A 144,179-nucleotide genomic window follows, 5' to 3' on the forward strand; every position below is an offset into this window, starting at 1 on the left:
AGGACGCGGCGGGAAGAGGACCGCGCATGTGGCCCAGGGCGCCTCCCGCGGCACCACGCTGGCTCCTGGCACAGGGCTCCGGGACACAGACAGCAGGGGCGGGGGGGGGGGGAGGGGGGAGAGGAGCTGGCCCTCTGGCCTTTTTGTCCCTAATGACAGGTTCCCCTTCATCCTGTAAGTCCGTGACCTCCACCTGCCTCTCAAGTCCCCTTAGGCCAGTGGTGAGCAAACTCATCAGTCAACAGAGCCAAATACCAACAGGACAACGATTGACATTCCTTTTGAGAGCCAAATTTTTTAAACTTAAACTTCTTCTAACGCCACTTCTTAAAAACAGACGTGCCCAGGCCGTGGTGTTTTGTGGAAGAGCCACCCTCAAGGGGCCAGAGAGCCGCCTGTGGCTCGCGAGCCGCGGTGTGCCGACCACGGTCTTAGGACGTCACTCCCCGCGCCAAGGTCCAGGGAGAAGGGAGGTGTGGAGGGGGTTTTTTAAGAGCTGTTTCCTCCTCTGTGGGTGAGAATGCTGTCGGTAGCAGAGAGAAGAAATGAATGATCTTACCTAACAAGACGTTCGGCTCTCCTCCTGGTGGCCAGCGGGCTGCGGCGGTCCGGGCATCACATCCGAACCAAGCCAGGCTCTCATTGGCCAGGGTTGTTCCTCAGGCCTGGCGCCTAAACCAATCACGAGCAAGGGGAATGAGACCCCAGCCACTGGCCTCGGCCTCCCCCTGAATCCTGTGGGCACGGCGAACGTGTATTTTATTTTATTTCTTTAAATATATTTTTACTGATTTCAGAGAGGAGGGGAGGGGAAGAGAGAGAGAGAAACATCAATGGTGAGAGAGGAGCATGGATCGGCTGCCTCCTGCACGCCCCCTACTGGGGACAGAGCCCACACCCCGGGCCTGTGCCCTTGACTGGAATCGAACCTGGGACCCTTAAGTCCGCCGGCCGACGCTCTATCCACGGAGCCGCACCAGCCAGGGCCAGAGCGGACATTTAGACACAATCAGCCAGGAGAAAGGAGAAATGAAGATGAGATGCGAAGCCAGGTGCCCACGGCTATGGGGTTTCCCTGTTCCACTTCCTTCTTAGTCACTCAGAGCGGAGAGAGGGGTTTGGATCCGACAGCACCGTCCTCCTCACAGAGGAATTGGGCTGCAGAGACAAGAGCAGGCCCTGCGGGGCTGATGCTAATGGGCTCCAATTCCATTTCAAATTGTGGAAAAGTCACCTTCAAGCTCACGTTTCCCCACCCCCCACCCCCACCCCCACCCCCAGGGGCTCCACGGCCCTGCGAACAGCCTGTCAGTCACCCAGAGGGAAAGGAGATCAGGGCCGTTCTGGGCCGTTTGTCCTGAGCCGGGGCAGGGCTCGGCTTATTTGTTGGAGACAATATTGCGGCTTGCCAAGCCTGTGAATGCTCCCGGCGCTCTGAAAGCCCCAATAAATGCAGCTCTGAACAGTAAAACTCTGCGGAACCGAGTTCCTCTGTTATTCTGTAGCTTTAACAAAACTAACAGACACAAAGCACGGTGCCTCTGGCTGCAGCCTCGGGCGGTTTTCCTGTGGGCGCCGCAGTAAGAAGCTGTTTCCCAAAACGTGCGAAAAACGGTGGCAACGGCCCACTTTGCAAGAGCATTATGTGTGTGCGTGCGCATGTATGTGTGAGAGAGAGAGAGAGAGAAAGGAGAGAAAGGGGAGAGAGAGAGAGAGAGAGAGAGAGAGAGAGAGAGAGAGAGAGAGAATATGCACATTATCTGCCCTGGCCAGGCGGGTCAGTTGGCTGGAGCACCATCCGTGCACCAAAAGGTTTAAGGTTCAACTCCAGATCAGGACATATACCCAGGTTGTGAGTTCAGTCCCCGGGCCATGACGCCTGGGGGAGGCAACTGGTCAATGTTTCTCTCGCCCTCCTCTCTCTCTCTCTCAAATCAATAAAGAGCCCTGGCTGGTGTGGCTCAGTGGATAGAGCGTCGGCCAGCGGACTGAAGGGTCCCAGGTTCAATTACGGTCAAGGGCACATGCTGGGGTTGTGGGCTCCATCCCCAGTGGGGGTCGTGCAGGTGACGGCCGAGCCATGATTCTCTCTCATCACTGATGTTTCTATCTCCTTCTCCCTTCCTCTCTGAGATCAATAAAAACATTTGTAAACAAATAAAAAGAAACCAATTTTAAAAATCAATAAAGACATGTCCTGAGGTGAGAAAAAACACACACAACATATTGAGCAAGGACACGCTGACCCCTCCTCCTGTGGACAGTGTGGGGGACGCTGACCCCTCCTCCTGTGGACAGTGTGGGGGACACGGACCCTCCTCCTGTGGACAGTGTGGGGGACACGGACCCCCCCTCCTGTGGACAGTGTGGGGGACACGGACCCCTCCTCCTGTGGACAGTGTGGGGGACACGGACCCCTCCTCCTGTGGACAGTGTGGGGGACACGGACCCTCCTCCTGTGGACAGTGTGGGGGGCGCGGACCCCCCCTCCTGTGGACAGTGTGGGGGACACGGACCCCTCCTCCTGTGGACAGTGTGGGGGACGCGGACCCTCCTCCTGTGGACAGTGTGGGGGACACGGACCCCTCCTCCTGTGGACAGTGTGGGACACGGACCCCTCCTCCTGTGGACAGTGTGGGGGACACGGACCCTCCTCCTGTGGACAGTGTGGGGGACGCTGACCCTCCTCCTGTGGACAGTGTCGGGGACACGGACCCTCCTCCTGTGGACAGTGTGGGGGACGCGGACCCTCCTCCTGTGGACAGTGTGGGGGACATGGACCCTCCTCCTCCTGTGGACAGTGTGAGGGACGCTGACCCTCCTCCTGTGGACAGTGTGGGTGACACGGACCCTCCTCCTGTGGACAGTGTGGGGGACGCTGACCCTCCTCCTGTGGACAGTGTGGGGGACACGGACCCTCCTCCTGTGGACAGTGTGGGGGACGCTGACCCTCCTCCTGTGGACAGTGTGGGGGACGCTGACCCTCCTCCTGTGGACAGTGTGGGGGACGCTGACCCCTCCTCCTGTGGACAGTGTGGGACACGGACCCCTCCTCCTGTGGACAGTGTGGGGGACACGGACCCCCCCTCCTGTGGACAGTGTGGGGGACACGGACCCTCCTCCTGTGGACAGTGTGGGGGACACGGACCCTCCTCCTGTGGACAGTGTGGGGGACGCTGACCCTCCTCCTGTGGACAGTGTGGGGGACGCTGACCCTCCTCCTGTGGACAGTGTGGGGGACACGGACCCTCCTCCTGTGGACAGTGTGGGGGACGCTGACCCTCCTCCTGTGGACAGTGTGGGGGACGCTGACCCTCCTCCTGTGGACAGTGTGGGGGACGCTGACCCTCCTCCTGTGGACAGTGTGGGGGACGCTGACCCCTCCTCCTGTGGACAGTGTGGGACACGGACCCCTCCTCCTGTGGACAGTGTGGGGGACACGGAACCCCCCTCCTGTGGACAGTGTGGGGGACACGGACCCTCCTCCTGTGGACAGTGTGGGGGACACGGACCCTCCTCCTGTGGACAGTGTGGGGGACGCTGACCCTCCTCCTGTGGACAGTGTGGGGGACGCTGACCCTCCTCCTGTGGACAGTGTGGGGGACGCTGACCCTCCTCCTGTGGACAGTGTGGGGGACACGGACCCTCCTCCTGTGGACAGTGTGGGGGACGCTGACCCTCCTCCTGTGGACAGTGTGGGGGACGCTGACCCTCCTCCTGTGGACAGTGTGGGGGACGCTGACCCTCCTCCTGTGGACAGTGTGGGGGACGCTGACCCTCCTCCTGTGGACAGTGTGGGGGACGCTGACCCCTCCTCCTGTGGACAGTGTGGGACACGGACCCCTCCTCCTGTGGACAGTGTGGGGGACACGGACCCCCCTCCTGTGGACAGTGTGGGGGACACGGACCCTCCTCCTGTGGACAGTGTGGGGGACACGGACCCTCCTCCTGTGGACAGTGTGGGGGACGCTGACCCTCCTCCTGTGGACAGTGTGGGGGACGCTGACCCCTCCTCCTGTGGACAGTGTGGGACACGGACCCCTCCTCCTGTGGACAGTGTGGGGGACACGGACCCCCCCTCCTGTGGACAGTGTGGGGGACACGGACCCTCCTCCTGTGGACAGTGTGGGGGACACGGACCCTCCTCCTGTGGACAGTGTGGGGGACGCTGACCCTCCTCCTGTGGACAGTGTGGGGGACGCTGACCCTCCTCCTGTGGACAGTGTGGGGGACACGGACCCTCCTCCTGTGGACAGTGTGGGGGACACGGACCCTCCTCCTGTGGACAGTGTGGGGGACATGGACCCTCCTCCTCCTGTGGACAGTGTGAGGGACGCTGACCCTCCTCCTGTGGACAGTGTGGGTGACGCCGACCCTCCTCCTGTGGACAGTGTGGGTGACACGGACCCTCCTCCTGTGGACAGTGTGGGTGACACGGACCCTCCTCCTGTGGACAGTGTGGGGGACGCTGACCCTCCTCCTGTGGACAGTGTGGGGGACACGGACCCTCCTCCTGTGGACAGTGTGGGGGACATGGACCCTCCTCCTGTGGACAGTGTGGGGGACATGGACCCTCCTCCTGTGGACAGTGTGGGGGACACGGACCCTCCTCCTGTGGACAGTGTGGGGGACACGGACCCTCCTCCTGTGGACAGTGTGGGGGACGCTGACCCTCCTCCTGTGGACAGTGTGGGGGACGCTGACCCTCCTCCTGTGGACAGTGTGGGGGACGCTGACCCCTCCTCCTGTGGACAGTGTGGGACACGGACCCCTCCTCCTGTGGACAGTGTGGGGGACACGGAACCCCCCTCCTGTGGACAGTGTGGGGGACACGGACCCTCCTCCTGTGGACAGTGTGGGGGACACGGACCCTCCTCCTGTGGACAGTGTGGGGGACGCTGACCCTCCTCCTGTGGACAGTGTGGGGGACGCTGACCCTCCTCCTGTGGACAGTGTGGGGGACACGGACCCTCCTCCTGTGGACAGTGTGGGGGACACGGACCCTCCTCCTGTGGACAGTGTGGGTGACGCTGACCCTCCTCCTGTGGACAGTGTGGGGGACACGGACCCCCCCTCCTGTGGACAGTGTGGGGGACACGGACCCTCCTCCTGTGGACAGTGTGGGGGACACGGACCCTCCTCCTGTGGACAGTGTGGGGGACGCTGACCCTCCTCCTGTGGACAGTGTGGGGGACGCTGACCCCTCCTCCTGTGGACAGTGTGGGACACGGACCCCTCCTCCTGTGGACAGTGTGGGGGACACGGACCCTCCTCCTGTGGACAGTGTTGGGGACGCGGACCCTCCTCCTGTGGACAGTGTGGGTGACACGGACCCTCCTCCTGTGGACAGTGTGGGGGACGCTGACCCTCCTCCTGTGGACAGTGTGGGGGACACGGACCCTCCTCCTGTGGACAGTGTGGGACACGGACCCCTCCTCCTGTGGACAGTGTGGGGGACACGGACCCTCCTCCTGTGTACAGTGTGGGGGACACGGACCCCCCCTCCTGTGGACAGTGTGGGGGACACGGACCCTCCTCCTGTGGACAGTGTGGGGGACGCTGACCCTCCTCCTGTGGACAGTGTGGGGGACGCTGACCCTCCTCCTGTGGACAGTGTGGGGGACGCTGACCCTCCTCCTGTGGACAGTGTGGGGGACGCTGACCCTCCTCCTGTGGACAGTGTTGGCTTTAACTTCCTGACACACACCCTTCCCTGATTGCCCTCCCGTTCGGGGTGATGTCCACAGGGCCCGTCGCTCACCGCCCCCTGCGCCCATCCCACCCTCACACCTCGTGGGCCAGGTGTCTCCTCTCTCCCTGCTCCCTGGCGTAGATGTCCCCTCGGTCTAGAACACCCTCCCGCCCCCCTCCCTCCTCGGCCTGGATGCCGCGCCCGCAGGTTGGAGGCAGGGCTTCGGCCGAAAGCCCACAAGAAGCCTGCGGCCCTGCCTCCCCCTCCAAGGCGTCAGGTCAGGGTCACTCGGCTGCTGCGCTCTTCCCACCTGTAAGCAAAGGCCTGGCGGCCGGCTCAGCCATCAGGGACGCGGCGATGGCTGGGGCTGAGCGGAGCGTGCCGCTCCTGCTGCCGGCTCTGCAGCAATCACCAGGCCATCACCCGCGGAGAACGCCCTCCTTCCATCAGCGGCTCTGTCTAAGGGGGAGCACGGGAAAGCTTTCAAAGCCTCCAGAGCGAACACGTGAGTTTTCTCTTAAAGACAGTGCCCAGATGAACGCTCTGCTCTGAGCGCGGTCCCCAGACGAGGGTGTTTTGCCGTTAATTCCACAGCCACCGCGCTCCGGCCCGTCTCCCACGCCCCCCCACCCCCCACGTGCGGTCAGGGAGGACCCGGGAGATGAGACCTGCTTTTACTCATTTATTTTTTAAAATATATTTTTATTGATTTCAGAGAGGAAGGGAGAGGGAGAGAGAAACATCAACGATGAGAGAGAATCGTGGATCGGCTGCCTCCTGCACGCCCCCCACTGGGGATGGAGCCCACAACCCGGGCCTGTGCCCCAACCGGGAATCAAACAGTGACCTCCTGGGTCCTAGGTTGACCCTCACCCCCTGAGCCACGCCGGCCGGGCTGTTGTCTCCTTTAAAAGCAATAGAGCGTGAGTGACCCTCTGAGACCACAGTGCCCCCATCCCCTCCTTCAGAGGGAGGGTTGGGCCCAGGAGGCAGGGGGAGGGCTGGGGCAGGGGGAGGGTTGGGGAAGGGGGAGGGTTGAGGCAGGGGGAGGGTTGGGGCAGGGGGAGGGTTGGGGCAGAGGGAGGGTTGGGCCCAGGAGGCAGGGGGAGGGTTGGGGCAGGGGGAGGGTTGGGGAAGGGGGAGGGTTGAGGCAGGGGGAGGGTTGGGGCAGGGGGAGGGTTGAGGCAGGGGGAGGGTTGGGGCAGGGGGAGGGTTGAGGCAGGGGGAGGGTTGGGGCAGAGGGAGGGTTGGGCCCGGGAGGCAGGGGGAGGGTTGGGGCAGGGGGAGGGTTAGGGCCCAGGAGGCAGGGGGAGGGTTGGGGCAGGGGGAGGGTTAGGGCCCAGGAGGCAGGGGGAGGGTTGGGGCAGGGGGAGGGTTAGGGCCCAGGAGGCAGGGGGAGGGTTGGGGCAGGGGGAGGGCTGGGGCAGGGGGAGGGTTGGGGCAGGGGGAGGGTTGGGCCCAGGAGGCAGGGGGAGGGTTGGGGCAGGGGGAGGGCTGGGGCCTGTGTGCAGTGGGCACGGGCTCCATGCTGGGATGATACCCGTCTCAGGGATGATGGTGGTGACGGTTGCACAACACTGTGAACGTCCTCGTGCCGGTGACTGCACACCGACAGATGGTTAGATTCGTAAACACCATGTTATGTGTATTTTACGATGATTTGTGAAAAACCTGTTGGGCCAAGAATGGGCGCTGGGTCCTGGCCTCAGAAATGAGGAGAGACGTGGGGCGGGGGGCCGTCTGCTGGGATGGGACGGTCAGGCCGGGGGCTCTCGCACGGCCTGGGCACGGACACCCGGCCTGTGGCGGGCGGAGGCCTAGAGGCAGTGCCCTGCGCACAGCTGTGGGCCAGACGCGGTGTCCAGGTGCCCCCCCCCCGCGGCGCTTACAGCTCCCCCTGCCCGTCATCTTTATCCTCCGCAGACCAGGCCAACCAGCAGCCGGCCGCTCCTCCGCCACCGGCCGGCGACAAATGCTCGCGATCGAGGACGAGAGCCGGATCCATTTGTCACGCTGACGTGACGAGTCCGGCAGGTCTTGTTGAGCGCGGGGCTCCCGTCCCGCCGGACGGGACAGGCCATTTACCAGCCGGCACCGAGGTCTTTCACAGTCACTCCGTTTCCACCAGCGAGCACAGCGTGGGGGATTGGAGCAATAGAATGTTAACACTTCATCACTTGGCTTCCTCACTGACAAGACAGCTACATGCCGTGCAGTTTGTCATGTCATTAGGCAATAAACACTGAAAGCGGCAAACAGACCGCTGGGAGCCAGGAGAGCTCACTCGGCCCAGCAGCAGGGGCCTGAGCTGGTGCAAAGGGGCCACTGTGACCTTGCCCCTCCCCTCTCCCGCGGAACACGGTGAAACCCCGGGCTCGGGCTGCAGCAGGCGCTCTGTCATCAGGAGGTGCCTGCCGTCTGAGAACCCGGTCAAGTCAAATTCTGCTCCGCCCCCCGACGCTGACCTTTGCACCCTCCCGGCAGGCTCCTGCCCCAGGGCCTTTGCACTGGCTGTTCCCGCTCCCGACTGCTCTTTCCCTCCGCCGCACATCGCTCCCTCATGTCATCCAGACCCGTCCTGCCGTGTCACTTCATCAGACTTCGCCCAGGCACCTGACCTAACTACGCCGGCGCCCGCCCTCGCTCTCCATCCCTTCGCCCTGCACACTCCTTGGCACCGCTTCTCACCACCCGGCCTTTTGTGGGTATGATGTGCTCAGGTCGATGCCTGTTGGCTGTTTGTCTTATTCGGCTGCCCCCGCTCCACGTGAGCTCCTTGAGAGCAAGTCCCTTGGTATCCACTGCCTCGCGCCGTGCCTGGCGTGGAGACAGTACTGGAGAGGACGTGTTAAATGAATAGCTCGTGGCCTAACCGGTGTGGCTCAGTGGATAGAGCGTCGGCCTGCAGACTGAAAGGTCCCAGGTTCGATTCCAGTCAAGGGCATGTACCTGGGTTGTGGGCACATCCCCAGTGGGAGGTGGGCAGGAGGCAGCTGATCGATGTTTCTCTCTCCTCGATGTTTCTAGCTCTCAATCCCTCTCCCTTCCTCTCTGTAAAAAATCAATAAAAAATATATTTTTTAAAATGAATAGCTCGTGTCCTTCCCGTCATCACCCCGCATTGCCATGAACGATGCCAGCCTGCTGTCCGAATAAAGTCAGAGAGGTTAGGCAACATCACCAGAGCAACTGTCAGACGCCTGAAGGATGCCCATCACCACGCTAACGTGGCTCCGGGCAGCAAACACGGGACCGGATGTGCGGAGGGCCTGCCAGCCCCGCAGACAAGCACCCACCCACGTGCCCGCCGCCTCCCGCCTTGCAGCTCCCGGCCTGTGAGCACCACGCTGTTCCCCAGCAGCCGCTCAGCCGCGGGCAGAGCCTGGAATGAACGCGTCTCTCCTTTCCCCCAGCCGCATGGTGGTTCTCATGACAGCCCGGGCCGGCCCGCTATTGACTCACTCACCGCGGCCGGGCCGAGAAGTGCGAGTTCGTGCGTCTGCCTTGAGGTGGTGACAACGATGGCCGTGAGCTCTGGGCCGTACGGTTAGAGCAGGGGGCTAAGGAGCTCGGGGGGCCACCGCTCCCACATGATGCCATTGTGCTGCATCTGAGCTGCACGCCCGGGACCCTGGCACCCCGGGACCCCGGCCTGCCGGGTAGGTTCCCGGGACAGGAAGCAGGTGTGTGCGGGGGCAGCGAGGGCGGGCGCTGGGAGTCCTCGGGCCGGGCCCGGCCCAGCCCCCTGGCCGGTGACGCCAGAGAAGCAGCTAGCATCTGGCTGGGGCTCAGGACCCCTCCTTCCGGCGCCGTTTGTTTTAATCCTCACCCTAGGATATGTTCCCACTGATTTTTAGGGAGAATAGAAGAGAGGGGAAGACAGAGAGAAACATCGATGTGAGAGAAACACATCAATGGGTTGCCTCCTGCACGCGCCCTGACCAGGGCTCAGGCCAGGGAGGAGCCTAAAACCGAGGCACGTGCCCTTGACCAGATCGAACCCGGGACCCTTTGTACTACAGGCCGACGCTCTGTCCACTGGGCCACACCGGCCAGGGCCTTGGTGAGCCTTCATCTGACCTTCAGCTTCGCAAACAGCAGGTGCGCAGGAAGGGGCTGTGACGTGAAGGAGTGTGTGGCCGAAGGAACGCACGGAGGCGAGGCACGCGGTCCCCTGTGGATTCGCACGTGACAGCATCGCTGACCGGCATGTCCGCGGGGCACCGCCCGGGCAGGACGGCCCCGAGGCCGAGGCTCCCCCCCAGCCCTCGGGGCCCCGGAGACACGGAGTCCGCAGAGGCTCCGAGCACGCCGAGGCGAGTGTGCAGCAGGGAGAGGGAGCAGAGAACATTCTGGGGGCACGGGCCAGCGAGAGGCCACGCAGGTCACGGGCACCGTCCCGCTCCCAGGGCCGGGCACCCAAGGCGAGCCCAGCGCTTTCCCCTCCGGCCGAGCCTGCGCCCAGCCCTATGGAGGGGGGCGCCCTGGGCGTGGGGTGGGGACAGGGGAGCTCCATGGGCCACCGGGTTGGGTGGGAGCCGGCCCGCTCTGCTCCGTGTCTGTGAGAAATGCCGTTCACTGGCCCCAGGAGAGCCAGGGCCTGCCCACTCCCCCCGGGTGAGCAGGACACCCTGCCCATGGGCGGGCTGGGAAGGCCTAGGAGGTGGAGGCGGGTGCAGGTAGGTATCAGGAATGCCGGAGACCAGCCCCTGCCAGGGGTGAGGATGCAGGCCTGAGCAGGGAGGGGTGCCACTGAGCAGGCGGCCTCAGCCGGAATCACTGGGGGGCTGGGGCTGGGGCTGGGGCTGGGGCTGGGCCTGAGTGGAGGCAGCTGGCCGGCCGGGCTCCCGAGGCTCAGCAACCAATGCCCCGGGCGGCTCCTGGGAGGACACGCAGATGCCAGCCCCAGCAGGCAGCTTCCTGGCAGCGGTTGGGGGGCTGAGCGCCTCTGTCCAGATGAGGGGGAGGAAGACGCCCGGTGAGGGGCCGGCCGAGTCCCGCGGGATGGGCTGGTCTGGGAAGAGGGACCAGGCGCGGGCACACCTTGGGCAGGACAAGCGGCCCCGTGCGGCTGCGGCAACGGGAGGCCCGGGAGACGCAGGGAGGAGGCGACACGTGTGCAAGGTCAGGGGCGGGCAGCCCTGGGCGCTGGGCGGAGGGGCCGCCTGCTCGTGCCACGTGCTGGGGTGGGGGGCCGGCTCGCTGGGTGCTGGGGCGGGGGTGGTGCTGAGTGAATGGAGGGGAATGGAGAGACGGGCCCCGGAGGAGGAAGCTGCGCCCCCAAACCTGGTGCAGGCTCTGAAGAGGGTCCCCAGCAGCCCTCTGGCTCCTCGCAGGGAAGGCGCGTGGGAACCAGCCCGGGGCAGCTCTGGAGGAGGCGGTCTCCGGGGACCTCGGATGCACCTCCGTGTCTCACAGCCACCGCCGAGCCCGGGGGGCGGGGGAGGGGGGACGGGGGAGAGGGGGGTGGCCCCCGCTGTGAGCAGCCGGGGAGTCCAGCCAGCAGGTGCACAGCCTTCGGTCCCCGGCCTGGCCTGCTCGCGGCGGCGGCAGTGAGCTCACAGCTGGCCGCAGGCCCCGCGGGTCTTAAGGAAACACTGGTGCTGTGGAGTGCCGGTCTCAGCTTTGCCAGTCCTGCTGTCATTGCAGCAAATGCCCGGGCGCCTCGGAGGCTGAGGCGTCAGCCCAGAAGGGAGCCTGGGGCAGGGCCAGGTGGTACCGACCCCCACCAGCAGCCAGCCCACAGCGCGGCTCTGCGGCTGCCTCCTGTCCTCGCTCCGCCATCGAAATTCTCCTTCCAGTTTACCCCGGCCGTGTGACTCAGTGGTTGAGCATCGACCTATGAACCAGGAGGTCAAGGTTCAATTCCCCGTCAGAGCACAGGCCCCGGTTGCAGGCTCGAACCCCAGTAGGGGGCGTGTAGGAGGCAGCCGATCCATGATTCTCTCTCATCATTGATGTTTCTATCTCTCTCTCCCTCTCCCTGTCCCTCCCTCTCTGAAATCAATAAAAATATATTTTAAAAAATAAATAAATTCTCTTTCCCAGCTTAAAGGAAGACGTGGACGTGAGCCCGACACTGAGCTATCGGGGAATCAGCCACCACGCCAGCCCCGCCCCCACCTGGAGGCCCGCGAGGCCTGGTCCCTCCTCGTCGCCGCAGCTGCAGTTATAACTCTGGGTTGCAAGGTCCCCGAGATACCATTTAGTCTAACCCCGTGGTCGGCAAACTGCGGCTCGCGAGCCACCTGCGGCTCTTTGGCCCCTTGAGTGTGGCTCTTCCACAAAATACCACGGCCTGGGCGAGTCTATGTTGAAGAAGTGGTGTTAGAAGAAGTTTAAGTTTAAAAAATGTGGCTCTCAAAAGAAATGTCAATCGTTGTCCTGTTGGTATTGGGCTCTGTGGACTAATGAGTTTGCCGACCACTGGTCTAACCCTTCACATTCTACAGGTGCAGGAGCTAACCCGGAAGGAGCAGGCGCTTTGCACAGAGCAGGCAATAAAAATAAACTGTCTTTAAAGGCTGATGAGGGCACAGAATAGCAATTAAGTTCCACGGGTGACAGAACTGGCTGGAGGCAGCTGTCCCCTTCCCGCCAGGCTCCACCATGTCGGAGCTGCTGGTGGCTGTGGATCCGTGGACGGTCTGGCACGTGGGCTGGGAAAGGAAGGAGTTGAGTAGCTTGTAGTCCCTCCCCGCTCCTGGCCTGGGATGTCATCTGAACCCTATTTATTTGGGGTGGGGCTCATTTTCCCCGTGAGCCCAGTCCTCCCTTCCTGGATGGAAGCTCAGCTCCAATCATCCATCCTGCTGTTACCAGACTTCCCGTGAGAGTCCACCTGGGAGGCCACCGACCACGGCCACGGCCACCGCCAGCTGGGCCAGCTCGACGTGGCAGGGCTCAGCCCCGGCTGCTGTTGAACACGGAAAGCAGCCCCTCCCAGACCGCTGGGGCCTGGGGGCTCCGTGCCGCAGACCCTGCGGCCTCCCTCTCCCAGGCCCTGCTGCCTCCCTCTCCCAGGCCCTGCTGGCCTCCCTCTCCCAGACCCTGCTGCCTCACTCTCCCAGGCCCTGCTGGCCTCCCTCTCCCAGGCCCTGCTGCCTCCCTCTCCCAGGCCCTGCTGGCCTCCCTCTCCCAGACCCTGCTGGCCTCCCTCTCCCAGGCCCTGCCGGCCTCCCTCTCCCAGGCCCTGCCGGCCTCCCTCTCCCAGACCCTGCTGGCCTCCCTCTCCCAGGCCCTGCTGCCTCCCTCTCCCAGGCCCTGCTGGCCTCCCTCTCCCAGGCCCTGCTGCCCCCTGTCATGCCGCTCACTTTCTGCTCGGGAAGGAAAGGGCCTCCCATCTCCCAGGCGCCTGGCTCCTCGCGGCGCCCTGGGCTGGAGAGGCAGACCAGATGGAGCGAGCGAAGCTACAGGCTGCCCCCTGCTGGCCCACACGTGTTGCTGCGATCACTCCCAACGCAACTCCTTTCCTAAGACGCACCCAGCTGCAGAGCCAAGGTCATCAAGCTGAGGCCCTGCCCGCTGTCCAGCGCCCCGCCCAGGGACCCAGAGTCCTCAGAACATAAACACTGAGTGATGCGTTCGGGGGCCGGAGTCAAACCGTTTATGTGGTGCTTTTCCTCGGCACGGAACAACTTAAGAGACCAGGACTCGCGGGGGGTCCGGTCCTGGCACCACATTTCCTGCCCGTGTGACTGGTGAGGGTCCTGGTTTCCTGAGCCCCCAGGTTCTGCACCCAAACCCAGATATGACCCCTCGCCCCCCGCCAGGCTGTTGGAGAGCACCCCGCCCAGGTGGGCCCGCTCTCAAACCTGAAGTGCAGAGCAACTCCTACTTGTAAGTGTGGAGTCTGTCAGGGAGGTTACATGAGGCCGCGGAGGCGAGGCTGGGGTTGGCAACCTGGGATCGCCCTGGCCGGTGTTGCTCAGTGGATAGAGCGTCGGCCTGCGGACTGAAGGGTTCCAGGTTCGATTCCTGTCAAGGGCATGTACCTTGGTTGCGGGCACATCCCCGGTGGGGGGTGTGCAGGAGGCAGCTGATCGATGTTTCTCTCTCATCGATGTTTCTAACTCTCTATCCCTCTCCCTTCCTCTCTGTAAAAATCAATAAAATATATTTTTTTAAAAATACAAAAAAACCTGGGATCTAACAGCTGGAAGTTACCGAGGAGGCTCCTGGGGCGCGGCGGGGAGGAGGTACGTGCAGGCAGCCGAGTCCCAGCCGGGCAGTGACAGCGACAGGATCACAGGGCCCGGACCCGAGGCCTGCTGGGTTCCACGGCCCTTCACTGGCTGCCTCCGACCTGGCTTTAGTTTTCTCCTCCATTATATGGAGCTGACACGATTCGCCTGAGGAGACGGGGTGACAGTGAATTGGGGTAAAACACTTCATAAGCGAATCCCAGCCTCAGAGAGCGCCGCCGCCGATGTATCCTAGCGAAGTCATTTTCCTGAACTGCAAACACGGCCCTCTCTCTCCGGCTTCAAGCTCTTCAATAAGTCTGCTTTTTTTTTAGACTTATAGCAGGATTTTGATCCTGCCTCCCTTGCTTGCCCCGCACTGAACACTCCCTTATCCATGGCTTTGTGCATGCTGTTCCTGCCTGAATGCCCTTCCCGCCTTGTCGGCCTGATGGACTCCTGCTCATCCTTCAAGACCCCGCTCCAGGGATCTCCTCACCTGGGGCCTCTCCCCTTCCCGATGGGCGTGACCAGCGTGTCTACCCACTTCCTGGGCGAAGCATGCCGTGCTGCAGTGACCCGTCTCCCCAGGCTGTGGGCTCCCTACGAGAAAGGACAATGACGTCATTCCTGCCCCCACGCCCAGCACCCAGGGAAATGACGTTCAGTTGTGCCGGACGAATGAGCGAAGGGGAGAAGGAATCTGGCCAAAAGAAGAGTATTCAGCCCTAGCTGGTGTGGCTCCATGGATAAGAGCGTCAGCCTGTGGACTGAAGGGTCCTGGGTTCGATTCCAGTCAAGGGCACATGCCCAGGTTGTGAGCTCGATCCCCAGCAGGGGGCGTGCAGGAGGCAGCCGATCAATGATTCTCTCTCATCATTGATGTTTCTACCTCTCTATCCCTCTCCCTGCCTCTCTGAAATCAATAAAATTATTTAAAAAAAAAAAAGAAGAAGAAGAAGAGTGGTCAGAGGACCGCCTGGAAGATGGGCAGGCAGCGAGTCGACCAAGGCGCTGGCCACACTGAGGGGACCTTGCGAGGTTTAGGGAAGGTTTCACGTCGGCGCTGCTGGCCTTGACGGGCTTCGGTCTATTCCGGGAGAGAACGTTCTGTGCCCGGGACCTGAAATCCTACACCGCGCTCCTGGTCCGGGCTTCCAGCCCACGGGGTCTCTCTGTGCCGTGGCCTCCTAGCAGCCTGACCAGGGACACCCACATGGCCCAGCAGTGTGGCCCCCTGGGCCGGACTCTCCGGGTGAGAGCCTGGGTCTCGTTCCATAGCTGGTCCTGTCACTTCTCGACACAGAGAAGCAGAGCATGAACCGCACATATCTTTGCTCTCTTTTTTCTACGCTCTAAGGTTCCCAGGAGACTTGCCACCAGGGGACCGGCGGGCAGCGGCACCTCGTCCCAGCCTAACCCCCGAACCTGTCCCCACCCTGTAACTGCTTCCAGAACACGTCTGCCTGTGACTTCCTCTCTAAGAGGCCGAGGCAGCGCTCCAGCAGCCGCTCGGACCCCGCTCGGATCCTCGTCCAGGGTCCTTTCACTTTGCATGTTCAATTAACTTCCTCTGGTGCCAGCGTTTTTGGCTCTGAATTCTTTCTTTGCTGAAGTCAAGAACCAAAGCCGGCATTGCCGGTAACACGGGTAGGTTGCCGAGAACCAATCCCAGCGTGTAATAATTACAAGAGTTTTACCAAAAGGTTGGTGAAGCTTGGGGAGCTCAACAGGGTTGAGTCAGATGTAGTTTACCTGTTGGAATGGCTAAATGGCACTTCCCCCAAACCTGAATAGGACTGTTAGCTGCCAGACAGCTCAGGGCATTTCATTGCCTCCTGTTGGCCAAACACCTGACCAGCTGTAGGCTGTTCCCCAAACTGACAATCTCTGTAAACCCTTTGATACCTTACCCTTTGAAGGGTATATTCCCACCTTGCCTTGGGACAAATTGTGTTTAATAAAAGCTCGGGGTCCTTGGTCAAGGAGGAGCCTTCTAGCTCCTTCATCTGGAAGCTCCTCTAACCCCCAGTGCCTCTCAAAACTATCTTTCGTCCACGGACTCCTTTTTAATCATCTACGCACAGCCCTTTCTCCCGAACGCCGAACCCTCTGTGAGGCTGGGGAAAGCACCCCGCAGTAGGTGATTCAGCATACTGCCTAACGCTCCATGGTGTAATTAATACTCACTGAAGAGGAAGACTGTACGGTCTGTAATCGAATGCTCATCAATACACTCTCCTTGACAGAGATCTTTCTGGCCCCTCATCCTTCCAGAACATTCCATCGTCTCCTAGGACCCTGTCCAGGTGGCTCATCTAGGACCCGTTTTGAAATTACCATAGCGATGGAGCTCTCCAGCGTGCACATCTGTGACCCAATGAAGAGTGGTGTCGCCCGGCCGGCTTAGCTCAGCGGTTGAACGTCAACCTATGAACCTGGAGGTCACGGTTCAATTCCGGGTCAGGGCACATTTTTTTAAAAAAGAGAAGAGTGGCGTTGACTCTGACCTTCCCAGGGGCTGTGCTGAAAGCTGGCAGCCTGCTCTCGAGGCCACTCAAGTTTTATAAGACGATGCCACCGGCTGTCGGTGCAGCCAACGGTGAGGAAGACACGCCTGCACGCGGGCACCTGGCTGCCTTTGCCAATTAGGGGCATTTTATTGTATTTATTATTTTTTAAAAATATATTTTCATTGATTTCAGAGAGGAAGGGAGAGAGAAACACCAATGATGAGAGAGAATCATTGATCGGCTGCCTCCTACACACCCCCAACTGGGGATCGAGCCTGCAGCCCGGGTATGTGCCCTTGACTGGAATCGAACCCGGGCTGACACTCTACCCACGGAGCCAAACCAGCGAGGGCAATTAGGTGCATTTTAAACCCGTGTCAGGGATGGCATTTCAACCTCACTGCCATCCTTGGCAAAAGCCTCGCCGAGAGAACCAGTCTTGATGAGAGGAACCAGCAGGGGGCGCAGTCATGTCCCTAATTGGTGCGCATGCAATGCACTTGGGAGTTTTGTTAAAAGGAAGGTTCTGGGTCAGTGTGTGTGTGTGTGTGTGTGTGTGTGTGTGTGTGTGTGTGTGTTATACATTATATACATGAGGTATGTGAATATATACAGAAAATGTATATATATGGCTGAATTATGTCCCATATTATTGCCATAGTTGTCTTCAAAAATGTTCACCTCACACTAATCTTATTTCATCTACATCTCCAATCCACCCTCTCACCCAAACCGTCAGCATTTTAAGGGAAATTCCAGACGTCGTATTTAGCCTGTAAACATTTCAGGATGGATGTCTAAAAGATAAGGACTAAACACATACACACAGGCATAAGCTTTGTTTTCCTCTTAAAAGTTTCCTTCTACACATCCTGTTCTCCTTCAGCTGTGGAGGGAGGACTCGAAACCAGTGGGTTTTTTTCCAGAGGGAGGGGACAATGGCCAGGTGAAGCCAGGTGAGGCCAGGTGAGGCCAGGTGAGGCCAGGTGGAGGAGGGAGGAGGGAGGAGGGAGGAGGGAGGAGGGAGGATGGGGCACAGAGGGGCTGAGGTTCAGAGCCAAAGCCAGCCATCCTGGATGCTGGCACTGCATGGTGTTTTTCCTGCTCCATAACCTGGATTCCATACCCACGCAATTTTGAGAGTTTGAAAAATGCACCCCATCCCTCCTTTTGTGTCATCTAAGCTGCCTTCTTTTATCAACAGAAGTCCCCTTTACCTCCTTAAGGAAATGTCCCCTGTGGAGTGCCGCCGTGTGAGGCGTGGGTGGGGCGGGTTCCCGGCGAAGGCCCTAGCCCCCGGGGAGGAGGTTTCAGGGGCCAGGGCGCTCCCATTCTCAGCCGGGGGAGTCTCTGTCCCCCCAGAACTGTGGCCAGTCCTCCAGCTTCCCCGGGCCTGTTTCCCGTCTCTAAAGGGAGGAGGATGCGCATCCACAAAGGTGGGTAGTAAAGGTGGTTACACGCGTTAATCTCTGCAATGTGCAGTCAGAAAACCAAAGAAAAACCCTTTTAGGAGTGAAAAACCCCAACAACATGGTCCGTCTGCTGTCGGCAGTTAGACCGATGGAAGCCGAGCAAGGACAGGGGCCTGGCAGGGAAGGTCGCCAGGACGGAAGCCCCCAGGTCCTGGCAAGGAACAATCAATTGTAGGGCGGGGCCTCGCCCCCAGGGTGACCTTTCCCTCCCTCGCTATCGCTGGTCACCTGGTTTAGACCCCCTGACCCAATTGCTCCCTGGAGATAATATCCAGGCCTCAGTTGTACGGCAGCTCTGGGCCCAGATAAGCAGCCAAACCAGCCACGGCTGACCTCAGGCCCCGCTGCCTGGAATGGTGACCGCCCCCCCCCCCCCCCGCCCCCGTGCCTGCCAAGCCATCAATGGAGACCACCACCGACAAGGACGCACCTAGAAAACTGCAGAACATTCTACTGAGGTCTTCCCTGGGGCTGCCCTGCAATCTCCGCCCTTAACACCAGTAGGAGGGAGGACCCAGCGTGCTCTCCCTCCTGGGAGCGGGCCCACAGCTTTCCTCTCCCTTCCCTTCGGGGATACCGCCCCCCCCAACCCCCACCTCCCGGGCCCCTTACCACTAGCCTCCTCACTCCCAAGTTCCAAGGGCTCTTCCTTTACCTCCGTAACTCGTTCCCTGAGCCCATTTCTTCTGGGAATTACTGCTTCTGCTGGATCACAAACCAGGGAGCTGGACAAGACGCCGAATGAGCCCATTCGTTAGGAGTCATCTTTATTGCGTGCAGGTCAGAGCAGATTACCTCTGTCAAATTCTGAACAGACACAGGAGGGAGTATTTTCTTTTTATACCCTTCTAGTTCTTTGTGTAAGACAGCTTGTAACCTTGAATACATATTATACCTAACCAAACACCTGTCATATCTACCCAGACAACTTGTAACTTTTGAGTACATATCTAATCAAACACCTGTAACCGTGGATGAACAAACCCTTGGCAGAATATGTGAATTAATAGAGTGTATCAACCCCTTTAGATGGCTAGCTTGCAAGTTAAGTTTATTTTTCTATTAAAAAAAAAACACAGTTATTTTACAGTCTAAAAATAACAGCGTGATTATTATCCGAGGCCTACCTTTCCTTCCCTCCCTCCCCGCTCCCCACGGAATAAGAGACTAAGAATAACAGAGTAGTTCACACAGCAGTTTCAAACAGCAGTTTTTCCAAAGGAGGGACCGCTCCGCTTCACTTCTGCCTCTGAGATTCACCGACTAACTGTTCTCTTGTAGTTTGGGTCTTGGCTCTGAATTCCTTCCTGACCTGAACCCCAAGTAGGGAGGTTGCTAAACCCAGGTTTGGCCTGACCCCACCGGTCAGACACCTGGTGCCGGTTCAGCCGCCTACAATACATCCCCCTGCGCGGGGTGCCCGTCTGCCCTTCCGGGGTCTGCCCACCCAACCCGTGAGGAGGCGGGGCTGGGGGGAGGCGGGCTCCCGGGGCTCAGAGTGCGCGGGCGGACTTCCCGCGGAAAAGTGAATCAGCAGCGGGCTGACTCATTGCGGGCCTGGGCGGGGCCTGGGCCTGGGCGGGGCGACACGGGAGCGGGGTGGAATTGGATTGGACCATTCGGACGTGGGCGGGGCGTCCCAGACCAATTGGGTCTCAGTGGGCGTGGTCAGTCAGGGAGGGGCGGGGTCGGTGGGAGGAGTGGACACTAGCTGGGCGGGGTGATCCCGGCGGGAGCGCAGACCCGGGCCGACTGGGCGGACCCAACTGGGCGGACCCGGACTGGACGGACCCCGACTGGGCGGGATCGGGCTGGGCGGACCCCGACTGGGCGGGATCGGACTGGACGGACCCCGACTGGGCGGGATCGGGCTGGGCGGACCCCGACTGGGCGGGCTCGGGCGGGGCCGGGGCACCGGCGGAGGCCCGAGGCCAGGGAAGGCGGAAGGACTGGGCCAGCCCCGCATCCGAGTGCTGAGCGGCTTCCCCTCGCGCTGCGGCCGGACCCGCGGAGCCCGCGCCCCCGACCCGAGCCGCCGGCGCCATGGGCTCGGCGCTGCTGGGGTTCTGCAACTGGAGCACCCTGGGCGTGTGCGCGGCGCTCAAGCTGCCGCAGATCTCCGCCCTGCTGGCGGCGCGCAGCGCGCGGGGCCTCAGCCTCCCGAGCCTGCTGCTGGAGCTGGCGGGGTAGGTGCCCGGCGGCCGGCCTTCCCCTCGCCTCTGCCGGCGGGGCCGAGAGCCGCGGGCGCGATGGAGCCGGGGCGGGGGGCGGAGCCGGGGAGGGGCACCCCCCGGGGCCAGCACTGCCCCCGTCATTCGTGCCCACCACCTGCGTGGCACACCCACTTCGCAGACGAGGAAGCCGACACCCGGTCCCCATCACTCGCTCCCGTTAGTGACAGCGGCCGGGCTGTGAGCCAGGCCGTCTGCGCCCGGAGGCGCTCGGATGCCGTCCCGGTCACGGCGGCGTCTAGGTCCGCCGGGCACCGCGCCGCCGCGGCGGTTCGGGTTAACATGGAGCCGAAATAGCTCCATCGCCCAGCGGGTGGGCCCTTCGCCGGGGACCTGGCCCAGGACGCCGCATCCCCCGGGCTGTGGCGATGCTGGTGCGAGCACCGCTCCCGCGCCGCCGGGGAGGACCGCACCCCGCACCCCGCCCCCCGCCCCGGCGCGGCCACGCCCCGGCTTTGTCTGCGGGACGGGCATCCCGGCGCCCCTGTGCGGTCCCGGGGCGCACCTGCCTCGGGGTGCATCTCCCAGCACCCCCCTAAAGGGCCTGACATCACGCCTAACCACGCCCCTCCTCACCCCCCCACCCCGGCTCAGACCTCGGTTTCCTCACCTGTCAGACGAGGGGATGGGCTTTTCCAAGGTCGCTGTGACTTTAAACCCCACGTGTTTTTTTTTGGGGGGGGGGCCCGGATGGGGAGAATGGAGGGCTCTTTGGAGCCGCGGAGGGGGCCCGGGGTTGAAGGGCGGGCGGAGCCCAGCAGAGGCCGCTCCTGGAGAGGGGGGCTCCCCATCAGGGTGGGAGTGGGTGCCCTGACTCCGGGGGTAAGGCCTAAAGGAGGTCGCAGACTAGGGAGACTGGGTGGGGAGATTCGAGTGAGGGGGACCACCTGACCCAGCAAACCTGGGGGTCTGGCCCCTCCCCTCGGCTGGGCCCTCCCGCCCCGCTTCTCTCCTGCCAGCCTGACCCCCCCTCCCATCTCCCGGGAGGTTCTGAGGGCCTGTCCTGGCACCAGCACCCCAGGAGGGGCAGCCCGGGTCCCCCCTGGGGCCGGATGGGGATGACAGTCTGGGAAGGAGGCAGGCAGAGGAGGCCCAGCCAATGAGAGGCTCTGTCCCGAAAGGCCTGGCCGAGGGGAGGGGAGTGACCCACCCCCTGGGCCCTGCACCTGGAGGAAGACGGGCAGGTGCCGTGGGGCCTGGAGCCTGCCCCCTCCCTGCCGCCTTCTGAGATAAAGGAGGTCAGGGCGTGACCTTCACCCAGCCCCTGCCCTGTCACTCCATCTACCAGTTACCGGAGCCAAAACCAGCCCTCGGGCCGGTGCGGCTCCTCTGGCCCCGGGAGCCTGCGGTGGGGCGTGGAGCGGGAGGTGGCTGGGCTCGGTGATGCCAGTGAGAGGACTGGGCACTGAGAGGACCCGGAGCTGGGGGGGGGGGGTGTTGGGGATGGGGGGGGCCGGACAGACCTCTGCTGTCACTTTCGCTGTTCCTGGGACAGCTGTCCAGACAGATTCCAGCTTTGGGGACAGGCAGACTGTCTGTCGCTAACCCTGGCCCGCCCGCTGCCCTCCGTGAAAGTTGGTGTCGGTGGCCATCCTGACGCCCGTGCGGGTACACCCAGAACCCCGCAGCAGGGATGTCCAGCCATCTCAGATCCTGAAGTGAACATCCCACCCGTGCTCTCCGCCCGCCTCCTCCACGCCTCCGGCCGCAGCCGCAGGTCTCAGGCCTCCCCAGCCTGTGCTCGGTGCGGCTGGCTCCCTGTCCGGGCAGGAGGTCAGGGGTGCCCTCCTCTCCACAGGTTCCTGGTGTTCCTCCGGTACCAGGTTTACTACGAGTACCCGCTGCTGACCTACCTGGAGTACCCCATTCTCATCGCACAAGGTAACGAGCCCCCTCCTCCCTCCCTTTCCTCCCCTCCCCCTCTCCTCCCCCCCCACTCTGCACCCGCCCGCCCGTCACCGCCCTGGGCCCCGCCTCCCTCACGCAGAGCCTTTCCCCCCAGATTTCATCCTGCTGCTCTGCGTGTTCCGTTTCAACGGGAACGTGTACCGGGCGGCGCCCTACATCGCCCTGTATCCTTCTGCATGGGGGGCGGGGGGGACGGGAGGAGATGGGTCTTATTCAGCGGCTGTCACCCCCTCATGCCTTTTTGGTCGCACCAAAGAGAATCCCCAGTGCAGACTCCATGCGAGCCAGGGTCTCCCCAGCCAGGGGTGCCCGCCCCGCCCCGGCCAGGGCGCTGGATGGGGGCTCACCGCGGGGCTGCTGAGCAGAAGCACTCCTGCTCCGAGGCCTACCTTTCCTTTAGGGGGCGCTGTCTTTCTTCCCGCAAACATCCCCCCAGAATCTAAGTCAGGGGGACGAGGACATGAACCCAGCGCGCTGACACACCTGGTCACCTGTTGGCGGCTGGTGCGGCTCCTGGCAGCTTGTTCCAGGCCACGGTCAGGCCCCTCGTGCAGACTTCAGGGGTGTCTCTGTGGGGGTGCGGTCCTCACACAGACACGTCCCATCTGCCTTGAGCCGGGTCCTGGCTTTCAACTCTTTGTGGAAACTCACTCTCCTGTTGACTTCCACCCCTTAAAGGGCCAGGCAAGCCTTTGACGGGCAGTCGTTAAACCTGCCACACCTGGGACTTGGGGCCTGGTGTTCCCCAGAGAGGAAAGAGGGACGTGCTGCCGGCCTGTCTGCCCCCTCCGCCCGGGCGGCCCCGGCAGGGCCCGTGCCCGCTCTGAGCTGCCGCTGCCCGCCGGTGAGGTGGGCTGGCGATGCCTCTTCAGGGTTTAGAGGGAACTAGCAAGTCCCGGGAGCACAGGACGGCGGAGGCCTGGACAGGCGTCCTGGCTGTTTTCCCAGAAGCCCCTCTGCAGAGTGGAGCTGGGTGTGCACCGTCCCGGCCCTCTGCTCTTCGGTCGCGTTCCCCCCTGACTCAGTTTCCCTCTGCACACCCAGGGGTCGCAGTCCTCCCGCCCTTGGGCGCTCCAAGGTTAGCCCCAGCTGCTCACAGGTTTTGAGCACGGAGTCCTCTGACGATGAGAAGCGCGGCGTGACCTACTATTTAAATAAAATGCGACAACTCACCTGGTGCCCGTGGGGAGGCTGCAGATTCGAAAGCACGGGTGCCCTCGGCGCCTCGGGAGCCTCAGCGGGATGTTCGTCATCAACGGGCCCCAAATACTGCGGGGGACGTGCTTCCGAGAATCCATTGTTTCGGACCTGAAATTCACAGTTAGCTGGGTGCCCTGTCATTTCACTTGCTAAATCTGGCCACCCTCCAGAAAAGTCACCTCTAGGATCTCGGTAGCGGCTAGTGTAGGTCACGGTTTATAAAATGTCCATCAGGGCTGAATGGGATGAGGTGTAGCAGTAGAATATTGGGCAAAGGTTACTGCAGATGTTCTTTCTGAAAACGGAGCCAGCTTTCATCCAGATTCAGGCGGCCTTTCTGGTGTCGCCTGGGTTGCTAGTAGCTCGTCGACTGACTTCTAGCACAGAACATTGTCTGTTTCAGCCCCTCATTTAACTAATGTTCTTCACTAAACTCACAGCGACCTACACTTTGGGGTCCCTCCAATGAGCCACAAAGCACGGAGCAGGGAGAGGGGGCAGAGAATGCTAAGTCCGTTTTGCAGATGAGCAAACCCAGGTGGAGACGGCCCTGAACTTGCCCGTGGTCGCAGCAGAGGGCCGGCGGTCCTCAGTGGCTGGCCACCTGCTCCAGCTTCCCAGGCTGAGCTCTGTCCCTCGGCATCCTCGGAAGTCAGACGTCGCTCCTCCTGTCGGCCAGCTCTGCTGCCCGCTGCCGTCACCCATTTTCACCCAGGGGTTCGTGAAGAGGGGAAAGCGGAGAGGGTTTCACGTGGCACGGGTTTTGCAGGACGTGCCCGCTTCAGAATGTTGGCCCCTTGTAAGAGCTGAGCTCGGGCCATCACACAGGTCGGGAACGAAGCCGGAAGCTAAAATCAATCCCCTGGGAATTCCCAGCCCTGCGGCAGGCCATGGGGGCGCACGGGGCGCTGTGCCTTGTCCCATCAGCTGCTTCCGTGCTCGGGGCTCCTGGCTCCCGGCGGGAGGCCGGCCTTGTCTTTGCCAAGTCTGCCAGTTCCCCCTGGGGTCGGGGTTAGTTTCCACGGCACCGGCCACTTCCTTAACGCGGCAAGGTTTGTGGCGTCCTGGTTCCTCCTCTCCCTGCGGAAGTGGATCATGGACCTGGCCATGGTGAGTGCGCCCCGAGACAGCAGCCCTCACCCCCCTCTCTCTGTCCCCGGCCCCGCGAGCACCTGATAGACCAAAGGTTCCACCTGCTCGTTCCACCGGCACCGAAGCGGGAGGGAAACAAGTGCAGCTCCCCCCACAGGGAGCCGGATTCTCACGGCAACAATGGGGAGAACCAGACCGGGGGCCTGAGCAGAAGTTAAAGAGCTTCCGGGCCGGTTAGCCATGACACAGTGGCCACTTGCGCATTCTTTTTTTTTTTTTTTAATATATTTTATTGACTTTTTACAGAGAGGAAGAGAGAGGGATAGAGAGTTAGAAATCGATGAGAGAGAAACATCGCTCAGCTGCCTCCAGCACACTCCCTATGACCGGAATCGAACCTGGGACCCTTGAGTCCGCAGGCCGACGCTCTATCCACTGAGCCAAACCGGTTTCGGCGACTTGCGCATTCTTTTTGTCCTCCTGGAAGGGGGTCATACGCCTTGTCCTGGCATTTTTTTCCTTCCTGGTTAAGGGCCCAAATGCGCATGCTGAGAACAGGGTGCTGGCGGGGGTCAGGAGCATCGGACCACAGATGTCTCCAGGCGACAGAGTGGAGGGCTCCACCCAGGGCGAGAGAGGGCACAAGGCACCGCCTGCCACACCCAGCTCCTGCGCTTCGCCCTCTCCCCCAACATCTAAGCACCCTTCTTCCTTCCCGTCCCGCTCTGGGTTGGACCCTGTGCCAGGAAAGCCGGCTCACCGGCAGCTGAATCTGTATCGTGAGACGGTCCAGGCCTTGGCTGTGTCCCCGAAGGAGACGCTCGGCTCCACCCGCAGCCGCAGTGCGTTTGTAGAGGCCCCGGTGGGCGCAGCCAGGCAGCGCTCGCCGCTCAGTCGCCCGGCGGGTGCAGGGCCTGATGCGTCACCACGTGGGCCCCTTACAGGAGCCAGAAGCCGGAGGTGGCGCCCCAGCCGCTGCTGGGACTCTGTGAGCCTGTAGGTCAACGCGGCATGGCCCCCCTGGGCTCTGAAACACAGTCTCTCTCTCTCTTTTTTATTGATGTCAGAGAGGAAGGGAGAGGGAGAGAGAAACATCAATGATGAGAGAACCATGGATTGGCTGCCTCCTGCACGCCCCCCCACTGGGGATCGAGCCCGCACCCAGGCGTGTGACTGGGAATTGAACCGTGACCTCCTGGTTCCTAGGTTTGAGACTCAACCACTGAGCTCAGCCAGCCGGGCCGGGCCTCTCTTTTAGTTGCGGGTGGAGCTGCTGAGCCTCGTGGCCCAGCCGTGACCTTCCTTACTCTCTCTTCTCACCAGCTCCAGGCAGCAGGTGCTCACCCAGGACTAGGTGACCCCATTGCGTGGCCCTTTTCACCAGCCGGGGCCTCGCCCTGGCACCGACGGGCTCCCCGGTCACCTGAAACGGTGGCTCCCAGGGCACGTTCCGTCTGCGGGGCCTTTTCTCCCGAGGGCGCCCCTAACGCTCCCGTTCATCTGCCACAGAACCTGTGCACCCTCCTCAGCGCCGCCAGCAAGGTCGCGCAGCTGCAGTGCCTGTGGGCGGCCCGGGACGCGGGGGCCGTGAGCGCGCTCACCTGGGGCCTGGCCGCCTACACCAGCGCCAGTAAGAACGGGAGTCCTTCCCGCCCGCATCCACCCATCCACCGGGCCCCGTTTCCTTTATTTATAAAACCAGGGGGCAGACTGCAGTGACTTAACATGGATTGTACTGCGTGGGAGCCTTTCCCTCAATGAACCCTTTCAGGGGCTTCCTATGTAAATGAGATTTTCAGAAAGTTGGGTGGGGGGTGGGGGTGGGGGGGAGTGTGAGCTGCCACAGGGCGGAAGGGGAGCGGGCGGGCATGGCTGGCTTTGCTGCTTTATGAAACACAGCACGCGCGAGTGTTCGGTGCCGGCAAAGTCTTTCAGGATCAGTGAGCATCCAGTCCTGTCTTTAAAATGGAACGACATTAGCTAAACACCCCGCTGTCTGAGAAGCGAGTTGGTACTTATTGCTGAAAACTTTCTGTTGCAGCAAGAATAATAACCACCTTAATGACCACCAATGACCTTACAAGTAAGCAAAATGTTTTTCTGCCCTCTTCCTTGTTAAAGATGCCTTTTGCCGCCTTCGTCTGTCAATGTCGCAGGGGTCAGCAGGTCCCCTGGCTCCCCCGTGTGATACGTGTAGAGGCCATGCCAGACATATGCTCCTGGTCCCCTTTTGTGGTACCCGGCAGTCAATGCCTACCTTTGTGGAGCGTCCGCGGCCAGTGGCCATGGACAGGAAAGCAGCCACACCCGTAGCTAGTGAGGAATGTTGTGAGCCGCGTTTGAAAGAGGCCGGATGGGCACCTGCAGGGAGCCTGCGGGCTGGAGGGAGCTGGGAGGGTCCACGGGAAGATGGGCGGCCCGGAGAAGGTGGGAAGAGACTGTCACAAGCAGCAGCGTGTGGAGGTCACACGGGACCCCAGAGGATGCAAGGCCTGGTCTGGGAGGGTCAGAAGGGCGGACTGCGCCGGGGGGGGGGGGGGGGGGGGGGGGGGGGGGGGGCGGGGCGCCTGAGGAGGGGAGGGACGAGGTGTCAGGATGGTCCAGCCCCTCAAACAGCCCACAAGCAGCGGAGGGCCCTTTACAGCAGGGGAGGGACAGAACCTTTTGACTCCATGTCCTTGCTCTCCTTAAAGGGGTCCTGTGACGGAGAGAAGGCTTGGGTCAACCCTAGGAGTTTTTACCTCCCACACTGTGCACGTAAAAACCTTTTGGGAAATGTTTACAGCAGAGGGGGTCACCTGGTCCTGAACCTGCCCCCCGCAGAGCCTGCTTGCAGCGGCTCGTCCTCAGTGAGAAGCATTGCTGCAGAGAGCGGGGCGTGCGCGGTCCCTTCCCGGGGCAGCTTTGGACACTTGGTCGCTCCGAGAGGGGGAAAGCGAGCTGTGGTCGCAGCACAAACTTGGACAAACTTGGGCCGAGAGGACGGGGAGGCGGCCTTCCTCACGGACCGCCGTCCCCGCGCGGAGAGAAGGGCCGACCCATAACCCAACAAAGCCATCTGCCGTTGAAAATTAAGTTTAAAGATTGAGAATTGTTTTGTGGCACCGGAGGCCGCCTCAGGGACACCTGTCCCCGGAAGTATCCCTGTCTCTGTGGGGACACCCTTCGAAAGCCCGTTAGGCTCATGAATACCGCACCAGGGCTCACCACCAGACACCGCTCATCATCTTCCTCCCCAGGCGTGCTCCCCCCCCCCCCCCCCCAGCACTTTTTGGGAAAGAGCCACGTTTCCATGGTTACCTCACTACAGACGGGGCTTTGACGTCTGTGCATCTTTTCAGGATTACCTTAGCAGAGGGCACCCCGCCTTTCCTTCCCACGCGGTGCTGAGACTCCCCTCCCTGCCCTCAAGACTTAAAAATGACTAAAGTGTGTGTGTGTGTGTGTGTGTGTGTGTGTGTGAACAGTTGTAATATTTCTTATCAGCCTGAGCCAGATTCCTCCCAGTTATACATTGAAGATGACACATTATTATTCATGAAGTCAGGCCAAGTGGCCGATGGTAGTCATGATGGGAAGATCGTTTTCCCAGAAATATTTGGAACCACATTGGGGACCAACGTTGTTCAAAAGTTCTCATGACCTGTAGTTCCAAGTCTCATTTCTTTGAGGGGGAGGGGTGTGTGTGTGAAGCTTTCTTTAGGCTTCTAGAGCAGAATGGTTTTGTTCTCTGACGGGAAAACAGTGTTTAACATACACTTTTTCTCTTCTCGCCTGACCTCAGTCCTTATACGTTTTGTGATCATGCTGGCTTTAAACCTGTGGGTGACGGCGACAGTACTCCGCTACCGGAAGACGGGTGTAAAGGCTGAATGATGGATGCGTAATTCTGACACACAGAGTGGATTTTGAGTAACCGAACCAAAGGAAAGAAGAGCTCATTGCTAAATTGAGGTCTTTTATAAACTAGTCAATCGTTTCTGAAACTCTGGAGCCAAAGGTATTTTAGACTTGAGCCATTCAAACACGTGTTTAAAAATGATCCCCTCCCGCCTGCCCCCCCCCCCCCACTTTATTAGGTCAAGTTGGGACTCAGACATCTGCAGTGTTGAGGTTGGTGGTTAATGGAAACCATCCAAGAACCACTTTGAGATTGCTTTGCCTCTTCAAAGTCATGATTAAGTTCTCTCCAAAGAGCTGACTACATCTGTTTTCAGCTTTCAGAATCTTTTAAGAAATAAGTCCTCCCCACAGCACAAATGAGCGTCCAGTGGGGTTTTGCTCGGTCAGAAGAAGACTTGTAATCAATTACTAGGGGTTCCCTTTCTGGGACTAGTGTCCCATTGCAGCAGATATGACAGGATGGCTTTGTTGTATCATAATACAGTATAATACCCGCTTAGGCATCACAGGTCTATCAGGGCAAGCAGAAATGTAACTGGCTTGAATTCATATGCCAACGCAGTCCTTTAACTTCATACTGTGCCTTTAAGTAATTCCCAACAAAATGTGCTATTGGATGCAATCTCTGTGATGAAGCCATTCATGTTCTGATTTAAGCACAATGCTGCCTTTTTTAACAACTGCTTTTGAAATATATATATATATATACTAGTACTTATATACACACACATATATACATACATACATATATTATTGATTCCGGAGAGGGAGCTATAGAAACATCAATGAGAAAGAATCATTTCATTGATTGGCTGCCTCCTGCATACCTCCCTCTGGGGATCAAGCCTGTAAGCCAGGCATGTGCCCTGACCAGAAGTCGAACAGTGACCTCCTGGTTCATAGAACAACGCTCAAGCACTGAGTCACACTGGCCAGGCAATGTTTTCATAAGGGCCACAGCCATGCAATTAACCATTCTTAGAATTTGGTACAAAACATAGCTTATCTCGACCAGGTTTTGTGTATTGAAAATATATGCAGTAAAGAGTATTGCTGAGTTCTGGCAATTCTTATGGATTTTATTCTCATTACAGTATCATATTCTAAACATGACAAGATTATTATTGTACATGGTATTTTTCTATAAAAGTTTATAAAGCTTAACACTTAAAAAACTCTTTTCCCCTTATAACTGAATGGCATTATTTTGGTGTGTATATACATATATGTAGTAAGTAAATGATACTTATTAGATGTTTTGGTTTCCTGTGTAAAATAAACTTTCAAATTTTGAACTCTGCTGAGTCTTAAAACTGTTTCAATGTGATTCGTTTTCAATGCTGTAAAGTGCCATTTGAAAACATAGATTGTGGTTAGCCCTTTTAGAAAGACTGCTTGGGAACAGCAGGAACAGAAACATGGCATCTAAAAATAAAACCATTCGTTCTGTAGTTCCTAAATCATAGTTGTCACTTTTTAAAAATCCAAGTAAACCCCTTCTCGTGTGCAGTTACAATCTGATGATGGGTATACATACACATTGTGACTTTAGGCCCTCATTGTTCGTTATTAGTTCTTTATCATTGTTTGAAGTCACTCCTTTAAGAACGTGCCCCCGGGGTGACCGCCTCCATCTTTTCCCTTGGGGAGGAAGGGAGTGACTCAGCCATTGCAGACTCCACAGGAGTCCCCTCTCCGATCCCCAAGGGCCCTGGCAGCGAACCACTCCCCTTTGCAGTGCAGGGAGTGGCCTGGCCCAGGTGAGGGCCCAGCCGCGTCCTAGGAAGAACGTGGTCACCAGAGCAATGCTTCCGGACCCCCCTCCCGGCAGCTCACTATTCCTGACAGCCCCGGCGCCCGGCTCTCCTTTGTCCTCAAACACCAAGATCAAATGACAGCCGGACTCCCGAAACTCCACCTTTTGTTTCTCCGTGCGCTCAACGACAGGGCCCGAGATTGGCACGTCTGACCAGGGAACTACCACGCGTCCAGAACGGGAACCAGCCCCACATGCCACGATATTTTGAATTTAATTAAAAAAAAAACAATGAATATTATAAAAATAAATATATTACTCACAATTCGGGTGTTCTTGAATATTTTTCAGCTGCAAATTCTCACGAACAATGGGTTTAAAGTTGGTCAGGGCTGCCACTTAGGGAAAACTTTTTTTTTCTATAGACGCGCATGGTGTGGGGAAGGCCGGCCGCTTGTGTCTACAGACGCTTATGGTGGACAAGGGGTTTAGTTATGACTTATTAGCTATACCCATCTTTTATATCCGTTTTAGGGAAGGCAAATTTGGGGAGTAAATTTTAGGTTGCAGCATGCCAGGAGTATTTCACAGGAAAAGTATAAAAATGCTTATGTCTTAATTATTTATTTTTTAATATAAAAAGCAGGCATAAAATACAATTACATTACTACAAAGATGCAACAAATTTAAAAGAAAGAAAAATCAGGGGGATATGATTTTTGTTCAAAGGGGACAGCTGATCAAATATTTGTGATTATCTAAATCATGCAGTTCAACTTAGTACAACTTCAAACAAATCTCATTACGGGGAAGGGAACCAGGAGCGCCGTCCCCCCAGCTTAACACCCAGCACTGTCACACAGCGCCATCCTCAAAGTGCTTCCCGATCAGAACAGAACAGAACAGCCGTGGCGTCTTCCCACCTATCCGGAGGACGCGAGTCAGTAGCAGTGTCAACACAGGCGGAGAAACTCAGGTGTGACCTCCTCCCGTCGGAATTTACAAACATGCTTCTCAGAGCATGCTCCAGCAGGGCCCGGGGTCAGGCCTGTGGGCACCAGGGCCCGGGCCGGGTTAGCAGCAGCAGCAGCACTTCTGCAGCGGGGTCTGGCCGCGGGCGCTCCTCCTCCAGGACCTAGGCCGATGGGAAGGCGCCTGCCGGGCCAGATTCCTGTGACCAGCGTAGGCTGGCTTTAGAAACACTCACCTACATCTTAGATTTTCTGGTACATTATCCTTTGGCTATAGCATTTTAAATGTTCAGATTTTTTAAAAAAAATTCTTGCTTCTAGATAACAATTTTTTAATACTTTTCAAAAATCCACTATACACCAATTTTCAACAGTAACACCAGTTTTACTTCTACTTGTCTCGCTTATCCCCACGAAAGTACAAAAATCTAACTAAGAAAACCCCAGCATTCACTACTTCTTAGTTCTCAATAGGAGGTATTTATGGCTCTAGGAGAAACCAGGTGTGAGGAAAGAAGCAACTTTTGGTCTCTTATTTATCCTGGAGGCTTTGGAGCCTCCAGAGAAAGAGAAGCTGGCACACCATCTGGCTGTTACACCAAGTCAGTATCACACGGAGGGAGTGCTGGGAAGAGAACATTTGGGTAGGTGCATGCATCATTCATGTTCGTACATGAAACCAGCAACAGGGTAAAAAGCAAATTCTTACCCAAGGTCCGAATCTTTTATTAAGCACATTTCTGTTAGCTGGACAACTTTAGAAATCTTATGTCAAACCACATAATGTGAATAATCTCCATGGGAGAGATTTGTTTCACCCCTTAGAATATCTTCCCCCAACCCCCAAAAGTCACATTGATCTTCCTCGTATAGTTGCATCACACCATGATTCTCCATATTCTCTAATATATACAGCATTCAAAATTTAAACTTTTGCCATTTTTACTCAAATATTTCAATTACTCATGTGTAAACTTCAAATTATTTCACCTTAATAAAGTTTATTAAAAATATATATATATACTCTCCAATTCAGAATATGATAGAGCCTCCCATAGTGTAACAAAATCTTTATATAAAATATTAATTCAGTCTCCTTTTAACAAGTCTAATGAGTGGAAATATTTATTCTATATAAATTTTATATATTTTTCATTTTAAAATCTTACTTTAAAAAAAAATCTGTGCCCCCAAACCAGAACCGCAGAACACACCTGCGAGGGACCGCCTCCAGCACGCCGCCCAGTTTCAGCACAGACGGCAGGAGGGGGGGCAGGCCGGACACCGGAAGAGTAACGGGATTCCCTTTCAGGACAGCGGCAGCCACAGGCCACTCTTCAGTTTCCACAACAGTGTCTGTAACTGGGGACCCACCTTTAAACACCTCCACACTGACCCCCCAGGGAACAATGAAAAATGTCTTAGTTCCTTCATTGAAATATCGGATGACGTACTTCAGTACCACACCAAACTGTGTGTTTATGTGTATAGGGACTGGTAAAAGACCACACAGTTTTCTGCCTGATGCTTCTCGCTGATGCACAGTCACAGTAAAACAGACTTCTGTGGGTGAGAAATCCAGCAGGGATGTCCTGCCTGTGCTGTCACTTTAACAGCATTTAAATACAAAGCTAAGTGCCTCTGAGGCCACTTCTTCCCAGCACCGGTTTTCACAACCCAATACTGAAACATTGCCATACACAATTGTGTGGTTAAGGGGTCACATTTCAATACTTAAAATATATCTAGAGTATATTTTAGTTTTCTTTATATTTGAGATAATTTTTGAATGTTGAGTGTGAAATGTAAAAATAGTCACAAATGTCCTTACCAGAAATAAAAACATATCTAGGGTAGTCAGCAAATTCCAAGCAAAGAAAACATTTCAGTCACACACTAATACTGAGGTCTGTAAAAAGGCTTGGATGAATAATAGATATACGTAAAAGATATATTAGTTCTAATACTATCCATTATTGTTTCTATCACCATACTTTAAAAAATTGTTATACAATCAAAATAGGCTGACATTGATAACTATTATATGTAAAAATAGTGCACTATCTTCTTCTGCAAAGCAAATTTGCATCCTAAGAGTTGGTAAACACTTTTTAATACAGAAAAGGGATGAGACTTGGAAAAAATTAAATTAAGGCATTCAAAATGGATAAAGTTGCCTATCATGAAGCAATAGGAAACCGATATAATTAAGTTCAAAGTTTCTGTTACAGCAACATGAACATGCAGCTCCATCAGGTACACACAAATGAGTGCTATAACCCCAATGTTATGGCTTTATACAAGTGCATAGTTGCAACTGTAGTAATGGTATCTGATTAATGAGTATAAAAAATAAAGTGGGAAGTTAAAAAACCCTCTTGCAGTATTACAGTACTACATGTGTGTGTGTACATGTACACACACACGCACACACACACGCGCACACACACAGTATAATGGTCACTTCTCCAAGACGCAGTCTGTATCACGTAGTGAAACCCGTTCCCAGATTCTTGCGGCGAACGTGCTGGTGAAACCTCTGCTGAAGCTGAGCAGATGACTCCTTTGCCTCTTCTCAACCCTCTGTGCCACGTGCTGTGAGTGTGAGTGATGCCAAGACGGCTTTATGGAGCTTTTGGAAGAGTTAACCAATCTCCGCTGGTTCAACCTATTGTTCCAAAGGAGCCTAGAAAAATCTCTCCAAGATTTATAATTTATATTGCGGGAATAAAGGGAATATGTATGTGTGTGTATCAGTCTCTCAGGAAAATACAGCTTTTCAATAAATTTTGGGCCATCATATTTCAGTCTTGTTTTAACTGGAAGAATAGGATCACCTTGAATAATGACTGCATTCATAGAAGGCAGTTAGCTGCAAAGAAAAGAAAAATAAAGTTGAGACAGTGAAATAATAAGAGATTGTCAAATTCTTTGAAAAGGCATTCCATGTACACCATTAAACTAGATAGTCTTCCAACTACAATACTTTTAACACCTAAATCATGCATAAAACATATTTACCGTGCTACATTTTTATTTTTGGGTACATGCAATTATAGTCTTTTTCATATTTTCCTATATTGGCTACAAACATGACACACAGTTTTAATACGGTTAACTGACTGGCAGGTTCAGACAATATGACACTGAATAACTCATGTGAACGTAAGTGTGACTGGAGTGTAACTGCTAGCTGCCTCAGTAGCTGAAAGAACAGTGAACTTATGGACCAGCCTTTACTTGACTATTTGACCCTTAAAATCTATGAAATGGAAACATACACACTGTAGTAAATAAAATGCTCTGTATATCCTGGTTATAAACAGATCCCCAGTATTACATGATTTAAGTATGTTTTGCAATGTGCTTACTTAGATTAAGATAGACCTTTTTTAAAATCCATCCCATGCAAAACATTTAACTCAGGAGGTTATATTTTCACTCGAATCTACTCCAGCCACTATTAACCAAATTTTTTTACATTTTCTAAAAGCATAAGAACTCTCACACCATATCATTGGCATCCTTCAGCAAGAGAAACATTACATTTCCAAAAAGCAAACATTTCACAGCATCACAAAGCAGCCCAGATCAGAAACAACTATTTCACAGCACTTATTAGACTTAGAAAGTTTTAACGGTTTCAATTCTTGCAGTTAGAAAGGAAAGAGGAGGAAGGCAGGGAGGTAAGAAGAGAGGATGGAGGGAGAAAAGAACCTCATGCTATGTTCACAAACTAAAACATTTGTAGGAACTTGCAAACACTGTAAATTGTACTTCTCTGAATATGGCTTCTTTGGAATAAACAGAAAGTACCATATTTAGTTCCTTTTGTTATTGCTACATGTTTTGTTCCTAAGATAAAAATTTTAATTCCAATTGTATTGAAAAGTATATAGCCAGAAAAGAATCTGAACATAGCATTTCACTTTTCTACTTAACATAAAAATTTTAGTTAGGAACTTTCTTGAAAACTACTTTTCAAATATATACTATTAAAGAATTAATAAAATTTCAAAAGTAGCAAAAAAATAATGAAAACCCAGTGCAAACAGCATGCACTACTTGAAAGTACTAAAATAACTCATTTTTCACTTTTTGATTTACCCCATTTATTTCTTCAGAAATCAAAAACATCGTCATCATCATCACCACCATCAACATCATCAAATGACCAATCCCAGTCTTTAAATGCCAAATCAAGCAATCTGTAATGGGAGGTTTGCAAATTTATACTCTAAGAATACTCTTTAGGAACAACAGTTTCATAAACTATGATCTAGAAATCACACTTTGAATGTGCATGAGCATGTTTACTTTCCCTCCATCAATAACATGATTAAGATGGAAACAGCCAAGAAATCTTCTTTCTCTTATATATAAACAAGAGGCCCGGTGCACGAATTTGTCCAGGGGAGGGAGTCGATCAGGACCTGCTGGCCGGGGGAAGGACCGCAGGAGGTTGGCCAGCAGGCCCTGATCTAGCTGTGTAGATGTGCTGAGGTAGCGGCACGCAAAGACCACAGACAGAGCGCCCCAAAATGGCCTGAACACCAGCTATGCTCTGAGGAGGAAATACAGCTCTACTTCGCTGCCCACACGCGGGCCGCCTCACTCTCCCCGGGGCGGAGTTGCTGACAGACAGACAGGTTGTCTCTCCTACCTCAGCCACACGTTTTTTCAGGGCTCTGCCCCCAATCATGATAGGTAGCTGACTTCAGCCAATGGTGGCACAACGCCGTAGGAGCACTAGCCAATCAGCAGTTGGGAGCCCGGAAAGGCATGGGGCTGAGCTAGAAGTGGCTGATGGGGGCAGAAGGGCAAGCGGTGCGCGCGCAGTGCGGGGGCGGAGGTAAGATGGTGGTGGTGCCTACTTTACGTCTTTGCAGGTAGGCTGCTGCCTTGCCCCTTCTGCACCCTCCGAGCTGCTACTCTGTCTCCATCAGGGTTGCTCTCCTCCTACAGGCTTCCCGGACCCAGATTCTCCAGGGCCTGGAGCCTTAGCCGGGGGGGAGGGACCACGGGAGGATGGCCAGCACAGGAGGTTGACTGTGGAAGCGCACTGACCACCAGGGGGCAGTTCCTGCATTGAGTGTCTGCCCCTTGGTGGTCAGTGTGCATCATAGTGACTGGTCGACCGGTTGTTCGGCTGTAACAGTCGCTTAGGCTTTTATATATATAGATGCATATAATCATGTTGGCCAGGTATGTTTCCAGAATACCAGAGAACTGAAGACAAAGATAGGAAGTAGTAGTATTCAGAATGTAGCTTTCTCCATTCCAGCAGGACCCTACTTGCTCAATGGGTCACCAACAGTTATGCGCTCCAGGAAAAACTACAGACGAGGGAAAATCCACAGGTATATAAGCAGCATTAGCAACTCATCTTGGCTAAAGAAAATGGACTTACAGCAGAGGTACATGTGGTCTTCTTTCCAACCCAATCCAATAATCTAAAATATTGCAATCATCTTTATTTTAAAAATAGGAATAGCTTTTGTTCATGCATCAACTTACGTCAAGGAACTCATCTGGTCCCTGAAGTCCCATCTGTGATCATTGTCCTGGGTTCTTAAATTTTAGTATATGTGATTTCCCCAATGCTATTTATAATGTACTAGAGGCCCAGTGCATGATTCAATCATGCACGTGTAGGGTCCCCTACATGCTTACGCTTTCACTTTCGATCACGGGGGAGCTGGGTGCCTGTCCGCTGGTGCACCAGCGGACAGGCACCCAGCTCCCATGCTTTTGCTTTCGATCGCAGGGGAGCTGGGTATCTGTCCACTGGTGCACCAGGCCTTTCAGAAGCCTCCGGTGCGGCGAAGGCTTCTGAAAGGCCTGGTGCCTGAGCGGACAGGCACCCAGCTCCCACGCTTTTGCTTTTGATCACTGGTGCACCAGGCCTTTCAGAAGCCTCTGGTGCGGCAAAGGCTTCTGAAAGGCCTGGTGCCTGAGCGGACAGGCACCCAGCTCCCCCGCTTTTGATGGTCCGCGGTGGGACGTGAGCTCGCTGCCCCAGAGGCCCCTTCTGTGCCGCAGCACAGCCATGGCGCAGACGCTGAGCTCGAGCCGCCCAATCAGCCACCCCGGCTACCCTGAGTCCCACCCCCCCGCGCCTCCTGGCCAATCGTGGGCATAGCGAAGGTACGGTCAATTTGCATATTTGTCTATTATTAGGTAGGATGTTCCCAGGATATATCCCAGGAGATTCTGATATAATTGGACTGAACAAAAGGAAGGCAAATATTTGCATTTTAAGTAAAATCCCGAGGTAAATACTGATGCAGCTGGTTGGCTCTGAGAATCACTGACAGAGCAGGTTGATGGATGATTACCCTAATTTAAAAGTAAACAAACCAACTCAAATTACTCTATTAAAAAAATGGGCTGAATGCAGAATAATATCTGAAAAAATATACAAACTCAGATATAATTACTCATTTAACAGGTATCACAACCTAACACATACTAACTTTTCTAGGCTTACGCAGAAAATAACTTGTAGCTATGGTTTCCACTCTCCCGCTCGGGAGATTGAGATCAGTGGGCCTTCCTGGGTGTCCACCCAATTTTAGCTATTTTATGAGAAACCTGCACTTTAAATCCTTCCAAACATCTGAAGTGTGTACCTCTCAAATTTTAAAAGTCTAATCACTAGTTCTTGGAGCAATGCATGACAAGCACTTCTCTTAAAACCTCTCCCTCATCCCCTCCCAGTCATCTAATTCTTGTCATTTCAACTTAAGAAATCTTTCTTTAGCCTGGTTTCTCCCACTGTCAGCTCTTCAGGGCAGGACCTCATCAAGTCTAAACATACCAACCTCTTGTTGGAAGACTTCAATCTGAAGAACAAAAGATAAACTCCTACAGCAAAACGTACATGGTTCCTTTCAATCTGGCTCAGCGCTTCCTCTCCAGCACCATTCCCTACCCCTCAATAAAAGACCACAAACTCTAAGGAATTCTGACAATCTAGTCCCTCTGCACATCACATTGTGCCTGGAATTTCTTTTCCCGGAAAATTACCGATACTCCATTTTTTGGACATCTTTCTTGATGCCTTCAGGCAAAATTCTCCACACTTTCCTTTGGCCTCCATAACATTAATGAATCTGATAAACATTTAAACTTACTGTAAGTATCTGTTTAATTGTCTCTCTCATTCATTTAATTAATCAATCACTTCAGGCCTGTGAAACATACTGCCAAAGACTGCTTCAGAAAGGGTATAGTTAATTCTGTGTTCTGCTAGCAGAACATGAGAGTGCCCATTTCTTCACACACTGCCAATACTAAGTTTCTTAACCCATACCAGTTTGGCAGGTGAAAATGATTTTAACATTTTAGTTTTAATTTAAATTTCTTCGCTTAATAACCAGGTTGCACTTTTTCATCTTTATGGCAATGCCTGCATATTCCTCACTAATTTTTATATTGGGAAGAGGCAACCTCCTTTTTCTTCATGATTTCTTTGAGAATTATCCATATGTATATATATTTGCACTAATATATATATTAATGCAAATAGATGTTTTTAAAATTTACAAGGCTTTATTTTTGGTTAGTCAATTTTTAACTTCCTTTTTTCTTTGTTTTTATTCTTAGAAAATTCTCCAATCTAAGATTAGATACATTATTTCTTCTAATTCATTTATGGTGTGTGTTTTTTTGACATTTCAAATTGTATATAACCTTATTCGCTTTCCCCAAAAAATTACTTTTAATTTTCTGATATTTAGAAATGGAAAAAAAAAAAAAAGGTAATAATGACACAATAGTTCCCTCCACTCCTAGTTTAAACTGTGTTTGCAATGCCTTACTTCATAAAACTGGAAGAGAATTTTTTGAGTTCTTGCTTTATACTTTTCTTTAAGGCTTAAATACTGCATTTAAAAAATATATATTTTATTGATTTTTTACAGAGAGGAAGGGAGAGGGATAGAGAGTTAGAAACATCGATGAGAGAGAAACATCAATCAGCTGTCTCCTGCACACCCACCACTGGGGATGTGCTTGCAACCAAGGTATATCCCCTTGACCAGAACCGAACCCGGGACCCTTCAGTCCGCAGGCCGACGCTCTATCCACTGAGCCAAACCAGTTAGGGCTAAATATTGCATTTTTAACAAAAGATCTTTGGTGGCGTGAAGACGACCTAATAATATATGGTGATGGAAGATTTGATTTTGGATGGTGGGCACACAGTGCAATATATAGACCTTGCATCATATAAATCTACACTTGAAACCTATATGAGCCTATTAACCAATGTTACCCCAATAAATTTAAGAAAAAAAGATCTTTAAAAGAAAACTAATTAAAGAGAAATGGTCCTCAGCAGAGACCAGTAATTTGTGTCAGAACTCAAACAAATTAGGATCTCCCCAGACTATCTTCATCAGAAGTTATCACTTTACTCACAAATTTCCTAATTTTCCAACACAGTATTTTACTTTTAATTCAAAATGACCAAGGAAACATTTCTCCGGAATAGCATTTTTATACGTCTATAAGCTGTCAATTTATTTCTCCTCAAGTGACTGAAGCAGTGGAGCATTCCAGCTGAGATGTGGAACTGGGAACGCGACTTACATCTGAACTCTTGGCTCTGCCACTTAGCCGTGTGACCTTAGGCACACAATGCTTCCCTGTGTCAGTCTCTCATCGTTAAGCGGAGAAATTAATGGCTAACACACAGGTTGGTTTTGAGGATAATTAGTACAGTTAAAGAAGATTACCTGGCATATAACATGCCCTCAAAAATATTACTAATAACAACAGCTAACACCCATTTAATTATTACTTTAAAACAATTCACCACAGAAAAAAGGGAAGTCCTGCAAAGAGGAGGATCAGAACCAGGAATGCCACAGAAGCCAAAGGGGAAAATGTAATGGTACAAACACTGAAAAAAAAGTTAAAAAATAAAATTAGTTGTGCCCTGGCTGGTGTGGTTGGGTTGAGTGTCACCCGGTGCACCAAAAGGTTGCCGTTTCTAGTACCAGTCAGGGTTGTGGGCTTGATCCCTGGTAGGGCACATGCAGGAGGCAGCTGATTGATGTCTTACTCTCACATGTCTCTCTCTCTCTCTCCCTTCCCATCTCTCTCTCCAAAAATAATTTAAAAAATCTTTAAAAAAAAAAATTGGATGTATTTATGGGTATTTTGTTTTAGTGTATGATGATATCTAACAAAGCCAAACATTTGTTTTAAAAAAGACACCATATAAATTAAAGTATAGCTACACTGAGTAGTGCTAAGACTATTATTAAATAAATACAAATAAAGAGCTAGATATTAAATTATTGCTGATATACACCAGAAATTCTGTCCCTAAGTTTCCTTAGATGATCTTTTAACCGTTCCCCCACCTTTCTACAGGAACATGGTATAAGTCGGGAGAATATTAAAGGCCATCCAGTCAGTGCCTGACTCGCCCCTGGAGCCATGCCGCACATACAACAGACGGAGGAGCACGGCACGCTAACAGTGTTGCCACGCAGCATCTCAATCAGGTAAACAGTTTATAAACCCTCTTCTTCCCAATTTAAAACTCTGATTGCCTGATAGCTTTCCCTTCCAAAGTTAAAAATGTGCCTCTCTGATCAGTTCTTGTTCTAAATCTTCGTTGCTGCCCTAACCGGTTTGGCTCAGGGGATAGAGCATCGGCCTGCAGACTGAAAGGTCCCAGGTTCGATTCTGGTCAAGGGCATGTACCTTGGTTGCGGGCACATCCCCAGTAGGAGGTGTGCAGGAGGCAGCTGATCGATATTTCTCTCTCATTGATGTTTCTAGCTCTCAATCCCTCTCCCTTACTCTCTGTAAAAAAATCAGTAAAATATATTTTAAAAAATACGTTATTTAATAAATCAATCAATCAATCAATCTTCATTGCTATTTATGATCTCCCATCCTTTCAAATAATTTCTTCAGAAGACTATCCTTAATTTCTTCCTTGCTACAAACGAACCACTACTACCTCAGTTATTCTCTTCTGTACACCCTCCAATTTGTGCTACTCTTAAAATGTGACACCCAAAAACTGAGTGCAAACTGTATGGTTATTCACGTAAGACAAAACATATACAATTTCATGAGTTAATGAAGCAATGGAGGCATAGATGTTAAAAGCAATGGAAATATTGTTGCAGAGGCATAATAAAAAACAAAATCATATTTTAATGTGCCCATCTTTACATTTAAAATGTCAGACTATATTAGATTAAAATTTTTTCACAAAAATACCCTATGCATATTATAGTTTTGCTATTAGTTTTATCTACATGCATAGCTGTGAGAGAAAGAAATCCCTACTACTTACTGTTGGCTATGCAAAATGTATTAAAAAATCAATGAAGAATGATTCGAAGGGCAGGGCCAGAACTAAAACAAAACAAAAAGCAACAAAAATCAAAAGTAAAGGTGCTTTTAAAAAGACCATGATGCTGAATTAGGGGAGGAGAAGGAAACTCAGTGAACAAGAAACGGTTATGGAAGTGAAGTATGCCTGATTTTGTCTGAAAATTGCTTCTTTATATAAATTAATTCTATGTGTTATCATATGTAGTGACAGCATTAACTTGTCCAACAGGACAAAAGAATAAAAAATATAAAAAAAGACTACTGCTCCTACAGTCCTGAAACTAAACGAATTATTTGTCCTTCTAGAGTCTAAATCATAAAGAAAGATAATACCACCCACCTGGCATGGCTCAGTGGTTGAGTGCCGACCTATAAACCCGGAGGTCACAGTTCAATTCCCCATCAGGGCACATGCCTCAGTTGCAGGCTTGATCCCAGTGTGGGAAGCACAGGAGGCAGCCGATCAATGATTCTCTCTCATCATTGATGTTTCTCTCTCTCTCTCCCTCTCCCTTCCTCTCTGAAATCAATAAAATAATTAAAAAAAGAAAAAGATAATACCAAACCTACCCCACAAGAGTATTTTAAAAATCAAATAAAAGAATACATAGTTAAATTATATATGGAAGCACCTCAAAACTGTGGAACACGATATAAAGTATTAAAATGCCATTTATGCACTAATAGTTCTATAATATTAATACTAGAAATTTAATAATTTTTAGATGTTTGGTACATGGCACACGGAAATGACCTTGAGCATCTCTGAATTCTTTAAGTTTCTTCAGCTTAATTACTATCATATAATCACTAATTTTGTAATATTTTTAGCATACCTCACATAAAAATTCAACATTTCACTGCTGAAACACCAATTCTACCTTTGTCATTCTAAATTATTTCCTTGTGATATTAATTTCAAGAAAAGTCTCATATAAGATGTTTGTGGTTAGAATGAAAAGATTTCTGATAATACAGCCAATGAACATCATTATTCATACACTGAAGGTCCTGTGTTAGGGAACAAAAAGGATACCTGAAATTAGATACCTGATCTAAGTATACCCTTTAGCTAACCAAAACTTCATGTTCATTTTAATAAATAGCAACATTGATAAATGCTGTATCTAGTAAGACAGGATATGGTTTATTCTGAATAAAGAACTACATTACTATAATGTTGCTGTACAAAAATGTTTCCCCCAAAATTATTTTTGCGCATTAATGATCCTCTCTGAACTTACACCATATTCCCAACTTCACTTCAATTACAAGGAATGTTCACTTCACCCATGTTAATATCTGCATTTTTAAAGCTGATCTATATTGCCCTTTAAGTAAAAGACAAATTATTGTTTTAAACTTAGAAATTTGAATTAAGATTTCAGTCCTACCTCCCAAGTCATCTAACATGAGAGGTTTAAGAAGTTCGCAATATTAAACACAATGGGTGTACCTGACACTTGGAGATCTGTGTGTGCATCCTGTCTACTAAAGCATGAAATTGGTCAATGTGCTTATACACTGAGTGGCCAGATTATGATGATCTCTGAACGCATAATAATCTGGCCACTCAATGTTTGTATATTAGAGGCCCGGTGCATAAATTCATGCATGGGTGGAGTCTGGCCAGCCTGGCCAGGGGGAGGGGACATGGGTGGTTGGCCGGTCTGCCTGCTGGTGGAACTCCTGGTCGAGGGGACAATTTGCATATTAGCCTTTTATTATATAGGATATACACTGAGTGGCCAGATTATTATGCGTTCAGAGATCATAATAATCTGGCCACTCAGTGTACAACCCTAGAATGCTATGATTATATACTTAAGCATGGCCAAAAATTAGCCCTTTAAATATTTTTGGTTGAGTGTAATATATGTGTGTGATTTAGTAAATAAATTTATATTACATTTACCTAAATCAATGAATGAGACATGCATGCTTAAATAGTTTCAAAGATTTGGTATTCCATAATTCATTAAAAAATCAAGGAAAAGAAAATTGTAATTAGGAAAATCTGTAGTTTCAATATGAATAGTAAAATATTTCTAAAAACGCTTTCATCTTTACCACATTTTTAGCTATTACCTTGGTTTATTCGGGGCAAGCTGTCGACTTGGCCGTCTAATAGACTGGTTCTGTTGTATCTTCATTGAAGTTCTAGGAGATGACCGTGCAAAAGGGTCTGGAGCTGGAGGCTTTTTAGGTATCTTTTTCACCAACCGACTAACCCACTTTTGCTGCTCTTCTGTAGAGTTTGCTAATACCAACAGATTCTTTGCCGTTGAAATATCATAATAGACTATAAAAAATATTTGAAAAAAATTAATGTGTTTAAAATGATATGAACATAAATATTGATGGAGCAAGTAACTTACTATTTACCTTTGCAAGGTGCTATAATCTCTTCCTTTTTGTCCATGTGGTCTTTATGACATTTAATATGGCAGCGACGGCATTCCAAAGCAGGAGGAGGCTTGAACATATGCCACAATGGCTTCATACAAGCCTCACAGTTGGTTGGAAAATGATAGAGAGTAGGAATAAATTCATGTCCTTTGTGGCAAATATAATTTGACTTTTCTCCCACTGGCTCCACTGGAAATTCTTGTTCCTTCTTACTTTCTCCTTCATTGGCATACAGAATCTATAAATACCAAAAAGTACAATGAGTGATTTCTAAACATAAGCTATTTTTTAAATAGTAAATTCTTATAGCATAAATAAAATAAAATTAACCTAAGTTATTCAATAAGAAGAAAATGCACTTGACGTTCAAACATTAGTAGGTTCTGTCTCATCAAGAGCTTATATGAGAAAAATCATTATACAGTCACTTTGGTTAATTTCAAAAGAATCATTCCTGTTCAAATGGTGCCTCTTTTTTTCTCCATGATATCTTACTATGTTCAGCAGTCTTATCAGAACAGGCTAGCAAGAGGTAAATTTGCACATGATTTGTGTTAGAAAGTTTTTCTGGAAGGTAGTATTCAAAATAATCACCTGAAGAGATGTGGCAATTATATGACTTGATGCTTTTATGATTTTCAAAAATAGACAACTGGTGATAACTGTAAACAGAACTATAACTGAAAAGACTTGTGTTTGGAGAGTTAAGGAAGAAAAAAGAAAAAGATGTATGATATACTCCAAATAAACATGCTCAGCACCAGAAAATAATTTCCCCACAGTACACCAAACACAATGGTTTTTACACGGAAGGAGCTCAATAACTAACTTTTGGTCTAATTTTTTTTTAAGAAATTTTATTTTTTGTTGTTGTTAATCCTCACCCGAGGATATTTTTCTGTTGATTTTTAGGGAGAGTGAAGAGAGAGGGAAAGACAGAGAAACATCGACGTGAAAGAAACACACATCGACTGGTTGCCTCCTGCACGTGCCCTGATCAGGGCCCAGGCCGGGGAGGAGCCTGCAACCAAGGTACGTGCCCTTGACTAGAATCAAACCCGGGACCCACTGGTCCACAGGCTGATGCTCTATCCACTGAGCCAAACTGGCTAAGGCTGGTCTAACTAATTTTAAAATGGAAGTAGTAAAAAGAAGAATTAGGCTTCACTTTAAATCAGAAGGAAAGGGCTACTGGGTTCAAAAGCAACTTTTTTCACTTCCTAGAGAGCTGAACGTAAAACCACCAACAGAAGAAGAAAGTTTATGCTTTAAAAAATGTCATAAGCGACCTTGAACAAAAGAACAGCAAAGGCCAGAAACATGATAGAAATACACTACAGACTTTAAAATGTAAGATGGAGAGAGAAATGAAGATATATCCAAATAGAACAAGCATGAAAATCACAAAAGAATGAACCACCTTTAAATGGAACTAAAATTGAAAGGTAATCTGAAGATAGCCCAAGAATAAAAAAATTTGGTATGTCACGTCACTCTTAGAATCTCTAAAGGTGAAAGGGAAAAAAAAACAAAAAACAAAACCAACCAACCAAAAACAAAATAAAACTATGTTTACCTGAAATATCCTTGGAATTTCTTTAGCATCTGCTCTATATACATCTGTCTGTGTAACTGGTCGGACATGAAACAACTTGCTATAAAAGATTTTTAATAAAGAAATCAACTATTAACAAAAGATCAAATTACATTAGTTATCCTATACTAGTCAGAAGTTAAAACTGACTACTTTGACCCATGTTAGAAGGTCAGAGAACATCTTGCTAATTCTATTACATCAATCACTCCTTGAGATTTGGAGAAAATTTTAATGTCAGAAAACTTTTTAATTCATTTCAGAAAACAACTAGTAAAGACCCAGGAAATAAAAATGTCTTAGCTAACTTATATCTCAGACGTCCATCTATGTGCATGAAGCAAATATAAGAAATATAGCCATAGTCCAGCAGCAGCTATACTATGAGTAAACAGACATACCATGTGACTAATATATGCACTAACTTGACAAAAAATGTCATGTTACTCTCTTATACTTAAAAAAATGAAGTTCCTAAATATTCTAATAAAAATACTTACTCTAAATCTAAAACCATATACGGATTAGAATGTTCTTTATCTTGTTCGCTGTCATAGAAAAGAATCTTCTTACTGCTTACGATCACATACTGTTAAAAAGGGAAGAAATTAAACACTGATTAAAGTTGATATATAATGATTAAAGTTGTATATAATTTAAATAAGCCAACTGAAAAATGAACTTAAATATTTTTTGGACTGATTCAGCTTAAGATCCAGTAACACAGGTAGCCAACCTGTTGCTATGGTTTGAATGTTTATGTTCCCCCCAAATTCCTATGTTAAATCCTAACTCCTAATGGGATGGGATGAGGAGGAGGGGCCTCTGGAGGGGGACCAGGTCATGAGAGCCAAGTCCTCATGAATGCCATTAATGGAGTTCCAGAGAGGACCCAGCCCTTCTACCACGTGAGGACACAACGTCAACTCTGCAACCTGAGAGAAGGACTTGACCAGACCCCAAACAGGCCGGCACTCTGGACTTCCAGCTCCAGAACTGTGAGAAATAAGTTTCTGCTTTTCATAAGCTACCAAGTTGCGGTATTTTGTTATACAAGCCTCAATGAACTAAGACACCTCAAAGACGAACATAACATCAATAATCATAGTAACAGAGGAAAATAAATAAATGGGTCTTTCTGTCATATCCAGAGTTGTTTTCCCACCAAAAAAGCAAAAGCACCAAAACCTATTTTATTATTAACAACATATTAATGATAAAAGTTATTTTTTACAAAGATATATAAAACCATTCCATTCCAAATCAGAGAGTACAAAAAAGTTTTATGTGTCTGCATGTTCTAGTTATATTACTTATATGTTCTTTATACCTACAAAAGTGAAATGGCTGTATGTAGCTAAACCAACCAAAAGCAAAGCAAAAGAACCACAATGAAAAGTACTAATTACCTTTCTAACCCATCCAAACTTCTTAGTGTTGTTTCTCACAGGTAATGAAAGCCATCCCTCTAGTCTTGATTCTATAAATAAACATATGAGGATAAATATAACAATTCTAAGAAAATGAGAAATTTAACAAAATTTTAATATAAAAGTCACAAAACAAATCAATTCTGTCCTTCAGAATTTACCATTGCTCATTATCTAGGATATAATAACAATGCGGGATCAGTATAAGCAAGTTATGCAATGCAAAACAAAATCCAGGTTATATCTCATTGGAAATATATATCCTCTAGTTTATAAAGTCAAATGCCCTGCTGATTAAATTCATGCATTTGCACAGTTCAGCAGAAAAGTTGCAAGAAGAGAAGCAGCTCTGTATGCTCACTGATACACCTGTACTAGATAGAACCCTTTGCTTTTCCTTTGGAAGGAGGCCTAATTATAGATACACTGCACATTTTTTTTGAAGAGAAAACATTTTAAGGGCGTAATTGCATGTTCAGATAAAATTATTATATAAATTACAGATTAAAATTGATTAATGCGTAGCAATATAACCACATGATTTCTATGCCAGCTTAAGGGACTAAATCAGATGACATCTAACACTATGCAGAAGACTGAAATAATTTTATTGCTAAGCTCTAAAACAAATTCAACACGATCACCTATGATTTATATTATATACTGATATATATACCTGGAAAATGTGACAATGTAAGTAACTATAGTTATTTTACTTTGAATTCAATTAATAAGAGACTAAATTTTACCTTACATTCAACTGCTCATCCATTAATTTCCTGTGGCATTTACATTACATGTTTTTGTACCCAGACTAACTTTATGTTAAACATAATTTCATGTATTTTCTATCCTGTTTCTTCATTTAAACGATAAGAGCAAGGATCGGGTCAAATCGTCTTATACTTTCTTTTAAGGCCTAGCAAAATGTTGCCTAGGCAAGCACTCAATTGAAACCCAAACGCCTGCTCTGAGACAGTCTACATGCTTTTTCTGTACTGTCACTCTTGATATGAAGCCTCAGGAAGAGTTGCTTCTTGGTTGAAAATGGCTGAAACAGGCAGTGAAACCACATGCCCTTAAATGATATGAAGTACTGTCTCATTTCTTGTAAGCTGACTAAGTCTATCAACTGTCACAGCAATGCCAAGTGCAAATACCCCCTAAAACAAACTCTTTGTCCATGCAGGAGTCTCTTTTTAACTGAGACTAGAGCAATTCGTTAGTTAGTGAATATTAGTTAATGTTACAAAAGTTTTTCACAAGGACTAAAATTAAGGGTAGTCAGAAAAACCTCAAAGGTGAAAGATTTTCAGGATATCACCTGTATCATTAGGTTCCGATGAAATAGGTAAGTAAGGCAAAGATTCTTCTTCTGAGTCAGAACCAGAGTCAAGAAGCATATGAGAACTGGAAGGCTTAGTAGCAATATTGAGAGAGGTAGAGGAACGTTGGTAGGTGAATGACATGGATTCCATAGTGTGTGACTGAGTGATATGAACTAAACACCCAACATAAAGAAAGTAAGAATGCAGAAAAGAGTTAAGAGAAAATAAAATGAAAGCTTAAAAAGAGAGCTACCTATAATATATAATGAGCTAATTCAAATAACTAAATATGTGAAATTTTCTTTTGCATTTTTTTAATGAAAATTTTTGTCAAAGATCACGAAGTAAAAGAAGTTAAAACTGTCGTTTGAATCCCTACTCCAAGGAGTAGGTTTTTGCCTTAAAGAAATGACAAACACTTTTCCTCAAGAACAAAGTCAGTCACGGTTTAAATAATCAACAGATTTAAATTTAAGACAAAAGGCTTTTAATAAATAAAGATAGCGCTGAAAACAAGTTTGCTGTACCTGGAAACCCATCATCTGCCTCAGCATCCCCTGGTCCACTGCCTGTACTGGAACTGTCCATGCCCATATGTAAGGCCTGGAGCTGTGACCGGAGCTGCTCAATGTCACTGTCTTTACTGTCCAGTGTCATCTGCAGTTCAATGCGAATCTGGCTCTCTTCAGCTATTTGCTATGAGGAATTAAATTGTATTAAATTAACTGGATGCCATATATCTCATAATTTTGCTTCTTAGTCCAGTAATTAATAGAAATGTTCTATAATCAATAAAATATATACAGACATGAAGATAATTCTACTTCTTAAAAAGAAGTCTTTAAACTAGAATTCAATGAGTATTCTTACAGCCTGCATTTCATTCAGTTCTTTCTGATACTTGATCATCTGCTGGGTCAATTTTTCACGTTCAGATTTAAGCTCCATATGCAGCTTTCTATTCTCCTTCTCTTTTCTCCGCACGTCTGTGTCACTACCACGCTTGATGGGTTCTTTTCGATTCATGATCTCAGCCAACTTATTCACAGCCTTAAAAACATAAAAATGAAGTATAAAAACAAAAAAATACATTACGTAGATGGTTTCTTGGTAACTCACCAATAGCAAGTTATATAGCCGCTAATAATCTCCTTCACTATACACAGGGCCACAAAGAAACACCTTACATTTTAGGAAACCTCCTTTCATTACTCATTATCCTTCCCCAACCTCTATTCTACTAGTTTTTCACTCATGTTTTCAGAGAACTGTGATTTAAAATGCTTATAGGTCTGATCTGATGTCACTTTCTTCCACTTTGAGTTTGTAGTTTTAAGAGACTTTTACTAGACACATCTTTTATCTGGAAGAGAATTCTGCAGTTGTATTCCATTAATAAAATACATGTCCAACCACAGAGCAAAACATATGGGACTCAAAAGTATTGCTGCTGAATTACACAACCATGAGAGTTGACAGAGTGGTCAATATCACAGGTACCTTTTTTCAGACTGACCCTTTTTTAGGCTGTCAGCAAATGGTCATTCTCTAAAGTTTCTTAAAAAGCAGAAAAAACTTATCAGATTATAATAAAAAATTAGGAAGGAATGTGATTCTATATGGAAAAATTAACAAAAACTTTAATAAATATTGAACGGAACAATGTTAATCAAATCTAGCTTCTATTACCTTGGCAAAAGTCAGATAACTGGGACTGTTCATAATACTGACACGTTCACGGACAGCTACGGCCATTTGTAATGCCAGAAGTCAAGTAGAACAAACAGAAACTAAAAAAACTTTAAGATCCTATTTGGAGTTGATTATACATACTTGAGTTTTGAGTGTTCTCTCTGTTAATAACTGCTTCTCAAATTGTGCTTTAATAGCTGCTGCACTTATCTCTTCATCTTTCAACCTTGACAGTTCTGAAACACAGAAAAATGTCACCATTATATTGACAACTAAGCCACTGACCACCATTGGGTATATTTGAAATTAACATTCTTTGTTAATACATACGTTCTTGAGCATCTTTCAATTTGTTATTTAATTCTTCTTTCTCATTTGCAAGATTAGCAACATCACTAGTTAATGTCCTATTAGTTTCTTCAAGCTAAGAAATTAAAATAGAATAGATATCATATCCCAATTTACAAATTTAAGTTATCAAGCAAGAATTCAAAATAAAAATATCCTAGAATGTTACTAAAACTCCTGTTTTTCTAAGTACATCTATCTCTAAACTTTCTGTCTTTGTGCTACCTTTCACTTTTGAAGAAAATTTAAACCATAACATACTTCATATGCATCCCAGGAAGCCAAAAAAAAATGCCCTCTTCTTAAATATCCTCAGCAGTATTTTTGAGAAAAAAACTTAATAAACTAAAAAAAGCACAAATACTATAACAAAGCTCTGCATTGCACCGTGCAGAATAAACAAAAGTTAAAACTGCAGTCTTTCTTTTAGAACATTATTATTTTTTTTAATGCTTTTCTTTTTTCTTTTTTTAAAAATATATTTTATTGATTTTTTACAGAGAGGAAGGGAGAGGGATAGAAAGCTAGAAACATCGATGAGAGAGAAACATCGACCAGCTGCCTCCTGCACACCCCCTACCGGGGATGTGCCCGCAACCAAGGTACATGCCCTTGACCGGAATCGAACCCGGGACCCTTCAGTCCGCAAGCCGACGCTCTATCCACTGAGCCAAACCGGTTTTGGCCAGAACATTATTTTAAAACAGAACATAAAATTTACTAAAGAAGTTGATGTCCTTTTGTATTCTCTCCGAATCCTATTCTTCCTTCCTGAAGAAATTTTTACTGTGAACTTCGTGTTCATCCTTCATTCTCGATTGTATACTTTTATTACATACACATGAAATAATATATAGTGGATTTTTATGTGATTTTAAATTGTCCATAAATAGCACCAAGCTGTATTTATCTTTCTGTAACTACTTTCACTCGATATTTAGTTGCTGATATAGAGACCTAATTAATTCATTTTAACTGATATAGTTCCATATTCTACCACATCTCATCCATTCATTCATTCCTCTATTGATAAGATATTTGAATTTTTGCTATTACAAATGTATTTACTGCTATGAGTATTTTGCCTAAATTCCTCTAGCATATTCATCTTAATGTTGACTTTCTTTGGATAATATGAACATTTAAAATATTCTGGAAATTGCCATATTATTTACAATACTATTCTATGTCATGCTAAATCTACACTGCCCATAGCAGTCAATACAAATGCCATTTTCCAAACATCCTTCAAACATTTAAAATTAGTCAAGGTACTTAATTTTTGCCAGTGTGATGGGTGGAAACAATACTAGAAGCAGACAGTTAAGTGGATCAAAAATCTTGCAGCCAGCATGTACAATTTTTCATTTGGATCTATGTTATTTTTTTAGACCTTGTAAGGAAGATTTATGATATAGTAATTTAATTATAATAAAAAATGAACCAAGAATTTTACTTACAGATGCAATTGTAGCATCTTTTTCACTGAGTTCCTGTTTATGCCTAGCCATCATCTCTTTGATCTCCAGCTCTTTCATGATTTTCTCTTTTTCCAAATCAGAATACTGTTCTTCAGCAATTGAACGAGCCAGCTGCTCAGAATCTGCTTTGGTCAAGGTGATCTCCAGTTGAGCAGCCAAGGAGTCCCTACATTTTAGAGACATAGCATCTTCAATTGTCACTCTGAAGTCAAAGTTTACATCTCATTCACCTCATCAACAATTTTTATTTGGAGTATAGCAGGCCCTCTTCTAGGGGCAGGGCATGTGGTTATGAACAAAAGAGACAGGACCCTGTCCTTACCTTTCATCCTGTAATTCCTGTTTCTTCTGCTGCAATTCTTTACAAAGTTTGGTCTTTTCTTCACATTCTTCTTTAAGTTCCCTAACCTGTGTTTTATAGAGTGTCTAAACAGCAAAATATAAGACACATATCATCATCATCATCATCATCAAGAATAGTTCTACATTCAAAAATCTATCCAGACAAAAAGTTGATACATACAAATATATTAATAACACTGAGTAATGTTGAGCCCCTGAGCAAATTAATACGCTTTTTTATTTTCGTATAATCAACCAATCCTCCTAATAAAAGAGTAATATGCAAACTGACCCTAACTCCGCTACACCCACAAGCCACACCCACCAGCCAATCAGAGTGAGTATGCAAATTAACCCAACCAAGATGGCTACAGCCACGGAGAAAGTAGGAGGGAGGCTTGGGTTTCCAAGGCGATAGAAGAAGCCAAGCTTTCCCCTGCCCTGGCTGGCCTAAGCCTCCACTCAAGGCTACAAAGTTTCAATTATAGAAGGTAAACAAATCCAAACAGAAATAGCTGCCAGCCACGGAGCGAGCAGGAGGCCTGGCTCCGCTCCAGGATACAAAGTTTCAATTGTAGAAGGTAAATAAATTCCAGATACCAGGGCCTCCGCTTGGGTCGCCAGGGGGCGTGGTTGGCCTGCAAACCACCACAGGCCCCTCGCTCAGGCCGCCCCACGCCCCAAAGGAACCCTCACCCTGATCCGGGACACCAGGGCAAACCAACTGGCCCCCACCCGTGCACCAGGCCTCTATCCTATCTAATAAAAGAGTAATATGCAGATTGACCATCACTCCAACACACAATATAGCTGCTCCCATGTGATCAAAGATCTTGCCCCCATGTGGACACAAAATGGCCACCACAAGATGTCCAGCAGGGGAGGGCAGTTGGGAGTACCAGGCCTGCAAGGGAGGGCAGTTGGAGGTGATCAACCCTGCAGGGGAGGGCAGTTAGGGGTGACCATGCCGGCAGAGGAGGGAAGTTGGGGACAAACAGGCTGGCAGGGGAGCAGTTAGACATCAATCAGGCTGGCATGGGAGTGGTTAGGGGGTGATCAGGCTGGCAGGCAGAAGCGGTTAGGGGCAATCAGGAAGGCAGGCAGGCGAGCAGTTGGGAGCCAGCAGATCCCAGTGGGATCGGGCCTAAACGGGCAGTCGGACATCCCTCAAGGGGTCCCAGATTGGAGAGGGTGCAGGCTGGGCTGAGGGACACCCCCCCTTCACCCCTGTGCACGAATTTTGTGCACCAGGCCTCTAGTTAACCAATAAAGTTCAGCTAATAATTTAGAAGTGAGATTTTCAACAGAATATCATACTGAGATTTTTCTCATTAAATGACATAGACTGATAGGGATAAAGAGGCAAAAAAAAATTACTAATTTAAATAAGAAATTTTGTTGGCTTAAATCAATGAAACAAAGTTGACATATACTATTTCATATTTTAAAACTGAGCTCAAAAAAGTACAAATGTTAAAATGACAATTTTATTTCTTTCACAGTCTTCCTCTAAAAGCAATGCTTTTAATCAACTTCATAAGATATGGGCATGTGCTTAGAACTGTTTTTCTAACAATGATAATACAAATTATTCTAAAGGCAAGAATCATTCTCCTGGCTCTGCAGCAACAATATTTTTAGTTCAATAATTTTTTAATGAATGTGCCTGGAACTTACTGAGAAATACTGTTCTGCTTCCAGCTGATCTTGGAGCTCTTTCATTTGCCCATCTGCATCTTGACGTTCTCTGTGGTAACATTAAGTCAAATGTTTAAATAAGTTATACACATATTAAGCCAGTGACTCTTCAACTGTGTTCTGGGGAAACCCTGGAAGTCCCTGAGATCCTTTCAAACAATCCACGAAGTCATATCATTTTCATAACACTAATAAATAAGCATCATTGTGTTTCTTTTGTTAATCCTCACCCAAGCATATTTTTCCATTGACTCTTTTTTTAGAGTGAAAGGGAGGGGGAGAGAGAGAAACATCAATGTGAGATAGGCACATGGATTATCTCCCACACGTGCCCAATCGGGGCTGCAGCCGAGATGCGTGCCCTTGACTGGAATTGAACCCAGGACCCTTCAGTTCAAGGGCCAAAGCTCTATCCACTGAGCCAAACCAACTAGGGCTCATTGGTGTGTGTTTTTTTAACTCTCATTCTCTCACTAGTTGTATATGGACTTTTCTTGAGGATAAAAGACATATCATGATGTCATACTCCAACAGCTAATGGAATGTATGTTTTTATGTTTTAAAATGGTTTTAATTTCTAAGACAAAAAATATCATTAGATGTAACTCACATAAACGAACATTCTTTGGCCCTCAATAATTTTTAAGAGTATAAAGGGGTCCTGAGACCAAATAGTGCTATGTTAAACCAGTAACACAAAATTACATATTTTCATACATGCACTGTTTATCAGCCACTTATGCCAACCAAGTTTTAAAATTAAATGAGCGCCCCCAAATTGGTTATCTTATATGAGTGAAGAAGTGACTGGGAGAGGGCCTAAGTAGACATTAGGAGTGCAGGGTTTCATACCTAAATGTGATGGTAAATGCAAAGATTTGTAAACACTTTACAAAAACCCAGTAAGTTCTACACTTATTTGTGTACTTTTTCTGTTTATATGTTAATTTTCAATAAAGAAATGAAGTTAAATAAAAATTAAATTAAAAGCAAGCCTAATTCTAGGCTTATTAAAAAAAACAAAAATTATAATTTTTCAAAAATGTATCTTAATATGTTTTCTAGCTTCTAATAAATAGGGCATTTAAATTTTTAAAGCTCTTTTTAGAGTATATCCTTAAAAAGAGCTTTAAAAATTTATATGGTATTTGCTTAACAGTGAAACATTTCCAAGTCCTAGGTACTAAGGGACAAACAAAAAATACACGGGGAGTAAGCTTAGGGACAGTCCCAAGAAGAATCTTAAGAGCACGGGGTGAAAATCCAGACGTTTTCTTCGCTCCAATACCACTGCTCTTCGTGTCACTGCACCGTAATAAGGTGGCAGTAATAAAACACTGCTGGGGAAGCAGATAGAATCTTCTTGAAGAACAACAGTGGCACTCAGCACAGCACTTATACAACCAAAAGAGACAACATGGTCAAGAAAATAAAATGGTCCAAAAAAATCCTCAGATAAACCAAAATTAAGGTAATTTACATGTAGATAGTTGTGCATATTAGTAAAACTTTGTCTCAAACAATTAACTTACTTTCGAAGTTCAGCATTCTGTTTTTCCAAGTTCATTTTCATTTCCATGAGATGATTATTCTCTTGTTTTAACTGCTTTTCTGACATTTTTAGTGTGTTAACTTGCTGTGTCTGCATCTTCAAGTCATTTTGTGTGAGGCAGCGCTTTTGAGTTTCCTGCTCTATTTTTAATGTCAAGTTTCTAACCTAAAAAAATAAATTGTGTACTTGGTATGTAAGTAAATTATTTTGATTTTTCTTATCAATGAAGTCTGCAGTATATATGATGATGCAAAACAGATTTTTTTTGCCTCAGAAAGTGAATTCATTTCACAGTAAAATACTTTTGTATTTTTGATAATGTTTTTAAAAATAAAATATGGCTTTTACATTAAAAATAACTTTACAGTTTTTAAAATTATGATTTGTTTAGTATATTATCCAAATTCAGTAAAATTTAAAGGTTATAAAATGTTATTTTATACGAAAAAAAATTTACTTATGAAATCATTGTTCCTTTACAAATAAACCTAGTTTACTACTAATTCATTAAATAATATGTTATTTATTAGAAACATACTTACATCTTCGTTGAGCACATCTTTCTGTTTAAGGAGCTCATTTGTTTTCTGCTGTGACTGTTTGAGGTCACAGTCTAATATAGAGCATTTTTTCTCGGCTTCCAGCAACAGGTTCTCCACTTTCTGTTTTAAAGTCCTTTCCTCCAAGAGCTTTTTTTCCATTTCTATTGCCACAAAATAAACATAACCATGAACGTATAAACAAAAGCAGCATATCAAATACATGATTTAGTGCTAATAAAAATTACAGTAAATGATGCTCCTTAAAAATATTTTTAAATCCCAAGTTTAATATTTTCATCACTCCAGTAAACGTATTTGAAATGTCAACAATTTCATGCTTGAAAATTAGGTATTTCATTGACAGGGTATAAAAATTTACCACACTCTGCAATATTATATGAGTTCCAATGGAAATAAAGTAATTCTACCTTTATTGATGGTTCTAAAAGATACTTATATCTTTTCGCCCTGGCTGGGCGGCTCGGTTGGTTGGAGTGCCGTCCCATACACCAAAAGGCTGCCGGTTTGATCACCGGTCAGGGCAGACACTTAGGAGGGCAGATACTTAGGAGGGCAGATACTTAGGAGGGCAGACACTTAGGAGGGCAGACACTTAGGTTTCTTTCAGGGTTCCATCCCCAGTTGGGGCACTCAATGATTTTCTCTTGAGAACATGTTTCTCTCCCCTCTCCCTCTCTCTCCCTCCCTCCCTCCCTCCCTCCCTCTCTCTCTCTCTCTTTCTCTCTCTCTCTCTTCCTCTCTAAAAATAATAAAAATCAATAAACATCCTTGGGTGAGGATTAAAAAAAGATACTTACATCTTTTAAATAAAGATTCCCCCCCCTGCTATTCTGTGCCCCTCAGTGTTACTTGTCTTATCTTCAAACATTGAGGTAGCTTCTATGACCTCTATGGCTCTTTCCATATTAGCATATTACCAGGCAGAGGATAAAAACTATGTTTTAGGGAGGTGGTCAAGGACAGGGCTCTGGAACCAAACTCCTGGAGTTTAAACCCTGGCCCTGACACTTTCTAATTATTTGACTGGTCAAGTTAATTAACCTCTCTGGGGCTCAGTTTCCTTATGTCTAGAATGGTGATAATACCTACCCTCATAGAGACATTATACAGATTTGTAGTTAATATATGTATAGCACTTAAATGCTGCCTGAAGTATGGCAAATACTTAATAAGTGCTCACTATTTAAAAAGAGTTTCTAATGACTTAAGGAAATGTTCATAATATTTTTTAAAAGAAAAAAGCAAAATTATACAAAATTGAGAGAATATAAAAGTATAACATTGATTACTAGGACTACGATTAATCATTACTTACTTTTTTATACTTTCCTATATTTTCTAAATGACTTACCATAGCATTTGTTTTATTAACAAACTAGAGGCCTGGTGCACGGATTCATGTACCAGTGGGGTCCCTCGGCGTGGCCTGCGGGGATTGGGCCGAAACAGGCAGTCCAACCCTGCCTGCCGCTCCTGCTCATCCTGGCCCTGCTGGCCTGCTGCGGGCTTGCACCCAGTCAGTCCGATCTGGAGAGGCTTGCGCTGCCACAGCGGCACTCGCCAGCAGTGAGCACTGTGTCTGGCGCCTGTCAGTCAGCTGAGCAGCGCTCCCGCTGTGGGAGTGCACTGACCACCAGGGGCAGCTCCTGTGTTGAGCACCTGGGCCCTGGTGGTCGGTGCACATCACGGTGACCGGTCAATTGGTCGCTTAGGCTTTTATACATATAGATTTGTTCATTTGAAAAGCCTTTTTCAACCTCAAAGTATACAGTAGGCAAAGTTTTTATCTAATCAAGTGATTCCCTATTAAATGTAAGTTATTATAGTTAAAGGATCACCTTTTAATATTCTGATTAGAAAATCTGTTCTAATCCAACTAGGTTCCTCTGCTCCTTCATATCTAATGCTCAACATCTAATTATCATTTACTACAAAGTTATGTTAAGTAAAAATTAAACCTATTATTATTCAGTTTTTAATGAACTGTCTTCAAAAGTGTGGAAAATGAAACTGTTCTTCACATGCTATTAACAGCTAGCATTTCTAAGCACTTTCCATGTATCACTGAACTTGGTTTTCACAACAACCTAATACTTTAATTACCTCTTTGTAGGAAACAAGGCACAGAAATTTATGTAACCAGAAAAGGTCACAATAGCTAGTAATTCATTGATGGAGAAGTCATATTCTTAATCAATGGAGGCAATGATCTGCAGTGAGAAGACCCAAGGCTTAGACCTAGGTTTGAGTACCACCTATAACATTTAAGTTTTGTGCACTCCTTCAAACACTAACGTCATCATGCATCTTATGTTAGTGTTATAAGAAGGAGTTTATAAAAAATGGCAGTTATTATTATACTGAATTTCTTTTCATCAGTTCAGAAAATAACCTATGAATGAATATACACATTTAAAAAAAAACAATCACCCCAATGAAGGCATAGAAAATAGAAAAGGCATAAGTGATACGTGGATTTGTTGAGGTGATGAAAAGGTAGATTCGCTACCTTGTTTTGGGTAATAGTCACATGTGTGCACTACAAATGTGAAAAATGTTTGCATTTTATTGCATCAAATTATACTCCAAAAGAAATTCCAATCTGTCTTCTGGGCCACAGACAGAAAAACAGCCATTTCATCTTTTATCATCCAGAATTAGTGTCTTAAAGTAATATTAACAAAAAAATCTCCACCGTGAATACATTAAATAATTAAAAGCCTATTTTTTGCTAAGTGATTCAGAAATGTTATATTTCAATATGAAATAAAGTTTCTATTAAGAGTTTTATGAATCTTTCATAAGAATATTGATTTCCTTTGGAATTGTAAATCCATCATAATTATAAACACAGTTTGGAAAACAAGTAATTAGCCTAAAACAATTCCAAGATACAGGCTAGTTTATGAAAAAGTTAATTTTATTAATCTTACCCTATATTCATTAGTATTATAAGGTTTTGACCAAATCTAACTAATATCTTCATCATGCCAGAGCTCAAAATACTTAGTGAGCTTCTAATCTAGTTAGCTCAGCTATTATTTTAAAATCTTTATCTTGAAGAAAGTGGCAAGAAACATAAGCTGATGAAATGTTAAACTAAGTATTAAAAAAAAAAAAGCATACCCTCCTGCCCCCCAAATCTGAGAACTTCACATTCTGCATGCCTGTCACTATCGATATCATGAAAGTAGTAATTTCTCTTTGACCTAGTAATTTTTGGGGGGCCTTCCTGTCTTAGAAATTATTGCTAAAGGGGAAGGTGGAGTTATATATGTAAAACTTCCCTAATAGTGTTTCTCCTCCAGTATTTGCCAATAAAATAAAAACAAATATTTTCAAAATCAAATTGAATACAGAATTAATTCTTAGTAAGATGATGCTAGAAAACCCTCTTATAAAAATGCATACCTTTCATGGCTTCTGATTTAGCTTCTTCAATCGATTCATAAATCTTATTTTTATCTGCCAGCCGTGCTTTTGTAGTTTTATGCTCAGCTTCTTCTTGTTCTAAGCTCTGTTGTATAACTTTTAGTTGATATGTCATATCTATCTCCATATTGTTCTTTTCCTATTAAAGATGAAAATGGCAGCTATCAACAAATAGACTGTTGACAATTTCAAAAGCTTACAAAGGTTTTTTAAATAGACTTACCAAGAATGTCCAATATTTCCCCTTCTCTATTCATTAAAATTGCTTGTATACGTAATCTACGTAACTCTACCAGTTCTCTTCCCACTATATTCACCTCCCACACCTACACTCTACTATTCTGAGATCTGTACTGAGATGGTTTGATTTCAATAAAATGACCAATGATATTTTCAATATCAAATTCAACAGACACTTTTTAGTCTTTACCTCACTTGAACTCACTGTTGCCCTTGAAACTATTTCCTTGACCTACCTGACACTGAATTCACTTGGTTCTCCCCATCCTGCTCTCATCTCTTCTGTTTCTTGTGAAGTTTACCCCCAAATTGCTGCTTAAACACTGGTGTTTTCTGGAGGCAGTGTTCTTTAGCCAATGCTTCTCCTCTTCCTATATTATTATATCTTAAACTTTTAAAACTTATCAAATGTTTCCTTTTGCTCTATCTTAAAAAAGTCTCAGGATCCTCTACCATTCACACTTATCTTCAACATGTAGGAGACATGTTTTAAGTTGAGAATCTTTAATAATAGAAATCAGTTTATTTTCTATATAGCCTCAAAAGATTTCCTAATTCCTTTTTCTATAGCTTGTATCATAAATATAGATTTTTGTGTGTTTTAAGTAAAATATTTAATGCTGAAATATATACATACATACATACATACATATATATGTATATATACATACATATATATATATGTATGTATATATACATATATATATCCCTACACAACCAAGTCTAAATATAAGCATCCATAAATATGGAGAAATAAATGGTTTCCCTTATTTTAGAATAAGTTTTCCAATCTGAAACTCTTACACAAATATAAAGATTAATATCTTTTACCTTTTCCAAATCAGTGAATCTCTCCTGAAGTTGTCTCTTCTCCATCTCAACTTTTGTTAATAAGATTTTCCCATTCTTCACATCTTCTTCTAGGCCAGATATTCTACCTAATATTTGCAACATTAAAAAAACAATAAATCCACAAAGTGTATATGTATATATATATATATGTTAAGAGTTAAAAATTTGGATGTCACCTCAAACTTTCAAGTTGGTATTTATGAGCAGAAATTTTATAATTGCTGGTATAGTTGATATAGTTGAGATATTGCTTTATAGTTAATGTAACTAGAACCCAATCTACTACCTTGGGAGGCAGCTTGATACTTAAAATACTTCAAACTACTTGAAAGTAAATCTTTCGCTCACAAAATTTCATATTAATGTATTTCTAATACTTAACTTTACATATTCAAAAATGTGCTACTCCAGTACATTATCCATCATCTAAAGTTATTTCCAAAATATAAATCATTAAGATGAATTCAAGTGCAATATCTACGTTAATACCTTGTAAATCATTAATTATCTCTGATCCATGGGTTCGGTCCCTCCTTTCAGATTCTAGAACCGACTGAAGATTGATAAATTCCTTTTCGAGTTTTAACTTGGCAGTCTCCAACAGGCAATTTTTATCTTGTAGATCTCTATTGTTAGATTCCAACTGCTGAATCTGTTTTGAACTTTCTGCCTGGCTTTTTCTTAACCGGGCTGCAGTATCAGATTCTGTTCGCAGCAAAGCATTGGTTTCATCCAGCTGTTATTCCATTCAAATCAAACAACAAAAAACAAACGAACATAGGTGTATATGATGAAAATACTTCAATTTCTTACCCCATTACAAAGTATTTAAAATAAACAAAAACCTAAAAATACTTCCTAATGATTTCACTTTAAAATTAGAGGTAAAATCCTCTTGTAACACTGACAATTACAACTGTTAATGGGAAGTCATAAATAAAATTCAATATCCTTATTACAAACTGAGATCAACTTACTTGTCTCTGGAGCTGATTCACTTTCTCGGTGGATATTTGAGAGTTCTGATTTCTTTTTTTCAAATCTTCAAGTTGATCTTTTAAACTGTTAACTATGATAAAAAGCATTTTAGTGGCAAGAGTCAACACAACACACACATACACACACACTTAATTTTTTTCTTGGTATTTAATATTCTATACCACAAACCATCATTTTCCAAATTTCGTTTCTTGTCTGCTTCATGGTCAGCTTTCCGCTGATATTCTGCGTTTTTGTGCTGAAGAAGCGCCTTTTCTCTTTCTAATTGTCTTAATGAAGATTCCACATTTTTCCTTAAGGTAATCTGAAATAGTGCTTGAAGTTATTATCAGAAAAAAGCATGCATAAAAATTTTAATAAAACAAAAACTATTTCAGTTATTTCAAGCAGGTAAGAAAACATAAATAAAAGCTGTATGGCTACATAATTAAAACTACAATAAGGTTTTCCATATTTTAAAAATAGCACACTACTCTTAACACTGTGTCTTGTTTACTATTGAAAGTCAAACTCGATAACATTCTGTCACCACTGAACCATTTTTATGTGATAAAAGCATGGGTCAAAAATGTTATGAATAAAAATTTAAAAAAAGAAACAATGGTCACTTTCTGTTTTTAAACCATGTCACTAATACAAATGCAATTTTCTTTTTTACTTTAAATATCTACAAATACTAAATTAACTCAAGTTTTCCAAAAACACAACAAAAATGAAGCTTATTACCATGATTATCCTATAATTTTAGTCCTATCCACCCAAGCTACAGGTAGGTTTTATTATAAACCAAGATGTATATTAATATGGTACCAAGAGAACACTAGGAATCAAAACTTTTTATGAACAAAAATGTTAATAAAAGTGTAGAGCAACTTTACCTCTTCTTCTAGCTCCTTTGCTACTTTCTCTAGGCGAGTATTAACAGATCTAAAGAATTTCAAAAGAAACAGTAAATAAAATAACTCCTAATTTACAATAAAATAATTTATTATAAATTTAAAAATAATCATATAATTACATTTTTAGTAATATGTTTAAACTTAAATTTTAGAATATACTATTCTATTATCTACAAAATATACCTGCACTTCTGCTCTATTTCCTCTTTTGCTTGTATCTCAGTGCTAAGGTGTTCTTCTAATGTGTATAGTTTTTTCTGAATCTGTCAGAAAAGAAAAAAATTATAATTATAAAATTTGGTCACACTTCAAAGATGAGAGGCTTAAAGAAAACAATGATCAGCTTCTCTTTTCTTTTAACTTAATATAACCTCCTCTATAGTGGTACCGTGTTTATAACTTCTAATGTGGCTTTTATTGACAGGGGCAATCCCCATCTCTTGCTTTCTGTCTAGGACAGTATACATATATGTACAGCCACACTATGTAAACTTGCGAATAAGAAGCTTCTGAAACAAATTTCTCATTCATTAGGAATAAAGGATAGCGTCCACTGTTCTTCTGCAGACTGTTTATGTAAAAATACTGTTACCATTTGTGCCTATAAAAGGTCTATATACAAAACAAATATTCAGAAAATTTGAGCATGCTCAAATATACTACTATTCTTAAAAATAAGAATATGAGCTCTTCTTTATATCTTTCTACACAGTGCTGGGCACCATACTGTAAAGAATTTTAATCAATAACTTTATTGAGTAAATGACAATATTGACATCTTGTCATTCTTTTAAAAAATAATATATTTTTTTTATTTCAGAGGAAGGGAGAGGGCGAGGTAGAAACACCAATGATGAGAGAGAATCACTGATCGGCTGCCTCCTGCACGCCCCCTATTAGGGATCGAGCCCGCAACCCAGGCATGTGCCACGACCTGGAATGAACCGTGATCTCCTGGTTCACAGGTCGACAATCAACCACCGAACTACATGGGCCGGGCCATCCTGCCATTCTTTAAATCTTTCTAGGCCACATCTGTCAGTCTGTAAGCAAACTAAAGTTACAGAAAGTATTAAATAATCCACTTTTGGAGCACTACTGCCTTTATAAAGGCTTTAACTTTTGAGTTCCTTTCATGCTTTAGGAACAGAGGCAGGCACTTGACAAATGTGGTTTCATTAATCCTAACAAAAGCCCTAAAAAGATGGTAGTATTATATCTACTCAATAAAGAAACTAAAATCCAAAAAAGATGAATAACTGGGCCAAGACAACATAGCTAATAAGTGGCAGTACAAAAAAACTCAACCTAAGTCTTTGCGATTCCAAGGCCAATATTCTTTCCACTATTCTTTCTAGTGATTAGGTTCTCCACGGTTGTTAAAATATTGTATATACCTTAAACAAAACTATATTTTTCCCCTAATAAGAATATATAGGCCAATGAACTAGTCAAATTTAATTACTATTGCTTTAATATAATTTGATCACACTAGTTGTCACATGCTAATCAGAAGGTGTTTTTTTTTATAGTATTTTTAAAAATATATAATTTATTGATTTTTTACAGAGAGGAAGGGAGAGGAATAGAGAGTTAGAAACATCGATCAGCTGCCTCCTGCACATTCCCTACTGGGGATGGCCCACAACCAAGGTACATGCCCTTGACCAGAATCAAACCTGGGACCTTTCAGTCCGCAGGCCGACACTCTATCCACTGAGCCAAACCAACTAGGGCTAATCAGAAGTTCTTGCTGCGAATTATATGTCTTTGATAAATGAAATCATAAAAATAATAATATACATTTTAAATAACAGATCCATAGGAGCAATAATAAAAGGGATACTTGGTAGAAAAAAAGTGAAGAACGTCTGTCTTGGGAGATGTAGTGTTCCAAACGCTAAGTGGAATAAGGCTGTATCAAACTCTGCTAGAGTAATGAGTCTGTTGTCTCAGTTTTTCAAGATATATGACATCAACATACCTCTTGACTTTCCTATATAACAAAGAAAAAAACACAGAAAATATTAAAATGCTTGTTTTGCTTTATAAGATTCCTAAAACACAAATTGTACCAAAATTATCCAAACAAATTTTTTAGATTTTGTAAGTTTTGAAGAGAAAAATGGTTGGCCTCACAAAATACAATAAGTTTGATAAAATTATCCTTTATATGAATTTATTGCTACATACTCAAAATTTGAATCTCTCCACTATTTCTGTACTCTTACAATTTATTTTCTGTACTTTCATAGAACTAAGATTATAAAATTTTGTAACTGGTATTATATAGCTGTTCATTAACCTACTGTCACTTTTGGTATTAAAACTAAGCCTAAAGCCATGTATAATTTCATCGTTTTACTAGCCATTGTATCTTATACAATGACGTTTGTCAAAGAAATGAATTAGTTCAATGTTATGCTGAACTATATTGCAAAAGGAATACCATCTAATGATTCAAAAAGTATCAACAAAGAAACTTTAAAAAATTCAAGGTCATTACTAAAATATTTGGACATGTGATTAAAATAGAGAAGTAAAAATTTATACTTACTTCATTTTTCCTTGATTGTATTGAATCATTTTCTCTACAAGATGGAAAGTCACTTAATAACCTAGAAGAAAAGGCAGGAAAATAAATTATTTTACATGTCATTTTAATCAATTTTCTAATACCAACTTCTTTTCAGTATTAAATTATAATCACAAAGATCTCTGTCTTTCCACTTCAATTTATTTTAAATGAAGCAACCTTTTTCCCTCTGGATATTTAGACTGTTTCAATCATTTAAAATGATAAAACTTTTCTTGCTTCTCACTCTTATCAGATATTCTGTTATTTAACACTATTGAGATTGGAGTCTCTAAATGAAACTATACTTTCTTCCTCTTCATCTCAAGTTCTGTAACTATTTTATTCTTCTTTTCTAGACATTTTCTAGAAAGAGACATCTGTCCTCCTTTTCAAAGATAACATCTCTTGATCTTCAGGGCTTAACACATAAAATGATCACTTTTATCAATCTCTCTCTTAATTGGGTCCTTCCTCACTGCCTACAAACATTCGTGGGATTCTCCTGGCACTGATACCTTCATTTTAGTCAGCGCTACGATAGTTTTGAGAACACTACTGGTAACAGGGTGACCAATTCTTCCTGGTTTGCCTGAATTTTATAAGTTTTGAAGAGAAAAATGTTTTAGGATGAAAGTCCCACGCCACATTCTAGGAAACTACTTAGTCCTGGGCAAATCATGATGGTTGGTCACCTCATCATTATACATGGAAGGACCAAAGAGTTTCTCCAATGTCTTTAATGCTTCACTCAACTATTGAACACCTCACTGGCTCCTCACTGCCTATAAAGTCAAAAGTCCCTTAGCACACAACAATCAGCTACTGCATTATTCTTCCCCTAAACTCCAACTTCAATCTATTTTCTAATCTTACCTCCCAAAAATCACTTCAATCAACCAACATGTTTGAATGACCTGTGCCAGGCGCATTTGGGCAAGAAAACCACAGTTTCATCAAGTCCTCCAAATGATCATAAGCAAGTAATATATAGCCTATGTTTTAGCCCCACTGGATTACATTACTCTGCTCTCAATATATGCTTACATTCCAAACTTTTGCTTCCACTACTCACCTCCCCACATCTCGGCCACTCAAAAAACCCTTTCTTATCTTTAAATTTGGCTAAAATGCCATCTCTGCCTTGAGGTCTTGCCTAACTTCTCCCTACCTTCAACCTAAAGAAATATGACTTTTATTTTTCTTCCAAACCATCTTAGATTTTTGGGGTCCCTTTCTTAGAACAAATATCACATTCTACCCTTCATTAGGAGTATATAACCTTCTCATATCCCTCATTAGTCGACAAGCTTCAAAAGCAGGTATTTGGTCTTACCTGTTCCCCAAAATAATATAGAGCATCACCTTGCATTCATTCGTAAATGAATGTCATATAGCATTCAGAAATAAAATGAAATGAAATTAAACATAACTCTTTCAATAGTCCTTTTAGAAAAACTCAAAGTTTAAAACAAATTAATACTTTTTTAAATAATCCAGCCCCAAAGCAAGACAATGCTTTATAGCTAGACTCTGAAACAATAAAAACGTAACAAACCACATACAAGTTTTCTCTGTAGTAGGTAAATCCTATAAAAGGCAGCTGATTTCCCACAAAAGCTTTAGGAATTGGGAAGGTTTCTACATCTCCTTTATCATCTTCAATGTCATCAAAATTGCTGCTGTCTATGTCACTGCTGAGTTCAGGTACTACTGGCGCTGCCGCTATTAAAAGAAAGGAATTATTTCACTCATAATAAAAAAATAAACTACCCCTATTTTGTTTTACATTATGAACAATATATTAATACTAACATGGTGTACATTAATAATATATAATAACATATTTTTGTGATTTACTATACAAAATTTTAGTAACATTTTATCATTTCAAAGAATTAAAAATTTTAAGTATTTTATTACTACCTTAGAGCAGTTTTAAATACTGGTAAGTCAATTAAACAAAAAAAGCAATATGATATTACTCTAGGCATTAAAATTGCAAACAGCAATAACTTGCATATACATTCTTTGGTTTTCAGTTTTCTATATTCTTTAAGTATTTCTTACTCTTCAAATTAAAAGTTTATATTTCCCCTTTCTGCAAATTATTGAGATCCATCAAATTTAACATGACAAATAAAGAAACCTATGTTTTTATAAAAGTATTGGAAAATATTGCTAATAAATACATATTTATCGTATGCTTAGTTTGCTAAAATATTGATGTAATATGAATTTAGTTATAAATATTGCCACTGAACAAATATGAAATGGAACTCTCAATTTTAAAATTAGCGTTAAGTATATGAAACATGCTTGTCAATTCAAATTAGGAATCAATTTAAAATGTGGAATGGAAATATTTAAATGTATTGACTTACTCTCTCTTATGTTATCCCAATTCCATTGATCATTCTTAAAGAAAGGATGTTGTTTGATTTCTTCTACCCCATTTCTCCCAAGCCGTACCTCCCTAAGCAATGCAGTTAAAAATTATGTAAAAAGTAAGGTTATGAAAAGACAAAAACATTAACCTTTTATCTAGACAAGAATCAACATGAGGATCACAAATGAGTTTGAGATATCTTTTTTAAAAGTATAACATAAATGTTTCTCAAGAAAAAGCAATCTCCATTTTATAGTATATAATCTCTATAGACCAAGAAGACTATAGTATATATAGGAAATGCCATGGAAAGTGAAATATATTTCAATCTGTAGTTTGTGCCAAACAAAAAATACACGAGACTTTCAAATGAAAAAATTCACGTATGTGTCAAAATTGCATAACGAACTTTAAGACAAAATGGATGAAGATCTAACTTTTGGCCCAGAACAATTATCAAAACCTTTCCAATAAAAACATTACTTTAAAAATCTCTCCCCTTCTTAAAAAGAAAACACATTTTATATCTGAAGCTATCCATATTTACTCTGATAAATTATATCTCTGAAATAAAAAAAAGTTAATTTCATTCTTTGACACTTTGAGTCTTCAATTAAGATGTATGAAAAATGAAAATAAAACAGACTGAAAATAAAAAGCACTTGTTTTTTAATTTGTCTTGGAGTTATGTTTAATTTAAGAGGAAAAAACCTGTAAACTTTAGAGGGAAGTGCTTCTATCCACACTAATGGCATTGAATTATTTTCAAAATGTCTTTTGTCTACCTAGAATCATTTTTTACTGCAACCTCCCTCCCAATAAATTGCTAGGACAAATCTTTCATGAATGATACTCATTTCAATAACATATGCTATATCCTATTTTATATTTGATCTTTCAGCACAAATTATGATCATCCCATCAAGTCAAAACATGATACAGGTTTTGTTTTGAGTTTAACAGCATGGATTGTACATTAATCATATAATTAACAAATCTTAAAGTTTTATTCTACAAATGATTGGTAAACATGTAAAAATGATTAACCTCTTTAATGAGGAACAATAAAAATAACTTTTCTTGCTTCAGATGGAAAAAGGAAAAAATTCATAATATTCAGTTTGATGAGAATGAGGAACAATTATTGTTGAAAATATTCCCTGATGTGGCTTCTCTAGGTCAATTTTGCAACATCACTCAATTCCCAGAATTCCATCTTTAAGATTTTATCCTACAAAAAGTATGCAAAGATGATTGTATGAGGATAGTCACTATAAAATTTCTTGTAATAGCAACTAGCTAACAAACATAAGGAATCATAGCATTTTAGAGCGACAAATGCCCTTTCTTTAATCTAGTCTGATCCCATGATTTTATGGATGAATAAAATTATTTCCAAAAAGAGTAAGATAATTTCCCTAAGACCATAAAGCTAGTAAGTCAAATTTGGATGGGGGACAAGTCCCCTCTTGTATGTGCTGGTCCTTTGATAGGATGACTCACAAATATAGAGGAGAAATGAAAGGAGAGGCCAAGGAAGAAACTCTTAATAACTTCCTAGTTGTTCTCTTTGAGGCAGGTTTGCAAAATGTTGTTCTATTTTGTTTTAAGAAATATAGAATTACTATGACAGACTTGCTCAAATTCAAATGCAAATAAAAACCGGTTGGAAAGGAGGCATTCCCAGCTCAAACAGTTTTTAAGATTATAACATGTTTAGTATTTATCTGCACAAAATACTCCTTTCAAAAACTATACAATCAAGGGTAACATGGCTCAAGCCACCTTAGAGGAAATGTGAATATAACAAAAGTTTTATTTCTCGCAAATGCATTATTTTACAAAGTTCTATTTTTTCTTTTTAAACATGAGGGTTAAGGTTAGAGTTAAGTTACAATTGGGCTGCACATACAAAATGATAAGAGTAACCCAACACGAAGCTTAGCAGTAAAAAAAAAAAAAGGCTAATCCAGAATTAAATGCATTTAGATAAGAAGAGAGACTGATTTCATATGTAAATAAGTTTCATTTCTACAAGTTTAAAAGTAAAAGGAGCCATCTCTACAAAGACATTCAATGTATATTACCTCTCTGTTAGGAAGGCGCAGATGAGATTCTTCGCATGTTTAGAAATTTCTGCATCTTCAGGGAAACATAGTGAGTTTTTATGATCCATAATTTTGCTATATGTTCCTACAAGTGAATCTGCATAAAATGGAGTATCCCCTAAAATTCCAAGAAATAAGACTTTGTAATAGAGAATGCAAATTAAACACTTTTCATCTAATATTTAAGTATGTTAAGTTTAAATCTGACACATGCATGAAAAAATGAATGTTTATGGGCCAGAAGTTTCAGACAAAACAAAAAGGCGCACACCAATATATTTAAATTTTAACCATACCAATGAATCATCAACCCGTATGAGAAAAAAAAAAATACGAAGTATAACTCTAGAATTTTGTAGGAAGTTTTAAATAATGGATAGGAAACAATTTACTAAATAATTAGAGAAAAATATTACTAAGTGAGGTCAGATCAGAGTCCTGTCTAATGCTTAAGCTAGAGCATGATCAGCTTTTTGAGATTATTCTCCAGAACTCTGTTATACTAGTCACACGCACCAATTTAAGTGAACTGCAACTAAACAAAATGAAAAATTCACTCCCCTAGTTCACCAACCACATTTCAAGTGCTCGATGTGGCCAGTGCCTATCACAGTAGACGCAGATATAAACCATTTGCATTATGACAGACAAGACAGTGCAGCTCTAAGAATTAGACCACCTCTATCTATCTATCTATCTATCTATCTATCTATCTATCTATCTATTATGTATGAATGTATGTATGTATGTATTTATTCATCCTCACCAGAAAATATTTTTCCCTCTGCTTTTGAGAGGGGTAGGAGGAAGGGAGAGAAGAACAAAGAGAGAGAGAAACATTGATGTGAGAGAGACACTTTGACTGGTTGCCTCCTGCACACCCCCTGACCAGGGGACAGGGAACGAATCTGCAACCCAGGCATATGCCCTTAACCAGAAATCAAACCTGAGACCCTTTAGTACTTGGGCTGACACCCCAACCACTGAGCCACACTGGCCAGGGCCAGCCCTATTATTTTATACTAGAGGCTCGATGAATGAAATTCATGCAAGGGGCTTGGCCCTCGCAGCCACTGAGGCTTGCCTCTGGCAGCTGCGGAGGCCTTGGCCCTTGCAGCCCCGGCTTCATCCGGAAGGTCGTTCGGCTGTCCGGTCTAATTAGCATATTAAGCTTTTATTATTATAGAAGATCTGAGGAAGCCGGGCCAGAAGGATGACAGGTGATTTGCTTACAATGGCACAAATCTAGAGTTGAAAATGGCAGAAATGGTCTCTAAGTGCAGTGTTCCTGCTAACTGACTACGAGAAAGAGACATTCAAACAAGTGTAAAGACAGAAAATGGTGAAAAGTATCATTTTGGCCAGTACTCATCTAAAGCCACAGGGTTCAATGTCCTGCTAGAATACTTCAACTACAAGTCACTTTAGTACAAGACAGACTTTCCCAAAGCAGCCAATCCAAAACTTCAAAAGGGGTATTCGGGTAAGTAGTTTTTATTTGTTTTCAAAGGTGCACGGAGGAAAGCTTTGAATTTGATTCTTCCAGTGACATTTTAAAAAATATGTTTTTATTGATTTTTTGAGCGAGAAGAAGGGAGAGGGATAGAGAGAAACATCGATAAGAGGGACATCAAGGATTGGCTGCCTCCAGCACACCCCCTACTAGGGATCAAGCCCACAAGCCAGGCATGTGCCCTGACGGGGAATAGAACCGTGACCTTTTGGTTCATAGGTAGATGCTCAACCACTGAGCCAGATCAGCTGGGCTTCTAGTGCCATTTTTAATTGCAACAGAATCCTTTAAATGAACTCCAGTGCCAACCAACCTGAGCAAGCACCAGAGCAAGCTCAGAATACTGCAAATCAATGTCATTCAAACTCATTCAATTCAGCTTTCAGAGTTGAAAACAGTAGCAGAAATTTAAATGTCTTCAAATGAGCTATGAGACTTCCTACAAAATACATTATTTTCTAAATCATTTGGAGAATCTACACAAATAATAGAATATATTCTACTTTCAAATGATTACAAGACACACCTAATGCATCATCAGATCGGCCAGAGGTGGGGAGAATGGAGCATTTGCCTGGAAACATATGGTGAACATAAAGAGACTCACTACAAAGACAAAGGTCTAAAACAAAGTAGGTCATACTATGCCATAATACTAAGCATATAGCAAGATCAATGCTACATACACTGGATGGTCATCAAAAGCAATTTACAAAAGGTCTATTTGAGGAGTATTTCCTAGCAGCATACTTTCCTTTCCTATTCTACTCAACTTGGCAGTATAAGGTTTGGTTTTAATTCTCCAATTAATAATCTGTCATATCAGACATTACTAATTCAAAGTTTTCATAAATTCTACTTCTTTCCTAGGACACATGCAATTAATTTCCTTATAGTCCCAAATTTGTGAACTAGAACTAAAGTGTTATAAGAACTAAGTGTTGTAAGATTTGAAAAAGCATGTTAAATATTTACTTACCCACCAGCATCTCAAAAAGGAAAACACCCACAGACCACCAATCACATTCTCGCCCATAGTAACCATCACCCCCTTGTGATTTCAGAACCTCGGGTGATATATAATCAGGTGTTCCAACTGCCGTATCACAATGCACCATGCCTGTCTGGGTAAATAGCAGAGATAAAGAGAAAAAGATGTGTGTAAAAACACCCACATATAAATGCAACTAATTCATTTATTATTCATATAAGTGATATAAACTGCTACCAACAGAACTTCACTGCTGACATAGCTTTGGCAGGAGAGAGGACAAATGCATTGAGTCATACACAGTAAGTAAAACTAAATTTATCTTTGTTTAAAACTATAAAATCCAAATTTGAAATGTTTCTTTTATTTTTGTTTCTAAAAAAACAATAACCCAGCATTTTTTACTTGCTTATAACTTACTTCATCCATCTTCATACATGTGCCAAAATCTGCTAATTTTAGATGTCCATGTTTATCCAAAAGCATGTTGTCAGGTTTTACATCTCTGTGAATTAAGCCCATGGAGTGTATGGCATCCAGAGCGAGAACAACTTCAGCAGTATAAAATTTGGCCCATTTTTCAGGTACATCATAGTTACTCATAAGGTTTACAAGGTCTCCACCAGGCATGTACTCCATTACCATGTACAGATATTTATCATCTTGAAAGGCACAAAAGAGCTGAAAAATAAAATGGGAAGAAAAAGAATTTTTAAGAAGAAAACTCAAACCATAAACAGAACAAAACCCCAAAACTGTTTTTACTATTGAAAAAAGACAAATTACTTTATATCCAAAACCAACTTGAATTTTATGAAATGTTTGATTTTAGATTTGGACATCTTTAAGGGAAAAATAGTTAGCAGACAAAACTTTGATATGAGTATCTTCTTCATACTTACTAACAAAATATGTATAAATATATCATTTTTCCCTCTTGGAGAATATAGGAATCTATTTAAATAGAAATATTTTAAAAGAGAAAAAAAATAAGACAAAAAACAAATTATTGCACATAACTCACAAAGGGAGCTGAGGAGGTAGGAGCAGTTTAGAACAACCTGAAAGATACCAGATTCAATGGCCACAAGAAGAGGGAGTAAGCCCCATACCACTGGAAGAGGGAGCAGTTGGTAGCCACATTTGGAACAGGTCCTTCTCCTCTCTTCCCTTCTCTATCTTCTTGCTCATAACAAGCAGCAAGTGGCAGTGCTACCTGCATCCACACTAAAAATAGTGATATTGGGACCAGAGAAATAATATACCAAGCTAGGTTGCTACTCACTCCCAAGGAGATAGAGAAATCACAAATTCAGAAGGAAAGCTACCCATATTCCGTCCTAAAACATGTCCCACTCCACCCAGAAGCAAGCAACTGCAAACAGAAAAGGTTTCCACAAAGAGAACAAAACCAAGAAATTAACATTTTAGAAAAACCAATACCATGACATACAGATAAAGCAATTCAAGAAACAACAAAATTGCCCATATTTGCATGAATCTATATTGGGGTTTTCTATTCCATGTAATTGTTGTTGTTTTAATTCTTGCCACCAAGTACCAGTGTTTTTGATAGATCCTCCCTTCCCCCAACTGATGGACGGAGTATGACGTAAACTCCACCTGCAGCCCGAACATTCCTGAACACCTTATATGGACTGTACATTGAACCATCAATCAGCACCTGCCAAATACCCTAAGCCCCCGATTCCTAAGTCCCTAGGTGCCTAATCATGTGCCTTACATGAAACCACCAATCAGCGTGTGCTGAGTGCCCTAAGCCCCGTCCCCTCCTTGCCTCCCCTCAAAAGGCGCCTTCACCCTGGAACGCCCTCTTTCTCCTCTGGAAGGGAGCCGGCAGGGGTCTTCTCTCCAATAAAGCCTGTGTCCTGGTATCCAGGTTCTCCGGCCTCTGTTTCATCTTTCAGTTTTTATTAGTTCTGTTTAACTTGCTTGATATTGATTGAGGTTCTTAGATCTATAGGTTTATAGATTTCATCAAATTTGGAAAACTTTTGGCCATTTCTTCAAGTATTTTTTTCTCTCTCAGCTCCTGCCCCAGCCCCTTTCTCAGATTGTAGTTACACATATATAATCTGTTTGGTGTTGTCCTATGGGTAACTGATATTCTCTCTGAGTTTTCTTTTAGTCATTTTTTTAAAACCCTGATATGCTTCATCTTGCCGTTTTTATGCTCTGTCTAGACAAATAAAATAAAAGACTTGTATGCAAATGTTCACTATTTATAACAGCCCCAAAGTTGAAACAATTCAAATGTCCATCAATCAGTAAATGGACAAACAAAACTGAGTATTAGGCATATACTGTGTTTCCATCCAACCAGGTATATTGCAATACAATTCTGATGCTAAACACCTAGGTTTAGCATCAGATCCCACAAGAGCTCAGTCCTCTACAAGACTGCCCTCACTTCAAACATTAGTCATACTTCCAGAGTCCCCAGGCCTGCATTTCTGACTAAAGACTCAGGAATTTCATGACCCCCTACGGTTCAATAATTCACCAGGATGACTCACAGAACTCAGGGAAGCACATGCTTATGATTACAGTTTATTATAACGGGTGCACATAGGGTGAAGTCTGGGAGACAGCACACAGCTTCTGGGCCTTTTCCTTGTGGAATCAGGGTGCATCAACTCTGCACATCAATGTGTTAACCAATCAGGAAGCTCCACTGAGTGCCACTGCCCAGAATTTTAATTAGGGTCTCATTACATAGGCATCATTAAATAAGTCACTGCCCATGTGATTAAACTCAATCTTCAACTATCTTCCCCTCCCTGGAGGTTGAGCAGCTTGTGCTTTCTGGTGACCAATCCACGCCTCAAAGCTATCAAAAGGCTACCAGGAGTTGCCTCATTAACATAACAAAGATACTCTTATCACTCTGGAAATTCAAGCAGTTTTAAAAGTTCTGTGTATCAGGAACTGGGGACAAAGAGAATAAATCCTTTACTATTCCACACCATACAATGGAATATTATTTAGCACTAAAAAGAAATGAAGTACAATACATACTACAATATGCATGGACTTCAAAACAGTATGCAAAGGGAAACAGACCAGATCCAAAAGACAACTACTGTATGATTCCATTGACCTGAAATGGCCAGAAAAGGCAAATCTATAGAGACAGTAAGCACATTAGTGGTTGCCTGGGGCTGGGAGGAAATGGGAAATAACTCCACATGGGTACAAGTTATCATTTGGAGATAGTAAAAATGTTTTAAAATCAGATTTCAGTGATGGGTGTACAACTGTAAATTTCCTAAAAAACATCACTGAATTATACGAGTTGATCTGCAAATAACTTAATAATGCAGCTTTATACACAAGGGACAAAAATTGGAAACAACTCAAATGTCCTTGAACAGATGAATAGATAAACAAATTATCATATATCATGTAATGGAATACTATTTAGCATTAAAAAGGAATAAATTATTGATATACTGCATCATGGAAAAATCTCAATAACAATTTTGCTAAATGAAGAACCAAGTAGGATGGGATTAAAGTTAGAATGAACACTGTAGCAGAAAAGATAAGCAAACTTAAAGACATAGCACAAAAAATAATACAAAATGAGGCACACCAGAGCAACAACTACAAAAGACTAGGAAAAAAACAACAACAAATAAAGAGACTATCAGGACAACACCAAGCGGATGATATACGTGTAACTCAAGTCTGAGAAAGAGGCTGAGAGTTATGAGATAGGAGCTGAGACAGAAAAAAAATACTTGAAGAAATAATGGCCAAAATTTTTCCAAATTTTATGAAATCTCTAAACCCATAGATCTAAAATGCTCAATCAATATCAAGCAATTTAAACAGAACTAATTAAAACGCTGTGGTACTTGGTGGCAAGAATAGACAAATAAAACAACTAAATGGAACAGAAAACCCCAATACAGACCATGCATACATGGACAATTGTATTACAAAAGGAGGCAAACTATACCAATAGGAAAAGGAAAGTTGTTTTTTTTTTTTTTTTCCAATGTGATGTTGAAACAACTAGATATCCACAAGGAAACAAATAAAAACATAATCCTTGCCCTACCCGGTTTGGCTCAGTGGATAGAGTGTCAGCCTATGGACCCAAGGGTCCTGGGTTCGATTCTGATCAAGGGCATGTACCTCAGTTGCAGGCTCCTCCCTGGCCTGGGCCCTGGTCAGGGCTTGTGCAGGAGGCAACCCATGGATGTGTTTCTCTCACATTGATGTTTCTCTCTGTCTTTCCTTCTCTCTTCCACTCTCTTAAAAACAAAACAAAAAAACAAAAAAAACACACACCATAATTCTTATGTAACACCCTATTTTTTAAAAAAATCAATCCTGCTGTGATCACAGACAAAAATAAAAAGTCAAAAAGATAACATAGCCCTAGCTGGTTTGGTTCAGTGGATAGAGTGTTGGCCTGTGGACCGAAGGGTCCTGGGTTCGATTCCGGTCAAGGGCACATGCCTGGGTTGCGAGCTCGGTCCCCAGTGGGGAGGCATGCAAAAGGCTGCCAATCAATGATTCTCTCGCTCTCTCTCGCTCTCTCTCTCTCTCTTTCTCTTTGAAATCAATAAAAAAATTTTTAAAAAAAGATAACATAACAGATTATCTTCATCAAGTTTAAGGTAAGATATCATCAAGGTAGTAAAAAAATTCTTAAATTAAGCACCAGAAGGTATTCATAATAAAACTTTTATTAAATTGTACTACATAAGAGTTACACATTTCTATTCATCAAAACATGCTATTAAAGCAGTAGAAAGATGAGCTGCACATAGGTATCAGAGCTCTACAGTGTAAGGAGGAAGGCTCCTGCCAGAGGATGGCTGCCATGGGTATTAAGGCCCAAGCAGGGTGATGAGGACATCCAGGCAGAGGGGCAGTCTGACATGGGATATCAGAGCCTAAAAGGGATGAGAAGGGACGAGATATCCAGGAAGGAAGAATCAGAGCCCAAGTAGAGAAAAGAGGGTGGGGGTTCATGGAGGAGGAGATCAGGGCAGCAAAGACAGACACTGGTTATGCAGGTTGCACCAGGTGGACTGATCAACTATTTAAATGTACTAAAGGTAATCGAAGCCTCATTTCCCACAATTGGAGAAAAAAGTCACAAATACAGAGAGGAATAAAACTAAAATGAACCCTATGGAGTTAGATTAAGAAGTATCAATGTGAACTTCTAATTTTCAATATCTACAGTGGACATAGAAAAAAATAGAGGTGTGTGTGGGTGTGTACACAGACTCAGTCCACTGAGAATGCCTGGGAGCACTGACATTCCAATAGCCACAAGCACACAATACCAATGAACATTTTATAAAGGTCCATTTAGCAGAATGAAAGATTAAAGATATCAATTTACAAAATTATAAACTAGAAATGTCAATGACTCTGATACTATGAAAGCAATTTAAAGTTAAAAATGGAATAATTTATTACAATTATTCCTTAATCAGGTAAATTACCATGATATATGACTTGCTATAATCATATATCAGTTTTAGCTGCACATTACCAGAATTTCTATTCACTGAATATAATAAAAAAATAAAGGAGGAGAAGGGTTGAGGATCAACATAATAAAAAAAGCAATAAGCATAACAAAAAGCAATTTTTAAATTATATATTCATCAATGTGGCAATTTTTTTTAACATCCAAATTGCCTTTCATAAGCAAGATATCAAACTCCCAGATCATTTAAGCATTCTGTACATGCATTGGTATATACCTAATCTTACTCATGACATTTGTTCAAAATGTTTGTAAAATTAGGTATTAGTATAAAAAATCTTTAGACAAAGTTGGTGAGGAATATAATTGAAAAGAAGATAAAATAGAACATTAGTTCCTTACTAAAGAGTCAAATATGAGGCTGAATTAGGAACCTCAAGACTGTCTTACATTATAGGTAATATACCCTGAGTGGCCAGATTATTATGGTCTCTGAACGCATAATAATCTGGCCACTCAGTGTGTGTGTGTGTGCATATATATATATTAGAGGCCCAGTGCATGAATTCATGCATGGGAGGGGTCTGGCCAGCCTGGCCAGGGGGAGGGAACATGGGCGGTTGGCCGGCCTGCCTGCCTGCTGGTCGAACTCCTGGTCGAGGGGACAATTTACATATTAGCCTTTTATTCTATAGGATATACACTGAGTGGTCAGATTATTATGTGTTCAGAGATCATCATCATCTGGCCACTCAGTGTATAAAGGACTGTAGAAACAGAATTTTCAAAATCCTCATTGCATTAAGTCTTTTTTTTCTTTTAAGATAGTCCGACTATTGTTTTTACTACATAAATCTGAACAAAGAATAGGCATACTTTTAACCAACCCAACACAATTCTTTATAAAAGAATTAAAAAATATAAAGTTGCAAGTAATACTTGCTTCCATACACAAATGTATTATATGTCATACTATTTAGAAACATTAAACAAGTGTATTAAATCAGATTTTATTAAAAAATAACTGCATTGTCAGTATGTATAAGAGATGTAGGATATTTAGCACACAAAATCAATAATTAAGAATGATAAGCACTTATAAAAGAAGGAAATAAACTTATAAAAGTTAGTATGCTTACCTGAACCACCCAGGGACTGTTGGCAAAGGCCATAATATCTCTTTCTTCCCAGAAAAAAGCAGAATCTGATCTTTTTATCATTTCAAACTTACTAAGAAGCTTCATAGCATAAACCTTCTGTGATGCTTTATGACGAACCTATTGATTTTTAAAACACAAACATTAATATTTTAATTTTATGAGAAAGGTGAACCAATCATTATAATGCTATTATTAAGAGACTTTAGTTAAAAAACAAAATGATCCTTAGCTAACTAATAAAAAGTAAAAACATAACTTTTTTTTGTTACTCCTCACCTGAGGATATTTTTCCCATTGATTTTTAGAGAGAGTAGAAGGGGGGAGGACGAGAGAGGGAAAGAGAGAGACAGAGACATTGATGTGAGAGAGACATGTCGACTGGTTGCCTCCCACATGTGCCCTTCTTCACTCAGCTGAAACATAAACCCCTCAAATGGGTGACCACCCTATCCAAAGTAGGAATTCACTGTTCCCTACCCTAGAACTCTACATGTTTCCTTCCTAGCAGATACCATACTTAACAATATTTTTTTGATGTTGTTTCCTTGTATTTATTGTCTGTCTCCCATTAGAATGTAAGCTCAATGAAGGTAAAGATTATTCATGCCTGTTTTATTCTCCATTGTACTCTTAGTGCCAAGTACAATGTCATCACTAGCAATTAAAATAGACACTAAATATTTAATGAATAAAGTAATGTCTGTGAAAAAAATTATATTGTATTGCTGGCCAAACTATAAATTTCCAGTTATAAGAAAATAATCAACAGGAAACATTTCCAGAAAGTACCAAAGATTTACCAGAGAGTGACTGCTATGGGTTAATAACAGAATAGAGACACTCACTAAATATTTGATGAATAAATAAATGTCTGGGGAAAATTTTTGTATTTGAAAATTGGCCAAACTATAAATAATTTCCAGTTGTAAGAAAATAACAGGTAATATTTCTAGGTATTTTTCATTAAGTACTATCCACATAGAGAATCAATATTTTTATTATATTGATTAAAATAAGGTCAACCAAAGGAATGCTCATGTCCTCCCTAGCAAAGACATGATACTTTATAGATCTGGTACTTTATAACATGCAGTAAAACTTTAGAAAATCATACAATGCTGTACCTCTTTAGTAAAGAGAACCCCCTCAACCCACATAAGAAATGTTATTGGTTGAATGGACCTGAACATATCACTGATGAAAGAGATAGACAGGTTTTAGCATGAAACAATAAATACAAATATGTTATCACTTAGAACCACGCACTTCTGTCCAGGGTAGAGTAACTAGTACCTGCTAGCTTTCCCACTGTAAACAACCATCCAAACGGCAAAACATGTGAATCAACTGCTTTCAGACTTTGTCAAATAGGCAGCACAAGACTATAATTCCTGAGAGAAGAGAAATTCACCAAGTCAACACCATAATTACCCAAATACTATCTCAACCAGCATTCAAGTGATCACCTAAGCTAAGCACAGTGGTCCTGCTGAGTTGAGGAAGCAGAGATCAGAGTTCAAGACAGGTGAGGCACATGGGTTATGCTAACAAGAAAACAGGAAAGTGAAGAGTTATGGAGAGGGAGGTCCCTAGGAATACCATGTCAGTCCTTGGCTAAGGGCTGAACTATCCAAAGAGAAAGTACCCAAGGTCTCTGTTCTGCTATGGGGTTGATAGCAGAACAGAGACACTAGCTTTGGAGGGACATTTGATTTCCAGTCACAGAGTGGAGAAACCTTGCCAATTTTCTGGACATCCAGGTACGATTAGGAGAAAAAGCCATGCTCTCACCCAAGGCCTACTCCAGACCCCCCTAACAAAGCTTAATAACACCGTGCCCTGAAGAACAAAAGGGGATTAGAGTTGAGAGGTTCACTCCTGCCAATGAAAGGAATTTGGGAAACAACTTGGTCTTTTCACTCATCTACATTTATAAAGTATAAAACTACACCTGCACAAGGTAAGGGTGATCAGCAACTGGACAGCTTGTTAGAATAAAAATAAACATCAAAGAAAAAAAAATCCAGAGTCTCCATCACATATCAACGAGGACCAGTATATAAGTTTAAAAATTACTTGATAGGCAAAAAGGAAAATATGATTCATCCTCAAAAAAAAAAAAAAAAAAAAAGCAGTTAATAGAAAAGCCCAATAGATGTTGGACTTAGCTAGCAAATACTTAAAAAATTTAAAAATAGCCTTGAATGAACAAAAGGAAATATCCACAGAGAAATGTAAACTACAAAAAAGAACCAGCTGGAAATCCTATAACTGAAAAAAACTAAAATGGAAAATTCATTGGAAGGGCTAAACAGAGAATGGAGATGGAAGGAACCAGTGAACACAAATCAATCTGAAGAATAAAGAGAAAGATGAATACCTGAAAATAAACAAAGATTCGGGGGCTTGCAAGACCATTTTAAACCATCTAAAATATGTGTCAATATAAATGGACTAAACACTCCAATTCATAGGCAAAAATTATAAGAATTAATTAAAAAGCAAAACCTAACTTTATATATTTTAAATATAAGACCAAATAGGTTGAAAATGAAAGGATGGAAAAAGATATACCATGCAAACAGTAAGGTAAGAAAGTAGACAGAGCCCTAGCTGGTTTGGCTCAGTGGATAGAGTGTTGGCCTGCAGACTGAAGGGTCCCAAGGTTCAATTCCGGTTAAGGGCACATGCCTGGGTTGCGGGCTCAATCCCCAATAGGGGGTGTGCATGGGGCAGCCGATCGATGATTCTCTCTCTCCCTCTCCCTGCCTCTCTGAAATCACTAAAAAATCCTATATAATAAAAGCCTAATATGCTACGTGTGCAGTCGTCTGTTCAACCAATCAAAGCATAATATGCTAATGATATGCTAAGGCAGCTCAACTGCTTGCTATGACATGCACTGACCACCAGGGGGCAGACACTCTGACTGGTAGGTTGGCTTGCTAATAGGGTCCGGCTGATCGGGACTGAGAGATGGGCCGGTCACGTCCTGGAGCCCTCCCGTGGTCGCTCCCCGGCTGGCCAACCTCCTGCGTCCCTCCCTGACATGGCAATTGTACACCGGTGGGGTCCCTAGGCCTGGCCTGCCTGCACCCTCTCGCAATCCGGGACCCCTCGGAGGATGTCGGAGAGCTCGTTTCGGCCCAATCCCACTCAATCCAAGAGCTGCCCCCTGGTGGTCAGTGCACTCCCACAGGGAGAGCGACGCTCAGCCAGAAGCCAGGCTCACAGCTGGCAACTGCAGCGGCGGTGGCGGGAGCCTCTCCGGCCTCCACAGCAGCGCTAAGGATGTCCGACTGCAGGCTTAGGCCCGCTCCCTGGACTGCAAAAGGGCACAGGCCAGGCTGAGGGACCACCCCCCCACCCTCCAAGTGCTTCGCTCTGGCCGCAGGAAGCCCTATTCTTGCATGAATAGGCCCGAGGAAGCCCTATTCTTGCAGGAATCTTCCTGCAACGGGACTCTAGTATATATGTATATATATTAGAGGCCCGGTGCATGAATTCGTGCATGGGTGGGGTCTGGCCAGCCTGGCCAGGGGGAGGGAACATGGGCGGTTGGCCGGCCTGCCTGCTGGTCGAACTCCTGGTCGAGGGGACAATTTGCATATTAGCCTTTTATTATATAGGATATACACTGAGTAGCCAGATTATTATGCGTTCAGAGATCATAATAATCTGGCCACTCAGTGTATATATAAAAAAAGAAAGGAAGTGGACAGAGCAATATTAGTAACTCACAAAGTAGACTTCAAAACAAAGAGAATAAAAGGGTAATTCAGAGAAAAGGAGTATAACATATTAGGAAGACATAAAAATTCTAAAAATGTATGCATCTAATAAATGAGCTTGAAAATTCATGAAGCAAAAATTGACAGAATTAAAGAAAAAAAAAAGACAAATCCATGATTTCAACTGGAAATTTTAATATCCCCTCAGTACCTTATATAAGAAGTAAACAAAACTTTGATATGGCTATGAAGAAAATACAGCCCCAGAATGAAAAGTACCTAATCAAATTACAAGTATAAAGGTTATATCACTTATCATTTAAGTACTTTGATACACTGTAACTGTACATGAAAAGAACTGTCTCATACATGCAAAGAGCTAAATAAATTATGATGAGAATCAAAGATTACATTCATCTTCTATATTAACTTATTAAACTGGAATAACAATTCCTTTGATTTAGTGTTATAACATTTATAGAGTGCTGAAAATAAACGCATGGGAAAGCAATATGAAAACATGGGTAGGTAGATTAAGGGATAAAGGATCCTAGCCTTAAAACTAGAAATACCTTCCACAGCAGATAGACCAGATGTTTAATTGATTTATGTTGAATTAGCAAATTATGTCAAAGCAAATGCTCATTCCAGCACTGCTGTTATATGTTGTTTTAAAAAATATTTAAAGTGATGTTAAAAAGGTTGCTAAGGTACTCCCTCTTCCACATTTATGCCACTCTTCAACCCTTCACTTAATCTAAGAACAAATTAAATTTTGAGTGTTTCCTAACTTCATTAGAAAAAACATTCCATATAACATGATGAGTCAATCAATTAATTTATGCTGTAATATTATTTATGCTTGACTCAGACCATAAAAGAGTTTTAAGAATTCTGCTGTAAGATACAGTTATGAACAGAAACTAAAAGATATTTGTCAGCTGGTAAGAAATAGTTTAAAATAAAAAGCTTCTAATCAGCAAAAGAAACCATCAACAAAATGAAAAGAGAGCCCACTGAATGGGAGAACATATTTTGCAATAATACATCTGATAAAGGGTTAATATCCAAAATATATAAGGAACTCATACAACTTAACAAAAGGAAGACAAACAATCCAGTTTAAAAATGGGCAAAGGACCCCCTGGCAATGGGCAAGGAGACACGTGATTGGTGCTGTTGCTCTTTTATATCAATCAGGGACAAAGCAGATGTACAGTGCCTAGTTCATCCTAGCTTGATGCCTGTGTCGGTGGCCAGAGCTGTTTCATGACTGAGGCACATAAAAAAAAAAAAAAAATGAGCAAAGGACCTAAACAGACACTTCTCCAAAGTGGATATGCAGATGGCCAAGAGATTTATGAAAAAATGCTCAAAGTCACTGATTATCAGAGAAATGCAAATTAAAATGACAATGAAGTATCACCTCACACCCACTAGAATGGCTACCATCAACAAGTCAACAAATGACAAGTGCTAGCAAAAATGTAGAGAAAAGGGAACTCTAGTGCACTGCTGGTAGGAATGCAGACTGGTGCAGCCATTATGGAAAACAGTATGGAGTTTCCTCAAAAAAATTAAATATGGAACTGCCATTTGACCCAGTGACCCACTTCTAGGAATATATCCTAAGAAACCGAAACACCAATCAGAAAGAAGGTATGCACCCCTATGTTCATAGCAGCACAATTTACAATCGCTAAGATCTGGAAACAGCCCAAGTGGCCATCAGTAGATGAGTGGATAAAAAAGCTGTGGTACATTTATCCCATGGAATACTATGCAGCAGTAAAAAAGAAGGATCCCTTACCCTTTAACACAACATGGAGGGGCCTGAAGAGCATTATGCTAAGCAAAATAAGCCAATCAGAGAAAGACAAGTATCACATGATCTCACTTATATGTGGAATCTAATGAACAAAATAAACTGAGGAACAAAATAGATCCAGAGACAGAAGCATAGAACAGATGACTGAATCTCAGACGAAAGGCGGGGGAGGGTAGATGGGTAGGAAGAGATCAACCAAAGAATTGTAGGCATATATGAATAACCCATGGACACAGAAATAGGGTAGTGAAGGCTTGGGGCGGGTGTGTGGGTGGGCTAGAAGGAGTCAATGGGGGAAAAAGGGGAACATATGTAATACTTTCAATAATATTTAATTTAAAAAATAGTTAACTGTTGGTATGTTTAATCTTTTATAGGTGAACTAGAGGCCTGGTGCACGAAAGTTGTGCACTAGGTGGGGGGGGCGGGGAGGGAGGAGTACCTCAGCCCAGCCTGCGCCATCTTGCAGTCTGGGAGCCCTTGGGGAGTGGGCTTAAGCCGGCAGTCGGACATCCTTAGCGCTGCCACAGAGGCGGGAGAGGCTCCTGCCACTGCTGCTATGCTCGCCAGCTGTGAGCCTGCTGGCTTCTGGCTGAGCAGCGCTACCCCTGTGGTAGTGCACTGACCACCAGGGGGCAGTTCCTACATTGAGCGTCTCTCCCCTGGTGGTCAGTGCACACATAGTGACCGGCTGTTCTGACGTTTGGTCGATTTGCATATTATCCTTTTATTATATAGGATTAACTAAACAACAAACAAAAACAAAACTAAAAGAAAAAGGGCATTTTATTCAAATAAACAAAAAGTAACACAACACAGGCATAAGATAATTTTCTAAACCTGAGAAAAATGCTTACTGACCTTAGTTTTGGTGATTATACAAAACTATTCCCCTCTCTGTGCTTCCATAGTACTTATAATAAACTAATATTAGTTGAGTACATGTCTGTTCCATAAGTTCCTTTAGGAACAAAATACAAACTTTCATATGTAGGGATGACTAGTGATTGGCATAACGCTGAATTGTCCAACAAATTCAACCAAACCATATCTATATGTATATCTACATAAGGTCTATAAAACTTTTAATAAATAAAGGCTATTTGGGGTAGATGCTGTAGTTAATGAGGCCTGAATTCCATTTAAACACTGTGATAGGAACCTAAGTGGCTCATGGCACAGTAGTCAGGAACCATCAGCTTAGAGTCTTTCACTTGAACTACAGAACAAACATTAAGAAGCAATAGTTGTATTCATGCCAAACGTCCACCTTTGAAATTCATTAGCAATAGTATTAACAAGTACTACAATAAAGCACTGTCACTTTAGGAAAGCTGCTTTCTTTTTTATTTTTTTAAAATATATTTTATTGATATTTTTACAGAGAGGAAAGGAGAGGGACAGATAGCTAGAAATATCCATGAGAGAGAAACATGAATCAGCTGCCTCCTGCACACTCCCTACTGGGGATGTGCCCGCAACCAATGTACATGCCCTTGACCGGAATCAAACCTGGGACCCTGGAGTCTGCAGGCTGACACTCTATCCACTGAGCCAAACCGGTTAGGGCGGAAAGCTGCTTTCTACTGATATCCTTCTGAAGATGTTCCTTTCTGAATGATTCTTATAATCTCCCTCAGACTCTCTGTACATTCCCCTTTCTTCTTCTATTCAACATGGATGGATAAACAGATGTAGTAGCTATTCATGATCACACTCTATAGAGTACTGTCTAGAAGCATTGCTGCTTTACATTTCAACAAACCTGGGCAAAAGTCCTAGCTATTTATGAACTATCTGACAAATTAACTCAATTTATCTATATAAGAATCTCATAGAAAAGTTGCAAAGATAATATGAGATGAAGAATATAACGACTGCCCAGCCAGCGTAGCTCAGTGGTTGAGCATCGACCTATGAACCACGCTGGGGATCGAGCTTGTAACCCAGGCATGTGCCCTTGACTGGAATCGAACCTGGGACCCTTCAGTCCACAGGCCGATGCTCTATCCACTGAGCCAAACCAGCTAGAGCAAGGGCCAAGAGTTAACAGTAGTCCTAGCTGGTTTGGCTCAGTGGACAGAGCGTCTGCCTGTGGACTGAAGGGTCCCAGGTTCGATTGGTCAAGGGCACATGCCCAGGTTGTGGACTCAATCCCCAGTGGGGGGCATGTAGGAGGCAGCCAATCCATGATTCTCTCATCACTGATGTTTCTCTCTCTCCCTCTCCCTTCCTCTCTGAAATCAATAAAAATATATTAAAAAAAAAAAAGTTAGCAGTAGTTTCATCTCAACTGATGGAATTCTGTGTGATTTGTATTTTCTACAGCTAATATGTATTTCTTATTTTTAAATATACTTTTACTGATTTCAGAGAGGAAGGGAGAGGGAGAGAGAGAAACATCAATGATGATAGAGAATCACTGATTGGCTGCCTCCTGCACACCTGGGGATTGAACCGTAACCCGGGCATGTGCCCTTGACCGGAATCAAACCTGTGACCTTTCAGTCCACAGGCCGACACTCTATCCACTGAGCCAAACCAGGGTTATATCCAAGATAAATTAGTAAAAAAAAAAAAAAAAAAAAGCAAGCCATTCATATTGTGGTCAAAGGGTGATGTCATCCCAACATCTATATATATAAAAGGCTAATATGCAAAGTGTCCCCTCACAAGTTCCACTGGGAGACTGGGAGTTTGCTCGCTATGACATGCACTGACCACCAGGAGGTGGCACGGAACGAAGGAAGGCCCTGGCCGGCAGCCGGAAGGCCCCAATTGGCCCTGATCGCCAGCCAGGCCTTGGGACCCTACCCGTGCACGAATTTCATGCACCAGGCCTCTAGTATCTATACACTTTTATGGGATGAGTTATGTATTGTTCTTTCCCTACCACCACCACCAAGGTCATATTTTGAAGCCCTAACCTGCAGTACCTCAGAATGTGACTGTATTTGAACATTCAAGGAAAATTGTTCTTTTATCCATAATTACTATTAACCAATCTATTCCTGAGTTCTTCACATCCCACTATAGGTCATTACTCTGGTTAAATTTCACTTCTATCTAGCCAATTATCTTCCCAACTAATGATTTCTGGATTGGGGCTCATCATCTAAAATTATTTCAGGTTTAGCTCATTTGCAAAAAGATTCAACATTCCATCACTACCTCCACAAAATGTATTAATAAAATATTTAATAAGAGAGTAGAGAACCCTAGAACCTGTCCCTGGGGATCTCTGTCCAAGGTACCATTCATGCTTTCATCAGCCTCATTAGAATACAGCTATTAAATTAGTATAAACATATGCTTATTAACATTTCTCCTTATCATCCTCATGTATGTCAGACTTTTCTCAGTGCTCAGTCAAAAAGAATAAAACACTATTGAGTGAAATACAAAATTTGACTCCACAATTAAACTGTAAGGACACAGAGGAGTTTCATACACAGGTGATGGAAACAGGAATATTATTATAGTTCCTCATTTAATACTATAAATGAAATACTTATTACAAACATTACAATATTTCTAGTTGGTACCACTTTGCCTTGTAAAGATGAATTTCAGTTATTAAAGAGTCTTTGCTGGGCTTCTCATATATCTAAATAAACCTTAGTTAATTAAGCAGAGATGCTATTAATCTGAACATACTAAATAAAACACAGGAATATTCACTAGGAGATCATGTGTGAAGCCTTATTCTAAATCTCATTGTTTCAGAGCTAGTAAGAGACCCGGTGTTTATAGCACAACTAGAGGCCCAGTGCACGAATTCGTACACGGGTGAGGTCCCTCGGCGTGGCCCAGCTCGCGCCCGCAGGCTCGCACCCCAGCTCGTGCCCCCAGCCTCACAGCTGCGCCGTGGCCTGGTGCCACCCCCTCACCTGCTCCACCATCCCACCTGTGGGACCATTGGTCAGGGCCAAGCCCCTGACCCAGCTCCTTCAGGGCCTGGGAGCCAGGCGGCGGCCCCACCCCCCACTGCTGGTCGCTGTCTGTGGGGCAATGGGCGGGGCGATCAGGCCCCCGCTCGCACCCGCGTTGGCCTGGCACCACCCGCTCACCTACTCCACCATCCTGCCACGGTCCCGCTCTCATCAGGGCCCATCGGGGCCGGCAGCGCCTCCACTGCCGCCCACTGTCAGCGCCACATTGCCGACGCCAGCCATGTTCCGCACCACCCCCTGGTGGTCAGCACACATCATAGCAAGCAGTTGAACTCCCGGTCCAACAATTTGCATATTAGGCTTTTATTATATAGGAGAATTGCCTCCTTTTATAGATGAGCACACTGAGGCTCTCAGAGATGGAATGACTTGACTAACCTCAGAAAGCTAACTCTGGCCTGGCTGGGCAAAGAAATTACACCTACTCCAGGGCTACTGATAATGCTTCACAAACTATCTGGTCAAAATAATAAGAACAATACAAATATTTTCTTACCAATTGGACTTCGCCAAAAGCACCTCTTCCAATAACTTTTACAACCTCGTAGTCTTCTGCCTTCATCTGCAAACCTCTGATTTTTTTCACAATTTTCTCATCTACAATAAAAAGGTCACCATATTTGTAATATTAATCATATTTATAAACAATATTTTAAAATAATCAGCATATTTGTAAACACATTTTTATTCCAATAAATTTGGCTTAGTTTTCAGCTATATCTGTCAGTTTTTAAAGGTTGCTATTTAAAAATCTAAGATATACATTAACTTCACGTCAAAGAATCAAAACACTACGGTTTATTAACATATATAAACAAACACTACTGATTACCAAAAGGTAGCAGTTAAGCTATTCTGTTTCTGACTCTGTTGCTTGGCAAGTTAGATGACAGCTGAAACAGTGATGACCCAAGCGGTCCTGAGTGCATTCTAAGTCATGGAAGAAAGTTGCTATAAAATTACTTGCAGGGCTAATCTTAGTAATGAATTTTTGGAAGCCTACTTCTTTAGTAATCACATATTATAGATATGGTAACTATAGACAAGATTGTGGAATTAGGAAAACAGTCCAGTCTCTGACAATTCCAAATTAAAAAGCTTATTGATATAAAATATGTATTAGTTATTTAAAAATTAAGAAGAAATTGGAATTCAACTTCATTTACACCTTCATGGCAACATCAATACCAACAAATATTAAGAGTTACCACATATATGGCAATAATTGTTATTACATTATCTTTCACTAACTAGATTGAAATGTCTACATTTATGCAAATATAAAGCTCATTAAGTCTTCCAGATAATGTAAAGGTCTTAGTGTTGTTAATATTAATTTAAAACTTCTCTTGGAACTGCCATAAATAACCTGTCCTGAAACCACTAGTCTTAATAATTTATACAAAATCTTGAACTCTACCTATATTATTTGCTACAATTGGTTCTGCAGTTTTGCTTTGAAAATAAAGAATATTAGTATTTAGCCCAGCTGGTGTGTTTCAGTGGTTGCGCATCGATCTACGAACCAGGAGGTCACAGTTCGATTCTCGGTCAGGGCACATGCCCAGCTTTCGGGCTCGATCCTCAGTGTGGGGTGTGCAGGAGGCAGCCAATCAATGATTCTCTCTCATCATTGATGTTTTTCTCTCTCTTTCTGCCTTCCTCTCTAAATCAATAAAAGTATATTAATAAAGTGGCAAGCTAAAAACTACTTAAGTTTAATAAGTTAATAAGTTTATGGACTTTAATAATATTAATCAAACATAAATCTCTCATCAAAGTATAGTCATGGGATCAAATATGAAGTTTAATATACTTACATCTATTTAAGAAATTATCTATATTCTTGTTTTTCCTCAAAGCAGGAAAATCCAAATCAAGGACCAAGGAATTTAAGCCATCCTATTTAACAAAAAATTTAAAAAGGAAAAAGAAAATTGTTACAATTTCCAAGCATTTAAAAAAAAGGTCTTTACATTTTATCATATGTTATTCTCGCTGAGTAAATGTCAACCCATTTTGATATGAAACTGCCAAGTGGATCAATATCTAACACCTTTAACTGATTTCCTAACTTTGTCAGACTATTAAGACTGACCCTATCATGTGTTCCTTTGTTCTTTTAGCCTACAGAAACAGTCATTTTAAAATATGCACCCACTATTACTTTTGTTGGTTAGATGTCTTCTTTTCTCTCTTCAAATGCCCAGTAAAATTTCACCAAGCTTTCGACTTTAAGAAATACACCCAGACTAAGGAAGTTGCTATTCACTCAACAATCATTAATTTTGTGCTTAGTGCAAAGAGTAGAAAATTCAAAAATAAATAAGACACTAACTATCCTTGCCTTCCGGAAACTCAGCCTCAAAACTAAATTTCCCATAAAAATATGAAAACAGGATGATGCATTTTTCAGATTTCTATTTTCTTTAAGTTTTCTATATTTTTCAGACTTTCTACAAGAATGCATTAAATTGCCCGATCAGCGTGGCTCAGTGGTTGAGTGTTGACCTATGAACCAGGAAGTCACGGTTTGGTTCCCCATCAGGGTACATGCCCAGGTTGCATGCTCAATCCAAAGTGTGGGGCATGCAGGAGGCAGCCGATCAATGATTCTCTCTCATCATTGATGTTTCTATTTCTCTCTCCCTCTCCCATCCTCTCTGAAATCAATAAAAACGTATTTTTAAAACGCATTAAATTTAAAATCAAAATAGGAAAAAGTGTATACATATAACTTGGTGGGGGTGAAAAATACTAAGAAACAAATGACTCAGTGGATGTGCTGTGTAGGAAACCATGTTTCTAAAGCACTATCATATATACTGTCTCATCCTCAGGAGGGCAGGATGAAATACATTCATTTTAAAAATAAACAAAGTAAGGCTTAGATTAAGTGACTTAGACTTGCCCAAGATCATGCTATTAGGAAATGACTCGCAGGACACTACCTAAATCTTAAAGGTCCAATATACTTCATTCATCTCCCTAGTCTCAATGACCCGACTAACACCAATGGGAGCTTGGAAGGGTAAAGAAGTAAGCTGGAGGATTGCAGGGGGGAAAAACAGCAATAAAGAGACCTTTTAGGGATCTGGGTAGGGGGAAAATCACATGCAAAACTTAGAAAGGTAACTTGGGTCTTTAAGTTACTAATTCTAGAAGAATTGCACATACTATATATATTTTAATATATTTGTATTGATTTCAGAGATGAAGGGAGAAGGAGAGAAACACCAATGATGAGAGAGAATCATTGATAGGTTGCCTCCTGCAAGCTCCCTACTGGGGATGGAGCCCACAACCCGGGCATGTGCTCTTGACTGGAATCGAACCTGGGACCCTTCTGTCCACAGGCTGACACTCTATCCACTGAGCCAAACCAGCGAGGGCTGCACACAGTATATTTTACCATTCAGTTATACTTCATAAATTTTGATATTTTAAAAAGTTTAAAATGTAAAATCCAAAACACTTATATTTTTAGACTAGAGGCCCAGTGCATGAAAATTCATGCACTGGGGGGGGGGGGTCCCCTCAACCCACCTGCCCCCTCTCACAGGGGCGGGAGGCGACCTGGCAATCAGGAGAAAGCGACTCCCCATCACACCTCTGCTGCTGCCACTGCCGGCAGCGCAAGCCTCAGCCAGCCCTGGTTATCTGAGCCTCAGGCGGCCCTGGACGGCTGGGCAGCCGCCATCCGAGGCTTGCCTGCGTCTCAGGCCGGCGCTAGGCGGCTGGGGTGCTGAGGAGACTGGGGCACTCTGGAGGCAGGCACGCAGAGCAGCCAGGCCCACTTGGGGGTGGGCCCGGCCTTGCTGAGCACCTGCCGCCCCAGTGGGGCTGAGGGGACTGGGCGCTGCCTTCTTGTGGCTGTGGGTACCACCATCTTTGAGGATGGGGCAGTCAATTAGCATATCCCCTCCTTATTGGCTGTGGGCACCGCCATCTTTGTGATGGTGTGAGGGTCAATTAGCATATTCCCCTCTTCATTAGATAGGAGGATATATCCATATTTATGCTCTTAATTAAATTTTCAAATCAAAGAAAGGTGCTTTCATGTGAAAAACATTCTCCTATGCCTCCATTAATCTCCAAAGGAAGAAAAATTTAAATTGATAAGGCATAAGCTATTATTACAAGAACATTAATAAAGTTACATGGCCTCAGTATTTTGATATTACAATAATGACATAGTTCACCGGTATCTTTTTCTTAAGCCAAGTGGTTTCAACATCAATATTCTAAGTTCACTGGTGGCAAGGTCTGTTTATACTGTACTCCATCAAAGAGGCACTCCAGAGAAGACTGGATTACTTAAAAGGAAAATTTTGGAGCCAAAGAGAAGGGGAAAAAAGAAAAAGAAAAATGGCTTTTACTGCAAAGTCTATTAGTAAGTAAGGATGATGCCAGACATCAACACAAAACATTTGCTTATTATCTCTTTGTGTGTGGGGAGGGAGGAAGCCACTTTGACAACAGAGCTGTTCCAGCCTTTTTTTAATTTTGAAAGTAAAATAAACAGATAAACAAAGTTTTGTTTACTAGTGCTTTGTTTAGAGAAGGTAAAACAACTTGGTTACATTTCCACTCCATGACAAAAAAACAGTCCTCCAAACCAGTTTCCAGTCAATTGTTCCGATAATTAAACCAATAGAGCCGAAACCGGTTTGGCTCAGGGGATAGAGCGTCGGCCTGCGGACTGAAGGGTCCCAGGTTCGATTCCGGTCAAGGGCACGTACATTGGTTGCGGGCACATCCCCGGTGGGGGGTGTGCAAGAGGCAGCTGGTCGATGTTTCTCTCTCATCGATGTTTCTAGCTCTCTGTCCCTCTCCTTTCCTCTCTGTAAAAAAATCAATGAAATATAAGCCAATAGAACCTTCTCTTTCATTTTATAACTAGAAGTCTGCCCATATGATTTCCACCCACCAAGAACCTAATTGTAGAAAATCATTTTCCCCAAGTGATGAAGTTATATTTCAGTTTTTTCTACAAAGAGTCCCTAAAATAAGATCAATCACTCAATAAATGTTGGTTATTATTTCCATTATTTTCAATATTACCTAAATACAAACTTTGCATTTAAGGATTAAGTAATTAAAGAGATATAGAGTTTAAAGGGGTTTTAAATTTAACTTTAACATCTAAATCTATCAGCACATCTTTGATACTAACAGATGAGGCCAAAAACCATTTCCTCACTAATTTAATGTGTTCCATAAAGAAAACTATTTTACTTCTTAAGTTTTTATTCTCAATATCTTTACCACAGTGCTAGTCTGGCAACTAATCAAGTACTGTTTATGAAGCCAAATGAAATAAAGGTAAGTCTGAAAAGTACTAGTTGCTACCTCCTTTTGTTATAAATGTACTTAGATTGTAACCAATTTTTAAAACTCTCTTCAATCTTACTTCAGTTTTATATAGCTTGAAATTTTATTTCAGCCAATTAAAATCTGGGAGAGATTGCATACAACACATAAGCATTTCGAGCAACATTATTTACAAGAGCAAAAATTCAAAACAACCTAAAAATCTTGAAAAATATAGTAAAATCTAAGTGGACAAGATCTAAGGTATTAGAGAATACACCTTAATAAATTCATACTTTAAAAAATATTTCATGCAGAATTTACAGCTCTCTTTATCTCTACTGAAACATAGCCTATTTTAAATTCCTATAAAGATCGCAATAAAGATTCACGTTTTGGGCAGAAGCAACATTTATTTGAGAACTCTGGAGAAAGGAGGGGGAAACATATGATTTGTAGGAGGTAGAGAGCAGTGATATCTTAATATCTAATATTATGGACACTCACTCCTGTGGTCCAGTAACTGCAACCTGCATAATGTCAATTTTAAACATTCTACTCATTGATCCTCACCTTCTTATCTTTGCAGCTCACTCTCACTAATACTTCAACTCCAACAATCTCCTGACTCACCAGGAACCTTCAATCCAAACCTTATCATTTTCCAGTCTTTTACCATCCCCTCCTATGTTACGCTCTTTTTAAAAATATATATTTTTATTGATTTTAGAGAGGAAGGGAGAAGGATAAAGAGAAACATCCACCGGCTGCCTCCTGCACACCCTTTACTGGAGATGGAGGCCGCAACCTGGGCATGTGCCCTGAGACAACACGGGTATGTGTCCTGACCAGGAAATGAACCAGTGACGTCTTGGTTCCCGGGTCGATAGTCAACCACTGAGCCACAGTGGCCAGACTGCTTTACTCTTTATATACTTAAATTCCAGTCTATCATAATAATCACTGCCCTGCACTTACTCTTGTTCTTCTCATTTAATCATACTCTTCTGAAAAAGCACATCACTGGTTAAATCCAATTATCTTTCTACTCAGTATTTGAACCTCCTAAAGCTAAATCTGACTCAAGCACAGAACCATGTTCAAGTGACCCTTAGCTGACTGGCAATACTAGACTATTTACCTGGTCCATTTTCTCTCCCATTCTCCTCAAATCTCAAAAATCTCCTCTCCTAATCTCATTCTCAGCTATAGTCCTGACTTCTTATCTCATTAAGAACGTGCACAAGTTCTCATCACCAAATCTGTCTATATTCCTGCATCTGTATCCACATATTCTACTTTCTTTCCTCCTATTGTATTATAGTGCTAGCCACAACCAATCTCTCCATCTGTGCACTGAATCTCTCCTCCCCCTTGCCTACTAAAAGACAACACTACAGCAATTCCTCTGTTCCCCTACCGTAGCCACCCATCATCTCCTCATCTCTTATTCTCTCTCTCACGTGATTACTGCCATTGGCATGTTATTTCTCTTACCCTTAAAAAAATAAAATCCCTTTGATTCCACTTCCCATACAGCTATCATATCATTTCTCCCTTTCCCTTTATAGGGAAATTCCTTGAAAGAGATTATCTATACTGTTTTTAGCTTTTTCTCCTCCTATCTCATTAGAACTAACTGCAATCGGTTTTTCCCCTTCCCCACCACCACATCCATAACCAAACCATCTAAACTGTTCTTTTCAAGTCTACCAATGACCTCCACATTGCGAAACCAATTATTATTTCTCAGTCCACATTTTACTTGACCTATAAACATCTTTGAACCATCCTTCACTATCTACTTCTTGAAAATCTTTCTTCAGTTGACTTTGATGACAATGCAGTCACATGATTTGCCATTTTTCAGTCTTTGCTGGTTTTCTCCAGTCCTTGGGCCTCTTCTCTTTCAAATCCACTCATTCCATAAGAAATCTCATCTTGTCTCTAAGTGCTGATGGCTTCCAAATTCATTCTCTCTATCCTGGATACCTAAAATCCTGAATTCTAGAACCTTATCTCCACTTGCCCATGTGCCATCCAGCTTATCTCAATGTCTAATAAATATTTCAAATGCTGATGTCCAAAACTGTGCCCTACCCATTTCCACTGTAACCACTTCATCCTTCAGTCTTCCACATCTCAGTTACTGGCAATTTCTTCCTTCCAAATACTCAGGCCAACAGCTCTAGTATCAACCTTGACTTTTTCTCTCCCTCAAGAACCTAAATCCAAGCATCTACAAACCCTGCGAGCATTCTCTTCAAAATAAATTCAGAACTCCACCAGTTTTTACTCCCCTCGCTACCACCACCCTAGTTCAAGACTCCATCCTTTTACTTGAATTACTGCAAAAGCCTGCTACCATGTCTCCCTATTGCAGCTCGCCCTTCCCTTCCCCTTCAGATTAGTGTCAGTGCAGCAGAGATGTGCCATCACTCCTCTGTTCAAAACCTCCGATGGCTTTCACATCACTGAGAGTAAAGCAGAAATCCCCAGCTATAACCTATGAGGCTCTTTATGATCAGCCCTTACCCACTTAATTAACTCTCAACCCTCATCCCCTATTACTTTCTTTCTCATTCATTTTGCTCCAACTACACTGGCCTTCCAAATGTTTTAAAATCTCAACAGGGGGTCTACACAAGGAGTAAGTGGGAATGGAGTAGGAAGGTAACTCAGTAGCAGCCTTCACAAGAAGGGACATCTGAGCAGCATCACAGTTCTATGGGGTGGGGAGCTGGCTGTAAGTGGAGGAACTGAGCAAATTAGTAACTATATGATAACAGATGCCAGCTCTTACTACTGGAAGAAGTACAAATATGGATGGGTGGAGCTAGAATGAACACATGGTGTTGGCCTGAAATTGGAGGTATCAGTCTAAATTTATGGTTTTCACTACATAAAGATATAGATATTTAGGTGTAGGTTCCTGTGTGGGTCTTAAGCACAGACACTCCAACAACAGTGAACCCACCTAGCACCCAGATTGTGATTTTGAAATACCACCTCTAGCCCTAACCGGTTTGGCTCAGTGGATAGAGCTTTGGCCTGCAGACTCAAGGGTCCCAGGTTCGATTCTAGCCAAGGGCATGTACCTTGGTTGCGGGCACATCCCCAGTGGGGGGTGTGCAGGAGGCAGCTGATTGATGTTCCTCTCTCATCAATGTTTCTAACTCTCTCCCTCTCCCTTCCTCTCTGTAAAAAAATCAATAAAATATATTTTTTAAAAAAGAAATACCATACTCCACTAAAAGAAATTAGGGCTCCTTGGAGAAATGGCCAATTCCAGAACTGAACAGGAAAACCTATAGCATCTTGTGCCCAAAGTTAAGGAGGTACATGGGGGATAAAATGACATAGAACTATACATATAGAGTGCATCAATGCCAATATCCTGATTTTGGTTATGTACTATATTTATGTAAAATATAGCATTGGGAGAAATTGGGGGAAGGGTACACAGGACTATTCTGTATTATTTTTGCAACTTCCTATGAACCTATAATTATTTCAAGATAAAAAGTTTTCTTGAAAAGTAAAGAAGTACACAAAGGTTGATGGCAACATGTCAAAAGGACATACAAATACAAGCCAGCTTGAAATGGCTCCCAGTGGCAAATTTGGGACAATTTGAGTATTAAAATAAATAATGATAGCAATGGAATATAACCCATTGAATAAAACAAGAATTCCTGATGTAAATGAATTTGTTAATTAATTCTCTTTCTTACAGTAAAATGTCAATAAATGTAGAAGGAATACTTGAGTCAAAATATCACCATTTGTCAACCATCTTGGTAAAAATTAATTTAGCTGAAAAATATCAATGGATACTTAAACTAGTGGGTAAAAGTACGAATAGAAACACAATTTTACATAGTCTCAAAGTAACCCCCCACAAAAATACTTATTAATTACAAAGGAAGAGGAGGAATAATAGATACTTGGTAGACATCACCTTTAATTAAGTAATCGAAGTTAACACTACCTAATGAAGTAAACTGTATGCCACCAAATAGAATTCATTAAGAACATATCACTTCTGTGAAATTGTAGCCAAAACCACATTATTTTGGGCCTAATCATCAAGCAACATTAAACAAACCCAAACTGATGGATATTCTACAAAATGAGTGGCTTGTAATCTTCAAAATTGTGAACAGAATGAAAAACCGAAGGAGATTAAAGAAGCATGAGAGCTGGATGCAATGCATGATCCTGGATTAGATATTTTTGACCTAAAGAACATTGCTATTTGGCAATTAACAAAACTTGAATGAGGTCTTAAGCAAAGTGTATACAGAATTTTTAAAAAACTTTTCTATAAATATGAAATTCTTTCCAATAAAAAGTTGGGTTTTGCTTGTTTGTTTTTAAATCACGTCGAGGTATGTTCCTGACTCAGGGCCTTTGAATTTACTACTTCCTTCTGTCTGAAATGCTCACATCTATGGATCTGTATGGCTAGCTCTCCTACTTCCACCAGGTCTTTACTTAAAAGTCACCTTTTCAGGAGTATCTTATTATCTTAACTGTGAACCCCTTTAGAGTCATATCTTTCTTTTTTATTTTTTTCTCCTTACCATAAATCATCATCTTACATACAATTAACTTAATTTTTTTATTATTCTCCAGCTCCCCATTAAAATGGAAACTGATGGCAGGGAATTTTTGTTCACTGCTACATTCCCAGGGTCTAATCCAGGGCTGGAACCAGGGCCTGGCATGCGGTAGTTGCTAAATAAATATTTATTAAATGACAATGTACACAAAGTACTTGGGACACAAAAGACTTAAGGTACAATTACAAAATAAGTTCACTTTCCAATCATAGCAAGGGAATATTGAAACAGGTAAAAAGAACTCTACCGTTAATCTGATAGCTCTGGGACATCGGGCCAACAAATATGTCTCCAGCATAAATGAATGAGCTAATGTCCCTGGCTCCAAAGAGCTTAGTGAGCAAACCTATTTCCAGCAGAAAGCAAAGCTGTAACACTGCAGCCAGCTAATAAAACAAGAAAATATCTATCAACAGCATGTGAGAAGTACAGTAGAAACAATCCAAATGCTGACAAATAAGAATTAACTGTATCAGACTTGACTGAAAAATACTGATACACAGAGAAAGCAAATTTTCTCCAGGAAAAAAGGATAAAGTCGGTGGTGCAAACCAAGGGACATATAATCGAGGTCTCATATTTTACTACCCCATTTCCTTGAAAAACTACCGAGAGTACAATTAAAGCTAACTACAATGATCTCAAGTAACTTGTTGAAAACATACTAAATAGGTCATATTTAAGAAAGAAGTATAATCCGAAAGTATGCAAAATGATCTTACGGTTTCTACACATGAAGTGGCCAAACAGTAGCATCTCATTTTATAAATGCTTTTTTCTCCTATGCCACCAGATAATACAACTGACTTTCCTTTCTTGCATAACTGTAACCAAAATGACAGGCAATATTATCTTAAAAGAAATTCTATAAGCAAACATTTATAAATCTAGCATGCCTTTTTTGCAACAATCCTGCAATGTTGTAATCTTTTCTCTGTTTACTGATCCTATTGAGGTTAAGAAGTTATGTAAGCGGTAGTGGTGGTAGAGTTCATATTCCATTTCAAGTCTTTCTAACTCCAAATCACACACTTTTCTCACTAAGCCATGACTTTTCTAACGCCTTTGTTTTAAATCTTTATTCTTGAGACACCTTCTGTTGATAAATTAATCTCTTTACTTAGAGAGTGCTCTACACAAGTGACTAAATTAATTGTTTCAGGGTACTTATTTTTGTTTGCTCATTAATAAGAAGAATGAGAAGTTAAACTTCTGAATCTGCAAAGTTGAAAACCACCATTAACCCTAGGCCCATGGTCAACACAACCATCAATGATGGTTATACTGAAGACTTCAACCTAGCCTTTGCTTAAGTCTTTTAACTATGCTAGCATCCTTCATCAATTGAGATTTAGTTTTAGGTATAATTAGTTTTTTCTTTGTTTTTATTTTTTTAAATTGATTTCAGAGAAGAAGGAAAGGGAGAGATAGAAACATCAATGATGAAAAGAAAAAAAAAAGAAACATCAATGATGAGAGAGAACCACAGATTGGCTGCCTCCTGCAAGCCCCCCACTGTGGATGAACCTTCCACCCAGGCATGTGACCTGACAAGGAATGGAACAGCTGACCTCCTGGTTCATAGGTGGATGCTCAACCACTGAGCCACGCTGGCCGTACTAGGTATGATTAGTTTTAACTTGTGCTTAGGATCCGAGGAAAACAGCTTGATTCTTCTTGTCAATTCTAAATCTCTTAATTCATTAAGAAATTTTGATGTGTTTTTGGAGGTTATTCTTATTATTTTGTTTTAGCCTATTCTTACTGTTTTGTAGTGACATAACTGCAGTCACAGGACAAACATCACATCCTAGGAGTATAAGAGTGCCAAGAATTACTTAAAGTACATAATTACATAAAACATTTACTTCTTGGAGAAATTTAATTTTTATACTCAGTTATGGCAAAATAATTTTAAAGCCTGGGTGTTTTAGAACCTGTTTTACCTGTTATCTCTTAAGTGAAATGAGGACTGATTGCATACCTGGAAAGAGAAATTCACTGGTGGGAGAGACAGATGCCAGAACCATTGAGAATAAGTCCTTGTTTGTGTAACCTTTTAGTTTGTCGAGTCTTTCCTTTCTTTGGAGCACAGGAAATTAAATACTACGGAAGAATTTGCCATTCCTAGTTGGTCACATGTTCATTATGCTATAGGATTTCACAATGCTACTTTTATTATTTTATAAATTTAGCATGCTTTTTTTTATTTAGTGACAATGTATGGATGTAAATTTAACAAGGAAAATCATTTAAAACTGGTAATATTATATATACAATTGTTGTATAAATTCTGAATTTTCTTGAGCTTTAAAACATATCCAATGCCTCCCTTCTCACCAACCTTTAATATTGGATATACGTTGTATTTTTTTTCCTCTCTGCTTTTACAGTACTTATCTACTTTTCCAACTTTTTAAGTTTGACTGTTACCAGTTGAGGGTAGTTGTATTCAGTAATTTTTTTAAAAAGAGAGCTGTCTCAGAATGTATCGAAATATACCTCTGCCCAATATGGTAGCTGTTAGCTACACATGGCTAAGTTAATTAAAATAATTACGATAAAATAAGTTTAGTTTTGCCGAAACCGGTCTGGCTCAGTGGATAGAGCGTCAGCCTGCGGACTGAAAGGTCCCAGGTTCGATTCCGGTCAAGGGCACATACCTTGGTTGTGGGCACATCCCCAGTAGGAGGTGTGCAGGAGGCAGCTGATCGATGTTTCTCTCTCATCGATGTTTCTAACTCTCTATCCCTCTCCCTTCCTCTCGGTAAAAAAATCAATAAAATATATATATTTTTTTTAAATAAATAAGTTTAGTTTTTCAGTTGCACTAGCCTTTTGATTTCAAGTGCTCAATAGTCACATGTGACTAGGGGCTACCATATTGGACAACACAGAAATAGCACATCTGTTGAGTATCTGAAATGTAGCCAATCAGATTGCGACCTGAAGAAGGTACCAGGTTGTAATCATTAAGTGTCTGTTATATACAACATATGATTCTTGTTATATTTTTGCTGATACGGGGAGTGGGCTGAAGCTAGAAAGAATTGATATTTCTTTCTGGGGGTAATTTGGTTATTGGTTTTTGTTTGTTTTAGATGAGGCATTTGAACAAGTTTAGCAAGATGAGAAAGAATCAGAATTAAGAGAAAGATTAAAGACAAACAGACAAAGCACAGTTGGAGAATCAGCCTGAGACAAAAATATGGGATCTCATCCACTGAAACAGAAGGAAAAGGAAGAACAAATGGTACAGAAGAGATAATAAACTGGTGAGTCAAGTAACAGGAAATTTAAGGGATCTCTTTTTGATGGCTTCTATTTTCTCATGAAGTAGAAATACCATCTGTGGAGAATACTTTGTTTCTGAAGTTTAAAGAAAGAAAAGAATGTTTAAAATAGCCCCAATAGAAATAATGGATATATAGCATTGTATAAGTTCTTTCAGCTCATGCAAGAACTGAAGACCATGAGTTTGAAGCACCACTAATCTGGGTACTTGTGTGATTTCTCTCCATTAGTACTCAACAAACACCTCTTATGTAGGCCAGAGAGACAAACTAATCCAAAATCTAGGTTTTGCCAGATGCATCTGATAGAAACTCAATAGGGTAAGAAAACTTTCAGGAGTCAGCCAGTGCCTAGAGAAGTCTGGCAAGAGGTAAGAAGTGATAGACAAGGAAGTCTTGCCTATTTACACAGGAAGCATTTGGTGGACAGAGGTATCAAAGAACTACATATCTCAAAAGCATCAATGAATAGATTTAGAAAAAAGAATAGTGTCAGGAGCAGAATGTTTAATAATCTCAAAGGTAAAGCTGATTTGGGGTGAGATCCGAGTAGCTTCATGGAAGTAAATGAATTACGTGAAGATAAAAACCACTAGAGATGAGAAAACTGTGAAGCCACGGTCCTGGGTACTCTGTTTACATAGACACTGAACTCACCTGGAATGGTGGCACAACCTTGAATGGAAAGAAACACACTGCCAGAGGCCCATGACTTCAACGAGCAAGAGATGTATATTCCAACTACACAGGACTCAACAGGAATTTTAACAGGAAGGTTTTACTAGCACAGGCACCATGGTGCAAAGCAAGAAACCCCCTCGTACCCTTTCCTAGCCTGAGATAGGTATGTAGAGAGTAAAAGAAGGCCCAAGTTCCACTAGAGAGGGCTTCCCCTCAGGAGAAAGATCGGTGTTATTTAAGCAAATATAAAGTAACATTCAGTAAAGAGTTTGAAGATACAATTATGTTAACCTTAGAACAAGGGTGAGAGATGTTTGAAAAAGAGGGGAAGAATAGGTGGGGGAACAAGAGTAAGATGAGAAGTGCATTAAGGGCTTGTATCTTGGGCAGGAAAAGGCAACAATGAAATGAGATTTGGTGAGGTCACTTCATGTGAAGGTGGCTACTGGATAGGTTTCAAGAGTTCTCTGGAAGAAAGTTATCAGCCCTCTCAGGAGTCAGCCAGTGCCTGGGATAATTAGGATTAGAAGACTCATACCTCTTTGGAAGGAGCCAAATGAAGTCTGAATGAATTGTGCTGGCCTAAGTCTACATGCTAAGGCCACCCGGCAAAAGCCTCATTTGTTAGCCCTAGTCTGTAAGAACTAAAAAATGCTCACCCTCTATCTAAAACTGTAGAAATCAACATTTGTTCTTGACCCTAAGTGACCTCAGTTTGGAACTTTGCTATGTTTTGTAACACCTAGTACGGTGTGGCAAAGAAATAAAAACATCTCATAACTAAATAAGACATTCCTCCTTTTGACTTGATTCCTCATTTGTAAAATGAAAGAACAGAACTAGAACTACTACCATTAAGTTAAGAGCCAACCTTCTCCCTCCCCCAAAAAGGAGGAGGCAACAAACTTTACATATAGACGTCCAGTTGGAAATCAGACTAACTACTTGATAAAGTTTCCTAAACCCATACTAAGTGTTATAGGTTCTGTGCTAGATACTGGGAAGAGATATAAAGATGACTACTACAGCCCTAACTGGTTTGGCTCAGTGGATAGAGCGTCAGCCTGCAGACTGAAAGGTCCCAGGTTCGATTCCGGTCAAGGGCATGTACCTTGGTTGCAGGCACATCCTCAGTAGGAAGTGTGCAGGAGGCAGCTGATCGATGTTTCTCTCTCATCAACGTTTCTAACTCTCTATCCCTCTCCCTTCCTCTCTGTAAAACATCAATAAAATATATTTTTTAAAAAAAGATGACTACTACATAACTACATGAGATGATGGATATTAACTAAACTTATTGTGGCAATCATTTTGCAACATATGTAAATCAAGTCATTATGCTGTGGACCTTACACTTATACAATGCTATATATCCATTATATCTCAATAAAACTGAAAAAAAAAGAAATAATATTTAAAGCACTATGTCCCATTACCCTAAAACCTAGGAGGTTTAGGCCCCATGTTGCCAATAAACTGAGATGTAGAAGTTTTAAAAAGTGAATACTACATGTTCAAAACCCTAGAGGACTTCCTAGAGTATCTATACTAATAAATCTATACTAATAAAAAAGAGTAATATGCTAATTAGACCGGGAGACCTTCCAAAGCTGGGGGCTTGGCCAGCCTGCAAACGGCCCTCAGCCCCTCGCCCAGGCTGGCCACGCCCCCCAGCGGAGACCCCCCACCCTGAAAACAGCCCTCAGCCCCTTGCCCAGACCGGCCATGCCCCCCGCAGAGACCTTCACCACAATGGGGGCATGGCCAGCCTGCAAATGGCCCTCAACCCCTTGCCCAGGCCGGCCATGCCCCCCAAGGGGACCCCAACCCTGATCTGGGACCCCCTTCAGGGCAGACCAGCCAGCTCCCACCCGTGCACCAGGCCTCTATCTATACTAATATAAGGTTAATATGCTAATTAGACCAGGAGTCCTTCCGGACAAAGCCATGGTGGCAGGGCCGAGTCAGAGGCAGTTAGGGGCGATCAGGCCAGGAGGGGAGGACAGTTGGGGGTGATCAGGCTGGCGGGGGGGGGGGGCAGTTGGGGGCAAGCAGGCCAGCGGGGGGGGGGAGTGGGAGCGAACAGGCTGGTAGTGGGGGGCAGTTGGAGGCGAGCAGGCCAGCAGTATGGGGGGGCAGTTGGGGGTGAGCAGGCCGGCAGTGGGGGCAGTTGGGGGCGAGAAGGCCGGCAGGGGGGGGCAGTTGGGGGCGAGAAGGCTGGCAGGCAGAGTGGGTAGGGGCGATCAGGCAGGTGAGCAGTTAGGAGCCAGTGGTCCCAGATTGCGAGACGGTGCAGGCTGTGCTGAGAGCCACCCCACCCCCCCATGCACAAATTTCGTGCACTGGGCCACTAGCCTATATATATATATATATATATATATATATATATATATATATATATATATAAAAGCCTAAGTGACCAGTCAACCGGTCGCTATGATGTGCACTGACCACCAGGGGGCAGATGCTCAACACAGGAGCTGCCCCCTGGTAGTCAGTGTGCTCCCACAGCCAACCTCCCGCAGTCCCTCCCCACAGCCAGCCAGCCCAGATCGGGACTGGGGGAGACGGGACAGCCCCCATTGGCCCCAATCGCCGACCCAGCCAAGGGACCCCACCCGTGCACGAATTCGTACACCAGGCCTCTAGTAAGTAATAAATCATAATACAATATTCACATATACGCACAAAAATATTTACAATTATGTTCACTGCAGCAATGTTTATAACGGAAGAAAACAACCCGAATGCCTATCAATATTGTTACATTAAAACAAATTATGGTAATCCAGATAATGGAACGCTCCACAGCCCTTAAAAACAACTAGGTGAATTATAATGTCTAACTGGACAACCTCAAAAATAAATTTAAAAAGCAAATTCACACACACAACAAATACAGAAGAATAGATATGGTATATTTGCATTTTGGTACTTAAAAAAACAGCCTACAAATATTAGTATTTTTTATATGCAATGAAAACGGGTATATCATTATGTTGTTATTTAGAAAAGGGAAAGTGGTACACTACAGGTTACAAAGTGGTTGTCGCCAAAGATGGACATCGAGAGAGGGCTAATAAAAGAACTTGTATGTTATGTACATTTCTGTAACTTTTAATTTTTTAAATAGGCATATATTACTTTTGTAACTTAAAACATGAAGTTTGTTTTTTGTAAGCTGACAAAGCAGAGGAGAGAGATCATTCCAGGTGGAGACAAAAGAAAGATACATGGTATTCCGTTGTAAGCCAAAGGATGTTTGCCTCTACCCTGGTCCTGCTCACTCTCCTTTCACATCTCTGAAGCAGCCTCTATCCCCCAAAGCCCATCATTCACAAGCCATAAACCCCACCAAGACTTTGCCCTGCTATTTTCTCCTGATCCTAAGGGTCTTTCAAAAAAACCCCAACCCCTTCCTTTATCTCTAATGAAGGAGACAGAGAGATAGGCATGTGAGCATAGACAAACCACAAAAGAGAAAGTAGTCTCCACTGAAGTCTCTATTCTAAAAACCACTGAACTACATTTTTTAAAAATAGTAGATAAAATGCATTTCTTAATTCATAAATGCCACAACAGGAAAAGTGTATATCACTTAACAGTGGCTACCAATGGGCTTCTCCCCATATTCATTTTAATTATACTGGGTACTAATCCAGTTTTTCCTAGCCTATAGAAGTACAAATTCTAATCCCATGAGGATATTAAATGGTTGGCAACAGATTTAAGACCCAGCTCTGTTACCAAATCCTAAACTCTAAAATCAGCTTTAAAATTACACGATCCAAGAAATCTAAAGTTACTGATTACTGCAATGGCCATCAATGCAGACCAATCATATCACATACAATATTTGTATATATTTTTCTACATGATAAAACTACAATTACACTGGTATGCCTAAGGACCAAATCTGTATCAGAGGTAAGACAGCGTAGCATAAGCAGTTTGCATCTTCCAAACTATTCTTCATAGTTGTTCCAAAACTTAACTTTCTTACTAAATGTAGGATGGATGGATGGATGGATGGATGGATGGATAAATAAATAAATAAATAAATAAATAAATAAATAAATAAATAAATAAAGGACAAAAGTTGCTTAATTCAGCCGTAGATAAGAACGGTTGATACAACTCAAGTGTTCTTTCAAGCCTTATATAAAGCATGATTAACATTTTTGCAAGTGAATAATGCAAAGGTTTAAAAATTCTTTGTGGCCGAAACCAGTTTGCCTCAGTGGATAGAGCATCAGCCTGCGGACTCAAGGGTCCCGGGTTCGATTCCGGTCAAGGGCATGTACCTTGGTTGCGGGCACATCCCCAGTAGGGGGTGTGCAAGAGGCAGCTGGTCGATGTTTCTCTCTCATCGATGTTTCTAACTCTCTATCCCTCTCTCTTCCTCTCAGTAAAAAATCAATAAAATATATATTAAAAAAATAAAATAAAAATTTTTTGTGACTTTTCCTTATATTTATATATTAGGATTGCTAAAACTTTATATTAATAAGAATACCAGATTCTCTTTTGATTGTTCAAAATCATGACTACTCAAAAAGAATAAACTTTGCCCTAGCTGGTTTGGCTCAGTGGATAGAGCGTTGGCCTGTGGACTGAAGGGTCCCGGGTTCGATTCTGGCCAAGGACACATGCCTGGGTTGGGGGCTCGGTCCCCAGTGGGGGGTGTGCAGGAGACAGCCAGTCAATGATTCTCTCTCATCACTGATGTTTCTATTTCTCCCTCTCCCTTCCTCTCTGAAATCAATAAAAATATATTTTTTTTAAAAAAGAATAAACTTTAGCTGGGGAAAAGTAACATTTGGAATGTAACAGAATAATCCAAAAAATGGAATGTAAGCCAATATTCACCCAATGCAACTAATTATTCTCAGTGAACTAAAACATAAAAATGTCAACTTTCATTGACTTTATACTTTAGAGAACCTAGTATGTGCCAAGCAACATGCCACCTCTCTGAGGAAAAAACAGGGTAACATCAGAAGCTTGATTCTGTGTGCAGGTACCTTTTCAAAGGCACTTACAGGCATATGCAGTGTATGCTGTTTTACAAGTAGTTCTTCAACAAGGTGTAAAAAGCTCAAGTTCAGTGCAGTTTATAAAACACTAGCACGTACTAGTATAGTTTCTCACTGGATTCAAATCCACATCTTGAGGCAGACATATATAGACTTATAAAATGTCACTTGTAGCCAAGAAGATAACTAATACAACTAATTAATACCAGTCTTAGCTCTTCTGACTCCAAAGTCACTGTTCTTTCCATTATACTACACTTCTTCTCTTTTTAAAATACTCCAGAAAATAATCAAGTCATTTCAGACCCCAAAAAAATTCTTAAGAAAAATAATTAACTTATATCATCTTCATGTTAATTAACACAATTTAAACAAGATCTATTTGGGCTTATTTTAATGGAATTTTATTTATAAAAATGACTTGAAATAAGCAAGCCATTGTTCAGATTCTTAAGCTTTTATTTAATAGATGTGTTGTAACTTGAACCAAACAAAGTGAAGAATTTTGTTTATAAGAGGAAAAAAAAGCACAGTAAAACACTATACTAGGAAGTTACATTCGCATCATCTTGAAAAACAAAACTTCCCTATGCTAAAACTTATAACAATCACCTCTTCCCAATCCACCCCCAAAAAAATTAGTAATTAACTTTTTAAAAATTTATTCAGTGTTTTACATTATGACTTTCCTTTAAAGGAAATTTCATAAGCTAATTTTGTATGAGAGTTTCCTTTTATTAGTTCTAAATTTAGTTTTTATTTGTATCGTCCGTTGTTCTCCTATTATGGAAATGTCTCAAATATGGAAAACAAATCTTGTTTTCAACAATGTCTTCAATTTGTAATATTACAACTTCCCCCTATTTACAAAAATATATGGTTGCAGAAGAAATTGTGTTTTAGAACTACCAGCAAACCCTTTCAGTGATTTTTCTCATTCTTCTATAGCGTATCATCTTTCTTTTGTGATTAAATTCTTCTTTAGCCTAAATATAACATTAACAAAACATATACTTGAATTTTAAATGTTGCAATCATGAATTATATATTCCATGTAAGCTATAGTCAGAAGTAATGTCTTAGAATATTTTAGTATGGACATGCCATAGCAAATCATGAAGTATCAAGATTAAATTGCATTTTGTCAAATATTTTTAAACTAGAGGCCGTGTGAATGAAAATTCATGCACTGGAGCGGTGGGGGGTGGGGGGTCCCTCAGCCCGGCCTGCCCCCTCTCACAGTCCGGAAGCCCTCAGGGGCAGGAGGCGACACGACAATCAGGGGAAGGCGACGTCCCCATCACACCTCTGCTGGTCCCCATCACACCTCTGCTGCTGCCACTGCCGGCATTACAAGCCGCAGCCGGCCCTGATTACCTGAGCCGCAGGCGGCCCTGGGCGGCTGAGCAGCCGCCATCCGAGGCTTGCCTGCGCCTTGGGCCGGCCCTGAGCAGCTGGGGGGCTGAGCGCGGGTCCAGCCGCACCGTGCACCTGCCACTCCCCACCCGCCCCCAGTGGGGCTGAAAGGACTGGGGGACTCCGGCGGGGCTGAGGGGACTGGGCGTTGCCATTTTGTCGCAGCGTGATGGTCAATTTGCATATTCCCTCTTTATTAGATAGTATACTGGCACATCTTGTACACTGAAGTGTTATGGAATAGGGATTCTAATCACTAATTGTAAAATGTTTCTAAATCAGAAAAGCACTTCTAATGAAATGTTAGAACATGTAATAGTCTTCTAAAGATAACTGCAGAAGTTTATTAAGTCATTGAAAGAAGGGCCACCTAGTTTCAAATGTTTCACATTTTACTTTTCTATTCAGCAATAGTTTTAAAAGAATTGATACATTTAACCCTTTGCACTCGCTTGCTTTTTTCTCGATTCCTTTATTCTACTCGGGATTTAATTTTTTAAATACCCCAGATTTTACAAAGCGCGGCAGTAGAATAAAAAACTGGAGTTTCTTTTCATACAAACTTATTTATTTGAATTTTTTTATATTTCAAATTATTGATACATTCAATACAATTCGACATACAAGCTGCTACCCATGCTAACCGTGTCGAGTCACACTCGACATCCGAGTGCAAAAGGTTAAAAAGATAAACTGTCACAAATCTAGAAAGATCCTCTTACTATGTCATAAATATTGATTGGTCACAGTATATGCAATTTTATTAGCCACAAAATAAGGTCTTCAAAAAGTAAGTTGGTAAATATATCAAATATTTAAAAATACAAAAATTACAACTCATAACTATTATCACAAGAATTAAATGTACGTTTTAATTTTCAAATTTCTGAAATATGTGCATACCCCTTAACCACCAAAATTAAGATGGCCAAAGAACAGGAAATCTGACACTCAAATACTTTAGAAGATGAAAAATATGAATACTTTATCTATTCCCTATAAATCGTTTGGTCATCTCTTAATTTTAAATGATGTGAAAAATAATTGCAGAGAATACAAGTGTTAAAAAATCTAAACAGTAGCATGTTAATGATTATGTAATGTAACCAATAACTTAAAAGCTGCTTTGAAAATAAAATTTCAAAATAGTTTAATATAAGGGTTTTGAAGATTTTACATTTTTTTGCTTGCTTTTAAAAACACCACAAAATAATTTTTGAATTATTTTATTATTTTTAAAAAACAGGCACAATAACATTTATACATATACCACCCTGCTTTAGGTGCTATGCTCTGAAAGACAATGCTTTTCTAAATTATATCAACTGTCAATGTTTAAACAAGCTATCACTATTTTCCCATTGCCATTTATTAAATGTGAAACAACAAAATTATATATTTCCAGGCCAATAAGTCTCTGCAGACTATATTTTTCACAGAAGGATAAAATGTAATAACATTTCTATATTGAAAGTGTATATTGTATTTTACCACAATAAAAAAGTTTTTTCATTTCTATTTGGTGTATATCTTGTCTGATTCTCTTTTTATAAAAGCTTGGTAAGTTAAATTTTCTTCTAAAATAAGAAAAAGAGCCTTGGTCTGATTCCTACTGAGCACTAAAAGAAGATATAGAATGTAATGACCCTTGATAGTTCAGAAAATCTTGCATCTCTCCATATGCCAGAGCCTTTTCCACATATACAGTTCTGTGTGCCAAAGAGATCTCAAGTAATATTTGTTTTTGGTTTTCTCAATCAGTCAGTACAACAAAGAAACAATGTTTCTCAAACTGTGACCTGTCTATTACTGCATCAGAATCATTTGAGATGCTTGTTTAAATGCAAATTCCTGGCCCCACAGACCATCTAAATCAAAAGATCTGACACCATTTCCACCAAGCATCCTAAGGGTGATTCTGGCTTCCATCAGATAATTCTGACTTTCTGGCTTCATCCAAGCCTCAGTGTATCACAAAAATAAAGGAGGAAAAAGTGAGTGTTCTCCTTTTCTCAGATACATTTGGGACACCCCCCCACCACCACCAATCTTTGAATTACAATATTGCACCCCTCAGCTCAGTGGCTCCCACACTTCCATGCACTTGAGAATCACCTGTGAAACTCTTAAAACTCCTAATCCCCAGGTCACATCACATAGCAATTATATTAGAATGTCTGGGGGTGAAAGCCAGTCTTTAATATTTCTAAAAGATCTCCAGTTGAGACCTATGTATACCAAGGTTTGGAAATCACTGCCTTAAGTTACTAGATTTAGCAGATATAGATTTAAGAAAATCTTAACTTAAAAAGAGCCAGGATATAAACTACATTGGTATTAAATTACATTTTTAAACACACATACACACACACACACACACACACACACACAGTATTTTTTTATTTCAATCCAATAGGAAACTTTTTCAATGCATTTACTCAATTAAAGTGCCTTTACAATGAACTTTTTTGAATGTAAGACCAAAATAAATGTTTCCTATTGAATGCAATATAGGATCATATAGCATGCATCTAAAGTTCAGAGAAAAGTTCATCATTATTTCATTTGCACATTAATTTCAGTGATTATATTTTAAGAAATATAATCATTAAGCCAAAATTCAAAGTCCCTGTTTTAGATATTTAAAAGCAACTCTGAATATTCAAACAAATGTTTCTAAATTTGCAATATTGTTATTAACACTAACTTTGTATTTTGCATTATCTCTTTTCCCAGTTTCTGACTAGGTATCTCATTTCCTTGAAAAAACAAAACATTATCTTAATACTAGAGGCCCAGTGCACGAAATTTGTGCATGGAGGGGTGGGGTGTCCCTCAGCCCAGCCTGCACCCTCTCCAATCTGGGACCCCCTCGAGGGATGTTCGACTGCCCGTTTACAGGGATTGGGCCATGGGGGTGTGGCCAGCCTGGGTGAGGGGCTGAGAGTGTTTTAAGGCTGGCCACAGCCCCTTCAGGGTGGGGGGTCCCGCTGGGGTGCTTGGCCAGCCTGGGTGAGGGGGTGATGGCTGTTTGCAGGCTGGCCACACCCTCCGGCGACCCAAGCTCCCAGCCCCTCCTTTATTCTTTTTCTTTTTTCAGCACCTCCTTGAGCAGAGGCCAGGGCTGGCTGGAAGCAGGTATCTGGGATTTATTTATCTTCTATAATTGAAACTTTGTAGCCTTGAGCAGAGGACAGGGCCGGCCAGGGTGGGCGGGAAACTTGGCTTCCTCCATCACCGGGGGCAACCCAAGCCTCCTGCTCGCTCCAGCTCTGTGGCCGCAGCCGTCTTTGGTGGGTTAATTTGCATACTCACTCCTGATTGGCTGATGGGTGTAGCAGAGTGATCGTCAATTTGCATGTTTCTCTTTTATTAGTGTAGATATTTTCCCTCTAATCTGTACTAATTCCCATCGATGCTGATTGTATGACCTATTAGCACTTGATGAAATCTAATGGTTCACTCAAATGTATAAAAGTCCAAAGTGCCACAAATGTAACTTTATAATAACATTATTCCAAAATGGTGAAACATTTTTCAAAATCATACTAATGTTTAGACATTTAATACTTTAAGTACTTCTGCGGAGGTTTCACATACAAAAACACATTTCACTAGATCTTGCAGGCCTCAAAGTTCATGACAACTGTGCTAGTGCATTTTCCTTTTAGAAAAATAAATATCACTACAACCAAAAATGTTATTAGTTGTTTTTAAATACATTTAGGCATCTTAAATTTTAAAGGAATTATGTCCTAAAATTTCCTTCACTGCTCAAATAACTCATAAAAACCTACTTTTGCCCACCATTGCATTTTAAAGCTAAATAAAACTGCTAGTGCCCTGGCCAATCGATGTTTTTCTCTTACATTAATGTTTCTCTCTCACATTGATGTTTCTCACTCCCTCTCACTCTCTCTCTCCCTCCCTCTCTTCCTCCTCCTTCCCTTCCCCCCTCCCTCTTCCTTCCTTTCTCTCTAAAATCAATAAAACAAATCCTCAGGTGAGGATTAAAACAAAACAAACTGCTAACAATCTGAATGCTTGATAATATATGATACATTTTCAAAACAGTTCATTCATACTGACTTATAATAACACTTTTGACTTCTGATCAAAATCTCGCAGGTCCTTTGGGGTTGGTTTTACTTTGAAATATTGTGTTATTATTAACTAGAGGCCCGGGGCACGAAATTCGTGCACGGAGGGGGGGGGGGGGTGTCCCTCAGCCCAGCCTGCACCCTCTCCAATCTGGGACCCCTCGAGGGATGTCTGACTGCCCGTTTAGGCCCGATCCTGGTGGGATCGGGCCTAAACGGGCAGTCAGACATCCTCTCACAATCCAGGACTGCTGGCTCCCAACTGCTTGCCTGCCTGCCTTCCTGATTGCCCCTAAATCGCTTCTGTCTGCCAGCCTGATCACCCCCTAACCACTCCCATGCCAGCCTGTTTGCCCCCAACTTCCCTCCTCTGCCAGCCTGGTCACCCCTAATTGCCATCCCCTGCAGGGTTGATTGCCTCCAACTGCCCTCCCCTGCTGGCCAACTTGTGGTGGCCATCTTGTGTCCACATGGGGGCAGGATCTTTGACCACATAGGGGCAGCTATCTTGATCTTGTGTGTTGGAGTGATGGTCAATCTGCATATTACTCTTTTATTAGATATGATGATAACAGCCAATATGCCGCTTTAAAGAATTTCATCCTGTGAATACATCACCAGCATTTCATCTGCTCTTACTCATAAGTACGGTTTCAACACAGACATCACCTAGGTATATAAGGAACTGGATATGTTTAAACAGAAGAGAAGTTAGGGGGTAGAGGGAACAGATGACACATTATAAACAATAAAGGCTATACAGTCCACCATACGAGGTGTTTTTACTTCACCTAAAACACTAAATAAAATTAGCTTAAATCCTTTCCAAGACAAACTGTTTCAGCTCAATCCAGAAAATATCCAAATCACAATTTGTTTTTCCTGCTTGACCTCCAATTAATTCTACCACCCAAACCTACCCTCTCTGCATATACAGATGTTTACTTATCTGTCTTCCTATAGGTAAGAAATAAGTGAACACAGATCAAAATGTTTATTTGGGAAGTACCTTAATATCTTTTCAAGTAGGGATATATTTCTACAGGTAACTCCTGTTCTTAAAAAAGAATTGTTAGTTCATTCAACAAATATTTACAATAGGAAGACAAAAAAGATCCATCTCCTAAAAGAGCCTGTATTCAATCCATTAAATAAACCAAACACACACACACACACACACACACACACACACACACACACACACACACAATAAGTATGTATATAAGAAGACAACACTTAGTATATTAAGCATTCCTCATCACAATCACCCAGGTCATTAAGGTGAAGCCAACCCTGCTTCCTGTTTCCATCTCTGCTATTCATTTCTATGGCATAAAAAACAAACCCAATAATGAATTGTCAGCAATTAGTTCCAAGTCTATAATCTCTTTAAAATAATAAAGGAAATTAGACATTGAATACTAAGTGATCAATTAAGTATAAGAAACAAGTAAAGCCCTTTGATACCTGAACAACCCACATCTTACCAAAATGAACCAACAAACCATGTAACACTCTTAGACTTAGAAACATTCCCCAAAAGATTATCAATGATGAGCCAGTAACAATCTTAATATTTCCATTTTGTCACACAAACACACGTGTGAAGATAAATGCTAACCACTGTGACCCAAATGCTTTCCCAAAAATAAGTGAGGGTCACTTGGGACAACCAACTGCTGAATTCACAAATACGTCTCTATAACTTAATCATACTTTAAAGAGGGGAGCGAGAGAATACAGATGAAAGGACAAGAGAATGACTCCAATCAAGGATAAAATAAGAGACAGTTTTAGTAGATTCCCAAATGCCACCATGATTTCACATCAATTTAAATATTAAGCTTCATATAAGCTAACCTACCAATGGGAAATGTCACTTAGTGTTTTTTCCCAAAAACTGTAACAAAATTGCTCTGAGTCATTTACATTCTCTTCACCAGTAACCCTTATCACTAACAGCTCATATATGTTTTTTAATGTCAGCACAGAATAGGATTTTAAATATAGCTGTAGAGCAGTATTTCCTGAAGAAACTCAAAGAGGCCCCAACGGAGACCAAACCCATAATCATTACTCTTTCTCTCCCCACCCCCAAACACCACTCTCCAAATAGAAATTTTTATGACAAGAACACAGTTATCAACAGAGGTTCCCAATTGATGTTTTGGGAATTCTAATACTTAGTCAAATCTTCTGATAAAATTTCTGTACCCCTACTTCATACTTTCCATCAGCCCTGGCCAGTGTTGGTTGGAGCGTAGTCCCAAAGTGTTTCCGGTGCACTGAAAGGTCATAGGTTCTATTCCCAGTCAAGGGCACATACCTCCTACCCTCCCTCTTCCTTCCTCTCTAAAATCAATAAAAACACATTAAATAAACAAACAAACCAACCAACTATTATAGTACTAAAAGAAAGTTCGGGTATATGATATCATAATCTTGGTCATGGAGAATGTCCTAAGCATGACATCTAAGTCAGAAATCACTCAATGATGAGAAGACTGATAAATTTGACTACATGAAAGTTTCTACTATTTATTAAGTATTTAAAAAAAGTGACAAAGCACGTGTACAGTGTAATTTTACCTACATTTTATTTTTTTTAGACAAATTTATAGCAAAATGTTGACTTAAACAATGGCTATCTCTATGTGAGGAGACTATACTGGGTGGGGCAAAAACAGGTTTACATTGTGAGTACACAAAACAGTTTATTCTTGTATTATTATTTATTAATTATAGTATTATTTCCCATACAACTGTAAGCCTGCTTTCCCCCCACCCTGCAAACAACCCCACCCTGTAAACAACTAAAAACAGCAATGACAAAGTCTGATGTCAACTCTCATACCAGTACTATGTCACCTTAACAAAAGTGTGAAGTGTGTTGGCTGTGTATGTTGATTACTGGTCATCAAATGAATGGACCAAATTGTTTCCTGAGCATGTGTAATGTTTCATTTAAAGCAACCTTAATCTTGATCATTTAGAAAACACTTTAAAAAAAGAGAATGTATATTATATGTACAAATAGCTTAGGTTCAAGCTCAGAATAACCCTAATAATTATTAACATCAGTTAAAGACCCCAAAAATGAAGTGTAAAAAATTTCTATCTGGAATTGAACCTGATGAATACTTGAGATTTGCTGTACTATTTTTAACTGAACTTTCTGGCCTTAGGTCAAAGTTTTGCTAGCAAAATACCACAGTGAAAATGCTGGGAGTGAAGCCCAGAGTCTCCGCTTGGGCCAATCCTACCCCCAACGGAAGACGCCTACAGGCTGTCCAGGGTGTCACGACCCCAGGCAAACACACCAACAACACACTCATGTGAAAACCAGTGGAAGAAGACGTCAGCCGCCTGACAGCACACAGTAGCACATCCTACAGTCTGCACACGGAGTGTGCGCGCTCCGGTCCGTTCCTGCACTTTGGCCAAACAGCACTGAGTCACTCTGCAAACGATTCCAGAAACCTCAAAGAATAAGCAACTGCTTCGGAAGAAAAGTCAGTCCCTGGAAAGGGAGGGACGCCCTTTTTCTCATCATACAGTCATGGGTTTCTCCCAGCCGGGAGAGACCATCTTAAAAAAAAAAATCAAAAAAAATCTAAGGATCACCCACCCGGATTCAGGTCCTCCCGAGTCCATTTAACAGGCAGAGCATCTTCCCCGCTTTCTCCTCCTCCCCAGGAAAGACCCACACCCCTTCCCCATAAATGCATCTCCAGGGCACGCTGGTCCAGGTGTCTGGGAAGCCCAGTCGCCTATCCTAACAGAAATGAGAAATGTGCAAGCTTTCTACCGGGCCTTTCCAATCTGTAACAACACGGTCCTTTCTTCCCCAGGAGCCCAGCGGCGGGCGCTCCGCGGCGGCCGATCTGGATTTCACAGGCCGGCGGGCGGGAGATACAATGGACAAGACTCGCTCCGCTCTAAAACGCAGATTGACTCTTTGGCTCTGGCGCAAACCACCTCGGGAAATCTAATTCACAGACATTAAAATGCACGACAGTGCCACTATGGATGTTCCAAGGCAACTGAGAGCAGGCCAACTCTTAGCTCCGCGTTTCAGAACTGCGGACTCGGCGGCGGGCGCGCGGGCAGCCAGCTCTTTGTCGTGCACCCAGGTAGGTGGGTGCTCCCCGCGGGGGCAGCCTCGGCTTCCTCCCCCGCCGGGACCCACGCCCCACGCCGCGCGACACCCTTGCAAACGGACTGGTCTGGCTGGGGGTGCAGGGCAGCGACGCCCCCGCCCCACCTCCCCACGCCGAGAAGGTGGGGAAGGAAGGAGAAAAGGGGTGTTTCCTCCCCGCGCTCCCAGAAAGGGGCCGCCGGGTCTGACACCGGCTCCGGGGGTCCGGGGCGGGCTCCGAGGTGGGCTCCCCTCCCGGAACCTGGTGGCAGGGTCGCAGGGTCGCCGGCCCGGCCCGACCCGGCCCGGCTGCCGGAAGCGGGGCAGGGTGGGGCGAGACCTCCCCCACGGACGGGTGGGCACCCAGAAGGGGACGGAGGGGAAGACTGGGGGGTCCGAGCCATCGCGGGGAGGGCCCCGGGCCCCGGCCACCTACCAGCAAGCTCTCCACGTTGATGGGCGAGCGCGGGTCTCGGATCAGCGCCTCCAGCTTCCTCTGGCGGCTCGCGCCCGCCCCGTCCCCCGGCACGTCCTCGGGGGCGCCGGGCATTTTCCCCGTCGGCGGGGGCCGGCTCATGCCGCCGCCGGGCCCGCACTCCCGCTCCCCGCGCTCCGGCCCGGCCGCCTCGGGGCCTAGCGCCGCCCCCGAGCCGCCGGCTCCGGGCGGGGCTCCGCCCGGGCCCACCGCCGCCTCTAGCTCCGGCTGCGGGTCTCAGCGCCGGTTCGGGGCCTGGGGCTGTCCGAGGGGCCGGCCCGGCCCAGCCCGAGCCGCGAGGAGCAGGCGGCGGCGTCCCCGCCCCTCAGTCAGATTCGCGCCGCCCGGTCCGCTCGTCCGCCGCGAGCTCGCTCCTTCAGGCTCCGAGAGCGGGAGCGGGGAAGCGGCGCCGCCGCCGCCGCCGCGGGGCCCGGACGCCCCGCCCTCCGGGGCTCCGGGAGGCTGCAGCCCAGGTCAGGCCGCTACGGCTGCCGCCGGCCCGCGCCCATGACCGCGGCCGCCTGGGTCCCACCAGCCCGCTGCCCTCGCACACTCCCGCGCGGCGCCCGTCTCCGGCCGCGCGCAGCCGCTACCCACAAGCCCCTCGGCCCGCGGCCGCCGGCGCGCGCCCCCGCTGGCCCCGCCCCGCCCTGCGCGCGCGCCCGCTGGCCCCGCCCCGCCCTGCGCGCGCGCCCCTCCTGCCCCGCCCTGCGCGTGCGCGCGCGCCTCGCCCCCGCCGCGGGCCGCCGCCGCCTCTCGCCCCCTTTCCTCCTTTTTTTTCGTTTCCTCGGGTCTGCTCCGTGAAGCGTTTCTCCATTTCGAGCCTCCCTTCTCCCCAATGCCTCCCCCCCTTTTTTGCGTTCCCCGAGGGTAGACGGCCGGGCATGGGGTCACCGCCCGCCTTGACCCGCCGAACTCCGCGGGGGGGGTGGGGAGGGGAGAGCGCGCCCCGGACTTGGATCGGCCGGCCGCTCCGCTCCCGCCAGACCCGGCCCCGGCGGGCGTCCCGCAGGCTCAGAGGCCGGCCCGACCCGGCCCGAAGCCGCTGTTCCCGGGGAGGCGGGGGTGGGGGTCCGCGCCCCCCACCCCCGCCCGGCACGGCCCGGCCCGGCCCGGCCCGGCCCGGCTGACTCAGCGCGCAGCTATGCGGGTCTTGCATCACCCGCGCCAAAATAATAGCGACTGCTGGTCGCTGCCCTCGCCTGCCGAGCTCTGCGCTCGCGAGGGGCCTGCCCGGGCCGGGAAGAGCGCCCCGGGAAGGCGGGGAGGCCGTGCCGTGGGAGTCGGAAACTGGAAGAGGGCCGGCGGTTGGAATCCAGGTCCCGGGGCGGGAGCGCCTGGCCGGGTTCCTGTGGCCCCGGGGCAGCAGTCCTGGAATCCCGAAAGGCTTTCTGCCCTGCAAGCCTCTCCCGGCCTGGGCTGCAACCCTAATCACAAGACAACGGGGCAACAGAAAAATGCTTTCCATCTGCAAGGCCTTCGCAAGGTCCTTGACTTTGGGGGGGGGGGGGGGGGGCGGAAGAGGGGGCGGTTATTGGGGCCGCTCCCCCACATTCCTGGCCCGTGCCATTGGCCAGATCCACCCAGGGCGCAATCTGAAAAATATGAGCCAAGAGCTATAAAACTGTTCATTGAGCCCTTTTGACCCAGTAAACCCATTTAAGGAAGTACACGTCCAAGGAAATGATCCAAAGCGGGGAGGGGGAGGGGGAACTGTATGAAGACGTTTATAGCAGGGCTATTCAGAGTGTTCAGAATGGCCATAACCTGGGGATGGACCCGGTGGTCCAGCCACTTGGGGAAGAATCCCGACCAGCTCCGCCCCACGGGCAGAAAGGTTCCTGGCACGGATGCAGGAGGCATGGCAAGCACATGAACTTTTGGCAAGCACACGGAAAGATGTGTCGGAAATAAGATTAAATAAAACAACAAATATGAAATGTACGCACTATTTAAAACGGTGTAAAATGAGCAGCTGTAAGAACAGAAGGGGAATACAGTTGTTGTTTTTTTAAGTGGGATATTTTTTTTCCTGTAAAGATGCTCAAGAGGACATTAAAACTTCAATAATTGAAAAACTGTATTAAGTTCGATGGTCCACTCCAAAAAAAAAGCTACAATCTGATTCCCACTCAGTCATGAATCTTAAGAACCATGCTCAATGGCATGCCAGAGATAAGCCCGCATTTGGCAACTTCCTTCTAAACCCGGGCCTTGTCAAAGTAACGTTTTAATCAGTCCGTGTTCCAGGAGCCTCCTATTTGTTTTGTGTTAAAGCCACCCTCACTTGGGCTTGGGCAGGAGGAGGCCCTGGGCGGGATCCAATACGTACAGCTTTTTTTTTTTTTTTTCCTGCCCTGGCCTGTTTGGCTCAGTGGTTAGAGTGTCAGTCAGCCAATGCACCGGAGAGTCACGGGTTCAGTTCCAGTCAAGGGCCGGTACCTGGGTTGCAGGTTCAATCCCTGTCGGAGTTCAGGGTGCGTGTGGGAGGCAACCGATCAATGTGACTTTCTCACATGGATGTTTCGATGTTTCACTCTCTCTCCTCTCTCTCTCTGTCTCTGTCTCTCTCTCTCTCTCTCCCTTCCCTCCTCCCCCCTCCCTTCCACTCTCTCTAAAACTCAATGGAAAAATATCCTCGGGTGAGGATTAAAAAAAAAAGGTACGTCCTTTAGGTCTTTATGACCAGTGACTCATTCATACCTCCATAGACCACACCAAAAGGAGAGTGAGCTTACATCCTGCTTAGGCACTGAGGCAAAATAATGAGATAATCCGTGATTACAGATCCTTTTTCCTAAAGACAACATAACATGCAAAGCCGAAGGGACACCATGTGGTTCTCAGGTTCCCAACTGATGTTTTCAGGGACGGCCTGTGTATGTTTATGGAACTTGGTGGCCTAACAGGAAGCCACGAACCCAAATACTGGACATGAAAACTTTATGTAAAAAGGGAAAAAATGGTGATCAGCAAGATACAGCTAATGGGCACCTTCTACTGGTCGTTTACATAGGTTAGAAAGAGCCATCGTGTAGAAGATTTTTTTAATCCAAGACCTCACCATTGTCTACATGGAAGAAAGAAGAAAAAAAAAACCCACACTAATCTCTTGATAGGAGTTAAACGTTTTTTATTTTATTTTATTTCATTCTTGGTCAGTAAAACAGTTCTTGTTTTACCAAAGAAATCGCAAATGCATTCTTGTAAAAAACAAGCAATATATAGAACATACCTTAAAAAGTACTCTCCCTCATCTCCCCACACATATAATACATTCTCTTATCTTTCAAGACCTCTATCATTCCCATACATATGTATTTGTGTACACAAATATATATCTTTTCCCCACGTATGTGGCATTGTACCATATCATAGTGTTTTGCAGCTTGATGTTTCCCCTTGATTAATAATATACCTTAGAGATAGATGCCTTTGTGTCTGTGCACAGAAATCTCCCTTATTCTTTTCATTCTTTTTAACTTCTGTATGATATGGTGTGGTACGGATATAGCACGCGCTTCTTCACTCTCTATTAGAGAGCATAGTCGTTAAGAACAAACTCTGGAGACAAAGTGTCTGGGTTAAAATCCTGCCACCACCAAACGCTAGCTCTGTATGTTTACGTTTCCTCATAATGTTTGTTTTAAAGTGCTTAGGAGACTACTGGCCCTCAATAAGTATTAGTTATTACTAATATATTATTAATATTTTCTTACTGTCACAAACATTGCTGCAGTTGGCATCCTTGTATTTTTGCCTTTGGTGGACATATGTAAATAGTATTGGCTCCTAAAAGTGAAATTATTGTGCCCAGCTGGCATGGCTCAGCGGTTGAGTATCGACCTATGAACCAGGAGGTCAGGGTTTGATTCCCAGTCAGGGCACAGGCCCGGGTTGCAGGTTCGATCCCCAGTGTGGGGCGTGCAGGAGGCAGCCAATTAATGCTTCTCTCTCATCATTGGTATTTCTATCTCTCTATCCTTCTACCTTCCTCAATAAAAATAATAAGTTTTTTAAAAGTGAAATTGTTGTAACGAAGGGATAGCATACTTTACATAGTTACAGATGCTGCCAAACTATCCTTCAAAAGACTGCAGCAGTTTACATTCCCACCCTCAGTAGAGAAACTGCCAATTTCCCTTTAGCTTTGCCAATATTAAATACTGTAAATCTTTTTAATTTGTGCCAATTTCATGGGCAGACAAACTGGCACCTTGTTTTCGTTTGTATTCCCTTAATGACTGCTGGCGATGAGCATTTCCTGTTTCTATTTCTTCTGAAATTACCTGTGTATACCTTTTGTTCATTGGATTTCCCTTTCTCTTACTAATTTATAGGAGCTCTTTATCTATTATGAATATTCCTCCTTATTACAATATAATGTTAAAATATGCGTCATAAATTGCAGTATTTTTTTTCTTCCAGTCTGTTGTTCGTTATTTAATTTTTTTTCAGTACCATTGGTCGCACAAACGTTTTTACCTTTTATGAATTCAGATCTACCAATGTTTTCCTTTACATCTTCTGGGGTTCACGCCCAGATCGGGAAGGATTTTAAACCCAGTTTTCAGAACACACGGCGGACTGACGCTTCAATAGGGAATAGTTTCCTAATAATATCAACTCCTCTCACCCCCAACGAGCCTCAGAAAGAGGGTCTCCGTGCTTTCGCCTCTCAGGCCGATCCCTCTGCCGCTCGGTGGCTCTGTCCCAGGTGGGTGGCTTCCTTTTTAACGCTGTCCCTTCTGTGTCCTGAGCACGGGTGGGGCGGGTGGGAATTCGACAAAAAGCTTTGTCGGATACTAAGGCGGAGTGATGGAGAAGTGAGCACAGAGAGCAGAGGGCATCTGAACCGGCCGGCCTGCCCGTGTCTCAGGCTTTAATTCTCCCGTAACTGGCTGGATCCGCAGGGCTTGGACGTGCCCCCCCATTTCCTATGCATTGTGTCTGTTTCTTTTTCTCTGTATTCCCAGCCCATCTCTAAGCGGTTGGTGTCGATTTAACAGCGACCAACTCAGCAACGCCTTTCTAGCCACTGGGACGCTTCACAGTCTAAGCTGGAAGAACAGGGCTCCCTCTGAGCCCCCCACCTGCTCTGTGCCAGTTTTTAGTGTGTGGGATCTACGTCTCGCCCAGGAATTAACCCACCCTTCAGATGCCACCTTGCCCTCTGCTCCCATAAATGGACCTTTTTTTGCGCCTCTTTATGTGGTACTTGCAATTACTTGCTTAATGGTAACAATAACTATGATGTAAAAGGGTTTACTATGTGCTGGGCAGTGTGCTTTATGGAAATTATCTGACTTCTCCAAACAGCCTTTTGCGAATGGTAATAGGACTACGCCCATTTTCCAGTGACGTCACAGGGACTCGGCTGTGTAATAATGGAATGAAGACGTGAATTAATGAATGAAAACAATGAGCTCTGAATGGCCCGGGCATCACCCACACACGCACCAGCTTTTCCCACCTCGCTTCCCATTGCAGAGCAACTCGAGCTGGGGGGGTAGCAAGATGCTCCTGCCCCCCACCAGCCAAGGTTTAATGGCAGAATAAAGGCAGGCGCTCTCAGTCCAAGGGTGTCATTATTTTCGTAAACTCCACTACTACAAAGGGTGCGGGTCTCCTAGCTTATGAGATAGAGTTCTGTCCTACGTTTCATTCACGGTACGGGTAATAACGCCCAGCCTGAATGAGGAAATTGCTGTAGCCCTCTGTGAGTCAGGTGCCTCACACACAAAACAGCAGTAATGAAGCTTGGTTGTCATTAAGGCTCCTTAAGATCTCCAGATGAAAAGATACTGGGTGCGTCCAAGACGAATTATTCACCAGGATACTATGAAAGGCTCTCAGCGGAGACAGAGCTGGGCACAGCTCACAGATATCCGGGGAAGTAAATGGTAAGTCACTCCAAAAATATATACATACTAGAGGCCCAGTGCATGAAAATTCGTGCACTGGGCGGGGGGGGATCCTCAGCCCTGCCTGCCCCCTCTCACAGTCCAGGAGCCCTCAGGGGATGTCCTACTGACGGCTTAGGCCCACTTCCCTAGGCCGCAGTCTGGCCTCCCTCTGCGGGAGGCAACCGGCTGATGGGGAAGTCGATGCCCCCATCACGCCTCTGCTGCTGCCACTGCCGGCCACCACGGCTGCCTGAGCCTCGGGCCCTCCCAGCAGCAGCTGCCATGCCATCCGTGGCCTGCCTGAGCCTCGGGCCCTCCCAGCAGCAGATGTCATCCATGGCCTGCCTGAGCCTCGGGCAGCCACTGGGGCTTTGTCCAGATGGACATCCTGAAGGACGTCTGGAAAACGTCCACCCTAATTAGCACATTACCCTTTTATTAGTGGAGATATGGAGTTTCCTCAAAAAATAAAAAATGGAGCTGCCATTTGACCCAGTGATCCCACTTCTAGGAATGTCTCCTAAGAAACCCGAAACACCAATCAGAAAGAATGTGTGCACCCCTATGTTCATAGCAGCGTTATTTACAGATCTGGAAACAGCCCAAGTGCCCATCAGCAGGTGAGTGGATAAAAAAGCTGTGGCATAGCCCAGCCGGTGTGGCTCAGTGGTTGGGCGTTGACCCATGAACCAGGAGATCACCTAGTCAGGACACATGCCTGGGTTTCGGGCTCGATCCTATTGGGGGGCATGGACAGCAGGACGTTCCGGCGAGCAGAGGCTGCGGGACGGAGGAGGGGGAGGCCAGCCAATCCTGGTGACTAAGAATAAACACCCGATTGGAACCGAGGTGGCCGTGGGGACTTCCGGGGCCTGGAACACCAGGTTGGGGAGCCAGCATTGCCAAGGGAAGACTTTGGGCTGCTTCAGGCTTGTAGTCTCCTCTGCTCCCCTCTCCGACTCGCCACCAGGTCCCTGTCTGCATCTCCTAGTGGCAGCTGCCCGTTCCCCTCGCGGTTCCTTCTTTGAAAGTCACTTGTCCAATTAGGACGAGGGAAAAAGCACCGGTGAGGAAGCCATTTGGTAAGTTATTTCGGGCACTGTTCAAATCTTGGCAAAGGGCTTGTTCCTGTCATTATCCTGCTTGCATTTAACAATCTGTTAGTTTGCAGGAAAGTCAAAGGCAAGATAATCAAAAGAAAGTGAGTTTTAAAAAAAATATATATTGCAGCCCTAGCTGGTTTGGCTCAGTGGCTAGAGCGTTGGCCTGCGGACTGAAGGGTCCCAGGTTCAATTTCAGTCAAGGGCACATGACTTGGTTTCGGGCTCAATCCCCAGAAAGGGGCGTGCAGGAGGCAGCCAATCAATGATTCTTTCTCATCATTGATGTTTCTCTCTCTCCCTCTCCCTTCCTCCCTGAAATCAATATACATATCTATAATAATAAGAGGGTAATATGCTAAGTAGACGGAATACCTTCCAGACGTCCTTCCTTACGAAGCCAGGGCCAGAGGGAAGCCAGCTGGGTCTTGGGTGCTGGAGGGAAGCCGGTGCCAGCTGCCGGAGGAAGGAAGGCCTACTCTTGCACGAATTTTCGTCCATCGGGCCTTTAGTAAATATATACGCTGAGTGGCCAGATGATGATGATCTCTGAACGCATAATAATCTGGCCACTCAGTGTATATCCTATATAATAAAAAGCTAATATGCAAATTGTCCCCTCAACCAGGAGTTCGACCAGCAGGCAGGCCGGCCAACCGTCCATGTCCCCTCCCCCTGGCCAGGCTGGCCAGACCCCACCCATGCACGAATTCATGCACCGGGCCTCTAATATATATATATATATATATATATATATATATATATATATATATATATACACACACACACACACACACATATATATACACACACACACACACACACACACACACACACACACACACACACATATATACTGAGTGGCCAGATTATTATGCGTTCCAGTGTGTGTGTGTGTGTGTGTGTGTGTATTGCAAAAACGTACATCCAAGAAAAAAATGTTAATGGCTCTTGAGCAAGAAGGATGCTAGGTATGAAGGCAAAATCCTTGGGAAAATTATAAAAATGAACAGGAAGCATAATAATACAAAACCACTGTAAGGCACAGGGAGTTACTTGGAAATGTGGCAGCTGTGTGAGCTTAGGCACGTCCCTGCATTCTTCAGCCTCAGTTTCCCCATATGTCAACTAGAGGCGTTAGACCCGATGGTGGCTCTAGTAGCCTCTCCCTCCCAGCATCACTTTGCCTCCGCCTCGCTTGACCCCTGTCCCCTGCATGGCCTCTCGGAGCGCAGGGGCCGGCCAGGCAGCTGCTCAGCGCTGGGCCTGTGTGTGGCTTTGGCCGGAGATGAAAGGGCGCCCGCCAGCCGGCGTCAGGCCGGGCCTCCGTGAGAGGCTCACCAGACATGAGCCAGCCTCGCCTTGCTGCGGGGACAGGCTCGTCACCCCTGGTGGATGTCCCCCAGGGAGGCCCCTGGCCCCTGAGCCACACCCACACAGCTGGGCAGCCGTCCTTCTAAATGCTCCTATGTTTTCCGTGTCCTCCTGCAGCTCAAAAATGTGGGCGAAACCCTATTGTTGAGCCACTGCAGGGGCCCCCGGAGACACCTGTCCTGTGAGCGGCTCCTCAGAAACCGGGCGTCGCTTGGGTTTGGGGGACGCAGCCTGCTCTGCCCCCTCCTTGCTCCAGAGGCCCCGGAGGCAAGGGACCCGCTCAGACTCGGGAACCCAGCGTATTTCCAAAGCCTCTGGTTGTTTAGCAGCTCCAAGCGATGTCCCTCAGAACTGCAGCGCCCCAATGTGCTCTGGGGAGCGCTGCCTGATGGGCTAACGCCCGGACGTTCTAGCATCCAGACAAGGCCGCCTCGGTCTGGTCTCTGACAACACTCAGCCCCACTTGTGGTTGTTGTTGTTAATCCTCACCCAAGGATAGATTTTTTCCATTGATTTGGGAGAGAGGGAGGGAGGGGGACACAAGGGTGGGAGGAAGGGGGAGAGAGAGAGAGAGAGAGAGAGAGAGAGAGAGAGAGGTGAAAGGGACCATCGATGGGTAGTGTGCAAGAGGCATGCTGGTTAAAACAATAAAGACAGCCCTGTCCGCTGTGTTTCTGGGTCCCCTCCCCTGTCTGGGAGCCCCTCGGGTCACACCTTGGGAACCTTCTCGCAGACACCCCTCCATCGGAGTCTGTCTCAGACACATTGGTGGGCCTTATGCGTCTACTTGCCTCGTGGCAAGAAAATCTGTTGAAATCAGAAAGAAAATTGCTCTGAGCCCCGAAAGGAAAGAACATGAGGCATTAACTAGCCATATTTCCCAAGTTGGGGGTCCCGTTATCTGCCACTCCAAGAGCCAGGAAGGGCATTGCGCGCAAGGACACAAACACGCCGGGTCCCACCTGGACGGGCAGGCCAGGCGTCCTCACCCCGGCTCTGGAGGTGCGGCTTCTGCTCAAGCCGTTCTCTCCTGGGCCCAGTCCCAGCGCGGCAGTGACATAAGGACACGGCAGATGGCAGGTGTGGGTGGCGGTGCAGAGACGCCGCCTGAGTCAGCAGGAAGCAATAGCTGCTGGCGACACGGGATCCGTGCGACAGGAAAACAGATTCGGGCCATTGGGTGGAGGGCAAGCAGTCCTCAGCTCTCAGCGGGCCCCGCCCCGTGGCCGCCGCGGCCCAGCATGGGTAGCCACAGAGATGCCCACTGGCCAAGGCCACGGGGACCACCCACCCCCTCTCCTAGAAGCCAGCAAGGGGTGCACAGGCTACTTGGGAAGTTGTCCTTTTAAAATTATGTGTTCGTTCAAAAGGTCGAGATTTCCCCCAAGCTATCCTCACAGTTCATTCTTGTTATCAGTTATTTGCTCAAATGTCACCTTCCCAAACACCTTGATTTGAATTGCAGCCTACTCACCCTTTAGCTTCCTTTCTTCTTTAAAAAAAAAAATATATATATATATATATATATATATATATATATATATATATATATATCTCCTTCTTGATTTCAGAGAGGAAGGGAGAGGGAGAGAGAGAGATAGTAACATCCATGATGAGAGAGAACCATCAATCAGTTGCCTCCTGCACATTCCCTACTGGGTATGGAGCTCACCCAGGCATGTGCCCTGACTGGGAATCAGGAATCGAACCGTGACCTCCTGGTTCATAGGTCGATGCTCAACCACTGAGCAACACCAGCCAGGCTTAGCTTCCTTTCCTACTATACATTTCTTCATACCAGTGATCGCTAATATAACATGTTCCTTACCGCTTGGTTATCATCCTCCTCTCCTGCCCCAAAGGAATGTAAGCTCCCCGAGGAGTTGGTTTGTTCTGTCCACGGCTGTGTTGTGGGGGAGCACGTGTCTGGCACCTAGTGGGCATTCGTTCTTCACGGAATGACAGCATGGAGGAATAGATTTATTATGTAGAAAACACATTTCATTTTTGAACAGTCATACTACGGAAATACGGGCTAATGCGGAAACACTATAGGGGGATTTTTTAACGTGAGGCACATTAATTCAGTGGTAAGTATTTATTAAGTTCAGACATAGTGCAATAGGGGTTTGCTTATTGTGTCCACACTCACACTTTTTCAAATTGACTTGAGAGACGAGAGAGAGAGAGAGAGAGAGAGAGAGAGAGAGAGAGAGAGAGAGAGAAACATCGATTTGTTGTTCCACTTATTCGTGCACTCATGGGCTGATTCTTGTACATGCCCTGACCAGGGGTCAGACCCGCCACCTGGGCGTATCGGAAGGACGCTCTGACCAGCCGAGCTCCCGGCCAGGCCCACAGCCCCTCACTGAAAGAGCCAGCACTGCACACGTAGAGTCACTGACAGCTCGAGGCGTGTGCACACGGGACCCCTGGTTCTCCCCGCAGGCTAGGCTGCCTCAGATCTTATCGGCTCCCTGCTGTCAAGGTCTGACAAGTCTGGCCTACGCCTTCTGAAAATTCTTAGAAGTAGGAAGTGATGCTATTGATTAGAAATTCAAGTGCTGCCACGGGTGAGCCTAGAATCAATCTGTGACCGCTGTTGACTGTGCCGTCTGCGGTCTGCAGGCAGACGCTGTATCCTGCAGAGGCCGCGGAGGCAGAGGCAGAACGAGGGTGGCCCCGGGGCCGGAGCCCAGTGATCTTGGCAGGTGCCTAACCACAAAGACATCGCTCCTCCGTCTTTGTTTTTTATGGGACTTTGTAAACCGTGAAGTGCTCTACAATTTTATGGAATCATCATTCTTTTGTTAAGAAGTAAAAAGTGCCCTAGCCGACGTAGCTCAGTGGTTAGAGTGCTGCTCAGGGCGGCGGGAGGGGGGCGGGGGGGGAGGTGGGCGGGGGTCTGTGGTCAGGAGGGCGGGCTTCACCCCAAGGGAAGCCGGGGTGGATTTAAGCAGGGGCCTGCCAGGGGCAGATTTATAATTCGGATATGCGTGTCTACGTCCATGTCGTTGACATTTCTCACGTCTCCAGCGTGGTAGACGAAATAAAGGCACCCTTCCTTAATATTCAAATCTTAATGCCCAGGCTCCCTCCCCTTCCACCCAGATTAGAAGAAAGACTCTATCTCCAAGATTCTCTTGCCCAAATATTTCTAAAGACCTCCCTCCCCTCCAGTCGGCCCTCTCGCGGCACGGCTCCTAGCCAAACCCAGGTGGCCGGCACATCCACATAACCATGCTGACCACCGAGAACGTACCGTCCATCTTTTTCTCCATGAGGCCACAGTAAAACAAGCCCATCATACATACACTTAAGTGAATATACGTGATCACAAAAGAGGCGTTTTTTGTAAAAAGAGATCCTCTTAGGCAGGGTGCTATGCGTCCGACTTTTCTCACCCAACAATACCTTCTGGACATCCCTCGTCATCCAGCAAAGCTCTGATTTTAATGGCTGCCTACGTTGTGATGTGGAAATAACACACTTTCTTCACCTGCTCCTGTGTTTACTGATATTCACTTTGTGCCTGGCTTTTGCCACCGTGAACAATGCTAACACACACACACACACACACACACACACACACGCATACCCCTTTGTTACAGAGGCAATTTTCTTTCTTCGCAATAGATTCGCAGGAGTGGGATTTCTGGGCGAAATAGATACAGCCAAGTCAACACTCTTTCTAATGTCTGCTACGCGCTTAGTGAGTGCCTGCTACGTAGTAAACACCCAATGAAGTGATAGGGCTATGATTCTCGTTCTTCGCGAAGGAGTCCCATTCTGGAAAAAGCGTCTTCCTTTGTTAGATCTCCACCGAGATAAACCGCGTTTACTTTAAAGGCCCAGTTATCTGCAATCACCGAGCCAACCTGTCCTTTGTTTACACGAAGTCAAAAGGAAGCGGGGCTTCCCTGGGAAGCTGAAATAGATGCGACCGTCTTCCTCCCCACGTCCTCCCTCCCTCACCTCACATCCCTTCCTCGGGGCGGGCGGGCGGGCGGGCGGCAGGAGCTGGGAAGCCCCCGGCTCTGCTCCTGTCCTCAGAGATGCTGGCTTTGTGTTTTGGTTCCTTTGTTGTCAGCTTGTTTGTCCATCTGATTTGAAAAAGAAAAAGAGGGCGCATTGAAGTGGGTCCCTGTTGTGAGAAAGGAACCCGTCGGCAGCCTTCGAAGGAGGTGCGTGAATGCGGCCCCTGTCAATGAGGTGAATGGTGTGCGTGCGTGTGCGTGTGCGTGTGCATGTGCGTGTGTGTGTGTGTGTGTGTGTGTGTGTGTACCTTCACTGCCCAGGGCAGAGGCTGGGGGGGCACAGCGGGCAGTTTCTGGTTGGAAGGTTCTCCTGATGTCCAGGCGCCCACTGGTGGGTTCAGGACGCGGGGCGCCTCCGTTGGACCAAGCGGGATGGACGTGCCACAGATTTCGAAGTCGCGACCGCCGTGGCATCTCGCAGGGTGGCCGAGGGCCGGGCCGGGCCCTGACACAGCCTGGCCGCGTCTCCGAGGGACTCTGCGAGTGAGCAGGCGCACACAGTGGTGAGGAAACGGGAAACAGGAACCTCGGTGTCTGCGGCTTTGTTCCGCTCCCGTCTGGACACCAGTGAGCCGGGGGAGGCCCGAGTGGGTGTCCTCGCTTCTGAGCTGCCCGGGGGGGGGGGGGGGGGGGGTGCCCGGGCCACAGAGTGAAAGCGGCTTCCGGTCACCGTCTCTCGGGCATCGGCTCTGCCCCCCCTGCCCTCTGGTCCACATGCCTGACTTCTGACTGGCTCGATGTTTTTGTGTTTTTGTTGTTGTTAGTATATTTTTGTTGATTTCAGAGAGGAAGGGAGAGGGAGAGAGAGAGGGAAACATCGATGATGAGAGAGAATCATGGGTCGGCCGCCTCCTGCACGCCCCCTACGCAGACTTGAGCCCCCAGCCCGGGCGTGTGCCCTGACCGGGAATTAAACCCCAACCTCCTGGTTCATAGGTCGACGGCTCAGCCACTGAGCCACACCGGCCGGCTGGGCCTTGGGTGAGGGCATTTCCAACTGGTGCTGGAGCCTGACCTGAGTCTGACCCCGGTGCCAGCGCGGTGCTGATACCATTCACCTCTGAGCCCACCTGCGCGGCCTCTGTCTGCGGGTGCCTGGGCCTCCGTCTGCCATGGGACGGCCGAAGGGCTCGGCTTCCTTCATGAGCCCCAAGTTCCAGAACAGGCCGGCCGGGGTGAAGCTGCTCCTCCCGGTCTCCCCACTCTCCTCAGGGGGCGTTCCCCGCTCCCTCCCCGCTCCTGGCGGGGTGCTCTGTGTCTGTCACCCCAGGGCGGATGCACTACCTCCCTCCCAGGAGACTCCATCGGGACGCCCAGGGCAGGTCCCCTCCAGCCCAGCTCCTGAAGCATCCACTCCCCTGCTCCAGCCCAGGGTCCCCGCCGTCCGGGATGTCCTTCTCCCTCTGGCCAGACTCCGAGCTGACCTCGCTCCCGCGGGTTATCGCGGCCCTGCCCTTCCCTCACCTCCTGTGGCTACAGGCGTGTTTCGCTCTGACTCCTAGTGCCCCAGCGACTTTTGTGATGAACTCTTTCTCCCCGCCCCCCCCGCCCCCCCCCCAAATCCCCACTGGACTCTGTCCCGTTCTCCATCACATCCGGTGGCACCTAGGCCAGTGCTCGGCACACGGTAGGTCCTCACAGCACTGAATGAATGAGCATGATCTTACCTCCCACACCCTCAGCCTGACTGGCACCCGGTCTCCCACAGCCCCCGCTGGCCTTGGGGGGCATCTGCCCACGCGGAACCGGGGCCTCTGCAGCTCTCCCCCCCCCCCCTGGGAACCTTCTGTCCCCAGGCCGCCCCTCTGATGCCTCTGGCACCTGAACTGGGCTTCCCTGCGGGTCTGCTTCTTCCTTCCCGTCTGCCTCTTGCTCGGCTGGCCATCACCGTGGTGCGGGAGGGACGTCTGAAACACAGGCCACGGGGGTGCGTGCCAGGCTGGGGCCAGGGTGGCGGCGGGAGCCCGGTGCAGGGAGCTAGCGCACAGGATTGGCAGACGGCCGCCTCCATGCCTCCCTGCGAGGATCTCAGATGAATAGATCAGAGCCTAGCTGGAGGGTCTGGGGGTGGGAGACAGAACTCACACACAGGGCAGTTCAAGAATGAAGGCCAGCCCTAGCTGGTTTGGCTCGGTGGATGGAGCGTTGGCCTGCGGACTGAGGGGTTCCGGGTTCGATTCCATGCCTGGGTTGCAGGGTCGATCCCAGGTGTGTGTGTGGGGGGGTGGTGCAGGAGGCAGCCAATCAATGATTCCCGCTCATCATTGATGTTTCTATCTCTCTCTCCCTCTCCCTCCCTCTCTGAAATCAATAAAAAAAATATATTAAAAAGAAAAAGAAGAATGAATGCCAATAGTAGTATTTGTTAAGCACCTACTATGCGGGGGGCACTTAATGCTCCCCACCTTTCAGGTGTATAACGGCCTTACAGTCTGTGAGTCAGTACTCTTCTATAGGCCACCAACTTCAGACACGGGAGCTGCCCTGTGTGTCAGGGGGTAGGAGCTTCTGGCCCGGGATTTGAAACCAGACCTTGGCAAAGAATGGCCACAACTTACTCCTTACCAAGATGTCACCGGGGCCCTGGCCGGGTGGCTCAGTGGGCTAGAGTGTCATCCGGATAATCCGAGGCTGTGGGTTCGATCCCCAGTCAGGACACATACAAGAAGCAACCATGAATGCATCCGTAAGTGGAACAACAGATGGATGTTTCTCTCTCTCTAAAATCTACAAATTAAATTAAATTAAATTAAACTAAAAAAGACGTCCCTCGGGGGCTGACTAATCTTAAGAGTGCCTGTGTGCCCCCCCCCGCCCCAGTCTCCTCCTCGCTGGGACCCTCACACAGCAGAGCCCGGGGCGGGTGGGGCCGGGCCCTCGGCCACGGCTCTCAGCTCTCTGTTCTGCCAAGAACACCTGCGTCTAATTTAGAGGGTGACTCAGAAGTCCCGTTCCCAAAATAGGCGACACGGGCCCACACACGCTGTGGCCCCCTCTTCCACCTCGTCACGGTAACCCCCACTTCCCACCCTGTTTTCTGAGACTGGGAAGGAGCGGAGCAGCTGTTCCCAACCTCAGCCCTGGACCCAGTCACGGCGCGGGCACAAATCACGGTGCCACAGTTTGGTGAGAAACAGGCTGAAAAAGGACAACTCACCGAAACGTCGTCAGTGGCTGGGCTGTGTGTGTTTGGTTTGTCAGTAAGAAAGCTGTCCCCCGGGCCGGCGTGGCTCAGGGCTTGAGTGTTGATCCATGAGCCAGGAGGTCACGGTTCGATTCCCGGTCAGGGCACGTGCCTGGGTTGTGGGCTCCGGCCCCAGAGGGGGGCGTGCGTGAGGCAGCTGATCAATGGCTCTCTTTCATCATTGATGTTTCTCTCTCTAAAATCAATAAAAAAAATATTTTTTAAAAAGTCTATCTGCAGAGTTTTCACCTTTGTGTTCTCAAACCAAAGACACCACACCGAGGTGCCAATCACACGGAGGTGCCAATCACATGGAGATGCCAGCCAGCTGGGAGGACCTGACCACCTCCCACTCCAGGGGGAGGCCCAGAAGCAGGGGCTTCGCTTTCCTCTCTTACAACTCGGTGTCGCCATGCGCCTTAGGACCAAACAGAGTTTTCTTTTTCCCACCGAGTAAATGATCTAACCTGCGGTGAGAAGCAGGCTCCACCCTAGATGCCCTTGGAGAGACGCCCTATTTGCCCGGAAAGGGTTCTGCTTAACACCCTTTGAACCAGCCATACGCTCCGTGGATTTTGAGCAACCGGATGTCTTCGGAATCCACTCCTAAGGACACATGGTGGCAAAATCCCACTGTTTTAGAGGAGAGAAACCACGATGTCGGGGAGCACCCTGGCGTGGGATGGAGGGCCGCCCTGCCCGGCTCCGGCTCCGGCTCCGGCTCCGGGGCGCCCTCTGTGAGCTAGCCGGCCCTCCCCGTCTGGCTGGCCCTGCCCCTCGGCTGCAGCCTGTCTCTCAGGCAGGGCTTCCTCCAGCAGACGCGGCCTTGTGCTGTTTTGAGGTCTCGCTGTGGCATCCCTGGAATGTCCGTCTTCCCGGTTCTGCTGTTCTTTCCCGGGAGCGTGAAGGCAGGGGAATAAAGAGCCTATTTATGCTGGCCGGCCTTCCAAGCGGCGCATCTCACTGCGGAGCACTGAAGGCCGTTAATGTCTCAGGGACAACCTGTGAATGGCCTGGTGCCTCTCCCAGGGGTGGACGAGGTGGCCCGGGCTGGGTACAGCCTCCGGCCGGCCCCGGGTGCCTGCAGCTGCCCAGTGCTGGGCGCCTCCTGCTAGCAGAGCCACCAGCACCGAGGGCCCTGGCACCGAGGGCCCTGAGCTCACGGCTGGCTTTGCGGGGTCAGTGCCAAGCTGGCAGCGGCGACTTCTCTAACGAGACTGGTCACCAGCCTGCAGACAGCCCCCCGGAGCGGACAGCACGCTTTCACATGCAACAAACCACCATTCTCCCCTCACAAACTCAGAGATGCGGGTCTCACTCTCCATATATATACACACACATACTAGAGGCCCGGTGCATGAAATTCGTTCGCTGGGGGTGGGGGGCATCCCTCAGCCCGGCCTGTGCCCTCTCACAGTCCAAGAGCCCTCAGGGGACGTTCTTAGCGCTGCTGTGGAGACAGGAGAGGCTCTCGCCACCGCCACTGAGCTCACCAGCCATGAGCCCAGCTTCTGGCTGAGCGTCGCTCCCCCTGTGGGAGCGCACTGACCACCAGGGGGAAGCTCTTGTGTTGAGTGTCTGCCCCCTGGTGGTCAGTGCGTATCATAGCAACCAGTTGTTCTGCTGTTTGGTCGATTTGCATATTAGCCTTTTATTATATAGGATATATATATATATATATATATATATATATATATATATATTGATATTGATTTCAGAGAGGAAGGGAGAGGGAGGGAGAGACAGAAACATCAATGATGAGAGAGAATCATGGATCGGCCGCCTCCTGCACCCCTTACTGGGGATCGAGCCCGCAAGCCATGCATGTGCCTGACCGGGAATCAAACCGGGGACCTCTTGGTTCCTGGGTTGAAGCTCAACCACCGAGCCACACTGGCTGGGCTCAAAGTTTCTGTTCTTGATGCAGAGCTTGATGCTTCTCATCTTCTGCTAGGCCCTGGGAGGGGAGGCCCGTACTGGCGGGCGCGGGGCGGTTACGCTTGCCACGTGCAAACAGAGCCACGGAACTCGGGACAAACGCTGAAACCGTCAGGCGATGCCCCAGGAGCCAGCGAGACGGCTCTGACAGCTTCCCTCTGTCTAGTTCAGGGACTCTCGAGGCCCTTTGGCCCCTGAAATATCCCTGTATCTTTGTGTAACAGGATGTTCTATTAGAACACAATGACCTATTAGAATTAAAACAATTTTTTAAATGAAAAAACCTAGCAGCTGCTATGTAGAGAGACGAAGATGGCACAGCAGCCACAGGCCAGCTCTGACTGGGCGAAGCCAGGCCTCAGGGCGTCTGCAGAGCTCTGGATGGGCACAGGGCCCCGGGCGGGGAGAGGGCCCCAGGCAGGGGGAGAGGGCCCCGGGCAGGGGGAGGGCCCCAGGGGGGGGGGAGAGGGCCCCAGGCGGGCACAGGGCCCCGGGCAGGGGGAGAGGGCCCCGGGCAGGGGGAGGGCCCCAGGGGGGGGGGGAGAGGGCCCCGGGCGGGCACAGGGCTCCGGGCAGGGGGAGGGCCCCGGGCAGGGGGGGAGGGCCCCGGGCAGGGGGAGGCCCCTTCTCCCGCCAGCCGGGAAGGGGGCTGCGGAGGGCAGGGGGGATGTCCCAGGCAGAGCGGGCGTGGGAGCAGGACAGCGAGGCCGGGAGCAGCGGTGGCGTCTGCGAGCTCCGGGCTTCCTCCCGCTTCCACGAAGGGCCCCAAGTCAGCTTCTCCGTCCGGTGAAGGGCAGCCCAGCGCCCGCCCCTCCCGCTGCCCTCCCCCAGCAGCAGGCCGTTGTGGACACAGGAGAGGGGCCTGGGCCTCCCCAGGTCGCCATCTGAGGCCGGACTGCAAACTCGGGGGAGAACCCCCAGCTCCGCTCCCAGTGCCCCCCTCTTTCCGCTGAAGCTAGTTTGGGCGACTTTGTCCCGGCGGAGGCGAGGGCGGGACGCTGGGCCCCGGTCCAGGTCGGGCCACAGCGAGGGACGTCAGCCCAGAGGCCTGGCCTTCAGCCAATCGGCCCCCCGTGCTGCCGTGTGGCTCGGACCCCTTGTTCTCGAACGGGGCGCAGCATCAGCCCCCACCATGGGCGCCTGGGAGCCATGGAGAGCCCCTCCCCATTTCAACAGTTTCCCTAGAAGCTTCTGGAAGCAGGGGTCCACGGTCCCTGTCCCCACGTCCCTGCCGTTCAGAGCGGGAACCAAAGAGGACGGACGGGCCCTGTAGGGCCACAGAGGGGACGGACGCTGCCTGCTGACAGGTCTGGGAAACGTTCCGGAACCAGATGGTGGTGATGGCTTTACAGCTCTGTGACACTGAAACCCCGAGTTACACACTTCATTTTACTAGTATTCTGTGTTGTTGTTCGGCCTCACTCAGGGATCTTTTTTTCCATTGATTTCTACAGAGAGTGGAAGGGAGGGGGAGTGACACAGAGAGAGAAACATGGATGTGAGAGAGACACATCGATTGGTTGCCCCCCGCATGCCCCTGACCAGAGCCAGGGATTGAGCGTGCAACCTAGGTGCGTGCCCTTGACCGGAATCGAACCCGAGACCCTTCAGTCCGCGGGCCAACACGCTACCCACTGAGCCAAACCAGCCAGGGCGAGTTATACACGTTCGACGGGCACATTTGAGGGTAGGTGGATTATAGCTCAGTACAGCTATTTTTTAAAAAATGGTACAGGTGTTGAGAAAGAGAAACCACCTCAGTCAGGCCCAGCGTTTCCCCGCAGAGACCCGCGCGTTCTCCCAGGAAGCTGTGCCCGCCCGCGCCCCCGGCTCTGGGCACGGGGCTGGCAGGGAGCGCGGTGGCTGGGAAGCGACTTGGGTTCAAGGCGGAGAATGAGGGTGAACAGCAGCCCCTCTCGGCAGCCATCCCGTGTCCCCCTGCCTCTCAGCCCTCCCTGCCTGCCTCGCCCCGACCCCCATACCACCTCCTCCGACACCAGACAGTTTGGGGGGAAAGTGCGTAAATTTGGCAATTCTCTGCAGAGCCACCTGCAGCGGGCTGGACACCGAGGACATTAATATTCACAAAGAATGTGAAACACAGAGCTGCCGCAAACCAAGGGCCAGTCCCTGAGACCCCCGGGCCCGGGAGCGGGAGGGCACGTGGGGACCCGGCCTTTGAGATCCCACGCCCAGCCACACCTGGCCCAGGGGCCCCCCTGACACCCTGCCCCCCCAAGGTTGACTCCTGTCCCAGGCTGCCCTGGCAGGCGTGAGTAATGGCTCCTGAACGTGCGATTGTTGCCCAAGCTCAGAGTTTTCAGCAAAGGAGACATTTAAGGAAATGAGAAGATTCGGGAAGAAATGGATCCCGGGCCTGGGGAGGGCTCCACTCACGTTCTCATTCCGAGGAGCCTGGTCACCGGCTTCCCTGGGGAACTGCATGTTCCCCTGCAGGTTACAAACATCCATGAGACATGTCGCCACCCTGGGCGCCCGGAGCCACCCAGGAAGGGCGCCTACAGGCGTGGCCTCAGGGCTGCGTGCTCGCCGCCCCCACCCCACCGTTCTTATTATTAGTTTGCCTGTTGAGCAGGCAGAATCCACCCAGGATTAGCGCTTCCCCGGAGTTTCTGGGCCGCGTGATAAAGCACAAATATTTCCCTTTCCAAGACTCTGTGAGCTCCCAGCAATATTTCTCCGGCTGTCAGGCCCTTCACAGAAATAAACCAGCTAAACTCAGCTTCCCCCCGCCCTCGGCCCGTCCAGGCCTCGGGGCGTCTGAAATAGCCTTGTTTGTTGCCGCAGCTCGTGGCTGTGATCAATGCTCCCCTCCCCAAAACCGGCGCGGGACCTTCTGGGAACTTTCAGTGCTCTGATGAGGGGGAGTCCGGGATGAGCTCGCGGGTCCCGGGCAGGGACCGCCTGCCCTCAGGCTGTATCCTTCTCCTTTAAAGTGGACACAGCCTGGCCGGTGTGGCTCAGTGGTTGAGCATCAACCTATGAACCAGGAGGTCACCGTTGGATCCCCGGTCAGGGCATGTGCCCGGGTTGCTGGCTCGATCCCCAGTGGGGGGCGTGCAGGAGGCAGCCGATCTATGATTCTCTCTCATCATGGATGTTTCTCTCTCTCTCTCCCTCTCCCTTCCTCTCTGACATCCATAAAAATGTGTAAAAAATAAACACATAAAGTGGACTGAGAACACGTTTCAGAGCCGGATGGGGCCTCCACGTCTTCGTCCGTTCTGGCGGCTGTAACGGAAATACCGTGGGCGGGTGGCACACACCACAGACAGGTCCCCGCACAGTGTGGAGGCTGGACGGCCAGGATCGAGGTGCTCTGCAGAGTCGGTGTCTGGTGGGACCCCGCCTCCTGGCTCTTGGAGGGACGTACTCTCACTGCGTCCTCAGGTGGCGAAGGGGTGAGGGAGCTCGGGGGTCTCCTGTCTAAGCACACGCGTCCTATTCCTGAGGGCTCCACCCTCCGACCTGACCCTCCCCACAGGCCCCGCCTCCAGGTTCCATCCCACTGGGGAGGAGGCTCTCAGAGTGTGGCCTTGGGGGCCTGCAGGTATTCCGTCTGTCACGTATCACTCCTGCGACGCTGGGCAGTCCTTTTACTTCTCTAGCCCCAGGCTTCTAACGCTATTTAGTCAGGAGGAGAAAGAAATGATAATATGTGAAAAGTGCTCGGCTCTAGTCAGAGTTTTATTCAACGACTAGAGGCTGGTGCACAGCATTTGTGCACTGTGGGGGGGGGTCCCTCAGCCCCACCTGTGCCCTCTTACATTCCGGGACCCCTCGGGGGATGTCAGCCTGCCGGCTTAGGCCCCAGGGTCTTAGCGCTGCTGCGGAGGCCGGAGAGGCTCCTGCCACCACCACCACTGTGCTCGTGATTGGGGGGGGGGGGAGGGGGGTCCCTGCTGGCACCCGCCTTGGCTGGCCTGGGGCCTGGGGGCTGGGGGAAGCTCCTGCCTTGAGCATCTGCCCCCTGGTGGTCAGTGCGCGTTGTTCCGCCGATGGGTTGATTTGCATATTAGGGTTTTATTATATAGGATAATTCCTTACTGTTAACCTCTTGCCCCGGCAGGAAAAGATGTCCCGGGGTGTAACATACAGCCTGGTGACAACTGTCAACAAGACCACGTTGTCCATGTGAACGTTGCCGGGAGCGTAGATCCCAGAAGTCTCCTCACAAGAGAAAAACATTTATCAACCACGTGGCGTGATGGGTGTTATCTAGATATCTTGTGGTGACCAACTCCTATGTATCTCAGTAAAAGAAAACACACAGTGGGAAAAAGCAAATGAGTTATTTTTTTTAAAAAAACCTCTCTACATCACCCTCATTATTTCTATTGTGCTTCAGCTCTCCCCGCCCCCTCCCCGCCAGCACCCAACACCCCCCCCCGCCCCCGCCTCCCAATTTGTTTCCACCCTGACCTAGCATGTGGGGACCGTGGGTCAGAGGACCAGGTCATGGCTTACAAGTTGTCAGGGTGGCACCACATTGCAACCCCAGGAACCGAACCTGTTGACATGTCCCTTGCTTCTCTGTCGCACCATCTCCTGGGTTAAATACGCCGTGACTCGACAGTTAAGAGGCAAGGCCAGGCCCTGCCCCGGCGCCCAGCTCCCTCGCTCTCCCCACCTGTCCAAGCCGCTGGCTCTGCTCCGCAGGGAGCGGAAATGCTCACCGTCCTGCTAAGGCTCCGGCGGCCGCAAGACCTCCTCGGCGCTCCTGTTCAGCTCTGGTGGGTGCTCACCAGTGCTTCCCGCAAGACACGAAGGAGTTTTTCTTTCTTCTTTTTCTTTTTTATATATTTTATTGATTTTTTACAGAGAGGAAGGGAGAGGGATAGAGAGTTAGAAACATCGATCAGCTGCCTCCTGCACACCCCCTACTGGGGATGTGCCCGCAACCAAGGTACATGCCCTTGACCGCAATCGAACCTGGGACCCTTGAGTCCACAGGCCGACGCTCTATCCACTGAGCCAAACCGGTCAGGGCTTCTTTTTCTTTTTAATTGTTACTTTATTTTTTAAAATATATTTTTATTGGTTTCAGAGAGGAAGGGAGAGGGAGAGAGAGATAGAAACATCAATGATGAGAGAGAATCATCGACCGGCTGAGCCCACAACCGGGGCCTGTGCCCTGACCGGGAATGGAGCTGTGACCTCCTGGTTCATTAGTCGCCACTCAACCACGGAGCCACGCCGGCCGGGCTCACCAAGGGGCTCTCCCGTGTCAAGGATGCGAAGGGACACACCTAGGCATGAGCTGTGTCAGGGAAGCAGGTGCTGGTCACCTGAGAGAAGCCCAGTGACTTCCTGGGGACCCCGATTTCCCGTAGGTACGCGTGGGACCCCATGTTCTCCCAGGACTCTCGGGACTCTGACCTTCAGGAGCCCAGCGGTCCTGGAAGCTGGTGACTGTAAATGTGAGTGTGTGTGAGTGTGTATGTGTGAGTGTGTAAATGGGTCCTGAGTTTGGGTCTACATTTCCTGGCAGCTAAACCGAAGGGAGGAACGCAGTATGTATTGGGTTACACAGTTTCCTTTTCTATTTTTTTTTTCAGACAAAAGAATGCATGCAAATTGATTTGCAAGAGCCTGACATCTCCCTGGGATGAAGCTCCGCCCAACTTCCCTGCGTGTCCCTGTAAGAGAGACACGGGGTTACGGGATGGAGCGTGGCCTGCACCACACTATTACCCCAGACGGGGCGCTGTTCCAACAGAGGAGGCTGGTGGGGCGTTTCCAGAAAGACAGAGGTCACGGGGGCATCGTACCTCAAGGAGGGCCCTGCCTGTGAGGTCCCCGTGCTCCTAGGACAGCCCTGGAGGAGCCAGCCAGGACGCTGCTTCACCTACGCTCAGAGCCCCGGCGCTCACTCCGGGGGCTTTACCGCCAGACCCAGTGCGGACGGCTGACGTTTTATTAAACACCACACACACACTCACACTCACACACACACACTCTCACACACACTCATATACACACTCTCACACACACACACACACTCACACACACTTACACACACACACACACTCACACACTCATATACACACTCTCACACACACACACACACACACACACTCTCACACACACTCATATACACACTCTCACACACACACTCACACAGTCAGAAACACACACACACAGTCACACACACAGTCACACACACACTCACATACATGTGTATGCGTGTACGTGAGTGTGTTTGTGTGTGTGAGTGTGTGTGTGAGAGTGTGAGTGTGTGTGTGAGAGCGTGTGTGTGTGAGTATGTGTGAGTGTGTGTGTGAGTGTGTGTGAGTGTGTGTGTGTGTGTGTATGTGTGTGTGCCAGGACGTCTGTTCTTAGCTGCTTACCTGATCTCACAAGGCTGCTTCCTGGCCAGTGCCGCTCAGGGTGACTGAGTGCCCACAGGTCGTGGCCAGAGGTGAACCAGGGCTCCAGAAACCCACGTGTACATGGTCCCGGGCCCTAGAGCCAGGTAACAGCGATCAGCAGACGCGGAACAACCCGTGTGTCCAGAGGTTTCGGACCAGCCAGCGTGGGTCCTGTGGGTCCCGCCTGGCACCTGGCTTCATTCGGCCGAGTAAACAGAGTTTATGGCCCTCTGGTTGGAACAATAACTTTTACGACATGCCCGGCGGCTGAGTGGCCATCGGGGAGAGAAAGCCAAACAGCCGCCCTCCTCCGCGCCCGCTGTTTGCCAGGGGCGGTGCCTGCCCCGCAGGGCAGCGTTCCGATCTCACAGCACCCGGGAAGCAGGTGCTGGCGCTGCCACGTTCCGATTCTGCTCAGAGAGGCCCGGGACTTCGCCACCTCGCACAGCAGCGGGGCCTGGTTCAAACCCAGGCTTCCCGGTTCCTCCACCAGCATTCTTTCTCTTTTCCTTTTGCCCAGTGTGGCTTAGCCCGTTTTGATGGCAATTCTACTGGTTAAAATTTTACCTCTTAGCCCAGCCAGCGTGGCTCCATGGTTGAGTGTCAATCTATTATGAACCAGGAGGTCACGGTTCGATTCCCGGTCACGGCACATTCCTGGGTTGCAGGCTCGATCGCCCCACATGCAGGAGGCAGCCAGTCCATGATTCTCTCCCCATCATTGATGTCTCTCTCTCTCTCTCCCTCTCCTTTTCTCTCTGAAATCAATAAAAACATATTGAAAACATTTTTTATCTCTTAGTTCAGTTAAACCCTAGGCTCCCCCGCCTCCGGGGCTGATGCCTCTCACCCCTGGGCGGGTAAGACCCTGCTGCTGTGGGTGAATTGCTGGGCTGTGGGCTCGGAGAACAGGGCTGGATTCACGGAGGGCTCGGCGAGGCTGGCACGGGCCAGCGCCTCAGGACGGTGGGTTCAGAGGGCCGGCGGCGGAGCCCACCGCACCCTGCACCGCTGCACGGTGTGCCAGACGGGCTTCTGTGACCTCGGACGGGTTTGTGCCCTGCCTTCTGCACGGGCACCGTTAGTGGACACTTAAGTGTCACCCAGACCCCTTCCCCAGAGGACTCGCCTGGGAAGTGGCCGGGAACACTGTCGTCAGACACGCTCGGCTGTCCCCTTCAGAGCCTGCCCTCTGGGCTGGCTGTGTCCAGTGGGGACGGAATAAAGGCGTGGTCAGCTCCGTCCACGGGAGACGACTCTGAAGGTCATTGCGGCCCCCTGTCCCTCTGCCCAATCCTGCTCCTTTCTCTCCCCCGCCAGGGGAGGGTACCAGCGACACTTTAAAAAAAAAAAAAAAAAAAAATATATATATATATATATATACACACACACACTAGAGCCCGGTGCACGAAATTCGTGCATGGGTACTGTCCCTAGGCCTGGCCTGCGATCAGGGCCATCTTCCCAAGCTGCCTGCAGCCAGCCCTGCCCCCCGCCGCCACCCACCCTGGTTCCCCGTTCACTATTGGGTGATCGGTGCCTGACAACCGGGAGAAGGGACCGAGAGGTGGGCTGTTCCCGCCCGCTCGCCAGCCCTGCCCCCCGCCGTGGGTGGCCATCAGGTGATCAGAACCTGCCAGCTGAAGAAAGGGACCAAGAGGTGGTCAGTGCATCTCATAGTGACTGGTCCAAGGTCGTTCTGCCATTAGGGTCAATTTGCATATTACCCTTTTATTATATAGGATATCTTTATTGATTTCTGAAAGGAAATGAGAGGGAGACAGAAACATCAATGATGAGAGAGAATCACTGATCGGCTGCCTCCTGCACGCCCCACACCGGGGATCGAGCCCGCAACCCGGGCCTGTGCCCTGACCGGGAATGGAACCCTGACCTCCTGGTTCATAGGTCGGCGCTCAACCCCTGAGCCACGCCGGCCGGGCTGGCAGTGACACCTCTTAACATCTTGTCCATAAGCTCTTCTCCAGGTCTGCGTCCTGGGCCCAGCCCGCACCAGCACCACGGCCTCCTCCCTCCTCAGCTCAGCCTCGGGGCCTGCACCAGCGGCCCTGCCCGGGCCCTCTCCTCCCAGCACTCCACGCACTCTCCCTGGCGCGCCTCTGGCTTCGGGGGTGCCGCCACCTAGCCATCCTCTGGGGCTCTTCTGAATTCGCAGTCCTGGGGCTCCTGAGGGTGGCAGGTTCTGTGGCCACCCCAAGCCCCTGGGACCGTCTCATTCACTGTGGAGCTGTCACCAGACAGCTTCCGGCCCAGAGGGACGCGCTGCTCACGACGCCCACAGCAACGAATTTAGTCCACACACCAGTCCATGGCTGCGCTTCCTCATGTGCTCTCCAAGTCTCCTGTGCCCCCAGAGGGAGGGAGCTGAGACGAGAACGAAGGAGATGCAGTTGCTGGGCTCTCAGAAGCTGGTGTCTGCCTGCCTCTGCAGGGTGTTCTTGCTGCAGAGGATCTGAGATGAAGAAAGGTCATGACCCTGCCGCTCAGCAGGTAGGAGTTACTTTATCAGTATCAATGGACGTCTGAGGACGAGGACCTTGGTCAGCTGAATTCCTTCAGGGGTACCACAGTATCCACCCTGCCCGCCACGCTGTGCCTCCCGCTGAAAGGGAGCACATGGCTTAGGAATCTCTGGTTGCAAGTGACAGAAATGAACTTGACCTAGTGCCTAGTCCAGTGATGGCGAACCTATGACACGCAAGTCAGCACTGACACGCGTAGCCATTTCTGATGACACGCGGCCGCATGCCGAGGATGAAACATTTGCTGCTCCTGAGGATGAAACATTTGCGACTGGAGTCTTGGAGTTAGTTTTTTCCTCAAAGTGCCACACTACCCGAGTTATGCTCAGTTTTTTGGCGAAGTTTGACACACCAAGCTCAAAAGGTTGCTCATCACTGGCCTAGTCGAACAACAACAGCAGCCAGAAAGGGGAGGAGGGGATTATTTTAAGGTGTTTCCTCAACCTAAGGTCAGAAATGTTGCTAGGACCCAGCAAGGGATCAGATGCATGTTGTGGGCCCTCTGTCCCTGAATTCTGCATCTGTGCATCAGTCTGTGTGCACATGTGTGCGTGCATGTGTGCATATATGTGCATGTGTGTGTATGCTTCTGCATGTGTGTGCATGTGTGTGTATCTTTCTCCAGATCAATGCCTCATGATGGCAAATAACCAGTTGTCCATTCCAGGCTTTATTGTAGAAGCAGTTCAAGATACTAACTGAACTCTTTCTTGGACTCAGTCCTGAATTCCTGGGGATACAATTGGACTGGTGGGT

At 45.9% G+C, this 144,179-nt stretch overlaps 2 protein-coding genes across 3 annotated transcripts; one reads left to right on the forward strand and one right to left on the reverse strand.

The window, feature by feature from the left end:
* Nucleotides 1-19,761: 19,761 nt before the first annotated feature.
* Nucleotides 19,762-29,494, forward strand: SLC66A3 (solute carrier family 66 member 3). Its single transcript, XM_079792271.1, has 7 exons — nucleotides 19,762-20,046; nucleotides 21,890-21,972; nucleotides 22,094-22,163; nucleotides 24,252-24,309; nucleotides 25,801-25,921; nucleotides 26,333-26,374; nucleotides 28,076-29,494. Exons 1-7 carry the CDS (start codon nucleotides 19,904-19,906, stop codon nucleotides 28,165-28,167), a joined length of 609 nt encoding a protein of 202 aa, XP_079648397.1. The 5' UTR covers nucleotides 19,762-19,903; the 3' UTR covers nucleotides 28,168-29,494.
* Nucleotides 29,495-30,277: 783 nt separating this feature from the next.
* ROCK2 (Rho associated coiled-coil containing protein kinase 2) lies at nucleotides 30,278-117,560 on the reverse strand. 2 transcript variants are annotated; one of them, XM_079792269.1, is made up of 33 exons: nucleotides 116,911-117,559; nucleotides 89,693-89,774; nucleotides 88,369-88,469; nucleotides 78,340-78,477; nucleotides 72,142-72,402; nucleotides 71,710-71,854; nucleotides 69,197-69,335; nucleotides 67,105-67,196; nucleotides 66,286-66,445; nucleotides 64,703-64,763; nucleotides 64,130-64,141; nucleotides 62,329-62,408; nucleotides 62,125-62,173; nucleotides 61,415-61,550; nucleotides 61,225-61,316; nucleotides 60,737-60,983; nucleotides 60,227-60,333; nucleotides 59,135-59,294; nucleotides 55,703-55,863; nucleotides 55,141-55,325; nucleotides 53,588-53,657; nucleotides 51,891-51,994; nucleotides 51,548-51,734; nucleotides 50,070-50,163; nucleotides 49,881-49,975; nucleotides 48,918-49,097; nucleotides 48,575-48,743; nucleotides 46,699-46,769; nucleotides 45,790-45,878; nucleotides 45,272-45,350; nucleotides 43,672-43,933; nucleotides 43,375-43,588; nucleotides 30,278-33,793 (listed from the first exon to the last, which is right to left on the reverse strand). In XM_079792269.1, exons 1-33 carry the CDS (start codon nucleotides 117,049-117,051, stop codon nucleotides 33,790-33,792), a joined length of 4,167 nt encoding a protein of 1,388 aa, XP_079648395.1. In that variant the 5' UTR covers nucleotides 117,052-117,559; the 3' UTR covers nucleotides 30,278-33,789. The 2 variants fall into 2 exon arrangements, with proteins under 2 accessions (XP_079648395.1, XP_079648396.1); XM_079792270.1 differs by lacking the exon at nucleotides 30,278-33,793 and adding an exon at nucleotides 33,804-35,129 and having other exon boundaries at nucleotides 116,911-117,560.
* Nucleotides 117,561-144,179: the final 26,619 nt, after the last annotated feature.

This window comes from Cnephaeus nilssonii, assembly GCF_951640355.1.
Source record: "Cnephaeus nilssonii genome assembly, chromosome: 15".
NCBI classification, from domain to species: domain Eukaryota; kingdom Metazoa; phylum Chordata; class Mammalia; order Chiroptera; family Vespertilionidae; genus Cnephaeus; species Cnephaeus nilssonii.

Excerpts from the sequence above, each read along its gene's own strand:
- SLC66A3 (XM_079792271.1), top strand. The coding sequence starts at position 19,904 with ATGGGCTCGGCGCTGCTGGGGTTCTGCAACTGGAGCACCCTGGGCGTG. Across the intron at positions 20,047-21,889 it reads CTGCTGCTGGAGCTGGCGGG|GTTCCTGGTGTTCCTCCGGT; the intron begins GTAGGTGCCCGG and ends TCCTCTCCACAG. Across the intron at positions 25,922-26,332 it reads GGCCGCCTACACCAGCGCCA|CAAGAATAATAACCACCTTA; the intron begins GTAAGAACGGGA and ends TTTCTGTTGCAG.
- ROCK2 (XM_079792270.1), bottom strand. The coding sequence starts at position 117,051 with ATGAGCCGGCCCCCGCCGACGGGGAAAATGCCCGGCGCCCCCGAGGAC. Across the intron at positions 69,336-71,709 it reads CCTTTTTGAGATGCTGGTGG|GGGATACTCCATTTTATGCA; the intron begins GTAAGTAAATAT and ends TTGGAATTTTAG. Across the intron at positions 66,446-67,104 it reads TTGGGATAACATAAGAGAGA|CGGCAGCGCCAGTAGTACCT; the intron begins GTAAGTCAATAC and ends TTCTTTTAATAG.